The sequence below is a fragment of the Trematomus bernacchii genome, unplaced genomic scaffold, assembly GCF_902827165.1.
Source record: "Trematomus bernacchii unplaced genomic scaffold, fTreBer1.1, whole genome shotgun sequence".
NCBI lineage: Eukaryota > Metazoa > Chordata > Actinopteri > Perciformes > Nototheniidae > Trematomus > Trematomus bernacchii.
Genome location: NW_022987641.1, coordinates 8,122,143 through 8,235,377, shown reverse-complemented (window position 1 = coordinate 8,235,377; position 113,235 = coordinate 8,122,143). Strand labels below are relative to the sequence as shown.

The 113,235-nt window shown below is 41.3% G+C and overlaps 8 protein-coding genes across 17 annotated transcripts; 2 read left to right on the top strand and 6 right to left on the bottom strand.

The window, feature by feature from the left end:
• The first annotated feature begins 6,305 nt into the window (after nucleotides 1-6,305).
• Nucleotides 6,306-51,870, top strand: LOC117484944 (NXPE family member 3-like). The gene is given in 10 exon segments (XM_034133444.1): nucleotides 6,306-6,354; nucleotides 36,113-36,257; nucleotides 45,208-45,228; nucleotides 46,616-46,933; nucleotides 46,935-47,069; nucleotides 47,185-47,480; nucleotides 49,846-49,916; nucleotides 50,246-50,452; nucleotides 50,536-50,568; nucleotides 50,571-51,870. Coding segments are annotated over 10 exon segments (1,749 nt in total). The 5' UTR covers nucleotides 6,306-6,349; the 3' UTR covers nucleotides 51,089-51,870.
• Nucleotides 40,202-44,585, bottom strand: LOC117484952. Its single transcript, XM_034133464.1, has 9 exons — nucleotides 44,360-44,585; nucleotides 43,891-43,990; nucleotides 43,422-43,497; nucleotides 43,256-43,319; nucleotides 42,456-42,564; nucleotides 42,084-42,230; nucleotides 41,265-41,404; nucleotides 41,017-41,153; nucleotides 40,202-40,538 (listed from the first exon to the last, which is right to left on the bottom strand). Exons 5-9 carry the CDS (start codon nucleotides 42,535-42,537, stop codon nucleotides 40,430-40,432), a joined length of 615 nt encoding a protein of 204 aa, XP_033989355.1. The 5' UTR covers nucleotides 42,538-42,564; nucleotides 43,256-43,319; nucleotides 43,422-43,497; nucleotides 43,891-43,990; nucleotides 44,360-44,585; the 3' UTR covers nucleotides 40,202-40,429.
• A 3,239-nt stretch (nucleotides 51,871-55,109) lies between the features above and the next one.
• LOC117484950 lies at nucleotides 55,110-61,443 on the bottom strand. 2 transcript variants are annotated; one of them, XM_034133459.1, is made up of 5 exons: nucleotides 61,377-61,443; nucleotides 61,100-61,186; nucleotides 60,091-60,617; nucleotides 55,729-55,834; nucleotides 55,110-55,395 (listed from the first exon to the last, which is right to left on the bottom strand). In XM_034133459.1, the coding sequence occupies exons 1-5, from the start codon at nucleotides 61,426-61,428 to the stop codon at nucleotides 55,262-55,264; spliced, it is 906 nt and encodes a 301-aa protein (XP_033989350.1). In that variant the 5' UTR covers nucleotides 61,429-61,443; the 3' UTR covers nucleotides 55,110-55,261. The 2 variants fall into 2 exon arrangements, with proteins under 2 accessions (XP_033989350.1, XP_033989351.1); XM_034133460.1 differs by lacking the exons at nucleotides 60,091-60,617; nucleotides 61,100-61,186; nucleotides 61,377-61,443 and adding exons at nucleotides 56,797-56,883; nucleotides 57,076-57,194 and having other exon boundaries at nucleotides 55,729-56,316.
• A 2,128-nt stretch (nucleotides 61,444-63,571) lies between these two features.
• Nucleotides 63,572-65,606, bottom strand: LOC117484951. Of its 2 annotated transcripts, XM_034133461.1 has the most exons (4): nucleotides 65,507-65,606; nucleotides 65,226-65,312; nucleotides 64,175-64,762; nucleotides 63,572-63,834 (listed from the first exon to the last, which is right to left on the bottom strand). In XM_034133461.1, the coding sequence occupies exons 1-4, from the start codon at nucleotides 65,556-65,558 to the stop codon at nucleotides 63,668-63,670; spliced, it is 894 nt and encodes a 297-aa protein (XP_033989352.1). In that variant the 5' UTR covers nucleotides 65,559-65,606; the 3' UTR covers nucleotides 63,572-63,667. The 2 variants fall into 2 exon arrangements, with proteins under 2 accessions (XP_033989352.1, XP_033989354.1); XM_034133463.1 differs by lacking the exon at nucleotides 65,226-65,312 and having other exon boundaries at nucleotides 65,507-65,573.
• Nucleotides 65,607-72,085: 6,479 nt separating this feature from the next.
• On the top strand, nucleotides 72,086-80,624 carry LOC117484953 (39S ribosomal protein L38, mitochondrial-like). The gene is made up of 2 exons (XM_034133465.1): nucleotides 72,086-72,343; nucleotides 80,306-80,624. The coding sequence occupies exons 1-2, from the start codon at nucleotides 72,226-72,228 to the stop codon at nucleotides 80,440-80,442; spliced, it is 255 nt and encodes an 84-aa protein (XP_033989356.1). The 5' UTR covers nucleotides 72,086-72,225; the 3' UTR covers nucleotides 80,443-80,624.
• On the bottom strand, nucleotides 78,182-89,172 carry LOC117484947. Of its 2 annotated transcripts, none has more exons than XM_034133456.1 (5): nucleotides 89,087-89,172; nucleotides 88,801-88,887; nucleotides 87,734-88,321; nucleotides 87,251-87,393; nucleotides 78,182-78,421 (listed from the first exon to the last, which is right to left on the bottom strand). In XM_034133456.1, exons 1-5 carry the CDS (start codon nucleotides 89,136-89,138, stop codon nucleotides 78,278-78,280), a joined length of 1,014 nt encoding a protein of 337 aa, XP_033989347.1. In that variant the 5' UTR covers nucleotides 89,139-89,172; the 3' UTR covers nucleotides 78,182-78,277. The 2 variants fall into 2 exon arrangements, with proteins under 2 accessions (XP_033989347.1, XP_033989348.1); XM_034133457.1 differs by lacking the exons at nucleotides 87,251-87,393; nucleotides 87,734-88,321; nucleotides 88,801-88,887; nucleotides 89,087-89,172 and adding exons at nucleotides 82,281-82,369; nucleotides 82,712-83,329; nucleotides 83,796-83,882; nucleotides 84,079-84,171 and having other exon boundaries at nucleotides 78,182-78,415.
• A 2,804-nt stretch (nucleotides 89,173-91,976) lies between these two features.
• LOC117484946 lies at nucleotides 91,977-94,208 on the bottom strand. Of its 7 annotated transcripts, none has more exons than XM_034133450.1 (5): nucleotides 94,101-94,208; nucleotides 93,818-93,904; nucleotides 92,763-93,350; nucleotides 92,361-92,419; nucleotides 91,977-92,330 (listed from the first exon to the last, which is right to left on the bottom strand). In XM_034133450.1, the coding sequence occupies exons 1-5, from the start codon at nucleotides 94,150-94,152 to the stop codon at nucleotides 92,073-92,075; spliced, it is 1,044 nt and encodes a 347-aa protein (XP_033989341.1). In that variant the 5' UTR covers nucleotides 94,153-94,208; the 3' UTR covers nucleotides 91,977-92,072. The 7 variants fall into 7 exon arrangements, with proteins under 7 accessions (XP_033989341.1, XP_033989342.1, XP_033989343.1 ...); XM_034133451.1 differs by having other exon boundaries at nucleotides 91,977-92,354; nucleotides 92,385-92,419; XM_034133452.1 differs by having other exon boundaries at nucleotides 91,977-92,324; nucleotides 92,385-92,419.
• Nucleotides 94,209-97,152: 2,944 nt separating this feature from the next.
• LOC117484949 lies at nucleotides 97,153-99,221 on the bottom strand. The gene is made up of 4 exons (XM_034133458.1): nucleotides 99,137-99,221; nucleotides 98,851-98,937; nucleotides 97,789-98,376; nucleotides 97,153-97,445 (listed from the first exon to the last, which is right to left on the bottom strand). Exons 1-4 carry the CDS (start codon nucleotides 99,186-99,188, stop codon nucleotides 97,249-97,251), a joined length of 924 nt encoding a protein of 307 aa, XP_033989349.1. The 5' UTR covers nucleotides 99,189-99,221; the 3' UTR covers nucleotides 97,153-97,248.
• Between the last annotated feature and the right edge of the window lie 14,014 nt (nucleotides 99,222-113,235).

The window sequence follows — 113,235 nt, the reverse complement described above, 5'->3', positions numbered from 1 at the left end:
ATGTTTCCAGTTAAACATAATTAGAAATCCTTTATTAGTCCAACAGCCGGAAATGTACATTGTTACAGCAAAAGTGGCATAGCAGGTAAAGTCATGCAATAATACAAAATGAGTTAGCTATTAATATATAGATGAACAGCACACATTAGTTATAGGCCTACTAGAATTCAAATAAAGACACATCCACAAAAATGATGAGCAGCAACTTCAGAACTTAGTGACATACACCGGGCGATCAGCATAACATTATGACAGAACAGTGATTATCTTGTTAGAATGGCACCTGTTGTAGAATCAGAGGATGAAAACCCTCTTTATTTGTCACACATACATGCACACAGTACACACAGTGTAAATGGTATCTGCTTTTAACCAATCCTAGGAGCAGTGGGCAGCTATTGTACAGCGCCGGGGGAGCGATGGGGGTTGGGGGGGTGTCTTGCTGAAAGCACCACGGCAGGGCCAAGGAGGTGAACTGGGATATCTCCAATGGCGCATTTCCACCATGGCGCGGAGCGCGGTTTAAGCGTGCCGTGTCGTGCCGGGCCCGTTTTTGGTTGCGTTTCCACTATGCCTAGTTCTGGCCCGGGGCTACTTTTTCACCTTTTTTCTGGCCCGACAAAATCGTGGTTCTATCGGGGCCAACAAACAGGGCTGAGTCGGGCTGAGTTTGCTAAACTAGAGAGAGAATCGCTGGCAAGGGGGCTACAACTACAACAAGATGAACATATTTGACCGTGATTTAATTGTAATACACGTTTCAAAATGATGCCGAAGTAACAACATACTGATACCGGTTAGTAAAAACCATGAATTAATGCTTTGACAATTCTGCAGACAGACGGCAGGCGAAAAAACCTTTTAAAATGCGCGTTGTCTAAATGGAGATTGTTTTCTGATAATCCATCAGCAATAAACCTAGTTTTAAGTTTTCAGATTTCAGAGCGTAAAATAGGTTTCGCTTTGGGCAAACTGCGTGCACATAGCTCTCATATCTCAATGGTAACGTTAGTGTGTATGTGGGAATTCCCCTTCGATTATATTGGCTCTAACGGTTCAAAAGAGATGTCAATCATCAAAATCGACCAATGGGTTCCAGAGAAACGGCAAAAACGCCCATTTCCACCCAAATGACCCCAGAGGTGGAGTTTTTTTTTCTAAACCTTTCTAAAAAGGTCAAATGTCACTTGTTTTGCATCAATCTTGATACAGGGTACTTATTATATGTTGTACTTTGGATTCCTAAAGCTTTTAGTCTACTAACCCATCATCCAAGGGTAGTTTTTACTATAAGTAAAAAATAAATTTTGGACGGACACTATCATTTAATTTGTTTTACTATGTTCAATCTGAATTTTCTTTAAAATAAAAAACATCCATATTGATTCTGACTTTTCTACATCCAACTCACAGGTTTATCATTACTTTGAGAAAAAAGATTATTAATTTTCCCCTTTTAGAAGTGTAGTTATGGTCATTTGTTCTGGAAATGTCATTTTCGAGCCTGCATGAGACCTGAAAAACAGGCTTGGGGCTTAACAGGCTCATGGCAGTGGCCTCTTTCAGCAGGATAATGTGTCATGCCACACAGCAGAAATGGTTCAGGAATGGTTTGAGGAACAGGACAACGAGTTCAAGGTGTTGACTTGGCCGACACATTCCCCAGATCTCAATCCAGCTGAGCATCTGTGCTGGTTAAACAAGTCTGATCCATAGAGGCCCCACCTTACAGGTCTTAAAGGTCTCATATCATGCAAAATGCACTTTTATATGTCTTTTATACAAGAATACACCCCAGGTGCAGGAGCCTGTCGGAGCTGCACAGTGCGGACAGGCTGTCCTGCAGGGGGTGGGACACATTGTCCAGCGGGAGGACAGCTTGGCTGCCATTCTCCTGTCTCCCACCACCTCCACAGTGTGCAGAGGAGTCCCCAGGACAGCCGGCCTTCTTTACCAGTCTATTATGTCGCGTTTCCACTACACGGCCTCGCTCGGCCCCGCTCGGTATGGCTGGGCCTCGTTAGGACTGGCTCACTTTATGGCGCATTTCCATTACAGTTTAGGAACTGGGGCAGTATCTATAGTAACGCAGTGTAGGCGGAGCCGTGACGTGATCTTCAGAGGACCCCAGAAAAACAACACAGCCGTTAGCTGTTAGCACTCAGAGCTCACAGCTCCTCATATATGTTCAGAAACTAGACAAAAGTTAAACAAGTACAAACCACAGACTGCCTGTGTCATGGTGAATACAGTCGCTGCTTTATTTATGTCTGTATAGGCCGTTGTTGTGAGTGTGGACGGTCGGGGCATATACTGCGTTAGCTTAACTCCATTTAGAAAACAAGCATTTTAAAACGTTTTTCCCCTGCCGTCTGTCTGCAGACTTGACAAAGCATTAATTCATGGTTTTTACTAACCGGTATCAGTATGTTGTTACTTCGGCATCATTTTGAAACGTGTATTACAATTAAATCACGGTCAAATATGTCCATCTTGTTGTAGTTGTTGCCCCCTTGCCAGCGACGCTCTCTCTAGTTTAGCATACTCAGCCCGACTCAGCCTCGTTGCCTCTGGCCCTGGCCCCACGATTTTATGAGGCCAGAAAAACTGTGAATTAGGACCCGCCGGCCGGTACTAGGCCAAGTGGAAACGCAACCAAAGACGGGCCGCTGACGTCACAGCCCTCTTAAACCGGGCTGCGGGCTGTAGTGGAAACGCGCCATTAGTTTCTTCCTGTCATCAGCCGAGCTGTACTGCCCCAGCAGACCCCAGCATAAAAGCAACAGTCTGCTCTGACCCTTCTTGTACAGAGCAGAGTGATCAGTCCAGTCCAGTTTATTGTTCAGATAAACACCCAGGTATTTGGAAGATTTTACAATCTCAATGTCTGCTCCCTGGATATTCATTATCCGTAATAGCCCAACCTTACATTGAGATTTTGAAAAAAGGGGGCGTTGGAACCCAAATGCAGCACACAGGAAACCGGGAACAGTTCGTAATGAAGTTTGATTTAAAAACTCAGCTGGTACAGAGCAGGGCAGGTATTGAACACAGAAATACAAACATGTCCAAGCAGAACAAACCAGTAGGAAGCAGGAAGAGTTGGTCGGGGCTTGGAAGAGGAACAGGAAACAAAGGTAATTTGTCGATGCAAATCACACCAACAGGACCTGAGGCCTGTACTACGAAGCCGGATTTTCCTAACCTGGATATGTTTGAGTTAGCCGGTTGGCCCAATCCAAAACATACGCGCTCTCGCTAAACTGTACTACGACGCTGGTTATCAAGTGGATCGCTCAAGCCAGCCGTGTCCTATCTAGTTAGGTGCGCGTTCACATGAAAGGGGTGGTATTTGGAGCATTCGACCAATCACAAACATGGACAAGCGTACTGACAGCGCAGCGTCATACTTCCTGAATGAAAAGTGAACTTTAATATTAGACATATGAAGAAGTTAAACTTTAAACATCCATGACTTAAACACTTTATCCAGGATAAAAGCCACATAGCTGCACCTGCAAGGTGAATACAGCTGGTAAAAGAAAAAGTGTTTGAATGCGTACATTAACAGGTTTATGATATCACTGCCCCGTCCAAGACACGAGTGGATCTGACTTAAATTACATTTGACTCAAGTGTTTCGTCAACTTAATGTGTTGCTTAAAATAATATTTCTGCATACAGTATGTGACACTGTGAGTGTTGCACGGCCAGATACGGCTCAAGAAGCTGACTCAGATAAGGAAATATATGATACATTATGATGTGATATGATATGAATGATAATGGGACACATCGACGTCTGCACTCAGTGCCGCGGACTGTACTTAATGTTACTCTGATCCGGTTACTTATGTTGTGGCAGATATTTAAGTAAGCTTTCTTAACGCTAATGTTATAATAGTCAGATTGCTCTGAAGATGGGAGGGGATATTCTATTAATTTTCACGTTCACACAGTCAGTTGATTTTTGCCGGCCGTCTTTCCTGCAACGGCAGTTTTTCTGTATTTCCTCTATCCTGTAATATGACTTGATAGCTTTAAACTCCGCACACACGGAGCTCTGATTGGTCAGCAGGCGGTGCTTTCACTGAGTTGATCTCTTAGCCTGCAACCTAACCTCCTGCCGAGGAGGTTAGCCGCTCAGCATAAGTTACCATGGAGATCTAGCCCGCTAAAAAGAGAACCAGCGTCGTAGGACCGGAAAGCCCGAGTTTACCCTGAAGTCAGCCGGCTAAGCAAAAATCCGGCTTCGTAGTACAGGCCTCTGAAGTTACGTACTGTAACTCCAGATTGCAAGACCAGGGGCAGAAGGCAGGTAGGTTTTCCGGGGATGAGGCGAGGAAGGAAGGCAGGGCGCCCCACCCTGATTAATACAAATATTTGGAAAGCACCTTTCATAGCTTAAACAAGGAAGGGCATTGCTGTTCTCTGCGCTTGTTAAACTGCGGTAATGCCGGCCACCGTCTAAAATGTGTGATTGAAAAGTTTCAAAGCCTACAGGCCTAAATATTCTCTGAAATCCAGCTATGTTTTTTGCTGATATTTCAGTGTTCATCCAGAATTATAAATAAACTGGAAAAATAGAATTGCAAAAAGGAAACACATTGGTATCAAAATATTATATTTTAGTACTCAGAATAATAAGTCCATAAATACTTACACATTTATATTATCCATTTCATAAATGATTACAATTTTGAAATTCCAAATTGGAAAGCAGAACAATTCAACTGAAAGTAAAAAAATTTAAGAACATACTTAAAACTGTGTTGATGTAAAATTATATAAAACAGTAGTATTTTTAATTGTAAATATTTTTTTTACTTTTCTCAGCATCAACATTATCTAACATCATTTATTTCAGCTAAACTGACCACTTCCTTTTTTTTTTGCTTGCAATATTTGTGTTAACATTCAGGTCAATATGTTACCAATTTGTGTTATTTGTTGTGCATGACTGGAAGCCAATAGCGTAACAGGTTAAAGGTCAATGATGGGTATAAATAAAGCCACGCCTCCAATGGGAGGGCCCGTTGAATGAAATGCCACTGTCTCTGATGTTTCGTTACTCCTCCGCTTATTTGGATGCTAAACAGCAATGAAGTTATGCTTACTTATGCTTAACAATTTACATTACACGTCACATTGTCATTTGAATAACTGTTCCACAATGAAGGCTTCCTTAATTTCAGCTGCAAGCAGGGGCGTCGCCTGGACCTGAAAACATTCGGGGCTTAGCCCACAGTGGTGGCGGCACTCCAGTGGCATTTTTCACTGCAACACTCCCCACACGCACACACACAGTACACCCTGTTAAATGTTACAATGAAGGCTCGATAATCAGCTCACGGCATATAGGCAGGGGTAAAGTGGTATTTTGTGGGGGTCTCACCTCCTCTAGGGGGGTCCGGGGGGATGCTCCCCCGGGAAGATTTTTTTTTAAATATTGAAGTTAAATGCATCAATCTGGTGCACTTTGAGAGCAAAATGAAGAGATCTATGGATACCTCTCTCAACACCCATATGAAGCAGAACTGTAAACAGATGTACTTTTTCTTTATGGATATTTTACTAATCACTCCCCTTTTAAACTCTATTCTTGTTTTACTGCCATATAGTATTTCATAACTGTTTTTCCTTTATTCTCTTTTTTTTTTTATAACTATAATGATCATATGAAGGTGTGCCGCGGAAATAATCTTTTGAATAATTTGTGACCAAACCGTTTGAGACCCACTGAGATAACTTAGACTAAAGTTATGTATCTAAACACTCAGAGAGTCCTTTAGCTCACCTGAGTCTCTCAGTCTGAGAGGAGAGGACTCTCCTCCAGCTTCTTGTGGAACAAACAGCTCCTTATGTCCGTTAGTGCAACGAGCTAACCAGATGCTAACAACACGTCCATGCTGGCATCGGTCCCTCCCTCCCACTCTCTCCCTCTCTCTCTCTCTATCACACTAAATGCGCTATTGCCACACACACACAGAGCCGAGCTTGAATGACACAAGCACACGTTTATTTCCATGCAACTCTCTGATTGGTCTGGTGTCATGCCTCTGTTGCATTCACTGAACACGGGAAATTACAGTGCTGCCGTCCTCTCTTGTGTCATGATGAGGTTCACGTAAAGCACGGTTAATGTATTATATTATTGAGGGAGAATTGTCCGGGGCTACAGAAAAAACATTCGGGGCTAAAGCCCCGGATGCCCAGGCCAGGCGACGCCACTGGCTGCAAGGCATGTCTCTCCTGGTTGAACAGGGATAACCAGTTATACAGGGAAACTACCTTCTTATGAACAAGCTCTCACACAAAACCAGATCCGTCTTCTCCAGATCAGCGTCTGATGAGGTAAGACGCGTTTATAAAGATTGTTTGAAGACTCATTTTACAGACAACATGAAACCTAATACTGCCACTAACCTAGTATAAGGTGTATACTTTTGAGGGATTTTACTCTTACTATATCTATTTCTATGCTCTGTTAAACTTCAGATGACTGTTTTTTTTTAAAGAATACATTTGAAACCATAACAAAAGGTAAGTACAAATGTTTTTGCAATAAATAATACTCCAAGTACCTTAATTAAAAAAAGTACTATTGTACTATTGTGCAGAATTTGAGAATAGTAAATAAAACTATTGAAATATGGATGTTGCAGCTGGTAACTTTTCATTTGAAATACTTTATCTTTATCCAATGCAGTTATGATTGATCAAAATCATAACAAAACATATTAAAACTTGAAATCATTTTTAACCCTTGTGCCCTCCTCGGGCATTTTTGTACATTTTTCCTGACTTTTTTTTTTGATTTGGTGTTCATTTCAGCTGTGTTACAGCTTTTGGCATGGATTTTTGCAAGAAGTCTTCTTTTGAGTCAAATTTTTGAAATCCAATGTCGTTTACTCTTACATGTTTTGTATACTCTCGTGATGCATTTTGCACCCTCTGGACCCCTTCGTGGCAAAAATGTACACGCTCATAGAAACTGCTATTAAATCATCATACATCAATATTTTATTAAACTTTTTTTTCCATGAATCACTTGAACAACTTCTAACGTGCTCAAAACTACCAAACATCCAATAGTTTTCAGGATGTTAACCCTTTAAATGCCTGTTTCATTATTTGAATTATTTAATTTCTCTTAAAAAAAAAACACAAAAAATGAATTTTTTTCAATATAATAATTAGTAGAGGGATGGAACTTTGGTGGTTATTAGAGTCTTGGATGTGTCAAAGATTAGCAACAAAATTGATTTGACTGCATTATTAATTTTTACGTAGTGTCAGATACTACCTTTGGACCCCTTCGTGGCAAAAATGTACACGCCCATAATAACTTCTATTAAATCATCATACATCAATATATTTTTCTACTTTTTTTTCATGAATCACATATACAACTTCTAACATACTCCAAACTACCAAACATTCAATCATTGGCAGGATTTTAACCCATTAAATGCCTGTTTCATTATTTTAATTATTTCATTTATCTCAAAAATGCCTCATTGACTTCCATTCAGACCACATTTGTTGATCTCACTGCCATTGCAGTATAAAACCATGCATTTTGTAATGTCAGCATTTCATTTAGAAGAAAAATAGTGATATTTGATATTTCTACTCTATTCCAACAGATTACACAAGTTTCCGTGTAGGCCGATGCATTACATTCTTACATTTTTGCCAGTTATATTATGGAGCCGTGTGACTACCAGGGGGCCCCGAGAGTGGTGTGTGTGTGTGTGTGTGTATGTATGTATATGTATGTGTGTGCGTGTGTGTGTGTGTGTGTGTATATGTGCGTGTGTGTATGTGTGTGTGTGTGTGTGTGTGTGTCATTTCCAGCAGCAGACTAGCAGGTCCTGCAGCATGTGACCTGGTGCTCTCAGGTGATAGAACAACCATTTTTTAGGCCTGTGCACAACCAGCACACACCTCTCCTCCCTCTCCGTGTGTGTGTGTGTGTGTGTGTGTGAGAATCTGTAAGCATGCACAGATCATTTCATGGGAAAAAAAGGCCATCTTTTGAGGGATGTGTTTGATGTGTCTTTGAAGAGCTGCTTGATTACTCAAAAACAAAAAACAACTGTTAGTGTGTTTATGCACCTGGCTGCCAAAGATAAACATGCAGTTTGACCAAGGGCTTATTTCATTAGTGAGCAGAGAAGGAGAAAGACCTGGAGCAAAGAGAAGGAACTCAAATGAAGAAGCTTTTCAGTGCAGAAGAGACTTCAGAAATAATCTTGCAGCCTTCTTCTGCCAGCGAGCTGCAGGACTCATCTGAAGAAGACACAAGGTTCGAGCTGGGGTCTGACACTGAATGCTCTCTGGAGTCCAGCATTTCTTTGAGTTCCTCTGACCCTTCATCTGAAAGTGGAGAGGACACTGAGGGTCCGGCCCACCATCCACCACCACGGGGGGCTTTCTTCTCACAATCTGTGAGGACACCCTGGTTTTCCCCAGCTCCTGGGAGAACGACCTCCGTTCTTCTCTGTCCCCTCACTGTGGGCCGGACCCTCAGTGTCCTCTCCACTTTCAGATGAAGGGTCAGAGGAACTCAAAGAAATGCTGGACTCCAGAGAGCATTCAGTGTCAGACCCCCCTGTTAAAGTGGACCTATCATGCTATATTTGAATAATATAGTGTAGGACCATACCTATATAAGGCATATTTATACTTTTTTTTTCTCCAAAATACCAAACAGATCATGCATTTTAGCCATGCCATGCACTTTTTTACCCCTGTTTTTGCAAGGGCAGATTCAGTGAGAACAGCACCATCTACTGGCCTGGCATGTGTACTACAGCGTCTCCAGCGATTTCGAACAGCAATGGCCGTGGCTGTCTCCTCCTGATTGGTGGAGTTGGCCCAATAGCCGTAGCGCCACCGTCCTGACGTCAGGACAGTGTTCAAATCTGGATCAGTTTTTATCAGATCCGTTGCAGCCCCTTTTTTAGAGATTTGGGTATGGAGGAAAATAGAGAGGGTTGTGTTTTCTGACACTTGGTGAGTTCCCTGGAACTGGGACACATATTCATGTATAAAAGACGTACAAAAGTGCATTTTGCATGATAGGTCCCCTTTAAACTAAAGTGAACTATCGAAACCCTCAGAGTCCTTTATCCAGATTTGAACACTGTCCTGACGTCAGGACAGTGGCGCTACGGCTATTGGGCCAACTCCACCAATCAGGAGGAGACAGCCACGGCCATTGCCGTTCGAAAGCGCTGGAGACGCTGTAGTACATATGCCAGGCCAGTAGATGGTGCTGTTCTGCTCTTATCTGCCCTTACACAAACAGAGTTAAAAAATGTCAAATTGAGCAAAATGAGGCATGGCTAAAATGCATGATCTGTTTGGTATTTTGAAAAAAAAAAAGTATAAATATGCCTTATTTTGGTATGGTCCTACACTATATTATTCAAATATAGCATGATAGGTCCACTTTAAGTTATCTCAGTGGGTCTCAAACGTTTTGATCACAATTTATGTAAACAAATATTTCCAAGGCACTCCTTTATAATGATTAGGATAAATAAAAACAGGTTTGAAATCATTCCAATGTATACTATAGGACAGTAAACCAAAAATATCGTTTAAAACTGGAGAGATTAAAAAAGATGCATAAATAAATAAATAAATAAATGTTAACTGGTAAAATAATATATGAATGAACAACAAAAATAAAATAAGTTACATTTATTTGTTATTGGCTATGGCAGGTTATTGGTTATGTCCACATACTTATTTGATTATTAAAATATAAACCGATCTTTTCCATGGGTGTTTTAGAGTTGTACCCCCTAGATCAGGTGTCTAGTAATTCTGCTCAAAGTGCACCAGATTCAGGGGCGGACTGGCCATCTGTAGAATCTGGAGAACCACAGAACGGCCGGTCCTCAAGGGCCGTTGACGGCCGGCCGGCCCTTTAAAAAAATTGTTTAACGTCATCATTTAAGTTGCGCTGACGGCCTTTTTCTCATAGTGTTACTGTTTTCGTTACCATTTAAATATTGAATTCTATTTATTACTTTTATTTTAAATCAAATCCACCTGTTTTAGATAATATATTTATTTTGAGGTTGATTTGCAGGTTGGTTGTTATTTGTATTGTTACTGTGTATTTTATTATATTAACTACTATTTATTGCTATTTATAAAATACTGTTATGAACACTATACAATGTCTTTATTTTTGTAGATACCAGAATACATGACACAATGAATCTTTGTAATATATTTATGTTCTCTAGTTTAAATAATCATACCAGTATTTAAACAATGTATGCTGGTCACCTGGAATCCTGGTAAGCTTCCAGCATGGTATATTTAATACTATTATTTATTAAACATAAACTGGTGATAGATGGATGCTGTTTTTTTTAGCTGGCCAGGATGGCTGGTTTAGCTGGTTTAGCTGGTTTAGCTGGTTTAGCTGGTTCAGCTGGTGCACCATCCTGGCCAGCTAAAGTGTCCAAAACCCCTCTAAACCAGCCAGTCTGGTCAACTCAGTTGGTCAGGTTGGTTGACCAGCCTGACCAGCTAAGTTGGTCGACGCTGTTTTTTTCAGCAGGGTAGACGCCGCGGCAGACAGGGAGAATAAAAAAACATGGATAAAAATCAGAGAAAACGAAAAGAGGGGCTGAGAAGGCAAGAGAAAAAAAAGGTGAAGTCACTCGCAGGTGAAGCATATAAATGTCGCAAATTGACAGACCTTTTTGGCAGCTGCGCTGCTACAAGCACTATCATCAGCAGAACAAGTGCAAGATGATGAAGAGAATGATGAGGGCGCGAGTTCAGATATACAGCCAGCCTCCTGCGTTCATGATGAGGGACAGAGAGTTGAGTTGGTGGAAGAACCAGCTCAACTGGCACATACAAGTGCAGGGCAAGAGCAAGAAGTGGGTGACAATTATCCCTTGAACTGCATGAATGCAGCCTAATAAACAGCTGATTTCTAATAACTAATAGTACTGTATTTTTTTTTTCTGATGCCCCCCCGTTGACATTTCATGTGGCCGGACTGGGTCAGTTTCCAGGGCTGAATTCTAGTCCCAGTCCGCCCCTGACCAGATTTAAGCATTTTACTTTAAAATGTTAAAACAAATCTTCCCGGGGGGGCATACCCTGGACCCCCCTAGAGGATGTGACGTCCACCCCCCAAATCAAACATGCTCATTGAGTACTAAATGCATTTGAAGCCTTTTTATATAAGCTGTCCACCATGTCAATATGTTTCTCTGTTTGTAGTGTATTGGTCTTTTGTAGAGGTTTTTCATTGCCTGCTAAAATCTTGCCTAGGGCAGCAAATTGGTCAGAACCAGCCCTGGTGTCCTCCCCACAGCACCCCCCATTTGAAACATGTTCCCACGGCTATGTTGGACAGAGTATTTGAAGAGGATATGGTGGACATATTATCAGCAATACTTCCAGTCAGTACTCCGGCAGCAGCATTTTTACACCTTGGAAAGTCTTTAGAGTCTGGCCTGGATAGCTGGTCACAAATATCCTTCAGCAAAGTGACACACTCTGTCACTCTGGTTGGCCTCTTATGATGTTGCTGTCTTTTAATATATAATTATTTCTCTGCCGCTAGTTCGTTCCTCGCATCCTTCCATCAGTCCCAGTCAACGCATCAGCCTCCAGCACACTTCCAGTGTCTGACTCCATATGATATTGTCCTGATGCTGTAAGGGTGATGCCCCATGATCACAAAATGACCCCTCTAAAGTCTGAGTGCCAACTGACAAGGACCTCATATTATGTTTGTCATTAATGTTACATCACCCATTATAACAATTTTCTTTCCCTTTTTTCTCTTCTCTTCACTGAATAGTCCTTAAGTATAATACAATGTAAAGTCCTTTTCCTGCACCATTTTAAGGCTTCATAACAGGCATGTTTACTGTATGTGTTTGGAGAAATAACACAATCAATGGCCCAGAATTGTACTTTATAAACTATGAATCTTCGTGCTTGAAGAAATACACACTGGCTAAGCCGGCCAGGTTATATGCCTTTTTTGGAGCCCTTTTTTTCAATATTTATTAAAATGTCACTAGTTTTTTAAACAAACCACTATCTGAGGATAATACAAGCAACCATAAAACGCCCTTTATCTAGAGATTGAAGCCCATGAAGAATTGATCCTTCCACAAATATTTTCATCTGCTGTACTAATAAAGTTGCCACGTGTTTTCAAATTCAAGTTAAGGCACTATCTGTGCAGAACATTAAAAATATTCTTCATTTGCAGTATTTTATTTTAAAAGTGTTCAGAAAGACTGCATCAATGATATGCTATATATCTATATAATATCAATATTGTTAACTTCAACCAAAGTCAATTTAAATAGTGGGCAAAAATGCCATGCATGTGGTGTTTGATATAGTTTACGTTGAATTTCAATTTTAGGCAGAAAAACGTATATATTGACTAAAACTTTTTTACAATTTACTATAATTTAGAAAGGTTTTCGTGATAAATCATTTCAAAGTAAACTTTTTTTTCATTTTATATTTAAATTTGAAATGTTGGCACACAACATTATTAATGTATACATTTTTATCATTTAAAAAAAATTATGAATCCATTTATTTTATTGTGTTTCCTTGAGGCTGGGGAAGATGTCCAGCAGTTCAACATGCAAATGTTCTATTACAAGTAAGTATAAGAATAACATGGAGAAGGAAATAAAATAAGTTTAATAGGAGGATGTGGAATTGTTTTCTCTCACCTTGTAATTACACAATCAAACACTCTATAATTTAGCGACACATTTTTGGAATCTCTATTGACTGACATGCGATGACTGGGACTGATGGAAGAATCTGCAAGGAATTAACTAGGAGTAGAGAAATAGTCCTATTTAAAAGACAGCATTGTCATAAGAGGCCAACAAGAGTCACAGGGGTTTGTCACTTTGCTGAAGGCCAGTCTCTAAAGACTTTCCAAGGTGTAAAAATGCTGCTGCCGGAGTACTGACTGGAAGTATTGCTGATATCATGTCATATCCTCTTAAAATACTCTGTCCAACAATATAAGTCTCATGAAGAAAGGTGTTTTAACGCTGATTCAAAATAGCAGAGAAACATGCATTCCTGTACTCAGGAGGGGACATTGACAGAGGATTATTTAAACAACACACTAGAAGTACTTCATTGTATTGTGGGAGTTTCACTAGTACTGAGTCCAACAGTGTCAATCTCACGAAGAACTAATTGCAAACATATTTTTTTCCCTCATCAAACTTAGCAGAAGTGGCTTGATTTTGTTCTCAGGAGGGGACATTGACAGAGGATCTTTTAAACAACACACTAGAAGTACTTCATTAGCCGCGTTCACACCAAGTACTTTCCTGTACTTAGTTCCGGCACTAAGAGCCCTGGCGCTTTTAACCCCAGGGTACTTAGTACAGATCGCGTTCACACCGGAGTACTTTTCCCTGAGGGAAGATTACAAGTACAGTAGGTGGCGGTAAGCACCTTAAAGTTGTTTGCAACCCGCTACAAAACAAGAGAAGAAGAAAAACTGATACAGGATCTGTTTAATCGCCATGTCGGTTTTCTTTATTGCACTCTCAAGACATAACATTAAATAGAAATATTTTAAATGTAACTAAAGTGTCAGTTGTACATGTCAGTAAACATTGTCAATATAAAATAAAGTGTCAGTTGTACTATATAATAACAGTAATAACAATATAAAATAAACTCCCAGCTGTAGGGAGTCTCAGCAGCAAACCCACCTTTATTATATATCTTCCTGAGACCCACTGCATCCGTCTGCCATAAACACTATGCAAACATACATGTTAGTTTTGGCCCATAGTGGACTCCATGTTGTGTTGTGTGAAATGGGGGGGAATTAAAAGTTTAGGTCAAATAATATTTAAAATGATATAAATTATCATATTTGTGTATGTGCCCCTGCCATTCCCCCACAAGGTTGCAACATTGATGATAAATAAATGACAAATAAAGCTTTGCCAGTTTATAACCGATGAAACATGATGGTATCAGAATAATCACTTACATGTGATGTATAGGATGCTACACAGGTCACAAAAGATAAAGTGTCAGGAGAAATAAGCTTAATCGCCATGTCGGTTTTCTTTATTGCACTCTCAAGACATAACATTAAATAGAACAATTTTAAATGTAAATAAAGTGTCAGTTGTACATGTCAGTAAACATTATATATAAAATAAAGTCATAACAGTAATAACAATATAAAATAAACTGTCCCAGGTGTAGGGATATTCTCAGCAGCATGCACACCTTAGTGCAACGTTGTGTGTCGTGTGTCAGTATTTACAAAAACTATACCAAATAAACTGTTATTAAATGCAGTTTGTCGCTCATCCTGCCGCTGCGCCGACGCTTCCTCATGGCGCAGCGCCCACACTTCATCCTGGTGCTGCTGGCGCTCCATCTGCTGCTTGAACACTTCTGCCTGGCGCTCCATCGAGGTGAGCATCTTGTCCTCCGTTTCCTGGGCCTTGGTGAACAGCACCATCTGATCTCCACGCAGCGACTCATTCACCACGGCACGCCGGTCCTCCAACGCCTGGGCGGTGTCAAAGAAATTCGCATCCCGTGTCCGCTTTCCTAAGAGGGGAAAATAAGCAATATACAATATACAAGTTTAGTCGCCATGTAGTTTTACAACATACTAGGAATGTGTTTTTTGTATTTTCACAAATAGAATTAAGGTTTCACAAATCTGAAACTGTGTTATAAAGAATGTTTAGACCCTCTGGGATAATCCATCGGCTATGCAGCGATTTAAGAGGTTCAAACACGGAGGATTGTTCCTTTTTGAAGAGTGCTTCATGTATGCTTGAACTTTGTTTAATGTTGTTGAGGCAAGTTAAACATAAAATATGATGAATATTATGAAATAAACATGATTGTGAACATCAGTTCGATGCGTAACGTTCTTTCAAGACAAAGTTACAGTGTGTGTGTACTGTGTGCTCGGGGCCGGTGTTAGCCTATTATGGCTAGCATGGCTAGCTTGATCTACTGAGCAAATAAAAGTACATCTGAGACCATTATTGTGCAGATTAAAACCCCAGTGCATGTAGTTGATTTTACCTTTGTCGTGGTCGTCCTCGTTGGCCACTGAATCCGTCGTTTGTAGTCCTGCCCGAGTTTCTTTATTTTTAGCCGGTGTGCCGTGGGGCTGTGCACATTCCCAGGTCGAGTGAAAGCTACTGAACTGGCTTCAGTGCATTCCCTGGGTCGCGTCCTCTGCGTAGATCTCCAGAAGCGCCGACACCTCCTCATCATTTCTTGATGCTTGCCATAACTGCTTTCAAAAACAAACACAACGCACAGAGCGTTGTGTTTTTGTAGCGAGGAAAAACAATGGCGGCTCTACACAACATTTTCAGAGTTGTACGGGCGTGGTTTGCAATTCGCCCAGCCAATCAGCACTGGGGCACTTTTGGAGAACTTTTCACCCACAGAAAAGTACGCTCTCTGAGTTGGCTCTAAAAATGGGGGTAAAAGTACCCGAGATTAAGTACGATTTTTGGTGTGAACGCGACTCACGGAACTAAAACGCGAAAAGTACGGTGAAAGTACTCCGGTGTGAACGCGGCTATTGTATTGTGGTAGTAGGTGTAAGACTACTGAGTCCAGCAGTATCAATATCATTAAGAACTAATGGTAACATTTTCTTTTTATCACTCGTCAAATATAGCAGAAAACATGCATTATGGAGGGGACTCTGACAGAGGATTACTCACAAAGTAAACCGTAAAAGTTGTCAATTTTAGACACAGGCTTATTATATTTACAGCCCTTAATAACATTCATTTTCTGGGCTCAATATGTGTCTTGGCCGTTTTCGTTGTGATCGCTAAATTCACCTAGTTTCCCCTTGTTTATAATATTATCACCGTTCCAGCACACGAGTGCTTTTGTTTTGAAATCACTTCCGTGAGTTTCGCCCAGCCCCTCGCTCCAATGACCATTAGACCATTTAAGGTAAAAAGCAAAAAGCAAAAACGTCTCTCAGACGCTCTTCCGTTTACATGTTTAATAAAGAAAAACAATTGGACGGTAGATACACGGATTAAATCGTGTCAACAAATCCCTGAAAAGTATCTTGTGTCAAGTACAACAAAATGGATAGCCATGATTTGCCAATGTCTCATATGCTCTTTATTTCTTCACAAAAAGGTGACAGTTAGGGCGTAGGGCAGGGGTGGGCAATTATTTTTTACAAGGGGCCACTTCAGAAACTCGAGCTGTGTTGGGGGGCCGAATCAAAAATAAGTTGAACTTAATTCTGCTCAATATACCAATACTGAAAAGATGTTTTACAGTATGTTAAAGATAAGAAATGAATCAGCTTTATACAAAAAGAAATGAGTGCTTTTGATTTTTGTTTTTCAGTTAATTTGACTTGTTCAGTGAGAAAAATCCAGTCTGTCTTGGGCTTGAACAAGTGCACGGAAATCTGGTTCAATGTCTGAGGTGGATATGCGAAGGACAGCTGAGAGGTGATCATCAGTGATAGAGGATCTGTATCTGGATTTGTTGAACTTCATCACTGAGAATGTCTGTTCACATATGTAGGTAGATCCAAAGAGGACCATCATCTTCTGAGCACGTCTCCTGATGTGTGGAAAGTTCTCCTCTTTCAGGGAAGAGTAAAACTCAGGCAGTGAGACTGACCTAAAGTGCTCTGACAGAAGTGTGTCAGACTGCAGGTCAATGAGTTAAAGCTGAACATCACTGGGTGCATCATCCACATGGCATGTAAATGGGGAAAAGATCATGTTCATTTCATTCTCAACTGTTTTGAAGTCTTTAAATCGCCTTGAAAACTCACCATGCAGTGCTTCTAACATGGATGAGTACCTCTGGAGGTGATCAGCTGATGGTGTGGCTTCCTTCAGTGTTGGCAAGTGCGTGAGAATGTTGTCCTCCATTTGGCTTGAGAGAAGCTGCAGCTTTCTCATGAAAGCCTTCACTGCACTGTACATGTCATGCACAAAAAGGCCCTTGCCTTGCATTTTGACATTTAGTTCACTCATTAGTGCAGTCACATCTACAGCAAAACCAAGGTCTGCCATCCAGTCTGCATCTGAAAGCTGTGGGATGTCGTTTCCTTTCTTCACACAGAAGTCTTGAATCTCTTCTCTCAGGTCCCATACTCTTTTCAGCACTTTGCCCAGGCTGAGCCACCTGACAGCTGCATGGTAGGGTATGTCACGATGTTCAGTCTCACTTTCCTCCAAAAGTGCAACAAACTGTCTGTGATTCAATGCTCTTGCCCTGATGAAGTTAACTATTTTAGTTACAACATCAACAACATGGTTAATTTTTAACACTGACTTACACAACACTTCCTGATGTATAATACAATGCAAAAATACCTATTTCTGCTCAAGGTTAATTTCTGTCACTTTATCCTGCATTCTCTTCAATAGTCCAACATTTTTCCCTGTCAGATTTGGACAACCATCCGTTGTCACGCCTGCCAGCTTGTCCCATTTCAGTCCCAACTTTTCCACACATGCATTTACCTCCGTGAACAAATCACTCCCTGTTGTTGTACCTTTCATTGACTGCATGGCTGCCAGCTCCTCCGTGATTTTGAAGTCTGTAGTTATCCCACGTAGGAAGATGAGTAGCTGGGCAGTGTCACGTACATCGCAGCTCTCATCCAAAGCCAAGGAAAAAAAGTCAAAGTTGACCGCTCTGTTCTGCAGCTGAAGCTCCAGATTTCCCGCGATGTCCTCAATTCTCCTCGTAACAGTGCGTCGGGAGAGCGGCACTTTCTCAAATGCCTCCTTTTTCTCCGGGCATATTAGTGTCCAACAAACACTCCTTAATGAACTCTTCGTCCGAAAACGGTTAACTTTTAAGACATAACTCGTCTTGACAGCTGCATCTCTGGATGTGGAATGTTTTGTGAAAATGTGTTGTTGGCTTTGCAGCTTAGCTAGCAAAGCATCCGACCCCTTTGCCCACTCTTCCTCAGACAGGTTCTTGTATTTATCTGCGTGTTTGGTAGCATAGTGGCGACTCAAATTGTACTCCTTGAACACAGCGACCTGCGCACCACAAACTAAACACACAGCTTTACCTTTCACTTCTGTAAATAAATACTTAGCGGTCCATGTCTTGTTGAAAACGCGGCATTCAGTATCGATCTTTCTTTTTTTGCCCTTAGCGGACATTTCGAGGACTAGCCGGCCAGCATCACTCGTAGCTGTTACGGCATGCGCGTTTACGTAAATAAATAAAAAAACCAGCAGCTTCCTTTTCAAAATAAAAGCAACACAGTTAGAAAAGTATTTACGCCATGCAAGCAATACAGCTGTGTTGCTTTTATTTTGAAAAGGTTGCTGTTTTTTTTCATTATGTTATAATTTATGATCAACCTCACACGGGCCGGCCAAGGCCGGCCAACGGGCCGGATGTGGCCCGCGGGCCGTAAAATGCCCACCCCAATTCCGAAATCTTTCATAAGGAAGTAATTTCAATTGATGACAAGAACATAACAGTATTACAAAAAGGGTCCTAATATAGTTGAATACACATTATCTACATATTACACACGTACTGTAGGTACAGTAAACTGTATATATATATTTATAAAACGGACAAGTCAAATCAAGCAATCTGATTGGTTCTTAGCCGTGGTATACTGAGCGTATACCACGGGTAGAATTGTAAGTTACTTTTCACAACAACTCAGTATTCCTCCGCGTCTGAGATAAACAGTATACAGTTGGGCTTGCTTTTCAAACTGGAACAAGAAAGCAGCGGAGAAGTAACGGAGCAGAAACCCTCCTTTTTACGCAACGGTCCAGACATAGACATCAAACGGCAAAAACATATTCAGTGTGCAGCTCCTTTGGCATTAGGGCAGGGATATTTAGATACTTTCCAAGGTTCGACATAATGAATTGTGCTACTTTTAAAGCAAGCAACAATGTTTTCAAATCTGTAATCAAAAAGGTCCGCAAAAACATTTAAGATTAACTTCGACCTCCGGGGGGGGGGGTCTTACTATGGAGGAGTGGATTGAGGAGTGCCTATCTCCAGAACAAAAAGCACCTAAACGACGACATGCAGAGCTACGTGAAGAGCAGGTAGACCAACTGGAAAAGTATCACCATTCAAAAGCTTTCTGATGCGGGTCTTGAAACAAAGCAGAGAAATTATGACCGTTAGTGGCCACAGGTGCGAAAGCTCTCTCCAGAGCTACTGGAAGCCGAATCTCGGGGACCGGAGAAAGTGGAGCAATATTCTCGCCACGCCACGCCACGCCACGCCGCCCCTTAGCTGTGATATAATGAGCATATACCACGGCCTGTCGTGAGCTATTGCTTAAATATATATATATATATATACCTGTGTGTGTATATATATAGGCCTACAGTATATGTATGTATATGTAACCAGTAACTCATTTATGCTAAAAATCTTGTTTTTACAAGATGGCATCGCCTTTTAATGTGGTTACAGAAACAAATAAAACATACGGAGCACCGAAACATTTTTTATTTTATTTTTGTACAGCATTTTGTGTGTTAAGTGACACTATTAGTATGACGCTGAGAGGCGACAACATTAAAGCTAACGTTTGGTTACTTAATGTTGATAATTTGTGATCTTCTCGCTCCCAGGAAAGAAACTTAAAATAACGAGACTAATGGAGTCTCTGAAAAGGTTCAAATGGGTAGTTTAATTAAGTAACGTGGTTAAAGAACAAGCATGGTGAATGGAGAGACAAAGCCGGTGTTGTCTTGAGGGAGGCTGCAGCGAAGGGAAGAGAGTGAGTTATCTTTCGTCCTGCCTTTTTATCCACGTCTCGTTGTCCCCCGCTGTGCAAATAGTGGGTGGCCCCCTACTCATTTGCCGGTTCGATATCGCGAGAGCACAGATGATTTCGACATTGATATTCTCTGCCTACTTCCTTAAGCATTTTCTCCTCATTATCTCTGTCATGACTTTCTATTTAATACCTTATAAACAGCTGTAATACTTAGTTTAGAAGTCCTAGTGGTTCCGCTCCGGCACAGTTCTTATTTTACGGAAATTCCCTCTGACGTCATAGCTTCTCACGTATCTGTAAACACTACGATCAACTAGACCTTCATTTAATATTCAGCAGTAATAATATCTTAACGTCTATCGATGTAGTGTTAAAGTCCGTACGTTTGTGTGTAACACTCCAAGTCATTTTCACTTTACATTCAGAAAACGCAACATTAGTCACAAGCTAACCGGATAAAGGATTTTTCAGAATAAAAGCTTGGCATTGATTTCCTGAGAACTTCCGGGCTTTTCCACAATAAAACAGCTTTAAACTGACGATATGTTTTAGACTGAATTATGCTGTTTAACATTGATTTTAATTTCTAACAATCCCTCCTTTCACACCTTTTAAGGTGTGAACACAATACTAAAAGTAATACGTTCTTCATCTGACTGCTTTTAAACTGACGGTATGTTTTAGACTAAATCATGCCATAAAACATTGAATTTTAATTTCTAACAATCCCTCCTTTCACACCTTTTAAGGTGTGAACACAATACTGAAATCAATGAGTTCTTCATCTGAACTTTGCATAGTACATAACTCATATCAAAAACATACTATCAAAATGGAATGGTTCAAATAACCGTCATCAAAAATACAAACAATACATTGGTTGGTCTTCTGGTGTAAAAGTTTTCCCTTGTGCATAACTTTTAGTTTTAACATTCAATATCACTTTTTAAAATAGCAGCAACTTGTGGTATTAGAACATTTCTTACTCCCTCCTTTCACAGAAACCGTTCCCATACCACATTCAGTGTTAAGGCACTTGTTTTACAAAGTATAAAAACATACTATTTAAAAATCGCATCACTAATAACAGTATAAAACATAAAAGTTAGAAACCTTTTTTGAATAGTGCAAAGTAATACCACTTTGTAGCTGGTTCTTCATTCTAATGATTTCATCATTTGAAATATATTTCATCATTTGAAATATCACATGATTTGGACATTCTTTGAACAATCTCATCATTTATCATCCATATCATTTAACATCATTTACACACTGTCTTCATTTTCATCAATATCTGTATATGGGTTGAGTCGTCTTGTTCTGCTAGCAATTGAAACTGTTCCCTTATGAGAAATGTACCCTCCCCCCTTTCATACTTTTTAAAGTATGAAAGTAATATGTTCTCTAGAAAAGGCCGTGGTGATCAATCGGTATGTTAGGGTGCGGGTACATGGAATGCAACTCCAACATCTAGCACTCCCCTGGGCACCCCTATGCTATCCTTGTACACTGTCGAGCCTAAACTCCCTCCTTTGACTGGTCTCTTAGCCTTACTGGTTTTGGGGCGTTTCGCCATGTTGATTAACTGCCCCACTGTCATTGGTACTGCATATAAAACATCACTGGCTGTACAAGTGCACAGGTCCCAGTCTAATCCTGTAGCAAGACTGCATACAAGGGTTTAGTTCCATGATACCATCAAACATCTACTCTGGGATACGGCATTTCAGACAGTCATTTCTGGGAGAAGATTTTGGTCAGTTACAACAATTGGAGAATTTCATCACTTATGGTTCCTACTTCAGTACCTTTGGGTGGTCCGTTCTAATGCAGTGATAAAGTTCCTTAAATGGTGTGAAAACCGGTGGAATATCAATAACTCATTTCACTAATTTATCTTCAATTCTAGTCTGTTTAAAGAACTATGCTAACCCCTTTAACAGTGTGTGGAACCTTGGGTGTCCGAGCATGTAACAGTTACTCCCTCCTCTATCAAGGATTTTAAAAACAGTAGTTATTTCATCCATGGTTTGTAGTTCAATTTAGGAATTTTCACTTATGGCGGATATGTTTCTACTTTAAATAACATCTCTAAATTTCAGGTCATCCCTGATTAAATGGATGACCATCAGGAGATGGTGGCGCTTGTCTTTTAAACTCATAATTTGGTGCCGTGCGCTCCCTGTGAAGCTACAAGTAAGATTTAAAACAACTGCTGGGTGGGTTGAGTGACCCCTTCTCTCTAAACGATATGGGTTGTCAAAAATATGCATCATTGCAATGAGTGATCCAAGGCCCCGCATGTATTACTCCCAATTATATTGCTTTTTCCAAAATTAAATTTGCAATCGCTCTTTGCCCAGTGTCCTTTAAAACTCTACATCTTGGACAAACAAATGTTATTTCCACCTTAACAGTTCTTCTATGGTAATAACTATGCTACAATGGCGAAAACAATACTTTAGATTGGGATACTATATTTGGCTTGGTATTAGCTCTCCCTTTAACATTGTCCAACTAACACAGATTTGTCTGTTCTTATAGAGTGGTCACTAAAACTATCCCTTTAGCTGTAGATCAATATTGTAACACATTAGATCTCTACCAAATTCACCCATGAATAAAATCTTTTAGGGAATAATTCGTTTACATGATGGAAAGATTGAAAAATATGTTCTACTCCTAAGTCCCACAACACTCACTGCTTAAAGTGTAAAGTGTGGTGAATATTTCCATCATGTCTACCCCTTTATCTCACAGTACCCTCAGTGTGTTTTAGGATTATTTCCTCATTTTACTTTAACAGTTTCCTCTTTATTACTATTTTAATTTACCAATTTATTAATTCATGGCTAATAAATCTTTTTGTCTTTACGTATTTATCAAGTCAATTCAAGTTTGTTTGTGAATAAGTGTGTTTATGTATAAACTCACTCACTCCCGTTTTCCTTTTCTCCTCCTCTTGTTGTCTCAAGCCACGACCCCCTCACATTCTGTTAGACCATGCCAACTCCTCTGGTTCCGTCTTCTCCTCAGTCCATCAGCTCTTAAATCCTTTCGCTGGTACTCTTTTCAGTGGCCCAACTGCTTTGCATTTCATCTCCTTCTTTACAGTCTCTTCGCTGTTGTATGGAGGGCGTATTCTGCTTTCATGTCCCACACTCTGCTCTTGTGCCAAATCTCGTGGCTCAGCTTGGAACTTCATGTCCTGGGTTAGGGACTGATGAGAGTATGCCTCTTTATGTCAGCATGCTGTTCTGGTTCTGGATGCCGCAGGTGGAGAAGGTTCTGGATGCAGTCTTGTCGTTGTTGGTTCAGCTCTGGTTCTCTGTCTGTTCGATGGAGGAGGAGGAGGAGGAGGAGTCTCCTGTAGTGAGGTCTTTCGTGTGATAGGGGTCGTAGCAGTCTGACAGGCAGAGAGAGAGAGAGAGTCCAGGTCTCGGGACGCATTACCTATAGAAATTCTAACACACTGAGGTAAAGTAAATCTAACCTTCTCCACTCTATCTTCTAATCATACTATCTGTTTTAAATGTTAAATGCCATCTAAACACAATTAATGTCTACTAATAAATGTACTATATCTCTAAACATTGTTTTTTCTCCCACTGTAACACATCTACTCCAAATAACTCTTTCAGGAAACCATTTTCTTCTATAAATTGAAATACTTACATGTTTCAAGCACCACATGTTTCACACACTATAAAAGGACATCTCCATATATTCTCCAATATGTTAAATCTCACTATTACTTAGAACAATAGTAACTTTTGTGACTGGATACATCTGTGCACAGTCGCCACAATCTGTTGGGGAATTTTGTTCATAGAGTTTGTACATACAGTTGTCCTCGTGGGTTAGTACCCTGTTTCTACTGTAATAACTTTTCAATAATTGTGCTCAGGTCACCAGTTGGTTGTCCATAGTCTTAACGGGGGTGTTTCTGGTACAGACTAAAACATGGATCCAGTGTATTTGGAGATTCCCCTAAATTGTAAATTCCCATCACTTAAATATTCCGATCACTTAAACCCATCTCATCATTTGATACAAGAACTGCATATAGGGGGGGTGAATGATCTTGATTGTAACCTCCTCATCTTTGGGAACGAGTATTTCTAACTCCTCCTCTTGTTGCTCAACTGATCTGTTGGCTCTGGGGATAAGTGAAAGTCTCTGAAACACAGCTGGTGTTTTGTTAGTGATGTGGGCATTTTCTACGAGTGAACTAATGGATCCATGTCTTTCATGATATTGTACTCCCCATCCAACCAGAAAGGTGCCAAGTGTAATGAGCACAATCAACAATGCTATTCTGACTCTTATCCCTAGGGGACCCCATAATTGCTTTGGCTTTGTTCTTGACATTTTATCCATGGTTGTGTCAGTTATAAAATGTAAATGAGTACAAAAATAACGTATACGAAAATGGAAACAAAACATTGGACTCTTTTTCAGGTGAAAAAACAAAATAGGTTTTCACTTTAGTGTACAATCTATAAAAATCTAAAGACAATTAGTCTCTTGAGCTGTTGATCTTAATCGTATTTCTATTTATTGTTTTTGTTCCAGCTCTGCCAAATCAGTCCTAGTTTCCAATAACTTTTCTGGAAGTTGCCAGTGAAGGGTGACAATGTGTGAGGTGGTGTCAATTTGCTCCTTTTTCTTTACCTTTAAACCGGAGCGCGTGGGAAGTTCTTTACAACTTGTCACGGTTCCGACCACCGGGGATCAGCCCACTGTGTTTTGGGAACTTTCACCCTCACCCAATCACCTGGCCGAACAGGAGTCTCTTCTGATGTCTCGTCTGGTATCTGTGCAGTCTTTCCTAGCCTGTGTAGACAAAAACTTGGAAAATATTACTCAGAGCTCTGACATATTCATCCACTTCTATTTGTCTAATATCTAAAACTGGACCACTCCCTCCTTGGAGGAGGCCCAAGCTTTGGTATACCTTTTGTTGTTATGCGACCTATTGTTGACAGCATGTTAGTATTTATCAACTACAACGTTACCGAAATCCATTATCTGACTAATCATGACCTTCCCTCCTTTGAGCATAAAATGCTCAATTAATATCGCAATGATTACTCTATTATGAATAGGACATGGAAAACCCCTTAACGTTGTAGCAAACACATATAAATCCTCTGTGTACCCACAAGGCGTACAAAGATGTTGTGTGATGTATCGTCTTCCAATGGTATAAATGCACATTGACTAAAAATCTGTCATTAGTACAACAATATAGTTTACTTCTTGTTAGTTCAATAATGGCTTTTGTCATGGTACTATGTATCAGTGTGTCACGATCTGTCTGTGTTGTATTTTGTCTTGTCTTTTTCTGTCTTTGGTTTCCTGTTTTGTTTTGAAAAGTGTTCACCTGCCTGTTGCTTCCTGTCTCTGTGTTCCCTCCTGCCTGATTGCCCGATTGTGTTCACCTGGTGCCCCTGTGTTTTCTCCTCCCTCCTCACCTGTGTCTTGTTTGTATTTGACTGTGTGTCACATGGTAGTGTTCTGTGTTCTACTTTGTACCGGATTAAAGGAATTATTCTTGGAAATCTGCATTTGGGTCCTGCCTGCTGCACTCAACCGGGACAGAATGAACCAACCAGAAATGGGCCCAGCAGATCCATTTGAGGTGGATTTACAACATTTTACTTTTTCTTTGGCTTGCTGCTATGGTAGGTGGAGGGGAGCGTCCAGTGTTCAGCAGAGAGAGGCTGCTCTGGCAGAGGCTCACCAGGTGGCAACAGTGGATCCATCTTTGGTTAAGTTCTTACCTGACTGGATTTTGGATTTCCTTTCGATGTGTGATTCCCAGCCTGCTAGCCCCAGGCATGCTAGCCCCCTGCCTCCCAACTGCCAACCTGACACCATACATCTCGGTGTGTTCCGTCTGGAGTCAACCCCTGCTTCTTCCCCATTTCCTGCTCCTGTCCAGGAGCCGTTCTCGGGTACTCGTCTGGCTTTTGGAGGTCCACGGAGCCTCCAAAAGTCTCCTAAGAGAAGGAGTCGCGAGTCCAGGCTAGCAGCCCGAGCCCCAGAAGCCTTGCTTTGGGCTCCAGTACAGGCCCCAGCAGCCATGGTTCCGGCTCCAGAACCGGCCCACGCAGCCATGGTTCCAGCCCCAGTTCTGGCCCCAGCAGCCATGGTTCCAGCCCCAGTTCTGGCCCCAGCAGCCATGGTTCCGGCCTCTGTTCCGGTCCAGCACGCCATTTTTCGTCAGGGAAATCTTCTGGGCCAACATGAGCAGATGATGCGAGCCTTAGCTGAAATCAATCAGTCCTTGGCTCTACACATGTCAAACCTTGCTGCCAGGGGTCTGCCGGGGGTCTTGCCAACTCTATGTCCTGTCCCATTGGGGGTCCCGCCGACTGCTCTTCTGCCGGGGGTCCTGCCAATCATATGTCCTATGCCGTTGGGGGTTCCGCGGAGGGTCCTGCCAACTCCACGTCCAGTATCGTTGGGGATCCTGCCGACTGCTCTTCTGCCGGGGGTCCTGCCAATCATATGTCCTGTCCCATTGGGGGTCCCGCCGACTACTCTTCTGCCGGGGGTCCTGCCAATCCTATGTCCTGTCCCGTTGGGGGTCCCGCCGACTACTCTTCTGCCGGGGGTCCTGCCAACCCTATGTCCAGTGCTGTTGGAGGTCCCGCTGACTACTCTCCTGCCAGGGGTCTCGCCAACTCCGTGTCCTGTCCCATTGGGGGTCCCGCCGACTACTCTTCTGCCGGGTTTCCTGCCAACACCAGATCCTGTCCTGTTGGGGGTCCCACCGACACCTGTCCCGTTGGGGGTCCCGCCAACAACTCTCCTGCCGGGGGTCTTGCAAACTCCATGTCCTTTCCCATTGGGGGTCCTGCCGACTACTCTTCTGCCGGGGGTCTTGCCAATCCTATGTCCTGTGCCGTTGGGGGTTCCGCTGAGGGTCCTGCCAACTCCACGTCCAGTATCGTTGGGGGTCCTGCCGACACCTGTTCCGCTGTGGGTCCTGCCAACCCCATGTCCTGTCTCGTTGGGGGTCCCGCCGACTACTGCTCCGCCGGGTTTCCTGCCAACACCAGATCCGGTTCTGTTGGGGGTCCCGCCGACACCGGTCCCGCCGGGGGTCCTACCAACTCTGTGTCCTGTTCCGTTGGGGGTCCAGTCGACACCAGCCCTTGCTACATCCGGGGTCCCATTGACACAAGCCCATGTCTTGTTCGGGGTCCCGTCTGCGCCTGTCCGGTCGGCTCCGGTTCCTGTCCGGTCGATACTGGGTCCTGCCCGTCCTCCGGAGCTGTCCTGTCGACGCCTTCCTGCCCGGCCTCCGGAGCTGTCCTGTCGACGCCTTCCTGCCCGGCCTCCGGAGCTGTCCTATCGACGCCTTCCTGCCCGGCCTCCGGAGCTGTCCCGTCTGCGCTTTCCTGCCCGGCCTCCGGAGCTGTCCCGTCGGCGCCTTTCTGCTCGTCCACCGGAGCTGTCCCGTCTTGACCTTCGAGCCCGGCTCCCGGAGTGCCGCGGTCTTCGCCCTCAAGCCCGGTCTCCTGAGTTCCCCAGCCGTGGTCTTCGCCCTCGAGCCCGGCCTCCTGACTCTTCCAACCACTGCCTTCGCTCTCATGCCCGGGTCCCTGAGTTCGCCCGCTGTGGCCTTCGCCCCTTTTTGGACTCTGCCTTGCCCCCGGGCCGTCCGCCCGAGACCCCTTCCGGGCCCGTCCTCCGGACCCCCTCCACCCACCCTGTTGGTCCTGGTTGTGCGTCCCTCCTCCAGACCCCCTCCACCCACCCTGCTGGAATTTTTTGGATTTTTTGGGACTTTTTGGGACGTCTGGGATCCGTTCCTTGAGGGGGGGGTACTGTCACGATCTGTCTGTGTTGTATTTTGTCTTGTCTTTTTCTGTCTTTGGTTTCCTGTTTTGTTTTGAAAAGTGTTCACCTGCCTGTTGCTTCCTGTCTCTGTGTTCCCTCCTGCCTGATTGCCCGATTGTGTTCACCTGGTGCCCCTGTGTTTTCTCCTCCCTCCTCACCTGTGTCTTGTTTGTATTTGACTGTGTGTCACATGGTAGTGTTCTGTGTTCTACTTTGTACCGGATTAAAGGAATTATTCTTGGAAATCTGCATTTGGGTCCTGCCTGCTGCACTCAACCGTGACACAGTGTTGCTGCGAAAAAACCACACTGGTGTTGCTAATACGTCTTAATAGCTCTAGTATTAGAGATTGGCTGACACTGTTAAACAAACAAATCATGACAGAATAATATGTCTTTAAACTAGTGGGAAATACGAACTACTCTCACAGAGGGTTGCACGCAGAAGAACATGAAGGGCTGATGTCCCTCACTTAAAAATAGATATTGCTTTATGCACTACTTTATAAATCAACAAATTAACTTGAACATAAATAAATGAAGACTGATTCTTGAAACTGTTGTAAAAAACCCTACAACTTCTTCATCCAAGCTCAGTGTTATGTTATTTAGTTGGCAGCTCATGCCTTAAATCAGAAACTTCAGACCTATTATAAAAATGTGTTTATGAGAGAATGTAATCTGACTCCATATATACCTCAACTCAATAAATGAAGTTCCCCTTTAAACACAGCCCCGGTCTTCTGACGGGGTCTATCTATGGTGGCTGGTAAATGTTGTGCCAGTTTCTGTCACTCTGTCACTGTTCTCCCGCTAACAGTCACTCTCTAGTTCTGCTGGGTTCTTGTTGACTTCTTCACTGGTTTGAGACAAGCGATCTTATTGAAACACCTCCCTTTGTAGCCAGACTTCACCACAGCAGAATCGAGTTTCTGTTTTTTTTTTTTTTAGCAGGTGCACATCAGGTGTAGCCTGTACTGCCCCTTGAACTGCAGTCGATTTAAACAGGAGGACTTGGTAAGGACCCTCCGTCTTGGGCGAGGACTAGGCTTTCATCTTCATCTTTTGGGCGAAAACCATTGTCTTGACCTCTCTAGCTGTGTGGGCACAATAGTTTTCTGTGTGGGGGAACAACATCACTCGTAATCTCTTTCCTTCTCATAATTACAAAAATAGTCTGCTAAATGTTCTACTATGTTTTAATCTTCTTATACTAATCTGTGGATGATTTATATTTAAATGCAATATGCTACTCACTATTGTTAAATAACATTCATGTTTGGAAATACTATTCTTCTTTGCCATCCCTGAGACCCCCTGCCTCTGTTATAGTCATGGAAACCTCCCCTGGGGTAACTTTGTGGAGGGCCGTTGTTTGATGCAATGTTCTGCGGACACTCTCTTGACCAATGTGTCAGCTGACCACATTTGAAGCATCCTTCACTTTGGGAACCTCTTTCTGTTGATTGAAAACGTCCTCCTCTGCCCCTTCGTTGTATGGGAGGGTATACCTGTGCTTGCGGCTGTACTTGGGTAGGCAGATACACAGGTGCTTGCTGTTGCTGGAGTTGTGTGGGACATGCATTGGACCAATGTGACGTCTGACCACATGTGTAGCAGCCACCATTCTGGAAACGTCTTCCTCTGAAACTTCCTCCTCCGCTTTGTTGGTTCTGCATTTGATTCTCTGGTTCTTCCTGAGTTTGAACTGTTAGAGGTGTTCGCCCTGCCTTCTCTGGTTCTATGGCTATCTCTGAAAGCTTCTCCTCCCTTCTCCTTGTCTTCTTCCTACAAGCCTCAATGTCTTTCTCAGCTACCTGCATCTTCAAAAGTCTTAGTTTTAGTGCTTTCATCACTTCGTCATTTTCCCTCTGTGTTGCCTGGTATGTCATGTCTTGGTGAATGAGATGTTGTCTCCATTCTTCAATGGGTTTAATGTCTAATCCCACCTTGTCTTCCAGGCATGCCTGCACGGATTGGGGAAGGGCTTTAATGACCGCATTCTTCCACAACATCACGACAGCCGGAGAAACGTCATGTCGTTCTCCAGTGCTGTCCTCCCACACTCCTTCACATCTCTTCAAGAAGGCATGCATGTCTTCCTCCGTTCGTTTTTTCAGGCTGGTGAGGGCATGTAAACTGTATGCTGTCGGGTAGATGTGACGAATAGCAGCCCAATAGCTCGACCTGATTTTGTTGAATGAAATGTCATCTGCAGAGTTGGCGCATTTGGCCTCGAAATCTACTGCTCTTGCCTTTAGTCTTCCTTCTATCCGTCCTAGCAGTGCCCTCATGTCTCCCAAGCACAGGTCGTCTTGGACAGTGTACTTCTCCAGATCATCCACCCACTTCTGACCTCCTTTGGTGAGTGGAGGTAGCTTGGACACTAATGTTTCCATGTCCCTGTGAGTCCATGGTTGGTATTGAAATCCTCCTTCTCCAGCTGCTATCACCGGTAACATGTGGATTGTGCAGTTCTTGAGTCTTCCAGCTATAGCTACTGTTGTAGCGTCTTGAGATCCGTCTTCCTCTCTTCTTTTGAGTTCCTCCTTCAGCTGGTTAACTTCACCAGATAGCATCCTTACTTCATACTCCAAGTCTTTGACACGTGTAGCTGTGGGGAGTCCATCCAACTCCAATACTTCTCCTATAGGGGCTTGGTGAAAAGGGTTGTTCTCTGATATGTTGGAAAAAGACACTTCAGTTAGACTTGGATTCTGCTCTTGAGTTTGGATAACTGGAGCCTCTTCTGTTATTCCTGCTGTGTCTTCCTTCACTGGCCGATCTGCCGCTTTTAACACATGTATGCTGTTTGTCAATCCCTGGCTGGCATATTTCAGATGGAGCAGCAGACTTGTAACTGTCGTTTTTCTATTTTCAGCTTTGTTCATAGCGCTTTTTTCAGGTCCATACCAAAAGGGGTGTCTGGTGTGGATCCATGCTTCTTGCTGGTCTAAGTATCTCTCATTCTCATAAGCAACTACAGCTTTTCTATGGGCTTTTGTTGGGCCAGGTTGATCATCTGCTGGAATCAATCCTCTCGTCTGCCATTGATCAAACAATTCCTGTATCTGTTTCCAGTTCTTTTGTCTGTCTGATGCATGTGTTGTGGCATCTGATCTGACATGTACCTTTGCCTTGATGTCTGCAGTTGACCCTGGCTCTGCGGGTGCTCCTAACTTAGTGTATTTTGGCGACATATTGCTTAAGTAGTTGGATATAGTTATTAAATGTATCCAAGATGAATCACTAATCTTCTGAATAGTACCTTCGCTCCTGATAGAAAATATCCTATGTCATCCGAACTTAACTTCAATACCTGGGTTTTTTTTTTTTTTTTTTTTTTAAAAAAAAGATTAATAAAGTAAAAATAAAAATATGCAAAAAAGTTTTTAATTTTTTAATAATTTTTTTTTTTTTTATAAACCTTGTACAGTGGCTTGGCTTTGAAATATGCAAATAGAAATCTCGTAAAAATCTAGCTTTACTGTGTATAGTGTATTCCAAAGTGCATGAAATTATGCTAATGTCATAAACTATGTTTTTACTTCAATTGTGTGGTGTTTAGGTATTCTACAGTCTAGGTTGAAAGACTTATGTAAGGTTTCTTATCTTAATATCAGGAACCACCTGTGATTCTATCTATGTGTGATGAAGTACGCGTTCATCTATAATACTTGAAAATTATAATCAATTGGTGTTGTATTTATACGTTTGTCCCTTTACCCCTATTTCTTGTGCAACAATTCTGTACAACCAGCAGAGTGCGCTGTTGTAATTTTTCAGCTTTTTTTTTCCACCCTTTTAAATTTTTCTAAAAACGGACTTCTTTTTAACAAGAAGCTTATTTTCTTAAAAACTATCTTTGATATGGGAAAGAAATTCACTTTATGATTAAACAGTCAAACTTAAACCAGCGAATACACTTGCAATCACAATTTGTAGGATTAATGGACAAAGCATAAAACAGCCATCAGCACACACAATTTTTAGGATTAATCGACAAAGCATAAAACAGCCAAACCACATCGCACAGTATAAGCATAAGCAGGTAAAACTCCTTTGCAAGGACTAATATTTCAAAAATCAGATTTGAGCTTTTTAGAAAATACAATAATCTTTTTCTTCAAAAACCAAACTCCAACGGTATAGATAACCTGATTCAGCAAAATGGAATATCTAATTCCAACTTTGACTCAAGAAGAATGATTTTTTCTACACACTATGGAGGTCATGAATATTGAATTAGCCTCATGTGAGTGAAACTGAATGGATTTCAAAAAGACAACAACTGGTCCTCTGAATTAGCATTTCACAGAATGGCGACTGCCATGTCATTGTTTGTCAACATGAGGTCAAAACAAGATGGCAACTGATTTCAAATGCTGACCTGCAGAACAAAGAGTTTTTTGCAAGAAGAATGGCTGTCTCTGATGCGTTGAAATCCTGGAGGTGTTGATCTCAACAAGGAGACCTCATTCCAGGCTAAACTTCAGAGCAGTATAACAGCACGACACTCTCAATATGCTATACAATTTAAACAAGTTAATACAAAATAGTTAGAGACCATCAAAACTATTTAGCCTATGGTCGTCTGCAGTGGCGACTGGTCATTAGGGGCAGGTGGGGCACAGCCCCACCTAGTGTCAGCAGAAAGTATTACAAATAATGATTACAAAAATGCAAAAAAAAAAAAAAAAAAAATATATAAAATATATTTTAAGATCATGTTTAATCATCTGATTCGTCTGTACATTGCTGTTTTAGTCTGTGTTCTTCTAATTAGTGTGTCTACAGTCACAGTGTGTGCCTATTGAGCTGTTTAGAGCCATGTGGGACAAAACCTGATTATGCCCCTTCCTCTCGCTGTGAAGTCAACGGTGACTGTAAAAACTTCACTGCGCATGCTCAGAGTATTTTGTAATGAAATGTGTGTGGCAAAAAAATAATGACCAGAGGGGCATGGAGCTACCATCCCCACCATACGTCATCTCAAATCATTCAGAGCTGATTGGCTGTAAGTACGTGTGCCGCGAAAAGTGTGGTGCTTGAAGAGGAGACGAGAGAGCTGCAGTGGCGCGTCCTAAAACCAGGAAGTAAGCACAAAAAAGCAATGAGATTTCTCCAGAGGATTTTAGAAAATAGCTCGAAATAAGATCTGTGGGAAACGTACCTGTTAGATAAATGCACGTTTTGATTAGCCGGATAACATCCACATGTCTACCCTACTTATATAATTTTTTTATCATAAATCTATGGATTAGATTTATGATAGACTTTTGAAACTACAAGAACATAAGGAGGACTTTTACAAAAAAGTAATAGAAATGTTTGTCCAGAAGGATAGGCAAATGGACTTCATCTTCAAGTCAAGGTAAGACCGCCATTTTATTGAAAATGGGATCTGACTAAGAGAGAACAATTCAATATTTAAATGATAAAATGACATTTTTTGGGTATCCTTTTGTTGAACTGTCTGTTTAAAATTAATCGAAGCATCAGACAAAAAAAGCTTTTGAAAATAATATTATATTTTGGTTTAGGTCAAAATATAATATTTGTAAACCTGAAGAGTCAGTGCCAGTGCCTCACCAGCCATGAACCTCACTGCACGTCACTGCAGAAGCTTATATATAGACATCTAAGTTTTTTGTGCCCCACCACTTTTGTACATATAAAAACGCCACTGGTCGTCTGGGCAACTCTCACGCTATTATGCGACCAAATGGGAAGCCAGTCAAACACTATTAAAAGAATATCGTCTATCTAACGCACGAATGCCGCATTTCTTTCCGTAATGCACACGCAATGATTAAAGAGTATACTTCAGACTTCCACAGACTCTTATCACCAATTAAACAAGAGACCATCTCACTTATTTGGGACAATGAAACAAGACGATTCCATCTGATCTTGAGACTAAAAACGAGACGATGCCATCAACTCTCTTTAACAAGAAGATTCCATCTTTAACTTGCTAATAACGAGAAAAGATACCATCTATTTCTCTGTCAAGAAGATACCATCTGTCTTGAGAATATACAAAACGACAAGAGTCCATCTATAAGTCGTCAAACACAATATAATAAGTAGTTGGATATAGTCCTTAAATGTATCAAAGATGAATCACTAATCTACTGAATAGTACCTTCGCTCCTGATAACAAATATCCTATGTCATCCGAACTTAACTTCAATATCTGGGATTTTTCTTTTTTTTTTTTTTTTAATTTTTTTTTTTTTAAAGATTATATAAATACCGGCTTAAAAGCACATTAATATATCCGGCTTGGAAAACACACACATTATAATCATGCAGTTGGTTTAAAAAAACATGCAGTTGGTTAATGAATCAAAGAAAGGAAAATAGACTCACCCTGCTTGCTCTAAAACAACGCCACGTGGTTTGGTTTAAATTTATATTTAACATTAAATTAACAGCTGTTCTCAGGATGTCCTGCTCGCCGCAAAACACACAAATCTAAATGGTTCTATATAAGCTATTGAAGAATTTGATATAACTGGCTTCTCCTTACCGTTCGCATATGGGCCCTTTGTGTGTCTTTTGGTTCGCCAAAATCTCCGTCGAAACTAGCGGTTTCTCTCCCAGTGTCGAGATCACATGTCTGGGTCACCAAATGTTGATAATTTGTGATCTTCTCGCTCCCAGGAAAGAAACTTAAAATAACGAGACTAATGGAGTCTCTGAAAAGGTTCAAATGGGTAGTTTAATTAAGTAACGTGGTTAAAGAACAAGCATGGTGAATGGAGAGACAAAGCCGGTGTTGTCTTGAGGGAGGCTGCAGCGAAGGGAAGAGAGTGAGTTATCTTTCGTCCTGCCTTTTTATCCACGTCTCGTTGTCCCCCGCTGTGCAAATAGTGGGTGGCCCCCTACTCATTTGCCGGTTCGATATCGCGAGAGCACAGATGATTTCGACATTGATATTCTCTGCCTACTTCCTTAAGCATTTTCTCCTCATTATCTCTGTCATGACTTTCTATTTAACACCTTATAAACAGCTGTAATACTTAGTTTAGAAGTCCTAGTGGTTCCGCTCCGGCACAGTTCTTATTTTACGGAAATTCCCTCTGACGTCATAGCTTCTCACGTATCTGTAAACACTACGATCAACTAGACCTTCATTTAATATTCAGCAGTAATAATATCTTAACGTCTATCGATGTAGTGTTAAAGTCCGTACGTTTGTGTGTAACACTCCAAGTCATTTTCACTTTACATTCAGAAAACGCAACATTAGTCACAAGCTAACCGGATAAAGGATTTTTCAGAATAAAAGCTTGGCATTGATTTCCTGAGAACTTCCGGGCTTTTCCACAATAAAACAGCTTTAAACTGACGATATGTTTTAGACTGAATTATGCTGTTTAACATTGATTTTAATTTCTAACATTACCAAGTTAAGATATCTTCGCTAATACTATGATTTCAAAAGCCATTGTGCACCGCTGCTGCTGGCTATTGCGTGTCCATGGCTGGTGCGCCCTGGTGAACGTATCGTTCATCATAAAAGCACATCATGGTAATTACCGATCATCTGGTGTGTGTTGAGTTAGCAGTGGTTATTCCGTAGAAGCCTGTTTGCATTGTAATCAGATATAATGAAGGTAAACAGTGCCAGACTGTGCGTAACCAGAACTGTGCGCGCTCCTGCGGCACATCTACTCGTGTTTCATTCTTTCTTTGTAGAGGCTCTACATGCTGCAGGGATTTCATTAAGTGAAGGAGCCTATTATACTACAAAGCAGCTTTAGGCAGCAAATACTGTAAGAATCACGCACATAATGTCATAAACCAATTCAGACTGGGTTACTGGCTATCCTGCTGGAATTAAGAGTGTTAATTAACAGGATAGTTACCTAACAGTGCGCATGCAGGCATGTGCGCGTTCTTTGTGGGCTTGGTCAGAGTCCCTCCCTGATAGATCAACCCATACTAAAGTGTAGGACCACACTAAGACTTTCTTACCATAATCTCCAAATTAAGCAATGTTAAGGTAAGGCCATACTCTCTAATAAAGTAATTTGGGGTTTCATTTTAAAGGCAACTTAAAACGAAATGCTGCTTTTAACCTAATGTCAACGTGTATTCTTTTTAGGTACTTGCATTTACTTTGACTATTTCAATTGTTATGCTACTTTACATTTCTCGAGAAGATTGACAAATAATCCATTTTTTTAATCATGCAAAAGTGCAATAAAATATACATTAAGTACCAAAAATAAAAAAGTATACTTATTATGTAGAAATCTGAGTTATATTCAACCATAGAATTATTCTTGTAAAAACAAAAGACATGTTTCTAATGCTGCAGGTAAGAGTGGCTCTAATAAAATGACTTTATATTTTTCTAATTATAATTTATTCTATGATTACATTTTGTATTAACCTGGCATAAATGTTTTATTATTTAATCCAGTACCAAAGGAAGTGGTCACAGTGTCAGGCTGGAGCTGGACAATATCATGAAGATCTTCTCTTTGAAAGGAAGAAAATGTTTCACCATCTTTCTCCTTCTGCTCGTGGCTTTCTTACTCTATGCACTTCATAGAACGGACTTCCAGGTGAGAACTGTTATCTAGGATCACTAATAAGGTTGACTTAAAGGTGGGGTAGGTAAGTTTGAGAAACCGGCTCGAGATACACACAGCAAATTTGAAATCAAAAATTCAACACCCATGTAGTTAATTTTAACACTATAAAAGAGTTTATATTGAAACCACCAGCAAAGTGTTAAATTAACACTTTCCAAAGTGTTGACAATATAACACTATCACAGTGTTACTATACCAACACTAAGAGTGTAAGATGTGAACACCAACACTGAACACCAACACCGATAACAACACTAACAGTGTTGGCTGCATCTTCAATTTAACACGGTTCTGGTGTAGAGTAAGACTACAGTAGTGATACATCTTCTCCCATCTAACACCTTTTAGAGTTAAACATGTACACTAATAGTGTTGCAATTTAACACTGTCCCGGTGTAGAGTAACACTACAGTAGTGATACATCTTCTCCCATCTAACACCTTTAAGAGTTAGAAATGTACACTGAACTAGTGTTGAATGCACATTATACTGGTGTTGCATTTTGCATTAGCCTCAACCCTCTGGGAGTTCAAAATGAACACTAATCTAGTGTCAATGTAGTGTATTGGTATTATGATGTACAACAAACTGGTGTTAAAAGTTACAATGACCAATAAATCATTCCAGATAACATATATGACAAGTGCTTTATTTGAATGGTGGCATGTCTCTTAAGACTGACAAATTCTCCCAATGCACAAATTCTCACAATATGCAATTCAACAAATAAAAAATAACCCTCTATGGCAGTGGAGGTCCAAAAAGGTTGTTTGTTGCCTGCCGTGCCAGGCAACAAACAACCTTTTTGGACCTCACACACCCATGGGGTGGAGGGATAAATAAAAATTACAGCACATAGCTGTCTAAGACAATATAAAAAAGGGTGTCATTGGCACTTGCAGACATTTGCAGATCAAAAGGCTTATGAAATTGCAGTGCATCAGGTTTGATGACTGAAAGACTATCCTGCTTAACAACATTAAAGGCATGAAGATGCTCAACAAATACACTTTCCATGTCTCTTAAGACTGACAAATTCTCACAATATGCAATTCAACCGACATTCAATATTGTTCAACAGCAAAAATGTATATGTACAAAAATAAAAAATAACCCTCTATGGCAGTGGAGGTCCAAAAAGGTTGTTTGTTGCCTGCCGTGCCAGGCAACAAACAACCTTTTTGGACCTCACACACCCATGGGGTGGAGGGATAAATAAAAATTACAGCACATAGCTGTCTAAGACAAGCCATGAACAAGCTTAAGGTGCCGAGTTAAGGATCCAGGCGTATCAAGCAATAATCTGCAAATGTAACACTTATACATTACTCACAAACTTAGTTCTCAGTTCCTTGACCTTGGGGCTCTCACTGGTGGTGTCAACGTCTATGTTATAGACAGTTGTTTGCAGAAATGTGTACATGCTTTTGAGTGCTGGATCATAGCTAGTCCCTAAGACAAAGTGAAGCTTAAAAAGTTCATCAATTGCTGCTAAGGAAGTGGTAGCCTCACAGGGGATGAGCTTCTTGTCGATCAGAATGAAGAAGTTGCCGATGGCCTCCTTGCTGGTCCCTGAAGCAAGAAGATATGGCTGGCTCGTGTCCATATGGCTCTGAAGGTGCTCATCCAGACTCCTACAGGACTGAAGGACAAGGCAAGCAACATTTTCATTTTACATGGCTAACTATGCGCATGTGTGTGTAATATGCAAGTGTGTTTTTAGGAATAGTTTATATTTGCACTAGCCTAGTCCTACTTTATCATAGTGACAGCTCTCTGTAGTAGTTCTGGTGGTTAGATCTAACATTCTTAAACCTGCCACATACCTTGTGAAATACGACCAGATGGTCAATGGCCTGAGCTACACTGATCTTCTGGGTTTTCTTCCTTCCCGCAGGCTGGGGTGACAGGAGGTGCAGAAGGAGGAGAATGGATGCCATATCACTGTCCCACTCTGTAAGAAAAGACAACCCAGTCTCACATCTAAACGTGTAATAACTACGTTGGTCCACAACTTGGGACGTAGTATTTCTACAAAAACGCCTCTGAAATTGTAGGATCCCTACGTGTTTTTTTTCCACGATTCATTTTCAATGGCTGGCGTCTATGTCACGTGATCTTCAACTTTCTCTCCGCAGAAATAAAAAAACATGGCCGACCTTCGTTTTATTCTCGGTAGAAAATGCCTATTTTAAGGTTAGTTTGGCCATTAAAATGCGTTTTGATGTCATTTGATGCGAGAAATATGAGTTGTTATTTCAGATTATGTGTGCAGTGGATGTACATGATCTTTGGTTTGCTAGTTATTACGAAGAATACTTTGTGAAATTGTGTAAATACAACGTTTTCATTGTTACCAAGGTGGTTGCTAGGGACGCTGCTATCGATATTATGTCTGTTATGTTGTGTAACGGTTTAATGGCGTTATCTTTATTGCTACCCGGCATCTAAAATTGTGGCATAGATACGTTATTTTCCATTATGCTCTATATATTGTCTTTATTATGCTTTAAACAGTGTTTCGGGCTTTGGCTATAGGGCGGCTCAAAGTATTTTGTCCGGTCGTTGTGAAGACTGCTTTGTTTATTGTCCTTGTTTTTGTTTTAAATAAAGAGATTTTCAATCACGGGCGCGCATCAAACGTGTGATGTAATGTGGTATTAAAAGTATTAAAAGAGGCGAAAATCACTACAAGTCTGGGCATGTTGAGAGCTGTACATACACACACACATTTCATAGTCTTATATTTCAACAGTTTTACGACAAACTTTGACTTTTTTTGACATGGAAATTATTATTTAAGATTGACAAACATCATATGTGTAATTCGTGGCACAATTCAAACGGGATCGAAAGATAATCTTTCTCTCTCCATTGACTTCAATGCATACTTTTTCCGAAATAACGTCCCATGGAGGAACCCGGAAGTTTGACGGACATTACCCACAATCCTTTGTAGCAACCATAGACTGTATAAAAAAATTCTCCAACTGTGTGGTCATACACTCCCTCCAGCCTCACATAGACAATTTACAATAGGCAATATGACATGATATGACAATGCAGTTCCTAAAACCATACCTGGTGATTCCAGTGATGGTTCATCACCCCTTTGGTTCTTGGCAGACAACAACAAGCGCTTCAGCAAGGGTGTGGAAGTCAGCATTTCTGCCTGTTGGAGGATCTTTGCTTTGAAGGAGGTTGGCCACTTTTCCAGTAGTTTGGATGGAGTTTCTGACCCAAAGAGGAGACTGAAGTCTTGGAGAATCTAAAACACGTATACAGCACAAACGCAAGAACCACCATCAGGTTTTCAATTTACTACTAATGCCAATTTCACAGGTGTAGATCATCTCCATTTAACTGAAGGTTGCTTAAAACGTCTATCAAAATAGATTTACTAATAAATAACATTCATAAGCAACAAATAAAATATTACCAATCCTTTAGTGTCCAGCAGGCGCGGGAATACTGAAAGGACAGTGGAGGATCTGTCAGGATCGTGGACAAGGCGCTGTCTATATTCCAGTGTGTCTCTCATCTTCTTCATGATGACTTCTCTGTCGTTTGTATGATTCATCACAGATATGAGCTCTTGAAATCTCTGCTCATCTGGATGATCATCACAGTGGCCTATCTCTCTCCTTAGCATGGGGCCTCCATTCTCTTCTATTCTGGAATCCTTGGACCTCACAGGAAGTCGTGTTGCTCTCTGAACGGACTTCAGTCGCCACGCTAGAAACCCACCGCCTTTCTGCCCGTCATAAAAATGCTCCTGACCAAAAAGGAAATAAGAGGAATGGTACATGGACTGCACTTACTGTATATAGCGCTTTGGATAAAATTGACAATTCACCCATTGACACAAACATTCACATAACCAATGGCGGCAGCTGCCATGCAAGGTGCAGGCCTGCTCATTGGGAGCAAATCGGGGTTCTGTGTCTTACACTTGCCTAAGGACACTTTGACATGTGGACAGGAGGAGCCGGGATTTGAACCACCAACCTCGCAGTCATTGGACTATCCGCTCTACCTCCTGAGCCACAGCCGCCCAAATGAATTAAACTACCCTACAGTATAAATCCCACAGCATTCAAGGAACCATGTAAGCCATCTAAAACAGTCTACTTTGATCATAATCAAGAATAACTCACATATCCTGTCTTCCCATGTGGATCTTGGAGCGAGGGAAACAGGGTAACAATCCCCAGTGCATACTTCTCTTTGGTCAGTCGCTGAGGGATTCTCCTGTAGAGCAAAAAGTCATTTTCAACATTTCATTCATTTAAGTCTAAGAGCAGTGGCGACTGGTCATTAGGGACACCCCCACCTAGTGTCAGCAGAAAGTATTAAAAATAATGATTACAAAAAAATAAAATATATTTTAAGATCATGTTTAATCATGATTCGTCTGTACATTGCTGTTTTAGTCTGTGTTCTTCTAATTAGTGTCTACAGTGTGTGCCTATTGAGCCGTTTTGAGCCATGTGGGACGAAACCCGATCATGCCCCTCCCTCTCACTGTCTACGGTGACTGTAAAAACTACACTGCGCATGCTCAGAGTATTTTCCTCTGAAAAATAAAACGCCACTGAGACTTCGTTTTAGAACATATAAACTTAATGAACTCAATTTATGTAGAAATACAATTGCACCAACTTCATCCACACTTAACCTATACATACATGACACTTTCATGCAAAGCTATAACAAATTTGAATCTTACCCCTCACTCTGCACCATGTCTGCAACTAGAATGTTCACCATCACTTTTCTTGTGGCAGGACTAATTGTTCCTTTTTCCTCATACTCCTTCAGCACATCACTTCCTCCTGGTTTGGTCAGCAGAACCTGTTTTATCAGTTTAAAACAAAACACAACAAAAATGACACCCGTTAAGTAAGCAGTATAGGTTTATGAGCAATCTACTGGTACAGACACACGGATGGACAGACGTCACTAAAATGTACTCACATTTTTGGCTTGTGGACCCTGCAAAGCCTCCTCCTCTTTTCTGAAGCGTTTCAGAGTGCCACTGTAGAAATCGTTCTCACTGCTGCTTTTCGAAGTGACTGAAAGAGTATCTGTGCCTGAAGCGGAGGATGAGGATGGCTCTGGAAAATAATGTCATCACACAAGAGATATTAAATATGAATATTGAAATTATATGGTCTTCCTTTGTCATGTCTTTATGTAATCTACTGGTGAAGTGTTCTCAAAAAGACAACAAACCCACTGAAAACCTCCATCGCAAGTATGAGTCCCAAAGTCGTTGTCCACAAGAGCGCACTCTACTTGGGACCAATACTTAGACAGCAATGGTGGTTTTTAGTCTAGCAAAAGCTTAACAACAAGGCTTTCAACAAGACCCCCAAGTAAGTACAAAATTATGTATTTTCACTAAATCAGTTGAGTATGCCTTTACCCATGCACGTGTCAATCACACCACACATTTGATTCCTATAAACAATACTTTACCTTTTAAGATAGTATTGTTTATAGCAATGAAATGTGTGGTGTGCTTGACACTTGCATGGGGATAATCAGCATACAATACAATTGAGAAATGTAAAATAGACCCTTTTCTCAGCAGCCATGTTGACATGCTGCGTAAACAGAGATGTAATTTAGGATGTAGGCAGGCCAGGGCCCTGATAATATGCTGTCTCACTGGATTGGCTGTGACACACTAAATAGATCGGGGCCATAATTAATTTGATCTATTACACCTGTGTTTACCCTGCTATGACGTCAAAATAGCTGCTGAGAAAAGGGTCTATTGTCGTCACTCACCACCACTGTCATTCAGTTCATCTTTGATGACAAAGCATATTCCACTGGTAGTCAGTAGATCTGGAAATGCGTAGTCGTCCACTTCTGTGCCAGTGTCATCCTCCACTGATAAGATGTTGTCCACAGGGATGGAAAACCTCTCTTTTACTAAAAGGATTGAAGACCAAATATAAGCTTAAACCACACACACACACACACACACACACACACACACACACACACACACACACACAGGGGGGGGGGGGGGGGAACTGCCTCAATAGTGCATCATGTCCATCTAATGTAACAGTAGGTTAATGAGGGTGGATCGCAAAATTCCCCTCTGTGGGACTAATAAAGGTATTCTGATTCATATGCAGTTCATATACTTGCCTTCAGTGATGAAGATGCCAAAACAAGCTTCTGGAATTTTGATGTACTTCTTTTGGTTTCGGTATTGCACTTTGACTATCATCTTCAGCTGAAGAGAAGAGCAAGAGCCCTATATGGGTAAAATGGAGATACAACATTTGTTATTCCACAAGTTATTAGATTTTTCACATGATGCATCACAACTTCCCCTTCTTAAGCAAGCAAATACTCAAATTGTGTAAGGGTGGCATAATATAAATTGGAACCGTCTTTAGATAAATAAATTCTACTTTATGCTCTGTTCTTTTATTTTTGTATCTTTAAGCTGAGAGGCTTCTATCTGTGCATGACATACGTTTCGGGAACAAATTATGCACAGTGTTGGTGTGTTGCAACCCAGTGTCATTTCGTGTTATAGTCAAAAAAGTAATCTATTGATTTGTGTTCACCAACACGATTTCCCCATTTTTTCCGTGTCACACAGAACGATTTTAAAAGCAATGTAAATAATAACAAATTAGAAGGAAAAAGAGATTTAAAAAAATATAATACAGATTTCAGTATTCTGACACAGAACGATTTTAGAAGCAATGTATTTCTATTGGTAGTATGTTTCGTGCCTGCACCAAATAATAACAAATTAGAAGGAAAAAAAGATTTCAGTATTCTGAGCCATTTCTTTTTCTCCGACATTATACTATTTAAAATAAAAGGGTTAGGCTAAGGGTAAGATATTGAGTAAGAAAATGTGTTTATGAACCACACAGCTTCTGGTCTTCCAAGAGAGAAAAAAATCGTTCTGTGTGACAAGAAAAACTCACTGCATGCAGTCGTTGTCGAGGCCACACAAGATGGCTGCTTCCGCACGGAGCAGAAGAACACGTGCTAGAAAGGAAAAGGAGCCAATTAGCCAACAACTTTATTACTGTACATACACATAAATTATTTCACTTGGGGAACAAATTCAATGAAACGTAGATAACTTACAGTCACGCGGTCTGTTGAGACCACACGGTCGAAACCTGCGGGGACTGATGGCTGCTTAGGTGACACTGAGATAGTGCTAGTGAAAGGAAATAGGAAAAAAAAAGGTTGTTCGCGAAGTCGGCTAACTATACCAATAAGGACCGACACCAGAACCTCTTAGCTAGCTAGCTGTCGAACTATCGTTAGACATGTGCAATACGTTGGTGTTTGTAATGACATAATAGTATGTAACATAGCTAATGTTATCTAATTTGACAGCTAGCCAGCTAGCTAACTAACTAACTAACCGGCTAGCCAACTAGCCAGCTAGCTAACGTTTAGCAAGCAGGTGCACGGCCAGTACAGACAAATATTCTTAGCAAGCTAGTAAACATTATTAGCAACTACACAACTGTAACGTTATTTTCAAATTAAGTAATGTTAGATAACAGGGGAACAAATTAAATGTAACGTTATCTAGATAACTTACCGTCACTCACTGACTGCAGTCTGTCGAGGGCGAGGCCAAGCGATCACACTTGCTGCAAGACGGACTGCTTCCGTTAGACGGAGACTTGACGGAGAACATGCTAGAAAAGGAAAAGGCGGCAATTATCGAACAACTTTTTTACAAACACTAGAGCTTGTTAGCTCGCTGTCGAACTAACGATAGACATGTGCAATATATTGGTCTTCGTAATGATTACATTTTCTGTTACATATCTAACGTTAATTCGACATACATATCTAATTGGACAGTTAGTTTAGCAAGCAAGCATTGACTGTATGGTCTGTGCACCTGCACCTGGTCATGACAGTCAAATAGTAGTAATTAGCAAGCTAGTAATAAAAACAATACATTTACAATTACGCTACCTACCACACACACAACTGTATTTTCAAGCAAAATCAATGTAAGCTATCTGGGGAACAAATTATGAAACTTAGCGATAACTTACCGTCACGGACTGCGGTCTCTCAAGACTGATGGTTGCATCAAAAAGATGGCGGAGATCTAAATAATTTCACGCACATCACGTAAAAGTACCCGGATTGAGAGAACACACTATCCGTCGTTAAATATGTTTAACACCATGATCCAACCCTGTACTATATAGTGTTTTAACAACAGGCGGTGTTAATCATGTTAAATGTAACACCAAAACCACAACACTTTACCCCGAAAAGCTCTAACACCAGGATTTTCACACTGGCGAATTTGCTGTGCACTTGTTATATTCCATGGAATGCTCTTAACATCCCGATAGCAATGAATATCTTAAGTGCTTTGGCAAAAAATCCATAAAAAAATGTTCATCTGTGGAAGCCGTAATACTGTAAAAAGCACGACCAATCATTTTAGCCGGCCCGGCTAAAATAACTGGATGTCCTACCTGCCTGTCAGCCTTCCATCTGTGCACAAACTTATCTCGTGCCCTCATTGGTCATGTGTGCGTTCGTGTGTGTTGGAGGAGGAGCTCTGTAGGGAAGTGGCAGATTTTTTCCGGTTGTGTATTTTCAAATTCTAGCGCAATCGAGCTGGTTTCTCCAAAATTACCTACCCTACCTTTAATGTGAAATGTTTAACATTAGTCCGGTTTCAGGAGATTGTTTTAAATGTGTCTCAGGATGTGCATTGCAGTAAAAAACTAGTAAGATATTAAAAGGTTTGCTTCTGAAGAATTCTTTGCAAAATAGATTTTATGTATTTATTCTTTACATATGCTTTTATTTGATTGGGGAAAAAAGCATATCGTTTAATAAATAGAAACAAGGGTATGTTTAAAACAAATGTTTCCTTTTTCAGCTTCACATATGGGACACATTGGTGAGTTATTTTTGGATTTGTGTTGTGCATGAGCCATCCACAGTGTATGTTCTATGTTTGAGTGTAATGTGTTAGCACAGGTGTTGCTGATTAGAAAAAATATGTTGTGCTCAAACCAACATTAAAGTGCAAAAATACTGAGAACATCAGATCATTTATCTATAATCACAGTCGAGTTGATGGCAATGGCACGAGGCATTACAGGGGATAGAAGAGATATAAATCCAAAGGATTATTCTTTGTTCAGATTTTAAGTTCAGCAATAATGCCACTTCATTACATCCCATCGTAGGCAGGATATTGTGAATGACATTTATGAAACACCATAAAGATTAAGGAGCAGAAGTATCGAGATAACATTTATGTGGATAACATCATACAGAGGAATGAAGGGAAATGAAAATGTGACACATTAGCCAAGCAGTCTCTTAAACATTAGTCAATAATCAACACTGCACTCAGTAAATCTAAGGCAAATAACATAGTGAAATAGAACATCATTAAGGAGTGGCAACACAATTGGGACAAAAGAAACACAAGAAGACACCTATATGCACTGCAGCCAAAAATCGGTCAGGACAGTTAAAAGAACCATCAATTTGGATAATGTGTTAACAAGGCTTAGATTAGGACATACTAGACTAAACAAAACATTGCATTATTCATAAGGAAACATCTATCTGATTATATGAACACTGCCAGGTGGAGGAATCAGTAGAACATGTAATTCTGCAGTTTGCCAAATACAGTCAAGAAAGAGAAACTTTAAAGACAGAAATCAGGAAGCCTGGAATGGAACAACCGAACCTCAAAGAAATATTAGACGTTCAATGTTAGGAGCTGAGTTATGGACACAGTGAAAGGTAAACATGACACAACAACAGTTCTTATCAACCCCATTAACACATATTTATTAATTTGCTTCCAGTGCATTTGTTTGACGTATCTACGTAAACTTCTCTGTCTCTCTCTATCGATTTACAAAAGCAGGAAAAACAAGGCAAACAGTACAGCTGGTCAGCAACTCACAAACATGTTTATTTTTTTAAAAGCAAGAGTGAGTAGATTTTAGATTTCACTGTCTGATGAAAAATATGGAAGAGTTTTTAAATCGGTGGTGTTTCACTACAGCTGTGTGCTCTGTGGTGGGGGGAGAGCTCGGTTTTAACTCTGTTTTTATGTGAAAAGGACAATACAAAAAAAAGAGAAACATTTTCTCTAAATGTCTAGGTAATTAAGTTCATTGTTGTTGAACATCAAAATAAAAGTGTTTTCCAAAATCAAAAAAAATCTCTCTCTCTCTCTCTCTCTCTCTCTCTCTCTCTCTCTCTCTCTCTCTCTCTCTCTCTCTCTCTCTCTCTCTCTCTCTCTCTCTCTCTCTCAAAAGCCCTTCAAGTTTCAGCCTAAACTGAGCTCCACCATCATCCACCCGAAAGCTACTACTAAACCTACCAAAGTCCGCAGCATCTGCAACTTCCCACCATTGTCCCCTAAGGATGCTCTCGAGGAACGCCTGCTACTAGAATATGTTGCTTGGCCTGAAACTCCTGCATTGCCATCTCCTTTTTCCCTGGAGCTGACCAGTCATCCAGCTCACAGCTCTTTCACCATTCTCCCAGCGAGGAGAGGAGGACAGTGGCACGTAGGGGATCAGCTGGAAGTCAGCATCGTCATCTCTGACTTCAAGGGACAACCGAAGAAGTTTGGGGGGGGACCTTTTATTAGCCCGGCTGCACAACCTAACGCTTGGTGCAGGTGTAGCTGGGCAAGTGGTGGACCATCTCAATGGGAGCTACTCTGCTGTCTTTCCTTTACTCTGGGAAGGAGAAGCTCAGGTTGAGGTGATGCTTAACTATCTTTTTCTATGTGATTTTGCTGTAGGTGTGTCCTTTGTCTACCATTTCTAGCCACCAATTGTACATTTTCAACAAAAACTCTTGTTTTCTACCCAATCAGGTGACGCTAGTTCATCCCAGTGAAGCTATCACAGTGCTGAACAGGTTAAATCGTGAACAACCTGATAGGATATTCTTCAGAAGCCTCTTTCGCTCAGGCTCACGCTCTCAAACCACCACCTGTAACATCTGCCTGCGTCAAACCAACCAGCCAATCTGCGACTTCACCGACCCTCGAACCGGCGATCCTTGGTTCTGCTACAAGCCAAAGAACATGAGCTGTGATGCAAGGATCACCCACAGCAGGGGAGGATACAAACAAAACCTCAAGGCCAAGGAGGATAAGCTCTTTCAAGGGTAAGGAAGCAAAGAGACTGGTCATTTGTGTGACTTCTTATAAATACATACATCATGTGTTACCTATTTATCTGCTTGGCTGGAAGTTTCAGAAGTTTGTCAGGTCATGCAGTTTAGATTAAAAGATAATATAAATGTAACCACTCAGTATGAATCATAGTTGACCTTCATTTGAACATTTTTTTATAGTATATATTTTCATGTGGATTTTTTGTTTTAATTTTATTATCTTGTTTATCACATAACATCTACGAATGTCTTTATCTCCTTGGAGAAGAAACCTTTCTCTCATTCTCCCTGAGGTTCTTCTATTTTTTCCCTTTATTCCCTTAATTGTGGGGTTTCTTTTAGGGAATTTGTCCTTGTGTGCTGCGAGTGTGTGAGGACAGAGAGCGTTGTGTGCTCCAGAATACACTCTGTAAAGCAAATGAGACAAATGTGTGATATTTCGCTTTAAAAATGTAATTTGATTATTTTATCCAGCTTTGGTCAAATACACTTTTATTGTCTTTTGCAAAATGTTACGCCGTAAGGCTTAGTTCTAAGGTGTGAACCTTCCAAGTTCACACAAGGAAAGTTTAGGGTGGCAAAAGCTGCAGCAAAAGACCCCTACTAGGGAACAGAACAGGTAAACCTCCATGCCATTCAAGGTTCAAGGCTTTTATTACACATACATACATAGCTGTTAGGGAATAATTTGCTTAGGTATTCAATCTTCGACACAGTTAATCGTTTTCTCTTCTCACTGTCTCTTTTCCCATGGCATAGTTCTACGGCAGGGGTCGGCAACCTTTTGAAGTGAAGTGCCATTCTAAAAAAAATGTTTTATCAGCGTGCCGACCGATCGTGAATTATCAACAGGGGGGGGGGGGTTTGAAGAGCTCGACGAAAACACTCGTGAAAAGTGATGTTTAAAACTCAGTTAATGGGGCTCATTCACTGGCGCTTCCACAAACAACAACCAACATAATTGTTACATTCAAATGAAGTAGCCTACATTATTCAAGTTTACATTAACTTTGGATAATAACACGGGAGAAATGAGCGGAAGCGCTCTCTTTTCCTCTCTCCCCCTCTCTCTCTCTCCTGACAGCCTGTCAGTATCTCATGCAGCTCACTGATCCAGTAATGAGTGACAGTGAAGAATAAATATATTTATAACTAGTTCCAAAGGTAGATAAAATAGCTAAGTGTGTTAGGTCTAACTCTTGTGTGTTTTGCTCCGCTCACCGGTCCGTCACAGCGGGTGGAGCTGCAGGATTTCTGCTTCACACACGTTGCAAACCGCTATTTTATTGTCATTTTCGGACACCTTAAAATACTGCCAGACTGGTGAAGCCATTTTGGCGAGCTTGTTTTGCAGCACACAGGAAAAGTGTCATGTATGTTACGTCTCGCGATCGGCCTTTTTAGAGAGCACCGATCGGTCGGCAGAGAGTGAGTATCGGCCGATATCGATCGCCACGCAAAAACTGGGGCATTTTTACAGCTCCTTATGGGTAATGCAATTTGTGAAGTGCTTTCCTCTGTGGTGAAACTATCAGCCCTGCACCACGGAGGAAAGCGGCAGAAAGTCGCCTGGAGTTAAAGAGAGCGGGGCTGCGTTGCGTGCATGGCTTCCTTCTGCAGGTAACGGGGAGACGCGCTCTGGCGGCGGTCTCGTTCAGGATCCGAAAATAAAATAAATATTTTGTACACTTATTCCACTTATTCCTAGTGTGCCACTGGTTACGGTGCCGCATGCCATTGGTGGCACGCGTGCCAGGGGTTGCCGACCCCTGTTCTACGGCCTTGGGTATTGTTGTTGCCAGTCTATGACAGAGCACAAGCTGCCATGAGGTAGTTTACTGTAAAGGGACGAAGGTTCCCTGGTGCACATTCTTTCCTATGGACGAGAGCTCTAGTTAGATTCAGGGTCTATATTTGTTTAGTCTCGCTGATGAAGAATGTTGATTATTACACTCCGAACTAGTTAAAACCTTGAGCTGCAGAACAGTCCTTCAGAATTGGTTTGGCAACCGCTGTGTCAACTCGTGACACACCACCTGTCTTGTCAATTCTCCGGCCGTAACTCCAAATAAACCATCAGTGTTTGCCATCAAAGCTCCAGCTCTCCTCGTGTCTCTCTGAGTCCTGTTTCCAATTGCTTCAGAAGTTTCCCCCACAATAGCTACAGTGTAGTTATGACGATTCAAATCTTAGGTGACAGGCTCCTCCCACAGTGCAACACAATAAACCTGAAAAACAGAAAAAATAGTGCAAGTAAATACAAAAAGAAAAATAGTGAAATAGTGCAAGCATATGTAGAAAAAGCTGCATTTGGGATATTAATGTTTATTGTAGTATTGTGTGTGCTTTTCTTCAGTCGTGTCAACTTGAAAGTCTGCATTCCGGCTACAGGACCTGCCGGTGTCACTGTTTTACCAAAAAAGGAAGGTAAGGAATGCATTTATCACTGAATTCAAGATCTAATGTGCTACAAGTACAGATGACGAAAGTATAGGGGCAGAAAAAAACAACAACTCTTTCTTCTGGGTATCATTCTCCTGTTGAGAGATGTATTTAGCAGGCCAATTTGACAGGAGCAAAGGGAGCATGGAGCTCTCAGCTCAAACTTTGTCAACACAGCCCAGCTGTTGCAGTGTCTAGTCTCTCAGGAGTGAGGCCATAACATGTTCATACATTCACTTTATACTTTGATTTGGTTAAGGTGGAGAGTAACAAAAGTAAAACAACCCCCCTATTATCCTTTAACTTTCTCTCAGATCAACCAGAGGTGAAGAGCAGCATTGTGAACTTTCAAGCCTCTGGCTATTACTACCAGGGTTTATGGCGAGCACTAGATGGCACCAAAGTTCACCAATTCACCGGCGCATCTGCCATCACTCAGTGTCTAAAAGGCAAAGTGGTCCACCTGTATGGAGACTCTACCATCAGGCAGTTGTTTGAGTTCCTCAACGCAGCACTACCAGGTAACTAATCCACAGGGATTTCCGGCAACAGTTTCATTATGTTCACACTGCATCTTAATCTGTTTCCTCTCTAATACTTTTAGATCTTAAGGAGTTTAACCTGGGCAGCTCGAGGCAAATGGACCTTTCATGGCCTTAGACTATGAAAACAAAATCATGGTGACTTTCCGCTGCCATGGTCCTCCTCTCCGTTTTGTCAACGTGCCAATTGGGGAATTTCGTTACATTGCCAATGAACTAGATGACTTAATCGGGGGTCCAAACACTGTTGTCGTTTTTGGCATCTGGTCTCACTTGGGCACTTTCCCCCTCGAGGTCTACATCCGGCGGCTACAAAGGATCCGCAGTGCGGTGGTGCGGCTGTTGGAGAGGGCTCCACAAACGGTGGTCATCATCAGGACTGCAAACCCCAAAGCTTTGTGGCTTTATGAGACGATAACCAACAGCGACTGGTTCACGGTGCGGCGTGATAAGGTGCTAAGAGCCATATTTAAAGGACTGAATGTTCATCTGATTGATGCCTGGGAGATGGTCCTTGCTCACCACCTGCCAAACAGCCTCCACCCACAACCTCCTATTATTAAGAATATGATGGATGTTCTCTTCTCCTACACATGTCCTCAAAAGGGCGGCTAGATAATAATAATACATTTTATTTATCAAGCGCTTTATCAAGTGCTCAAAGACACAGAGGTAAGAAAAAAGATAATATAAAAAGTATATTTAATATCGAGCAATAAAACCACATTTGTCACAAGGACTTGTCATCAATCACACATTAAAAGCTAGTCTAAAAAGACGTGTGTTCATTGTGGGGGAGGAGTGGAGATTTAAGTCCATGCTGAGATTAAATGTTTCCATGTGTTTCTATCAAGTGCAGCATCTTTCGAACAGTCTATAATAGATTGATGTTTTCAAATGTTTTTTTAATAACTCAAGTTGAGAGATATAACAAATTATAATACCCGCCTTAATATTAAATGACATCCAACATAACTTCAAAAGTGATACTATATATTCATAAAAATATACCTCAGAAGATTTGAACGTTTTTTTTTAAGGAACAGAAACCGGTTATTTTGATTGTTAATGTATTACACATATCAAACAAGACGCTGTTTTGTCATCAGAATGATGAGTATTGTATGAATGTTTACTGTTTTGCGCTTTTAGTTGTGGGTTGATAAGTATGAGTTATTTTTGGGGCGAGAGCCTAAAAGGGTTATCAAGGGTTAAGATTAATTCACACAACAAAATATTTAAAGGTGGGGTAGGTAAGTTTGAGAAACCGGCTCGAGATACACTTTTTGTTATATTCCATGGAATGCTCTTAACATCCCGATAGCAATGAATATCTTAAGTGCTTTGACAAAAAATCCATAAAAAAATGTAATCTGTGGAAGCCGTAATACTGTAAAAAGCACGACCAATCATTTTAGCCGGCCCGGCTAAAATAACTGGATGGCCTACCTGCCTGTCAGCCTTCCATCTGTGCACAAACTTATCTCGTGCCCTCATTGGTCATGTGCGCGTTCGTGTGTGTTGGAGGAGGGGCTCTGTAAGGAAGTGGCAGATTTTTTCCGGCTGTGTATTTTCAAATTCTAGCACACTCGAGCTGGTTTCTCCAAAATTACCTACCCCACCTTTAAGAAGAAAAACTCAACAAAATTGAAAAAATTAAATAAGGAACTGCCCCATAATAAACTTAATTTAGTAAATATGATGGGATCTGGGAGTTCTGAATGAATTGTATTGCCGAGCGACCTACATCTAAGAAATAAAAAATACTTGTGGGCCAAACTGCTTTTTTACATGATAAACTGTTGTGTTATTATTTTAAAGATTACCCATTTGAATAGAGGTGCCACATCATTTGTGATTCAACACAACCAGCCTTACTGGAATTTGCATTACACCGCATTAACATCTTACAGTTTTTCTTGATTGCTAACACACATTCTTTTTGCTCATTTTCTCAGAACACTAAACACAATTCACAAAACCACACACCCAAAGTGCAAAACACCTCATTTCTCCTGCTAAGTGAAGAACTGCACTCAAAACTACATAAACACTTACCAAATGCAAACTTTAGCACCAAATATAACACACTTCATTCATAATACTAGATTGTTTGACCACCCAACTACACACTGCGGAGCATAATCTAAAGCACTTTCATCTTTTATGGGCTATGCTCTGTACATAGAGGTTTCTGCAGAGAAAGTTGCTTGAGTATACAGAAATAAAGTATGAGGATGATAAATGAATAAATACAAATGAGTTGTTGAAAAAAAATCACATTTTATTCAAAAATAACATTGTGCAACATGCATCTCAGCACATAGCTACTATGCTTCGGATCTCTCTAAGTGTGATGCATTGTTTGCCAAAACCCAGTTTGTAACTGCTGCTTCCTGTGCCTCATTGGAAATCCTTAGCCTTCCACCTGCACCTCTTTCTTTCTCAGTCCTTCAGATAAACAACAAAGATATAGTGGTTGGTCAGTGTCTGTGTTGCATAAAAGTAAGTTTACCACAGTCAATTGTGCAGGATTTTTGTACAGTTATAGTATGCAACATGCCAACAATTAAATTACAGTAATGAAGTAAAAACGTTTCACACAACAGATATAAGCACTGATATATCATGAATTCTGCAGAGCGAAAAAACTGGTAACCTGTTTTCAAGTCTAAGTGTCCGGATTACAGAGGCAACAGTAAATCGGCTTAGATTAGGCTGAACCCTGTGTCCAGCCTCTCTCATCGTCAAACCATGGTTGATAACATTTCATTTCATTAGAGAGTATTCTTCTTTGTCCACGTCCTCTCCCTCCAGCTCTACCTCTACCTCTCATTCTTCCTCCTCTTCCTCCTCCTCTCACTCTCAGCCCAGCTCTTCCTATATTTGAAGTGCCAGGAGGAACTCTTCTTTTTGAAGGGGAACAAGATCATCTGATTCCCTCCACTTCTCATCTCCTTTTGGAGAGTGACTTCTTTGTTGTTGCTGGCCGAATGATTGGACATTCATTCCTCCATGATGGGCTATGCCTAGGTGGACTGAGCCCAGCTATCCTACAAGTACTCTTTGGTGAATCCCCGGAAGAAGCCACAATAGATATTAAGGACTGTGTTGACCTTGATATCCGTGAGACAATCAAGTTGGTATGTTCCATTTTTTCCGAACCTATTTTATTATTCAACCTTTGGATATTATTTAGCTGATCTACTTTCAGATACTTTTAACATCATGTGGCTGCCAGTGTGCACCAGCAGGGGGTACTGAAGCGTTATTAAACACTATACACTGATATATTAAATATCATTAGAAGACTTACAGATGTCCTCCTATAAGATGTTTTTTGACAAAACATAGCTTTTACAGGTTACCAACTACTAACATGCTGATTATAAGTTAAATGGGTGTGTTGTTTGAGCACAGTAGGTGTTCTAATTGATGGGTTGTCTTATGTTGTATCAAAGTTGAATGTTTATACAAGTATTTAGAAATTAACAATTCTTATCAAATTCATTCTACTTGCCATTATTAGCTGGAGGGAACAGCAGAATTATCATCAGAAGAAAAATACATCAATGAGTTGGCACTGTCCTGGGATTTGCCTCTAGTCACATGTGACAACAGGAAATGGCTATTTGATAAACTGATCCTCCATGCTGTGAGTATTCTGTACTTAACAGGTCATATGAATCAGACTGACTAATCAGAGTTGAAGTTTTGAAGTAGGACCTAATTTTGGCATTTCACATTTGAGCTAAAAAACATCTATATTGTTCTGACTTTTCTACATCCAACTCACAGGTTTATCATTACTTTGAGAAAAAAAGATTAATTTAACCTTTTTAGAAGGGAAGATATGGTCATTTGTTCTGGGAATGTCATTTTCGAGCCCGAGACCTGAAAAACAGGCTCAGGGCTAAACAGGTTAAATGACAAAAACATTTTTAAATTAACTCTCAAAAGAACGTTTAAAATAACATTAAACTTAAAAAAAAGTTTTTAAAATGCTACTTGGACCAATACAGGAATGGGAAGAAGCACACCTTCGATTTACAAACTATGAGACTTCAGAAAACATTCAAAGGTCCTCGCAAATGTGTCGTCATGTTTGGCAAATTTATGTTATTAATAAAGCATTTTTTTAACGGTGCTGATTTCAGTCGTCAGCAGGATATGGTTATTTTAGAAATGTGTGTTTCTATCTGGCAAATACAGATTGAAAACAATGCAGAAAAGAAACTGAACATTTATATTTTGAGTGACAGGTTTAGAAGATTGTGAAACCCTGAATTGGGTATACCAAGTTTATATTCTTGACTTTTCTTTTGAGTCTAAATTGTTATTATAAACCACCTTTTTACCATCTTGTTATAGTCTAGCACATAGAAGTGCATATGGACTTCAGACCAACCTGCAATAAAGGCAGCATGGCAAGGTTTTCTAATGACCATTTCTCAAAATATTGCACGTTTAATCTTCTCCCTTTTACTGACAAGACCAATGTATGCTAATCCTATGTAGTATGAGAGTTTTTTTAAAGACATTTCTAGTCCAGATGAGCTTTTATTGGACTGTTAAGGGAAGATGTATGCATGATAAGAGCCAAGCATTGCAATACAAACATTGGATTGACACGCTGTTATTCAAGAAATGTATACACGTTTTATTATATTGCTGCCAAGATAACATCTCAGATATCAAGGTCTCCAAGGCACTCAAAATAGACGAGATGAATCTATGCAGTATTGAATATCTCCTCGCTCATCGTCCTGTTTAACTTTGCCTCCTCGCTCATCGTCCAGTTGAACGTTTCCTCGTCGCCCCGTTCAACAACTGCTCGTCGCTCATCGTCCCGTTGAACTTTTCCTCATCGCTCATCGTCCCGTTCAATAACTGCTCGTCTACTTCATGGGTATCCAGGAGTACTGAAAAAACATTCAAGTCATAAATGGACGTCAAGACAATAAATGATGTTCTCTAGACTGAAATCACAGCATGAATTCTTCTGTAATAGTTCCTCAAGGGCTTGGTTACTTAATAAATCCTGTATTTGTAAAAAATGAGCGATGTTGGCAGTGAATTCAGCAACCAAATATTGATGCATTAACTTATAAGACATGCAAGTGGTTTGTTTTAGCTCTTATACACACATGATTAGCTTGACATTGCTGTGTTTCAAATTAATCAAACATTTCACAGATTCCAGATCTTTTACACCACTTTTATGCGACACATACTGTTGTCTTTTTAGAGCTCACCTTTGTGCTCATGCTGGACACCCCCCGTCGTGCCGTTGTTCTGCTTGACGCCCCCCGTCGTGCCGTTGTCCATGGGGACCAGGTTCTGCTGGACACCCCCCGTCGTTGCTTCGCCCCAAATGACAAACCGGTTCTGGACGTCCCCAGTCGTAGAGTCTACCCCAATGATGACCCATTTTGGGACGCCCCCCTCCTTGGCCACTCCCCTAATGACGACCCGGTTCTGGACAGCCTCTGCTGTGGCTGTTTCGCTAATGACGATCAGGTTCTGGACGCCCCCCGTCTTGGCTTTGTCCTTAATGATGACCAAGTTCTGGACACCCCCCGCCGTGGCGTTTCCCCTAATGACGACCCGGTTCTGGACGTCCTCAGTTGTGGAGTCGCCTCCTATGATGACCCATTTTAGGTCACGCCCCGCAGTGGAATTTCCCCTAATGACGACCCGGTTCTGGACGCCCCCCGCCGTGCTGTTGTCCCTCGTTACGACCTGGTTCTGGACATTTGTTGTCTCGTTGACGCTCTGGGGCTTTTGTTCAGGATTCTGGTGACCAGACGCCTCAGCTTCCACGTCATTGGTTTCCAGTTGTACTGAAAGAAAGAAGGATTGATGAACAAATTAAGAACCAAAATAAATCACGTGATGTTATACGTCGACTGAAATCACAGCGTGAATTGTTCTGTAGTTTTCTTTTAATTCTTGCTTTTTTTTAATGTGGCATTTGTTGGATTGAGGACCGTTTTTAAGATCAATTCTCAAAGTTGTTCAATTTGGCTCAACATTTCTGAAACGCATGGCATCAACATGCACAATATATCATGGGATGGCCATCAAATACAAAAATCTTCCCAATTTCAAGTTTTTAAAACCAGTTTAAAGCATTATCACCCCATAGTGTTCCTCAAGGGCTGGGTGTCTTAACTTGGTATAAGACATACAGAGATCATGTTTTAAACCCTTTTATACACGGTTTAAATATCTTGAGTTAATCTTATATTTCCCAGCTTTCAGATCATTTTCACCACTTTAATGTGGCACATACTGTTGACCTTTCAGCCTTTAGGGCTCACCTTCTCTAGCATCTTGGTCTAACAGGGACTCCATCGACTGGAAAAGTGCAAAGGCTTTCTTTAAGGAGATCTCATTGGGAGACAGATCTGTAGGACACATTATAATTAAAGGTTAGTGTCAGACAGAGAAAAGAAACACTTCATAAAATCAAATGTTTTCAAGTCTCCTCTGCAGCTTATATTCACCAGCTGGAAAACCAGAGACTGTGTACAGGAAACATGCTGTTAAATCAAACATTATTCCTTCATCTTCAATACAATTATCAAACAGGTAAATACCTCTGGCCAGGCAAACAGTCAGCACACAGAGGAGCATCCAAACAGCTGCCATCTCTGCAGTTTTCCAAGAGAGTGTTGCCTGAGCACCAGCCAGCTTTAAAGGAGGGAAACCTCCAGCAGCTGCTGCTGATCAGCACTGATTGTCTCTCTGCACAGAGGAAAACACCATTTATCTGAGATTAAACTCTGAGAATGAGGAGTTTTTCATGGAGCTTGTTGTGCATTTATGATTAGTAGAGACCATCATTTTAAATTCACATTATGTTCAAATCAGTAAAAGAATATTGCATTTGAGAGGGTATAGCAACTACAACAAATAACAAGCCCAGAATAAATCTGTATTTCCCGTCTTAATAAAGCTGTATTTTCCGTCTTAATAAATCTGCATTTTCCATCTTAATAAATCTGTATTTCCTGTCTTAATAAATCTGCATTACCCTTCCTAATAAATCTGCATTTCCTGTCTTAATAAATCTGTATTTTCTGTCTCTGCAGGTATGAGGGAGCCGGTGTTTGAGTTCATCCGCCCCCCGGTGTACCACCCCCCCAGGTCAAACACCCCCACCGGCAGCCGCTGCGTTACCTGGACAGGTACAGGAACGGGAAGGAACACACCTACGGGAATTACTAGTTATGAGACTCTAGAAAAACCCTCAAAATGTCCTCGCAAATATGTCGTCATGTTTGGCGAATTTGTGTTATCAATAAAGCATTTTTCAGTCGTGCAGATTTCACTTTGCAGGTTATTTTGACCACTTATTGGATCTGTTTCTTTGTAGGAAACAGGAAGGATATGACCATTTAAAAAATGTGAGATTTATCTCTGGAAAATGCAAACAAGAATATTTCTGACCTAAGAACTATTTAAAACATTTTTTAACCTCTTAAGCCCTGAGCCTGTTTTTCATGTTTCAGGCTCGAAAATGACATTCCCAGAACAAATGACCATATCTTCCCTTCCAAAAGGGTTAAATTAATAATATTTGTTCTAAAAGTAATGATAAACCTGTGAGTTGGATGTAGAAAAGTCAGAATCAATATAGATGTGTTTTATTTGAAAGAAAATTCAGATTTTACATCGTAAAAAACTGTAAATTATAGTGTCCGTCCAAAAATTATTTTGTACTTATAGTGAAAACTACCCTTGGATGATGGTAAGGTAGACTAAAAGCTTTAGGAATCCAAAGTACAACATATAAGTACCCTGTATCAAGATTGATGCAAAACAAGGGACATTTGACCTTTTTAAGAGAGATTTAGCAAAAAGAAACCACTTCTGGGGTCATTTGGGTGGATTTTCCATATCTCTGGCCCCCCTTGGTAGATTTTGATGGTTGACACCTCTTTCTGACCGTTAGAGCCAATAGAATCGAAGGGGGAGTCCCCCACACACACATGTTGTGAAGAGAAAAGGTGGGGGCTTCGCGCATGTAATTTTGCATCAAAGTGAACCTATCTCTAGCTTTGACATCTGGAAACGGAAAAGCAGTTTTAATGCTTATGGATTATCAGAAATCATTTCAAAGGGACACAGACACATTGGATTAACCTATGGATTAACTTCAGCAGCGTTTTTATCGTTTTAATGCCATTGAAGACCACTTTGGAGAGACTACAGAGCCAAGGTAAAAATGTTAGCATTTTTAGCTACCTAGCGTCACCTGTTTTGATGTCCGTTTTTGCTTATAACGTCGCCATTTCGTATAATTTAGTGATAATGTGGGTACCCATCGATTCTGTGTCACCTCACGATGTGAAACGATGTGTTAGATGTGGTGAAAAGATAAATAAGGTTTTGTGAGTGATTTTCGGTGCAGTAAGGTGTTAGCATTTTTCGCTCGTTGCTAATTCAGAGGCTCAGTGTTGGCATTGTCGGTTTTATTTTGAAAAAAAAATAAAAATGATCAGTTAGATGAGTTTCTTCCCGTTACAGGGATATAAAACATTCATAGTTTATTAAATGAACATGCCCTCAGACACTGTTTCCTGCAAGATGTTGCGGCAGTGCCTCGGTACCGGGGTCTCTCGGGCTTAACAGGTTAGCATTTTTTTTAACGGTGCTGATATTCAGTTGTCAGCAGGATATGGTTATTTTAGAAATGTGTGTTTCTATCTGGCAAATACAGATTGAAAATAAATGCAGAAAAGAAACTGAACATTTCTATTTTGAGTGACAGGTTTAGAAGAGAGTTTTTTTTAAAGACTTTTCTAGTCCAGATGAGCTTTTATTGGACTGTTAAGGGAAGATGTATGCATGATAAGAGCCAAGCATTGCAATACAAACATTGGATTGACACGCTGTTATTTAAGAAATGTATACACGTTTTATTATATTGCTGCTAAGATAACATCTCAGATATCAAGGTCTCCAAGGCACTCAAAATAGACGAGATGAATCTATGCAGTATTGAATATCTCCTCGCTCATCGTCCCGTTGAACTTTTCCTCGTCCCGTTGAACTTTGCCTCGTCGCTCATCGTCCCGTTTAACTTTGCCTCGTCGCTCATCGTCCAGTGGAACTTTTCCTCGTCGCTCATCGTCCCGTTGAACAACTGCTCGTCTACTTCATGGGTATCCAGGAGTACTGAAAAAACATTCGAGTCATAAATGATGGACGTCAAGACAATAAATGATGTTCTCTAGACTGAAATCACAGCATGAATTCTGTAGTAGTCCCTCAAGGGCTTGGTTACTTAATAAATCCTGTATTTGTAAAAAATGAGCCATGTTGGCAGTGAATTCAGCAACCAAACATTGATGCATTAACTTATAAGACATGCAAGTGGTTTGTTTTAGCTCTTATACACACATGATTAGCTTGACATTGCTGTGTTTCAAATTAATCAAACATTTCACAGATTCCAGATCTCTTACACCACTTTTATGCGACACATACTGTTGTCTTTTTGGCCTTTAGAGCTCACCTTTGTGCTCATGCTGGACACCTCCCGTCGTGCCGTTGTTCTGCTGGACGCCCCCCGTCGTGCCGTTGTTCTGCTGGACGCCCCCCGTCGTGCCGTTGTCCATGGGGACCAGGTTCTGCTGGACACCCCCCGTCGTTGCTTCGCCCCAAATGACAAACCGGTTCTGGACGTCCCCAGTCGTGGAGTCTACCCCAATGACGACCCATTTTGGGACGCCCCCCTCCTTGGCCACTCCCCTAATGACGACCCGGTTCTGGACAGCCTCTGCTGTGGCGGTTTCACTAATGACGATCAGGTTCTGGACGCCCCCCGTCTTGGCTTTGTCCTTAATGATGACCAAGTTCTGGACACCCCCCGCCGTGGCGTTTCCCCTAATGACGACCCGGTTCTGGACGTCCTCAGTTGTGGAGTCGCCTCCTATGATGACCCATTTTAGGTCACGCCCTGCAGTGGAATTTCCCCTAATGACGACCCGGTTCTGGACGCCTCCCGCCTTGCCGTTGTCCCTCGTTACGACCTGGTTCTGGACATTTGTTGTCTCGTTGACGCTCTGGGGCTTTTGTTCAGGATTCTGGTGACCAGACGCCTCAGCTTCCACGTCATTGGTTTCCAGTTGTACTGAAAGAAAGAAGGATTGATTAACAAATTAAGAACCAAAATAAATCACGTGATGTTATACGTCGACTGAAATCACAGCGTGAATTGTTCTGTAGTTTTCTTTTAATTCTTGCTTTTTTTAATGTGGCATTTGTTGGATTGAGGACCGTTTTTAAGATCAATTCTCAAAGTTGTTCAATTTGGCTCAACATTTCTGAAACGCATGGCATCAACATGCACAATATATCAAGGGATGGCCATCAAATACAAAAATCTTCCCAATTTCAAGTTTTTAAAACCAGTATAAAGCATTATCACCCCATAGTGTTCCTCAAGGGCGGGGTGTCTTAACTTGGTATAAGACATACAGATATCATAATGTTTTAAACCCTTTTATACACGGTTTAAATATCTTGAGTTAATCTTACATTTCCCAGCTTTCAGATCATTTTCACCACTTTAATGCGGCACATACTGTTGACCTTTTAGCCTTTAGGGCTCACCTTCTCTAGCATCTTGGTCTAACATGGACTCCATCGACTGGAAAAGTGCAAAGGCTTTCTTTAAGGAGATCTCATCGGTAGACAGATCTGTAGGACACATAATTAAAGGTTTAGTGTCAGACGGAGAGAAGAAACACTTCATACAATCAAATGTTTTCAACTCTCAGTCTCCTCTGCAGCTTATATTCACCGGCTGGAAAACCAGAGACATGGAAACATGCTGTTAAATCAAACATTATTCCTTCATCTTCAATACAATTATCAAACAGGTAAATACCTCTGGCGAGGCAAACAGTCAGCACACAGAGGACCATCCAAACAGCTGCCATCTCTGCAGTTTTCCAAGAGAGTGTTGCCTGAGCACCAGCCAGCTTTAAAGGAAGGAAACCTCCAGCAGCTGCTGCTGATCAGCACTGATTGTCTCTCTGCACAGAGGAAAACACCATTTATCTGAGATTAAACTCTGAGAATGAGGAGTTTTTCATGGAGCTTGTTGTGCATTTATGATTAGTAGAGACCATCATTTTAAATTCACATTATGTTCAAATCAGTAAAAGAATATTGCATTTGAGAGGGTATAGCAACTACAACAAATAACAAGCCCAGAATAAATCTGTATTTCTCATCTCAATAAAGCTGTATTTTCCGTCTTAATAAATCTGCATTTTCCGTCTTAATAAATCTGTATTTCCTGTCTTAATAAATCTGCATTTCCTGTCTTAATAAATCTGCATTTCCCTTCCTAATAAATCTGTATTTCCTGTCTCTGCAGGTATGAGGGAGCCGGTGTTTGAGTTCATCCGCCCCCCGGTGTACCACCCCCCCCAGGTCAAACACCCCCACCGGCAGCCGCTGCGTTACCTGGACAGGTACAGGAACGGGAAGGAACACACCTATGGGATTTACTAGTTATGAGACTCTAGAAAAACCCTCAAAATGTCCTCGCAAATATGTCGTCATGTTTGGCGAATTTGTGTTATCAATAAAGCATTTTTCAGTCGTGCAGATTTCATTTTGCAGGTTATTTTGACCACTTATTGGATCTGTTTCTTTGTAGGAAACAGGAAGGATATGGCCATTTAAAAAATGTGAGATTTATCTCTGGAAAATGCAAACAAGAATATTTCTGACCTAAGAACTATTTAAAACATTTTTTAACCTGTTAAGTTTTTCAGGTCTCAGGCTCGAAAATGACATTCCCAGAACAAATGACCATATCTTCCCTTCCAAAAGGGTTAAATTAATAATCTTTTTTCTCAAAGTAATGATAAACCTGTGAGTTGGATGTAGAAAAGTCAGAATCAATATAGATGTTTTTTATTTTAAAGAAAATTCAGATTTGACATAGTAAAAAACTGTAAATTATAGTGTCCGTCCAAAGATTATTTTGTACTTATAGTGAAAACTACCCTTGGATGATGGTAAGGTAGACTAAAAGCTTTAGGAATCCAAAGTACAACATATAAGTACCCTGTATCAAGATTGATGCAAAACAAGTGACATTTGACCTTTTTAGAGAGATTTTGCAAAAAGAAACCACTTCTGGGGTCATTTGGGTGGATTTTCCACATCTCTGGCCCCCCTTGGTCGATTTTGATGGTTGACACCTCTTTCTGACCGTTAGAGCCAATAGAATCGAAGGGGTAGTCCCCCACACACTCATTGTGAAGAGAAAAGGCGGGGGGGTACGCGCATGTAATTTTGCATCAGAGTGAACCTATCTCTAGCTTTGACATCTGGAAACGGAAAAGCAGTTTTAATGCTTATGGATTATCAGAAATCATTTCAAAGGGACACAGACACATTGGATTAACCTATGGATTAACTTCAGCAGCGTTTTTATCGTTTTAATGCCATTGAAGACCACTTTGGAGAGACTACAGAGCCAAGGTAAAAATGTTAGCATTTTTAGCTACCTAGCGTCACCTGTTTTGATGTTCGTTTTTGCTTATAACGTCGCCATTTCGTATAATTTAGTGATAATGTGGGTACCCATCGATTCTGTGTCACCTCACGATGTGAAACGATGTGTTAGATGTGGTGAAAAGATAAAGGTTTTTTGAGTGATTTTCGGTGCAGTAAGGTGTTAGCATTTTTCGCTCGTTGCTAATTCATAGGCTCAGTGTTGGCATTGTGGGTTTTATTTTGAAAAAAAAATAAAAATGATCAGTTAGATGAGTTTCTTCCCGTTACATGGATATACAACATTCATAGTTTATTAAATGAACATGCCCTCAGACAGTTTCCTGCAAGATGTTGCGGCAGTGCCCCGGTACCGGGGTCTCTCGGGCTTAACAGGTTAGCATTTAACAACGGTGCTGAAATTCAGTTGTCAGCCGGATATGGTTATTTTAGAAATGTGTGTTTCTATCTGGCAAATACAGATTGAAAATAAATGCAGAAACTGTTAAGGGAAGATGTATGCATGATAAGAGCCAAGCATTGCAATACAAACATTGGATTGACACGCTGTTATTTAAGAAATGTATACACGTTTTATTATAGTGCTGCTAAGATAACATCTCAGATATCAAGGTCTCCAAGGCACTCAAAATAGACGAGATGAATCTATGCAGTATGGAATATCTCCTCGCTCATCGTCCCGTTTAACTTTGCTTCGTCGCTCATCGTCCAGTTCAACAACTGCTCGTCGCTCATCGTCCCGTTCAACTTTTCCTCGTCGCTCATCGTCCCGTTCAACAACTGCTCGTCTACTTCATGGGTATCCAGGAGTACTGAAAAAACATTCGAGTCATAAATGATGGACGTCAAGACAATAAATGATGTTCTCTAGACTGAAATCACAGCATGAATTTTGTAATAGTTCCTCAAGGGCTTTGTTACTTCATAAATCCTGTATTTGTAAAAAATGAGCGATGTTGGCAGTGAATTCAACAACCAAACATTGATGCATTAACTTATAAGACATGCAAGTGGTTTGTTTTAGCTCTTATACACACATGATTAGCTTGACATTGCTGTGTTTCAAATTAATCAAACATTTCACAGATTCCAGATCTTTTACACCACTTTTATGCAACACATACTGTTGTCTTTTTGGCCTTTAGAGCTCACCTTTGTGCTCATGCTGGACACCCCCCGTCGTGCCGTTGTTCTGCTGGACGCCCCCCGTCGTGCCGTTGTCCATGGGGACCAGGTTCTGCTGGTCACCCCCCGTCGTTGCTTCGCCCCAAATGACAAACCGGTTCTGGACGTCCCCAGTCGTAGAGTCTACCCCAATGACGACCCATTTTGGGACGCCCCCCTCCTTGGCCACTCCCCTAATGACGACCCGGTTCTGGACAGCCTCTGCTGTGGCAGTTTCGCTAATGACGATCAGGTTCTGAACGCCCCCCGTCTTGGCTTTGTCCTTAATGATGACCAAGTTCTGGACGCCCCCCGCCGTGGCGTTTCCCCTAATGACGACCCGGTTCTGGACGTCCTCAGTTGTGGAGTCGCCTCCTATGATGACCCATTTTAGGTCACGCCCCGCAGTGGAATTTCCCCTAATGACTACCCGGTTCTGAACTCCCCCCGCCGTGCCGTTGTCCCTCGTTACGACCTGGTTCTGGACATTTGTTGTCTCGTTGACGCTCTGGGGCTTTTGTTCAGGATTCTGGTGACCAGACGCCTCAGCTTCCACGTCATTGGTTTCCAGTTGTACTGAAAGAAAGGATTGATTAACAAATTAAGAACCAAAATAAATCGCGTGACGTTATACGTCGACTAAAATCACAGCGTGAATTGTTCTGTAGTTTTCTTTTAATGTGGCATTTGTTGGATTCAGGACCGTTTTTAAGATCAATTCTCAAAGTTGTTCAATTTGGCGCAACAGTTCTGAAACGCATGGCATCAACATGCACAATATATCATGGGATGGCCATCACATACAAAAATCTTCCCAATTTCAAGTTTTTAAAACCAGTTTAAAGCATTATCACCCCATAGTGTTCCTCAAGGGCTGGGTGTCTTCACTTGGTATAAGACATACAGATATCATAATGTTTTAAACCCTTTTATACACGGTTTAAATATCTTGAGTTAATCTTATATTTCCCAGCTTTCAGATCATTTTCACCATTTTAATGCGGCACATACTGTTGACCTTTTAGCCTTTAGGGCTCACCTTCTCTAGCATCTTGGTCTAACATGGACTCCATCGACTGGAAAAGTGCAAAGGCTTTCTTTAAGGAGATCTCATTGGGAGACAGATCTGTAGGACCCATTATAATTACAGGTTTAGTGTCAGACAGAGAAAAGAAACACTGCATAAAATCAAATTTTTTCAAGTCTCCTCTGCAGCTTATATTCACCGGCTGGAAAAACAAGAGACTGTGGACAGGAAACATGCTGCTAAATCAAACATTATTCCTTCATCTTCAATACAATTATCAAACAGGTAAATACCTCTGGCGAAGCAAACAGTCAGCACACAGAGGAGCATCCAAACAGCTGCCATCTCTGCAGTTTTCCAAGAGAGTGTTGCCTGAGCACCAGCCAGCTTTAAAGGAGGGAAACCTCCAGCAGCTGCTGCTGATCAGCACTGATTGTCTCTCTGCACAGAGGAAAACACCATTTATCTGAGATTAAACTCTGAGAATGAGGAGTTTTTCATGGAGCTTGTTGTGCATTTATGATTAGTAGAGACCATCATTTTAAATTCACATTAAATATATTAAATATTAATATATTGTGTTTTTACTTTTCTCCCTTTTACAGACATGCCAACTTTATATCAATCCCACCCATTAAAAATCGTATATCTTATATTTAAACATGTCTGCATGATTAGGGCCAAACCTCTCTAGACATATATATATATATATATCTAGACACATATATATACAATCTGACACTAGGTTAATACTCTGAAAAAGCTCCATTAAATATATTTTGAAAATACCCTTCCTCTTCAGAAAACAAAAAATGCAATAAAAAATAAATAAATACAATTAACAACTCCCTCCTGTAATACTTGATTCTGATTGGTCGATTCGAACATTTCAGAGGTTCTATTTCGTATATGGCTTCGCCCTCTAAGGCTATCGCTATTGGGTAATCCCCCTGCGCACCCGCGCAGCACTGAAACACTTGTAGTCCACGCCCGCCTGCAAGGTGGGCCCCACCCTCGGGCTCCCTTCCGGTATAAATAGGAAGGAGGCCCGACAATCTGCTCCCCTCTTTTCTTCAGCACCCCGTTACTGAAGCACAAGAGACACTTTCATTAACAGAGCAATCATGAGCAGCAATTGTGTGAGAGATTGTCCCTCATGTGGCTCTGGATACATTATGAGTTACGACCAGCACACGATGTGCGAATCCTGCCTGGGGCCAGAGCACGCGTATGCGGCTCTCAGCCAGCAGGTCGCATGCACACACTGTGCCCGTCTCCCCTCGGACGACAGGAAGCGAAGAGCGGACGCTCTCGCTGCTGCGGCCGAGGAGGACGATTGGCCTGTCCAGGCTTTCGAGCCCGTGGACGGCGGCCTCATGTCCCTGGAGCCGAGTGCCGGGCAGGTGTCGGACGACTCCTACCCCGCCTCCCTCCACGGTTCACCGTACGGTTTTCCCCTCCCTCCTCTCCCCCGGATGGGGGAGACAGAGTCGGAGCAGGGTGCCGGCTTGGCGGCCGAGCACGCGGTCCCCTTCTCCGTCACCACGGCGCTGCCGGTGATAGGTGGCATCCTGGGGGAACTACCGGAGATCATATGTAAGGCGGCCGCCTGCAGAGGTCTCCCCGTTCCCCCAGCTCAGGAGAGGTGTGCTCTGGACGATATGGCCGGAGTCTTTTCGCGGGTGCAGACGGTCAGAAGTGACCCGGTCTGGCCACGCTTCCCCGCCATCAGGAGGTACCAGGAGGGGGCGGCGGCGAACCCGAGGATCCTGAAGGCTCCGGTGGCCACATTTGTTCCCCTCACCAAGGTGGAGGGGTTCACAGATGCTGGTTTCCCAGCCACCCCTTCTTTGGAGCCGAGCCTGACGGCGTTTTTTGGGGTGAGACAGGCCAACGTGATCGCCGGACGGCGCCCTACGTTGGCCTCCCCCAGGGACCAGTATGTTGTCCGCCAGGCCGACCGGGTGCACCAGTGTGCCTTTCAGGCGGCGGCGGCGGCGAACAACATCGCGCTGCTCTCAAACTCGGTGGTGACGCTGGTGGAGCGGTCCACCACCTTGGCCGCTGATGAAGCGGAGGAGATCGGCAAGGCGGCCAGCACGGCGCTCACACTGTGCGCGTCCGTCGCTGTCTCCCAGGCGAGGATCGCCGCGTGGGTGACGCAGATTCAGCGCCACCTCTGGCTGCAGCAGGCGTCACTTACGGAGACGACCAGGAAGGTGCTTCTGGACGCTCCAATCAGCCCGGACGGGCTGTTCGGACCCCAGTTCCACGCCATGGTGGAGTCCATGAAGTCGGCTGCAGAACAGGCGGACGACATCCGCCAGCACGTCAGCTGGCTCCAGCCTGCTGGGCGGCCACAGCGGCATCAACGCAGCCGCAGCAGCCGCAGCAGCCGCAGCAGCCGCAGCAGCCGCAGCAGCCGCAGCAGACGCAGCAGACGCAGCAGACGCAGCGTCCGACCCGGCCACAGCGGCAGGCGGAGAGACGCCCACAGCCCAGCGTCAGGGTCCTTCAGCGGCTGCAGGGGCTCCGTCCCACATCTCCGCTCCCCCGCCACCCCAGAGACAAAGGGGTCTTCCAGCGGTGAGTCGAGGGGGAGTGAGGCACTCCCGCTCTTGGTCTGCTCCACCAGAGCCTCCGAGGAAGCAGAGACGTTTTTGACGTGTTGGGGTTGTGTGGAAAATAAAAGGAGAGTTCATTTTCCAACTTTTTGTCTGAGTCATCAGTATCAAGTGTTTCTCACCCCCCACTCTGTGTAAGCTAGCTGCCTATAACCTATCGGTTAGTATACTGACCGATAGGTTATAGGCAGCAGGGCTCGTTGCAAAAGCCTGCAGTTTTTTATCTCTCTGTTAATAAACTGCAGAGTTCGCTAATTAAGCCAGCTGCCACCAATCTGTTGATTAGTAGACAGCAGGGCTCGCTGCAGAAGCCTGCTGGTTTTAACCTATCGGTTAATGAACCGCAGAGCTTGCGGCATTCCTCTGTCCGAGATACGTCTCCTACACAGTAAATTTCTCTTAGTAAAATTGACTCAAATTGAAGAAAATTTTACTCTAAAAATATAACATTTGGTCCCAACCTATATAGAGTAAAATGTACTCTTTGTTCAGAGTTGTATTTTTAGAGTTCATTTTACTCTATTATGTGCTTAGATTTGACTCTGCTTAATGGTTATTTACTCTATGTAGTGTATATTAAAAACAACTCTACTGCCATTTTACTCATAATAGAAGGTAATTTTACTCCCAAGAGAAGGTAATTTTACTCCCAACAGAAGGTAATTTTACTCAGAATAGAATAAATGAACCATAATGATCTTTACAATAAAAAAGGTCAATAAACCAAAGTGCTTAAGGAACATGAGTGGGCGTGTGTGAAGCTGACCATTGAGCGGCCCGACCAAGCAAGGAGGCAGAGGCAGAGAGTTCAAATACAACCCGGTGTGGGCATTTATTCCTCTTTGTGGTACAGGATACACAGCCTCAATATGACTGTCTCACGTGAACACAGTCACCAGCCACCAGGACCTCACAGACACACACTAAGAGGAAAACAGAACCTAAATACACACAGGACTAATCAAACCAACAAGACACAGGGCACCAGGTGAACGCAATCACCAGCAACAGACAAGACGGGAGGGGGAACACTTTTCAAACTAAAACAGGAAACAGAGACAGACAAACTAAAACATAGACAGATTGTGACAAATATATGCATAAAGGACATATAATCACATGCTTCCTGTGCAATGTTTTAGCGTGGAACAAATGAATATACTTCGCCAATAATGAAGCTATATAATCCGTAACGGAGACCGAGATCTATGGCCCCAGAGATCACCTCCGTTACAGCGTGGTCATGGTTTAACTCCAATAGAATTGACTCTGCATTTTTGATCGCACTCTAGAAGCTATGAGTAATAAATACACTCCAAAATGATTAAATATCACTATTTCAGAGCAAAATAGTAATTACTCTGGAAAAAATACTCACCAATATTTCCTGTGTACACACGTAATAAGCCCATGAGCGCAGTTATGACGCCTCATGTGGACGTCACGGCACACACCTCCACTCATCCCCTGAGCGTGTACACGCCTCATGATGAGAGCCGGAGTGAAACGCAGCGTGTGGAGGCTCCCTCACAGCCCTTTTGCTCCAGGCCCACCTTGGGTTGCCTCACGGGCTGCGGCGGCGAGGGCTCTGACGTGGCTCGTCGCCATGACGACCACAACACATCTCGAGCATGTGCGCCCGCTCTCAGAGTGTTTCTCAGAGTGGTAGCGCGTGTGTCTGATGGACAGATGGATGAGCAGGCTGATCAGCAGAGGGTACACCCTGCAGTTCGCCTCTCCACTGGTTCACTTCCACCTGAAGGATGCATACTTCCATGTACCCATCATCCCGAAACACAGGAAATTCCTGCGTTTCTCTTTTCAGGGAATATCAGACCAGACAATCGTCTGCTGTTTGGATGTTCCCTGGCTCCTCGCATTTTGTGTAGAGAAGGCTGGAGCCACTACACAGAGGAGGGATGAGAGTGAGGTTTTTCTCTGGACGACCTGCTATTTGCTGGCTCGCTCCAGCATGAGGAAGTCGCTTTACAGACGTTACATCTCGTATCGCATCTGTCAAAGCCTGGGTTTCATAATGAATTTGGAGAAGAGCTGCCCTCTCCCCTCTCAGACATTCATTTATCTGGGAGTGGAATTAAACTCAGCCAGCAGAGCGCGGCTCTTGCGGCAGCGAGTGGAGGAACTGCAGCTCTCCTCCGGCGTGTCACAAACCCGCACAGCCCTCTCCGTGACGCAGCTGCTCGGCATTGGCGTCAGCTAGTCACGTGGTGATCCCCATGGGTCTCCCCCACAGGAGGAGACTCCAGAGGTGGGTCATTCGCTGCAGAAGCCTGCTGTTTTAACCTATTGGTTTATAAACTGCATAGCTCGCGGCATTCCTCTGTCCCAGATATGCCTCCTACAGAGCACGGTCATGACGACCATTACAGCATATCACAGAGAAGCCTCTCCCCCCCGCAGTTCCATGGGATACAAGAAACGCTCCTGTCATCCCAGGAACAGTGTCTTGCGCTCCATTCAGCGCTGCAGGAACTCCTGTTGAAAAAGGCATTTTTTCAAAGGGAGGAAAATCAGGGGTGTTTACTCCCGTTATTTTCTAAAATCCCGGAAAAGAACGGGGGAGTGAGACCCATCCTTGATCTGTCAGTATTCCCATGCTGACGATCAAACAGGTGCTGGAATGTGTTCACCAGGACGACTGGTTCACTTCCATAAACCGGAAGCACATATACTTCCATGTAGCCTATCATCATCCCGAAACTCAGGAAATTCCTGCGTTTCTCTTTTCAGGGAAATAACGACAATCGTCTGCCGTTCGGATGTTCCCTGGCTCCTCGCATTTTTTCAAAGTGTATAGAAGGCTGGAGCCACTACACAGAGGAGGGATGAGAGAGTGTGGTTTTATCTGGACGACCTGCTATTGCTGGCTCGCTCCAGGGAGGAAGTCGCTTTACAGACGTTACATCTCGTATCGCATCTGTCGAAGCTTGGTTTCCATAATGAATTTGAAGAAGAGCTGTCCTCTTCCCCCCCAGACATTCATTTATCTGCGAGTGGAATAAAACTCAGCCAGCAGAGCGCGGCTCTCGCTGCAGCGAGTGGAGGAACTGACAGCTCCCTATCCAGCGTGTCACATCCCACAGCGTGGGGACAGCCCTCTCTGTGATACAGCTGCTCAGCATGACGTCAGCTGATCACATGGGGATTCCCCGGGGTCTCCCCCACAGGAGGGGTCTCCAGAGGTGGTTCATTCGCCCACGCACCGACCCCGTGCGTCAGGGGTAAATGTGCTGGAGCTGTTCTCCGGTTTGGGAAGTATTCCAGCACTTCGCCCCGTTGCTGTACAATCAAACATGTGTTGATTCGCCCAGCCAACAGGCCACGGCAGCCTACCTCAATCGCCAGTGAGGAGTACGATCTGCGCAGCTTCTGAACGCAGCCAGGCGGCTGCTGTTCTGGGCGCGCACACACGTTGCTCTCCATCAGAGCAATGTATATTCCCGGCAATTTGAACTAAGGTGCTCGCAGAGCGCAGCAGCCGTTTATGCGAGGAGTACGGAGACTCAGACCTGTGTCATGCACACTGGCGGGTCAGGCGCACTGGCGCCTCAGTGGGATTTGGCTTTGGTGTTACGCACACTAAGCAAAGCCCTTTTGAACCTTTAGATCAGGTTCCCCTTAAACTGTTATCAGCCAAAGTAGGCTATTACTTTTGGCTCTAATATCAGCGAAAAGGGTGAGTGATTTGACCGCTCTCTCTGTGGCTCCGTCATGTCTCCGGATCCAAGGAGATGGCAGTTCAGCTGGTTTACGCCCTAACCCGGCTTCATGCCTAAGGCTAAGGTCATCACAAACTATTTTAGGTCAAGAGTGATCACCCTGGCTGGCTTCTTTCCCCCTCCTCACAGGTCGGAGGAAGAAGCCACGTCTCATCTCAGCTATCCTGCTATGTGGCGCACACGGCTGCCTTGCGCCGTTCTCAGCGCCTGTTTGTGCCTTATAGAGAGCGCTCGATAGGGCAGTCTCTATCTGCACAACGGCTGTCACACTGGCTGTGTGAAGCTGTGTCACATATGTCTCCGCTGGGGTGGATCCCCCGGAGAACATCAATGCGCACTCCACCAGAGGAATTTTTCCTCCTCCACGGCTTTGCACGGAGGAATGTCAGTGGAAGACATTTGCACTGCTGCATCTTGGTCTTCCCCCCTGTTCATTTATTCAATTGTATTTGAGGGATGTCTCCCTTTCCTCTCTGACGCACCCTGTGCTGAGTGTCCTGTCAGAGTGAGTGACGTCAGGGATCCAGCTGTGCGCCTCTCTCCTGCCTCTCGGCACACAGAGAGTGGCCTGTATTTCCCTCTTATGAGAGGGACGTCCCCCTTTTTCCCCTGACACATTTCGTACGGAATGTCTTGTCAGAGTGAGTGATGTTGGGGACCCAGCTGTGCGCTCTCCTGCCTGTCTGCACGCAGAGAGCTGCTATTCCCCCTCCTTTCTGTCACTGGGCAAAGTGTGACCTTCGTCTCTACTTTCTCACAGCGGCAGGTATGTATTATTCCCAGCCTTCGTCCCCTCATGGTAAATATTCATGTTATGCTATATTCCAGGGACTGTGATGCGCCATTCGCATGGCGCAATAGGCATGGGTTATTATCTGAGCAGGTGTGTCTGTGCTTCTTGTACCGGGCGGACCCAGTGGGGCGCAGACTACGGCCGTGTCTCAATTCAGGGGCTGCACCCTTCGGAGTACGCAGCCTACGCGGTCCACGGAGGACCCAGCCCACGTAGACCGGGTAGGCTGGACCGAGCGGCCTACGAAATGAGACGGTCTAGCCTACGGAGGGCTTCGTATTTACGTCACGTGATACGCGCTGTTCGGTTGCGCTGCTCCAGCAGCCTGCTAGCAAATTAGCTTACAAGCTAACTCAGCTGAAAAGGATCCAGAAACTTTACTTTTACTTTTACATTTTTTGGAGATCACCGTCGGCGATGAATTAAAGAGAACCATGGCCAGGTAAATAAGATGACGCTGTTCCTTTAGCCCCCAGTAATGTTACATTAGTAAGTTAACAAGTAAATTATATATAGCTGATGTAATTTAATCATATTATTTCATATTTAAAATAAGTCTTAATTTTTCTGTACTAATAAAACAATATGTTTTTTAAATTAACAAAAGCATGTTGTATAGATTGATTCTTAACAATATTAGTGTTCTAATCTTAATAGCTGTGATCATAACAGTTTATATTCTCCTTCTCCCTCTAAACCTGCCCAGATGATGTCCCACTGACCCCAGGTCAGCACCTCCAGGTCCAGCAGCACCGTGACCCCCCACTCTGCTGAAATACACAATTAAACATTTTCTATTACCTATTTTTTGTATTAATAAAATTAAACTGAAGGCAGTTTAATGACCAAGAGATATCCTATTATTCCACTGCTTATGTACACATGTTGGAAATAATGGTTAAAACCTCAGTAAATGAAATAAACAATGTGTTTAACAATTACAATTTAATATTGTATTTTCATCTTATCACAAAGTAGAGGTAAGAATATATCCATCCTCTCTCTGCAGCTTCATGTCTTCTATTATTATAACTTTCATCATTGAGACAGAGGAAATCAATCATGTTATTTAACATCACCAGCAGTAAAACAAATATCAGCAAAAGTGTGTTTATGGAGTTGTTTATTTGTATTATATGTGCAGCGAGTATATAGAAGCAGCTGTTTGGGGAATCAGACAGACTCAAGCTATAATCGTTACATATCTATTAAAAGAAAGGACACATACAAAATCTAATTCTGAAACTAAGACACAAGTCAGTAGGACGGCAGTAAGCAGAGGTCTGGGTGGAGGATGTTCCTGATCGCCGGTTTGCTTTCTCCAGCACCACGGGGTGTCCAGGTGGATGGCAGCTCTGTCCTGATGATCCGCTGTGCACTTTTCAGATTAGGGGTCCTTCTCCAGCAGATCCATTTCTCCAGAATTGTACTAATTACAGAGAAAAACAAGAGAAAAAGAAAAAAGTGAATTAATCATATTAAACACAGGGTTGCAGAAGTATTATTGCAAAATGTAACTCTAAGCATTTCAGACAAACAATCCCTAAAGGATCATTCAAAATTATGTACTGTTCTGGTTTTTTTTAAACTAAAGAGATGAAATGACAGTCACACGTGCATCCCTTTGACAGCACGGCACACACTAACATCAAGCAAAAGGCTGCTGTCTATTTGTGATTGTCTTATTATTATGGGATTAGGATACATTAAATACACTTTAACCTAAATAAAAGATGATCAAATCTGGTGGAAATATTTAAAATAGGCTTTTCTTTTAGCCCTACCTCAAAGCAGCATGAGCTGAACACAAAGGTTGTAATGTTGTCCCAAAGTTTAATAAACAGTAAAACATTGGAACTAGTCAGAGAAATAAATAAAGCTAACAGCAGCTACACGTCAGGGTAGCATTTTATAAATCCCACCGTACTGTAGGCTATACAGGTCTAAATGTTTTCACTTTAGTCTATTTATGTAATATACATTATAACTTATCTATAACAGAGACAAGATGTCTGTATGACTTTAGTAAACTTCTGAATTCAATTAAAAATAAGTGTAAACAACAGTGCAGTACGTCCAGCTAGCTAGTTAGCGTCACATATTTATCCGTATTATTTAACGAAAATGTACGTTTTAATGCCCCTTGGGTTTGACGTGTGTGACATTAGTTAATTTAAAGTAAGTTAAAACCCAATACTCACATTTATTAGTGATTCCTCCGCTTGCTGCTGCTTTTAAATTCACTCTGCTGGGGAGACCGGAAGCCATTTCATTTGAAAAAAACTCACTCTTCCCTGCGCGCATTGCACCCTGGGATATGGTAGGCCGCGGAGTGTACATCAGATGTATCCTTCAAATTGGGGAAAAGTAGGCTGCATTCGTGGGCCGCATTCGGAGGAGTCTCGTCTTTTTTTTAAATTGGGACAGCCTTCTTTCGGCGGAAGTGACGTATGCGGTCTACGAATGCACCCTTCGAAGGATGAAACCCCTGAATTGAGACACGGCCTGTATCTTGCTTCGCCCTTAACCCAATAGCGATAGCCTTAGAGGGCGAAGCCATATACGAAATAGAACTGAAGTTACCTACTGTAACTCCAGCTTCTATGAGTATTGGCGTAGCCCTCTAAGTGCTGGGCCCCACTGGCTCCACGAATAGCTGAAGAAAAGTTATTTTGTATGGGAGCAGATTGTCGGGCCTCCTTCCTATTTTTACCGGAAGGGAGCCCGAGGGTGGGGCCCACCTTGCGGGCGGGCGTGGACTACAAGTGTTTCAGTGCTGCGCGGGTGCGCAGGGGGATTACCCAATAGCGATAGCCTTAGAGGGCGAAGCCATATACGAAATAGAACCTCTGAAATGTTCGAATCGACCAATCAGAATCAACTATTACAGGAGGGAGTTGTTAATTGTATTTATTTATTTTTTATTGCATTTTTTGTTTTCTGAAGAGGAAGGGTACGCCAATACTCATAGAAGCTGGAGTTACAGTAGGTAACTTCAGTTGTTTATACCTGTTGACACACTGCTGTAAAACACAACATGCCCATTTGCTTATTCCTTGCAAAATATTAAAATAAAATGGGCAAAAATATAACTTATACTGCACAGGATAAACATTTAAAGTGCTGTAAAGCAGAAGTACTTCAAATAAAACAGTTTTTCCAATGCTACCTGGACAGATACAGGAACAGGAAGAAGCACAGCTACGGGATTTAATAATTATGTGTCTTCCTCGTAAATGTCTCGCCATTTTGGTGAATTTATATTATCAATATGGGAGGCTCTGTGGCTCAGTGAATAGTGTGCTGGACTTCGAATCAGGGGATAGCAAGTTCGAGTCCCACTGCAGTGCAGTCAGCTTGTCGTTGTGTCCCTGGGCAAGACACTTCACCCCAAATTGCTCCTGTGGGGATTGTCCACAGTACTGAATGTATGTAAGTCGCTTTGGATAAAAGCGTCTAACAAATGACATGTAACGTAATAAAGCAATTTTCAATCGTGCTGATTAACAGTTGTTTTTTCTCCACTAATTGGATCTGTTTCTTAGTAGGAACCAGGCAGCTGGATATGGTTATAAAAACAAGGCAAATACAGAACATTTCCTAAAGCTGTAGAGACAGATTTAAATAATTGTGCATCCTTGATGGGAAAACCATGTTTTTATTCTCGAGTCTTTGTTAATTTTTATTTTTATTGCAATAGTTGTACATTATTTATGTGAAAGTAGACGGCATATTCCACTTATTGGATGTGTTTTTAAGTAGAAAACCTGCAGGAGGATATGGTTATTTCTAAAATGTGAGATTTATCTCTGGAAAATACAGACGAGAATATTTCTGAAGAACTATTTAAAACTTTTTATATTATACGTTTCTCAAAATAAGAAACTTTAAAATAAACATTGTTAAAATCCCTTTAACCTGTTAAGCCAGAGAGACCCCGGTACCGGGGCACTCCCGCAACATCTTGCAGGAAACAGTGTCTGAGGGCATGTTCATTTAATAAACTATGAATGTTTTATATCCATGTAACGGGAAGAAACTCATCTAACTGATCATTTTTATTTATTTTTCAAAATAAAACCCACAATGCTAACGCTGAGCCTCTGAATTAGCAATGAGCGAAAAATGCTAACAGATTACTGCACCGAAATTCACTCACAAAACCTTATTATTTATCTTTTCTGCACATCCATGACATCGTTTCACATCGTGAGATGACACAGAATCGATGGGTGCATACATTATCACTCCATGATACGAACTCGCAACTTTATAAACAAAAACAGACATCAAAACATATGGCGCTAGGTAGCTAAAAACGCTAACATGGTTTACCTGTCTCGTAGTCTGGTCAAAAGTGGTCTTCAATGGCATTAAAACGATTAAAACGCTGCTGAAGTTAATCCATAGGTTAATCCAATGTGTCTGTGTCCCTTTTAAATGATTTCTGATAATCCATGAACAATAAACCTGCTTTTCCGTTTCCAGATGTCAGAGCTAGAGTATAGGTTCGCTCTGATGCAAAACTGCATGCGCGAAGCCCCCACCTTTTTTTTTTACCATGTGTGTGAGAGGGGAGATTCCCCTTCAATTATATTGGCTCTAACGGTCAGAAAGAGATGTCAATCATCAAAATCGACCAATGGGTTCCAGAGAAACGGTAAAACCCCCATTTCCACCCAAATCACCTCAGAGGTGGAGTTGTTTTTGCTAAACCTCTCTAAAAAGGTCAAATGTCACTTGTTTTGCATCAATCTTGATACAGGGTACTTATATGTTGTACTTTGGATTACTAAAGCTTTTAGTCTACCTTACCATCATCCAAGGGTAGTTTTCACTATAAGTAAAAAAGAATTTTTGGACGGACACTATAATTTACAGTTTTTTACTATGTTCAATCTGAATTTTCTTTAAAATAAAAAACATCTATATTGTTCTGACTTTTCAACATCCAACTCACAGGTTTATCATTACTTTGAGAAAAAAGATTAATTTAACCCTTTTAGAAGGGAAGATATGGTCATTTGTTCTGGGAATGTCATTTTCGAGCCTGAGACCTGAAAAACAGGCTCAGGGCTAAACAGGTTAAATGACACTTTTTTTTAAATTAACTCAAAATAAGAATGTTTAAAATAACATTAAACTTAAAAAAAAACTGTTTTTAAAATGCTACTTGGACCAATACAGGAATGGGAAGAAGCACACCTTTGATTTACAAACTATGAGACTTCAGAAAACATTCAAAGGTCCTCGCAAATGTGTCGTCATGTTTGGCAAATTTGTTATTAATAAAGCATTTTTTTTTAACGGTGACGATTTCAGTTGTCAGCAGGATATGGTTATTTTAAAAATGTGTGTCTCTATCTGGCAAATACAGATTGAAAACAATGCAGAAAAGAAACTGAACATTTATATTTTGAGTGACAGGTTTAGAAGATTGTGAAACCCTGAATTGGGTATACCAAGTTTATATTCTTGACTTTTCTTTTGAGTCTAAATTGTTATTATAGACCACCTTTTTACCATCTTGTTATAGTCCAGCACATAGAAGTGCATATGGACTTCAGACTAACCTGCAACAAAGGCAGCATTTGGAAGGATGGCAAGGTTTTCTAATGACCATTTCTCAAAAATATTGCACGTTTAATCTTCTCCCTTTTACTGACATGACCAATGTATGCTAATCCTATGTAGTATGAACGTTTTTGAAAGACTTTTCTAGTCCAGATGAGCTTTTATTGGACTGTTAAGGGAAGATGTATGCATGATAAGAGCCAAGCATTGCAATACAAACATTGGATTGACACACTGTTATTTAAGAAATGTATACACGTTTTATTATATTGCTGCTAAGATAACATCTCAGATATCAAGGTCTCCAAGGCACTCAAAATAGACGCGATGAATCTATGCAGTATGGAATATCTCCTCGCTCATCGTCCCGTTGAACTTTTCCTCGTCGCTCATCGCCCCGTTCAACAACTGCTCGTCGCTCATCGTCCCGTTCAACTTTTCCTCGTCGCTCATCGTCCCGTTCAACAACTGCTCGTCTACTTCATGGGTATCCAGGAGTACTGAAAAAAAATTCGAGTCATAAATGATGGACGTCAAGACAATAAATGATGTTCTCTAGACTGAAATCACAGCATGAATTCTTCTGTAATAGTTACTCAAGGGCTTGGTTACTTCATAAATCCTGTATTTGTAAAAAATGAGCGATGTTGGCAGTGAATTCAGCAACGAAACATTGATGCATTAACTTATAAGACATGCAAGTGGTTTGTTTTAGCTCTTATACACACATGATTAGCTTGACATTGCTGTGTTTCAAATTAATCAAACATTTCACAGATTCCAGATCTTTTACACCACTTTTATGCGACACATACTGTTGTCTTTTTAGAGCTCACCTTTGTGCTCATGCTGGACACCCCCCGTCGTGCCGTTGTTCTGCTGGACGCCCCCCATCGTGCCGTTGTCCATGGGGACCAGGTTCTGCTGGACACCCCCCGTCGTTGCTTCGCCCCAAATGACAAACCGGTTCTGGACGTCCCCAGTCGTAGAGTCTACCCCAATGACGACCCATTTTGGGACGCCCCCCTCCTTGGACACTCCCCTAATGACGACCAGGATTCTGGTGACCAGACGCCTCAGCTTCCACGTCATTGGTTTCCAGTTGTACTGAAAGAAAGAAGGATTGATTAACAAATTAAGAACCAAAATAAATCACGTGATGTTATACGTCGACTGAAATCACAGCGTGAATTGTTCTGTAGTTTTCTTTTAATTCTTGCTTTTTTTAAAGTGGCATTTGTTGGATTGAGGACCGTTTTTAAGATCAATTCTCAAAGTTGTTCAATTTGGCTCAACATTTCTGAAACGCATGGCAACAACATGCACAATATATCAAGGGATGGCCATCAAATACAAAAATCTTCCCAATTTCAAGTTTTTAAAACCAGTTTAAAGCATTATCACCCCATAGTGTTCCTCAAGGGCTGGGTGTCTTAACTTGGTATAAGACATACAGATATCATGTTTTAAACCCTTTTATACACGGTTTAAATATCTTGAGTTAATCTTACATTTCCCAGCTTTCAGATCATTTTCACCACTTTAATGCGGCACATACTGTTGACCTTTTAGCCTTTAGGGCTCACCTTCTCTAGCATCTTGGTCGAACATGGACTCCATCGACTGGAAAAGTGCAAAGGCTTTCTTTAAGGAGATCTCATCGGGAGACAGATCTGTAGGACACATTATAATTAAAGGTTTAGTGTCAGACGGAGAGAAGAAACACTTCATACAATCAAATGTTTTCAACTCTCAGTCTCCTCTGCAGCTTATATTCACCGGCTGGAAAACCAGAGACATGGAAACATGCTGTTAAATCAAACATTATTCCTTCATCTTCAATACAATTATCAAACAGGTAAATACCTCTGGCGAGGCAAACAGTCAGCACACAGAGGACCATCCAAACAGCTGCCATCTCTGCAGTTTTCCAAGAGAGTGTTGCCTGAGCACCAGCCAGCTTTAAAGGAAGGAAACCTCCAGCAGCTGCTGCTGATCAGCACTGATTGTCTCTCTGCACAGAGGAAAACACCATTTATCTGAGATTAAACTCTGAGAATGAGGAGTTTTTCATGGAGCTTGTTGTGCATTTATGATTAGTAGAGACCATCATTTTAAATTCACATTATGTTCAAATCAGTAAAAGAATATTGCATTTGAGAGGGTATAGCAACTACAACAAATAACAAGCCCAGAATAAATCTGTATTTCTCATCTCAATAAAGCTGTATTTTCCGTCTTAATAAATCTGCATTTTCCGTCTTAATAAATCTGTATTTCCTGTCTTAATAAATCTGCATTTCCTGTCTTAATAAATCTGCATTTCCCTTCCTAATAAATCTGTATTTCCTGTCTCTGCAGGTATGAGGGAGCCGGTGTTTGAGTTCATCCGCCCCCCGGTGTACCACCCCCCCCAGGTCAAACACCCCCACCGGCAGCCGCTGCGTTACCTGGACAGGTACAGGAACGGGAAGGAACACACCTATGGGATTTACTAGTTATGAGACTCTAGAAAAACCCTCAAAATGTCCTCGCAAATATGTCGTCATGTTTGGCGAATTTGTGTTATCAATAAAGCATTTTTCAGTCGTGCAGATTTCATTTTGCAGGTTATTTTGACCACTTATTGGATCTGTTTCTTTGTAGGAAACAGGAAGGATATGGCCATTTAAAAAATGTGAGATTTATCTCTGGAAAATGCAAACAAGAATATTTCTGACCTAAGAACTATTTAAAAAAATGTTTAACCTGTTAAGCCCTGAGCCTGTTTTTCAGGTCTCAGGCTCGAAAATGACATTCCCAGAACAAATGACCATATCTTCCCTTCCAAAAGGGTTAAATTAATAATCTGTTTTCTCAAAGTAATGATAAACCTGTGACTTGGATGTAGAAAAGTCAGAATTAATATAGATGTTTTTTATTTTAAAGAAAATTCAGATTTTACATAGTAAAAAACTGTAAATTATAGTGTCCGTCCAAAGATTATTTTGTATTTATAGTGAAAACTACCCTTGGATGATGGTAAGGTAGACTAAAAGCTTTAGGAATCCAAAGTACAACATATAAGTACCCTGTATCAAGATTGATGCAAAACAAGTGACATTTGACCTTTTTAGAGAGATTTTGCAAAAAGAAACCACTTCTGGGGTCATTTGGGTGGATTTTCCATATCTCTGGCCCCCCTTGGTCGATTTTGATGGTTGACACCTCTTTCTGACCGTTAGAGCCAATAGAATCGAAGGGGTAGTCCCCCACACACTCATTGTGAAGAGAAAAGGTGGGGGCTACGGGCATGTAATTTTGCATCAGAGTGAACCTATCTCTAGCTTTGACATCTGGAAACGGAAAAGCAGTTTTAATGCTTATGGATTATCAGAAATCATTTCAAAGGGACACAGACACATTGGATTAACCTATGGATTAACTTCAGCAGCGTTTTTATCGTTTTAATGCCATTGAAGACCACTTTGGAGAGACTACAGAGCCAAGGTAAAAATGTTAGCATTTTTAGCTACCTAGCGTCACCTGTTTTGATGTCCGTTTTTGCTTACGTCGCCATTTCGTATAATTTAGTGATAACGTGGGTACCCGTCGATTCTGTGTCACCTCACGATGTGAAACGATGTGGTGAAAAGATAAATAAGGTTTTGTGAGTGATTTTCGGTGCAGTAAGGTGTTAGCATTTTTCGCTCGATGCTAATTCAGAGGCTCAGTGTTATCATTGTGGGTTTTATTTTGAAAAATAAATAAAAATGATCAGTTAGATGAGTTTCTTCCCGTTACATGGATATAAAACATTCATAGTTTATTAAATGAACATGCCCTCAGACACTGTTTCCTGCAAGATGTTGCGGCACTGCCCCGGTACCGGGGTCTCTCGGGCTTAACAGGTTAGCATTTTGTAACGGTGCTGATATTCAGTTGTCAGCAGGATATGGTTATTTTAGAAATGTGTGTTTCTATCTGGCAAATACAGATTGAAAATAAATGCAGAAGAGAAACTGAACATTTCTATTTTGAGTGACAGGTTTAGAAGAGTTTTTTTTAAAGACTTCTAGTCCAGATGAGCTTTTATTGGACTGTTAAGGGAAGATGTATGCATGATAAGAGCCAAGCATTGCAATACAAACATTGGATTGACACGCTGTTATTTAAGAAATGTATACACTTTTTATTATATTGCTGCTAAGATAACATCTCAGATATCAAGGCACTCAAAATAGACGATGAATCTATGCAGTATGGAATATCTCCTCGCTCATCGTCCCGTTGAACTTTTCCATTTCCTCGTCCCGTTGAACTTTTCCTCGTCGCTCATCGTCCCGTTGAACTTTGCCTCGTCGCTCATCGTCCCGTTTAACTTTGCCTCGTCGCTCATCGTCCAGTTCAACAACTGCTCGTCTACTTCATGGGTATCCAGGAGTACTGAAAAAACATTCGAGTCATAAATGATGGACGTCAAGACAATAAATGATGTTCTCTAGACTGAAATCACAGCATGAATTTTGTAATAGTTCCTCAAGGGCTTGGTTACTTAATAAATCCTGTATTTGTAAAAAATGAGGGATGTTGGCAGTGAATTCAGCAACCAAACATTGATGCATTAACTTATAAGACATGCAAGTGGTTTGTTTTAGCTCTTATACACACACATGATTAGCTTGACATTGCTGTGTTTCAAATTAATCAAACATTTCACAGATTCCAGATCTTTTACACCACTTTTATGCGACACATACTGTTGTCTTTTTGGCCTTTAGAGCTCACCTTTGTGCTCATGCTGGACACCCCCCGTTGTGCCGTTGTTCTGCTGGACTCCCCCCGTCGTGCCGTTGTTCTGCTGGACGCCCCCCGTCGTGCCGTTGTCCATGGGGACCAGGTTCTGCTGGACACCCCCCGTCGTTGCTTCGCCCCAAATGACAAACCGGTTCTGGACGTCCCCAGTCGTAGAGTCTACCCCAATGATGACCCATTTTGGGACGCCCCCCTCCTTGGCCACTCCCCTAATGACGACCCGGTTCTGGACAGCCTCTGCTGTGGCGGTTTTGCTAATGACGATCAGGTTCTGGACGCCCCCCGTCTTGACTTTGTCCTTAATGATGACCAAGTTCTGGACGCCCCCCGCCGTGGCATTTCCCCTAATGACGACCCGGTTCTGGACGTCCTCAGTTGTGGAGTCGCCTCCTATGATGACCCATTTTAGGTCACGCCCCGCAGTGGAATTTCCCCTAATGACGACCCGGTTCTTTACTCCCCCCGCCGTGCCGTTGTCCCTCGTTACGACCTGGTTCTGGACATTTGTTGTCTCGTTGACGCTCTGGGGCTTTTGTTCAGGATTCTGGTGACCAGACGCCTCAGCTTCCACGTCATTGTTTTCCAGTTGTACTGAAAGACAGAAGGATTGATTAACAAATCAAGAACCAAAATAAATCACGTGACGTTATACGTCGACTGAAATCACAGCGTGAATTGTTCTGTAGTTTTCTTTTAATGTGGCATTTGTTGGATTGAGGACCGTTTTTAAGATCAATTCTCAAAGTTGTTCAATTTGGCGCAACATTTCTGAAACGCATGGCATCAACATGCACAAAATATCATGGGATGGCAATCAAATACAAAAATCTTCCCAATTTCAAGTTTTTAAAACCAGTTTAAAGCATTATCACCCAATAGTGTTCCTCAAGGGCTGGGTGTCTTCACTTGGTATAAGACATACAGATATCATAATGTTTTAAACCCTTTTATACACGGTTTAAATATCTTGAGTTAATCTTAGATTTCCCAGCTTTCAGATCATTTTCACCACTTCAATGCGGCACATACTGTTGACCTTTTAGCCTTTAGGGCTCACCTTCTCTAGCATCTTGGTCTAACATGGACTCCATCGACTGGAAAAGTGCAAAGGCTTTCTTTAAGGAGATCTCACCGGGAGACAGATCTGTAGGACACATAATTAAAGTTTTAGTGTCAGACAGAGAGAAGAAACACTTCATACAATCAAATGTTTTCAACTCTCAGTCTCCTCTGCAGCTTATATTCACCGGCTGGAAAACCAGAGACTGTGGACAGGAAACATCCTGTTAAATCAAACATTATTCCTTCATCTTCAATACAATTATCAAACCGGTAAACACCTCTGGCCAGGCAAACAGTCAGCACACAGAGGAGCATCCAAACAGCTGCCATCTCTGCAGTTTTCCAAGAGAGTGTTGCCTGAGCACCAGCCAGCTTTAAAGGAGGGAAACCTCCAGCAGCTGCTGCTGATCAGCACTGATTGTCTCTCTGCACAGAGGAAAACACCATTTATCTGAGATTAAACTCTGAGAATGAGGAGTTTTTCATGGAGCTTGTTGTGCATTTATGATTAGTAGAGACCATCATTTTAAATTCACATTATGTTCAAATCAGTAAAAGAATATTGCATTTGAGAGGGTATAGCAACTACAACAAATAACAAGCCCAGAATAAATCTGTATTTCCCGTCTTAATAAATCTGTATTTTCCGTCTTAATAAATCTGCATTTTCCGTCTTATTAAATCTGCATTTCCCTTCCTAATAAATCTGTATTTCCTGTCTTAATAAATCTGTATTTCCTGTCTCTGCAGGTATGAGGGAGCCGGTGTTTGAGTTCATCCGCCCCCCGGTGTAACACCCCCACCGGCAGCCGCTGCGTTACCTGGACAGGTACAGGCAGGGCCGGCCCTAGACTTTTGGGGGCCCTAAGCGAGCTTTGGCTTGGGGGCCCCCCTCACTCTAGCTCGTTCTCACTTCACACAACACGGAACCAACTTTTGTCTTATGATGTTAGCATAAGCACACATATTGTATAAATAAGCATGTAAACACCGTGGACCTAACATCCTCTAGGGGGGTCCTCACCTCCTCTAGGGGGGTCCGGGGGCATGCTCCCCCGGGAAGATTTTTTTTTAAATATTGAAGTTAAAAGCATCAATCTGGTGCACTTCTATGGATACATCTCTCAACACCCATATGAAACAGAACTGTAAACAGATTTTTCTTTATGGATATTTTACAAATCACTCCCCTTTTAAACTGTATTCTTGTTTTGTCATATAGTATTTCATAACTGTTTTTCATTTATTCTCTCTGGCTGTCCATCTCATAATGTTCACATAAAAAGTAGCTGTCAATAGGAATATCATTCAGAAGAATTATAATTTCATGCAAAAATCTGTCACAAAAAGAGGTTGCACATTTACATTCAGGTGTTGTTATGACAACGTCAGTGGCCAAACAGCCACATTTACTGCTGCAAATACGTTCAATCATGCTGTCGACACGTAAAGCAGTGGCAACTATGCCACCATTTCAGCTGACTTTTTCTCAGAAATACTGTCACATAACATCCATGTATTTCAGTGCTAGGTTGATGCTTAGCTAAGCTAACTATGAAACACTTTAACTGACAGGACTCAGGATCAACTGTGTACTGTAAGGTAGCTTCTAGCTTCATGTCGAACAGTAAGTCAACATTTCCCAGAGAGCTTTCTTTGAAATCACCAGGTAACGCCAAAAAACATTACATTTAGATTGTATGACAAAGTGTTTATTTAATATATCTGGCTAGCTATAGCTACTTGCTAACGGTTTAGCTTACCCCCGCGATTCAAAGTAACGTCAACGTAGCTGTAATTTCTCCTGGCTCAAGTGCTGGCTCTGGGGTTGTTGTGTGAACCACCACTTGAGAATTGTCGTCTTTTTTAAGAACAAATGTTCTTATGTCCATCTTCAAAAACTCTGAGTCTGAGACTGACAGTTTATTTTAAACATTGTCACAGCTCACAGGATAGGTACCTGTCAGCCAATAAGACAGATGTTTATTTCCATTCAACTCTCTGGTTGGTCTGGTGCCTTGCCTCTGTTGCATTCACTGAACACGGGAAATTACATTCCTGCCGTCCTCTCTAGTGTCATGATGAGGTTCAGGTAAAGCACGGTTAATGTATTATATGATTGACTCAATAATATAATACATGACTTTGTGAGTAGGCAATCTAGGCATATTAACTAAATTAATTAAACATACTTATCACGGCGACGGTGTACTGAGATTAAAAAAAAAAGATTTTTTTTTTTTTTTTTTTTTTTTTGCTAGGGGGCCCTTAGTGGCTGCGGGGCCCTAAGCGGCCGCTTATGTCGCTTAATGGGTCGGACCGGCTCTGGGTACAGGAACGGGAAGGAACACACCTACGGGATTTACTAGTTATGAGACTCTAGAAAAACCCTCAAAATGTCTTCGCAAATATGTCCTCATGTTTGGCGAATTTGTGTTATCAATAAAGCATTTTTCAGTCGTGCAGATTTCATTTTGCAGGTTATTTTGACCACTTATTGGATCTGTTTCTTTGTAGGAAACAGAAAGGATATGGCCATTTAAAAAATGTGAGATTTATCTCTGGAAAATGCAAACAAGAATATTTCTGACCTAAGAACTATTTAAAACATTTTTTAAATAATGCAAAACTTTCTCAAAAGAAACTTTAAAATCATTTTTTTTAAAGAAACTTGAAATTAGAAAGTTAAACTCAAATAAACTGTTTTTCAAATGCTACCTGGACAGTTACAGGAACGGGAAGAAGCACAGCTACAGGATTTTATGAGTCTTCAGAAAACATTCAAAATGTCCTCGCAAATGTCTCGTCATTTTGGCGAATTTAAAGCATTTTTTAACGGTGCTGATTTCAGTTGTCAGCAGGATATGTTTATTTTAGAAATGTGTGTTTCTATCTGGCAAATACAGATTGAAAACAATGCAGAAAAGAAACTGAACATTTATATTTTGAGTGATAGGTTTAGAAGATTGTGAAACCCTGAATTGGGTATACCAAGTTTATATTCTTGACTTTTCTTTTGAGTCTAAATTGTTATAATAGACCACCTTTTTACCATCTTGTTATAGTCTAGCACATAGAAGTGCATATGGACTTCAGACTAACCTGCAATAAAGGCAGCATGGCAAGGTTTTCTAATGACCATTTCTCAAAATATTGCACGTTTAATCTTCTCCCTTTTACTGACATGACCAATGTATGCTAATCCTATGTAGTATGAGAGTTTTTTTAAAGACTTTTCTAGTCCAGATGAGCTTTTATTGGACTTTTAAGGGAAGATTTATGCATGATAAGAGCCAAGCATTGCAATACAAACATTGGATTGACGCGCTGTTATTTAAGAAATGTATACACGTTTTATTATATTGCTGCTAAGATAACATCTCAGATATCAAGCGCTTCAAGGCACTCAAAATAGACGAGATGAAACTATGCAGTATGGAATATCTCCTCGCTCATCGTCCCGTTCAACAACTGCTCGTCGCTCATCGTCCCGTTCAACAACTGCTGGTCGCTCATCGTCCCGTTCAACAACTGCTCGTCGCTCATCGTCCCGTTCAACAACTGCTCGTCTACTTCATGGGTATCCAGGAGTACTGAAAAAACATTCGAGTCATAAATGATGGACGTCAAGACAATAAATGATGTTCTCTAGACTGAAATCACAGCATGAATTTTGTAATAGTTCCTCAAGGGCTTGGTTACTTCATAAATCCTGTATTTGTAAAAAATGAGCGATGTTGGCAGTGAATTCAGCAACCAAACATTAATGCATTAACTTATAAGACATGCAAGTGGTTTGTTTTAGCTCTTATACACACATGATTAGCTTGACATTGCTGTGTTTCAAATTAATCAAACATTTCACAGATTCCAGATCTTTTACACCACTTTTATGCGACACATACTGTTGTCTTTTTGGCCTTTAAAGCTCACCTTTGTGCTCATGCTGGACACCCCCCGTCGTGCCGTTGTTCTGCTGGACGCCCCCCGTCGTGCCGTTGTCCATGGGGACCAGGTTCTGCTGGACACCCCCCGTCGTTGCTTCGCCCCAAATGACAAACCGGTTCTGGATGTCCCCAGTCGTAGAGTCTACCCCAATGACGACCCATTTTGGGATGCCCCCCTCCTTGGCCACTCCCCTAATGACGACCCGGTTCTGGACAGCCTCTGCTGTGGCGGTTTCGCTAATGACGATCAGGTTCTGGACGCCCCCCGTCTTGGCTTTGTCCTTAATGATGACCAAGTTCTGGACGCCCCCTGCCGCGGCGTTTCCCCTAATGACGACCCGGTTCTGGACGTCCTCAGTTGTGGAGTCGCCTCCTATGATGACCCATTTTAGGTCACGCCCCACAGTGGAATTTCCCCTAATGACGACCCGGTTCTGGACGCCTCCCGCCGTGCCGTTGTCCCTCGTTACGACCTGGTTCTGGACATTTGTTGTCTCGTTGACGCTCTTCGGCTTTTGTTCAGGATTCTGGTGACCAGACGCCTCAGCTTCCACGTCATTGGTTTCCAGTTGTACTGAAAGAAAGAAGGATTGATGAACAAATTAAGAACCAAAATAAATCACGTGATGTTATACGTCGACTGAAATCACAGCGTGAATTGTTCTGTAGTTTTCTTTTAATTCTGGCTTTTTTTAAAGTGGCATTTGTTGGATTGAGGACCGTTTTTAAGATCAATTCTCAAAGTTGTTCAATTTGGCTCAACATTTCTGAAACGCATGGCAACAACATGCACAATATATCAAGGGATGGCCATCAAATACAAATATCTTCCCAATTTCAAGTTTTTAAAACCAGTTTAAAGCATTATCACCCCATAGTGTTCCTCAAGGGCTGGGTGTCTTAACTTGGTATAAGACATACAGATATCATGTTTTAAACCCTTTTATACACGGTTTAAATATCTTGAGTTAATCTTATATTTCCCAGATTTCAGATCATTTTCACCACTTTAATGCGGCACATACTGTTGACCTTTTAGCCTTTAGGGCTCACCTTCTCTAGCATCTTGGTCTAACATGGACTCCATCGACTGGAAAAGTGCAAAGGCTTTCTTTAAGGAGATCTCATCGGGAGACAGATCTGTAGGACACATTATAATTAAAGGTTTAGTGTCAGACAGAGAGAAGAAACACTTCATACAATCAAATGTTTTCAACTCTCAGTCTCCTCTGCAGCTTATATTCACCGGCTGGAAAACCAGAGACTGTGGACAGGAAACATGCTGTTAAATCAAACATTATTCCTTCATCTTCAATACAATTATCAAACAGGTAAATACCTCTGGCCAGGCAAACAGTCAGCACACAGAGGAGCATCCAAACAGCTGCCATCTCTGCAGTTTTCCAAGAGAGTGTTGCCTGAGCACCAGCCAGCTTTAAAGGAGGGAAACCTCCAGCAGCTGCTGCTGATCAGCACTGATTGTCTCTCTGCACAGAGGAAAACACCATTTATCTGAGATTAAACTCTGAGAATGAGGAGTTTTTCATGGAGCTTGTTGTGCATTTATGATTAGTAGAGACCATCATTTTAAATTCACATTATGTTCAAATCAGTAAAAGAATATTGCATTTGAGAGGGTATAGCAACTACAACAAATAACAAGCCCAGAATAAATCTGTATTTCCCGTCTTAATAAATCTGTATTTCCCGTCTTAATAAATCTGCATTTTCCGTCTTATTAAATCTGCATTTCCCTTCCTAATAAATCTGTATTTCCTGTCTTAATAAATCTGAATTTCCTGTCTCTGCAGGTATGAGGGAGCGGGTGTTTGAGTTCATCCGCCCCCCGGTGTAACACCCCCACCGGCAGCCGCTGCGTTACCTGGACAGGTACAGGCAGGGCCGGCCCTAGACGAGCTTTGGCTTGGGGGCCCCCCTCACTCTAGCTCGTTCTCACTTCACACAACACGGAACCAACTTTTGTCTTATGATGTTAGCATAAGCACACATATTGTATAAATAAGCATGTAAACACCGTGGACCTAACATCCTCTAGGGGGGTCCTCACCTCCTCTAGGGGGGTCCGGGGGCATGCTCCCCCAGGAAGATTTTTTTTTAAATATTGAAGTTAAAAACATCAATCTGGTGCACTTCTATGGATACATCTCTCAACACCCATATGAAACAGAACTGTAAACAGATTTTTCTTTATGGATATTTTACAAATCACTCCCCTTTTAAACTGTATTCTTGTTTTGTCATATAGTATTTCATAACTGTTTTTCATTTATTCTCTCTGGCTGTCCATCTCATAATGTTCACATAAAAAGTAGCTGTCAATAGGAATATCATTCAGAAGAATTATAATTTCATGCAAAAATCTGTCACAAAAAGAGGTTGCACATTTACATTCAGGTGTTGTTATGACAACGTCAGTGGCCAAACAGCCACATTTACTGCTGCAAATACGTTCAATCATGCTGTCGACACGTAAAGCAGTGGCAACTATGCCACCATTTCCCAGAGAGCTTTCTTTGAAATCACCAGATAACGCTAAAAAACATTACATTTAGATTGTATGACAAAGTGTTTATTTAATATATCTGGCTAGCTATAGCTACTTGCTAACGGTTTAGCTTACCCCCGCGATTCAAAGTAACGTCAACGTAGCTGTAATTTCTCCTGGCTCAAGTGCTGGCTCTGGGGTTGTTGTGTGAACCACCACTTGAGAATTGTCGTCTTTTTTAAGAACAAATGTTCTTATGTCCATCTTCAAAAACTCTGAGTCTGAGACTGACAGTTTATTTTAAACATTGTCACAGCTCACAGGATAGGTACCTGTCAGCCAATAAGACAGATGTTTATCTCCATTCAACTCTCCGGTTGGTCTGGTGCCTTGCCTCTGTTGCATTCACTGAACACGGGAAATTACATTCCTGCCGTCCTCTCTAGTGTCATGATGAGGTTCAGGTAAAGCACGGTTAATGTATTATATGATTGACTCAATAATATAATACATGACTTTGAGAGTAGGCAATCTAGGCATATTAACAAAATTAATTAAACATACTTATCACGGCGACGGTGTACTGAGATAAAAAACGGTGTACTGAGATAAAAAAAAAAATCTTTTTTTTATATTTTTAATTTTTGCTAGGGGGCCCTTAGTGGCTGCGGGGCCCTAAGCGGCCGCTTATGTCGCTTAATGGGTCGGGCCGGCTCTGGGTACAGGAACGGGAAGGAACACACCTACGGGATTTACTAGTTATGAGACTCTAGAAAAACCCTCAAAATGTCCTCGCAAATATGTCGTCATGTTTGGCGAATTTGTGTTATCAATAAAGCATTTTTCAGTCGTGCAGATTTCATTTTGCAGGTTATTTTGACCACTTATTGGATCTGTTTCTTTGTAGGAAACAGAAAGGATATGGCCATTTAAAAAATGTGAGATTTATCTCTGGAAAATGCAAACAAGAATATTTCTGACCTAAGAACTATTTAAAACATTTTTTAAATAATGCAAAACTTTCTCAAAAGAAACTTTAAAATCATTTTTTTTAAAGAAACTTGAAATTAGAAAGTTAAACTCAAATAAACTGTTTTTCAAATGCTACCTGGACAGTTACAGGAACGGGAAGAAGCACAGCTACAGGATTTTATGAGTCTTCAGAAAACATTCAAAATGTCCTCGCAAATGTCTCGTCATTTTGGCGAATTTAAAGCATTTTTTAACAGTGCTGATTTCAGTCGTCAGCAGGATATAGTTATTTTAGAAATGTGTGTTTCTATCTGGCAAATACAGATTGAAAACAATGCAGAAAAGAAACTGAACATTTATATTTTGAGTGACAGGTTTAGAAGATTGTGAAACCCTGAATTGGGTATACCAAGTTTATATTCTTGACTTTTCTTTTGAGTCTAAATTGTTATTATAATAGACCACCTTTTTACCATCTTGTTATAGTCTAGCACATAAAAATGCATATGGACTTCAGACTAACCTGCAATAAAGGCAGCATGGCAAGGTTTTCTAATGACCATTTCTCAAAATATTGCACGTTTAATCTTCTCCCTTTTACTGACATGACCAATGTATGCTAATCCTATGTAGTATGAGAGTTTTTTTAAAGACTTTTCTAGTCCAGGTGAGCTTTTATTGGACTTTTAAGGGAAGATGTATGCATAATAAGAGCCAAGCATTGCAATACAAACATTGGATTGACACGCTGTTATTTAAGAAATGTATACACGTTTTATTATATTGCTGCTAAGATAACATCTCAGATATCAAGCGCTTCAAGGCACTCAAAATAGACGAGATGAAACTATGCAGTATGGAATATCTCCTCGCTCATCGTCCCGTTCAACAACTGCTCGTCGCTCATCGTCCCGTTCAACTTTTCCTCATCGCTCAACGTCCCGTTCAACTTTTCCTCGTCGCTCATCGTCCCGTTCAACAACTGCTCGTCGCTCATCGTCCCGTTCAACAACTGCTCGTCGCTCATCGTCCCGTTCAACAACTGCTCTTCGCTCATCGTCCCGTTCAACAACTGCTCTTCGCTCATCGTCCCGTTCAACTTTTCCTCGTCGCTCAACGTCCCGTTCAACTTTTCCTCGTCGCTCAACGTCCCGTTCAACAACTGCTCGTCTACTTCATGGGTATCCAGGAGTACTGAAAAAACATTCGAGTCATAAATGATGGACGTCAAGACAATAAATGATGTTCTCTAGACTGAAATCACAGCATGAATTCTTCTGTAATAGTTACTCAAGGGCTTGGTTACTTCATAAATCCTGTATTTGTAAAAAATGAGCGATGTTGGCAGTGAATTCAGCAACCAAACATTAATGCATTAACTTATAAGACATGCAAGTGGTTTGTTTTAGCTCTTATACACACATGATTAGCTTGACATTGCTATGTTTCAAATTAATCAAACATTTCACAGATTCCAGATCTTTTACACTACTTTTATGCGACACATACTGTTGTCTTTTTGGCCTTTAGAGCTCACCTTTGTGCTCATGCTGGACACCCCCCGTCGTGCCGTTGTTCTGCTGGACGCCCCCCATCGTGCCGTTGTCCATGGGGACCAGGTTCTGCTGGACACCCCCCGTCGTTGCTTCGCCCCAAATGACAAACCGGTTCTGGACGTCCCCAGTCGTAGAGTCTACCCCAATGACGACCCATTTTGGGACGCCCCCCTCCTTGGCCACTCCCCTAATGACGACCCGGTTCTGGACAGCCTCTGCTGTGGCGGTTTCGCTAATGACGATCAGGTTCTGGACGCCCCCCGTCTTGGCTTTGTCCTTAATGATGACCAAGTTCTGGACGCCCCCCGCCGTGGCGTTTCCCCTAATGACGACCCGGTTCTGGACGTCCTCAGTTGTGGAGTCGCCTCCTATGATGACCCATTTTAGGTCACGCCCCGCAGTGGAATTTCCCCTAATGACGACCCGGTTCTGGACGCCTCCCGCCGTGCCGTTGTCACTCGTTACGACCTGGTTCTGGACATTTGTTGTCTCGTTGACGCTCTGGGGCTTTTGTTCAGGATTCTGGTGACCAGACGCCTCAGCTTCCACGTCATTGGTTTCCAGTTGTACTGAAAGAAAGAAGGATTGATTAACAAATTAAGAACCAAAATAAATCACGTGACGTTATACGTCGACTGAAATCACAGCGTGAATTGTTCTGTAGTTTTCTTTTAATGTGGCATTTGTTGGATTCAGGACCGTTTTTAAGATCAATTCTCAAAGTTGTTCAATTTGGCGCAACATTTCTGAAACGCATGGCATCAACATGCACAATAAATAAATGGGATGGCAATCAAATACAAAAATCTTCCCAATTTCAAGTTTTTAAAACCAGTTTAAAGCATTATCACCCAATAGTGTTCCTCAAGGGCTGGGTGTCTTCACTTGGTATAAGACATACAGATATCATAATGTTTTAAACCCTTTTATACACGGTTTAAATATCTTGAGTTAATCTTATATTTCCCAGCTTTCAGATCATTTTCACCACTTTAATGCGGCACATACTGTTGACCTTTTAGCCTTTAGGGCTCACCTTCTCTAGCATCTTGGTCTAACATGGACTCCATCGACTGGAAAAGTGCAAAGGCTTTCTTTAAGGAGATCTCATCGGGAGACAGATCTGTAGGACACATAATTAAAGTTTTAGTGTCAGACAGAGAGAAGAAACACTTCATACAATCAAATGTTTTCAACTCTCAGTCTCCTCTGCAGCTTATATTCACCGGCTGGAAAACCAGAGACTGTGGACAGGAAACATGCTGTTAAATCAAACATTATTCCTTCATCTTCAATACAATTATCAAACAGGTAAACACCTCTGGCGAGGCAAACAGTCAGCACACAGAGGAGCATCCAAACAGCTGCCATCTCTGCAGTTTTCCAAGAGAGTGTTGCCTGAGCACCAGCCAGCTTTAAAGGAGGGAAACCTCCAGCAGCTGCTGCTGATCAGCACTGATTGTCTCTCTGCACAGAGGAAAACACCATTTATCTGAGATTAAACTCTGAGAATGAGGAGTTTTTCATGGAGCTTGTTGTGCATTTATGATTAGTAGAGACCATCATTTTAAATTCACATTATGTTCAAATCAGTAAAAGAATATTGCATTTGAGAGGGTATAGCAACTACAACAAATAACAAGCCCAGAATAAATCTGTATTTCTCGTCTCAATAAATCTGTATTTTCCGTCTTAATAAATCTGCATTTTCCGTCTTAATAAATCTGCATTTCCCTTCCTAATAAATCTGTATTTCCTGTCTTAATAAATCTGTATTTCCTGTCTCTGCAGGTATGAGGGAGCCGGTGTTTGAGTTCATCCGCCCCCCGGTGTAACACCCCCACCGGCAGCCGCTGCGTTACCTGGACAGGTACAGGCAGGGCCGGCCCTAGACTTTTGGGGGCCCTAAGCGAGCTTTGGCTTGGGGGCCCCCCTCACTCTATCTCGTTCTCACTTCACACAACACGGAACCAACTTTTGTCTTATGATGTTAGCATAAGCACACATATTGTATAAATAAGTATGTAAACACCGTGGACCTAACATCCTATAGGGGGGTCCTCACCTCCTCTAGGGGGGTCCGGGGGCATGCTTCGCCGGGAAGATTTTATTTTAAATATTGAAGTTAAAAGCATCAATCTGGTGCACTTCTATGGATACATCTCTCAACACCCATATGAAACAGAACTGTAAACAGATTTTTCTTTATGGATATTTTACAAATCACTCCCCTTTTAAACTGTATTCTTGTTTTGTCATATAGTATTTCATAACTGTTTTTCATTTATTCTCTCTGGCTGTCCATCTCATAATGTTCACATAAAAAGTAGCTGTCAATAGGAATATCATTCAGAAGAATTATAATTTCATGCAAAAATCTGTCACAAAAAGAGGTTGCACATTTACATTCAGGTGTTGTTATGACAACGTCAGTGGCCAAACAGCCACATTTACTGCTGCAAATACGTTCAATCATGCTGTCGACACGTAAAGCAGTGGCAACTATGCCACCATTTCAGCTGACTTTTTCTCAGAAATACTGTCACATAACATCCATGTATTTCAGTGCTAGGTTGATGCTTAGCTAAGCTAACTATGAAACACTTTAACTGACAGGACTCAGGATCAACTGTGTACTGTAAGGTAGCTTCTAGCTTCATGTCGAACAGTAAGTCAACATTTCCCAGAGAGCTTTCTTTGAAATCACCAGGTAACGCTAAAAAACATTACATTTAGATTGTATGACAAAGTGTTTATTTAATATATCTGGCTAGCTATAGCTACTTGCTAACGGTTTAGCTTACCCCCGCGATTCAAAGTAACGTCAACGTAGCTGTAATTTCTCCTGGCTCAAGTGCTGGCTCTGGGGTTGTTGTGTGAACCACCACATGAGAATTGTCGTCTTTTTTAAGAACAAATGTTCTTATGTCCATCTTCAAAAACTCTGAGTCTGAGACTGACAGTTTATTTTAAACATTGTCACAGCTCACAGGATAGGTACCTGTCAGCCAATAAGACAGATGTTTATTTCCATTCAACTCTCTGGTTGGTCTGGTGCCTTGCCTCTGTTGCATTCACTGAACACGGGAAATTACATTCCTGCCGTCCTCTCTAGTGTCATGATGAGGTTCAGGTAAAGCACGGTTAATGTATTATATGATTGACTCAATAATATAATACATGACTTTGTGAGTAGGCAATCTAGGCATATTAACTAAATTAATTAAACATACTTATCACGGCGACGGTGTACTGAGATTAAAAAAAAAAAAAAAAAAAAATGTTTTTTTTTTTTTTGCTAGGGGGCCCTTAGTGGCTGCGGGGCCCTAAGCGGCCGCTTATGTCGCTTAATGGGTCGGGCCGGCTCTGGGTACAGGAACGGGAAGGAACACACCTACGGGATTTACTAGTTATGAGACTCTAGAAAAACCCTCAAAATGTCCTCGCAAATATGTCGTCATGTTTGGCGAATTTGTGTTATCAATAAAGCATTTTTCAGTCGTGCAGATTTCATTTTGCAGGTTATTTTGACCACTTATTGGATCTGTTTCTTTGTAGGAAACAGGAAGGATATGGCCATTTAAAAAATGTGAGATTTATCTCTGGAAAATGCAAACAAGAATATTTCTGACCTAAGAACTATTTAAAACATTTTTTAAATAATGCAAAACTTTCTCAAAAGAAACTTTAAAATCATTTTTTTTAAAGAAACTTGAAATTAGAAAGTTAAACTCAAATAAACTGTTTTTCAAATGCTACCTGGACAGTTACAGGAACAGGAAGAAGCACAGCTACAGGATTTTATGAGTCTTCAGAAAGCATTCAAAATGTCCTCGCAAATGTCTCGTCATTTTGGCGAATTTAAAGCATTTTTTAACGGTGCTGATTTCAGTTGTCAGCAGGATATGGTTATTTTAGAAATGTGTGTTTCCATCTGGCAAATACAGATTGAAAACAATGCAGAAAAGAAACTGAACATTTATATTTTGAGTGATAGGTTTAGAAGATTGTGAAACCCTGAATTGGGTATACCAAGTTTATATTCTTGACTTTTCTTTTGAGTCTAAATTGTTATAATAGACCACCTTTTTACCATCTTGTTATAGTCTAGCACATAGAAGTGCATATGGACTTCAGACTAACCTGCAATAAAGGCAGCATGGCAAGGTTTTCTAATGACCATTTCTCAAAATATTGCACGTTTAATCTTCTCCCTTTTACTGACATGACCAATGTATGCTAATCCTATGTAGTATGAGAGTTTTTTTAAAGACTTTTCTAGTCCAGATGAGCTTTTATTGGACTTTTAAGGGAAGATTTATGCATAATAAGAGCCAAGCATTGCAATACAAACATTGGATTGACACGCTGTTATTTAAGAAATGTATACACGTTTTATTATATTGCTGCTAAGATAACATCTCAGATATCAAGCGCTTCAAGGCACTCAAAATAGACGAGATGAAACTATGCAGTATGGAATATCTCCTCGCTCATCGTCCCGTTCAACAACTGCTCGTCGCTCATCGTCCCGTTCAACAACTGCTCGTCGCTCACCGTCCCGTTCAACAACTGCTCTTCGCTCATCGTCCCGTTCAACTTTTCCTCGTCGCTCAACGTCCCGTTCAACAACTGCTCGTCTACTTCATGGGTATCCAGGAGTACTGAAAAAACATTCGAGTCATAAATGATGGACGTCAAGACAATAAATGATGTTCTCTAGACTGAAATCACAGCATGAATTCTTCTGTAATAGTTACTCAAGGGCTTGGTTACTTCATAAATCCTGTATTTGTAAAAAATGAGCGATGTTGGCAGTGAATTCAGCAACCAAACATTAATGCATTAACTTATAAGACATGCAAGTGGTTTGTTTTAGCTCTTATACACACATGATTAGCTTGACATTGCTATGTTTCAAATTAATCAAACATTTCACAGATTCCAGATCTTTTACACTACTTTTATGCGACACATACTGTTGTCTTTTTGGCCTTTAGAGCTCACCTTTGTGCTCATGCTGGACACCCCCCGTCGTGCCGTTGTTCTGCTGGACGCCCCCCGTCGTGCCGTTGTCCATGGGGACCAGGTTCTGCTGGACACCCCCCGTCGTTGCTTCGCCCCAAATGACAAACCGGTTCTGGACGTCCCCAGTCGTAGAGTCTACCCCAATGACGACCCATTTTGGGACGCCCCCCTCCTTGGCCACTCCCCTAATGACGACCCGGTTCTGGACAGCCTCTGCTGTGGCGGTTTCGCTAATGACGATCAGGTTCTGGACGCCCCCCGTCTTGGCTTTGTCCTTAATGATGACCAAGTTCTGGACGCCCCCCGCCGTGGCGTTTCCCCTAATGACGACCCGGTTCTGGACGTCCTCAGTTGTGGAGTCGCCTCCTATGATGACCCATTTTAGGTCACGCCCCGCAGTGGAATTTCCCCTAATGACGACCCGGTTCTGGACGCCTCCCGCCGTGCCGTTGTCCCTCGTTACGACCTGGTTCTGGACATTTGTTGTCTCGTTGACGCTCTGGGGCTTTTGTTCAGGATTCTGGTGACCAGACGCCTCAGCTTCCACGTCATTGGTTTCCAGTTGTACTGAAAGAAAGAAGGATTGATTAACAAATTAAGAACCAAAATAAATCACGTGATGTTATACGTCGACTGAAATCACAGCGTGAATTGTTCTGTAGTTTTCTTTTAATTCTTGCTTTTTTTAAAACTGGCATTTGTTGGATTGAGGACCGTTTTTAAGATCAATTCTCAAAGTTGTTCAATTTGGCTCAACATTTCTGAAACGCATGGCAACAACATGCACAATATATCAAGGGACGGCCATCAAATACAAAAATCTTCCCAATTTCAAGTTTTTAAAACCAGTTTAAAGCACCCCATAGTGTTCCTCAAGGGCTGGGTGTCTTAACTTGGTATAAGACATACAGATATCATGTTTTAAACCCTTTTATACACGGTTTAAATATCTTGAGTTAATCTTAGATTTGCCAGCTTTCAGATCATTTTCACCACTTCAAAGCGGCACATACTGTTGACCTTTTAGCCTTTAGGGCTCACCTTCTCTAGCATCTTGGTCTAACATGGACTCCATCGACTGGAAAAGTGCAAAGGCTTTCTTTAAGGAGATCTCATCGGGAGACAGATCTGTAGGACACATTATAATTAAAGGTTTAGTGTCAGACGGAGAGAAGAAACACTGCATACAATCAAATGTTTTCAACTCTCAGTCTCCTCTGCAGCTTATATTCACCGGCTGGAAAACCAGAGACTGTGGACAGGAAACATGCTGTTAAATCAAACATTATTCCTTCATCTTCAATACAATTATCAAACAGGTAAACACCTCTGGCCAGGCAAACAGTCAGCACACAGAGGAGCATCCAAACAGCTGCCATCTCTGCAGTTTTCCAAGAGAGTGTTGCCTGAGCACCAGCCAGCTTTAAAGGAGGGAAACCTCCAGCAGCTGCTGCTGATCAGCACTGATTGTCTCTCTGCACAGAGGAAAACACCATTTATCTGAGATTAAACTTTGAGAATGAGGAGTTTTTCATGGAGCTTGTTGTGCATTTATGATTAGTAGAGACCATCATTTTAAATTCACATTAAATATATTAAATATTCATATATTGTGTTTTTACTTTTCTTCCTTTTACAGACATGCCAACTTTATATCAATCCCACCCATTAAAAATCGTATATCTTATATTTAAACATGTCTGCATGATTAGGGCCATACCTCTCTCTCTATATATATATATATATATTTATATATATAAATATCTATATCTCTAGACACATATATATATATATATATATACAATATGACACTGGCCGTTTCTCAATGTCGAGTACACATGCTGCAGAGCCACTATTTCAAGTATACTACGTCATCGAGTGGTGCCGAAGGACTGTTTAAATGCATGTTAAATGCTCAGCATTCTGCGCCACTCTATGATGTAGTATACTTGAAATAGTGGCTCTGCAGCATGTGTACTCGACATTGAGAAATGGCCACTAGGTAAAAACTCTGAAAAAGCTCCATTAAATATATTTTGAAAATACCCTTCCTCTTCAGAAAACAAAAAATGCAATAAAAAATAAATAAATACAATTAACAACTCCCTCCTGTAATACTTGATTCTGATTGGTCGATTCGAACATTTCAGAGGTTGTTTATACCTGTTGACACACTGCTGTAAAACACAACATGCCCATTTGCTATTCCTTGCAAAATATTAAAATAAAATGGGCAAAAATATAACTTATACTGCACAGGATAAACATTTAAAGTGCTGTAAAGCAGAAGTAGCCACTTCAAATAAAACAGTTTTTCCAATGCTACCTGGCAGTGGCGGCCAGCCCATAGGGGCGCTAGGGGCGCCGCCCCCCCCTCTTCCCACATAAAAAATAAAAAATATATATTTAAAAAATATATTTTTTATTTTTATTTTTAATAAACAAGGTAAGTATTATATAATTGGTATCAGTAAAATGTATAATCTACAATAAAATCTCGTTTAAAATTTTGTTACGATGTCTAAAGTTACTGATAAGTCACATGTTTCCTGCCTGGCCCTGCCCGTGTATCATTACTCCCTCTCGTCTGGCGCCCAGATGAGAGGGCAGCAAGTGCAGCAGAAGCCAACTGTTGCTATCTTTAAACTATGCTGCCGAAACATAATTTCAGCCAATCAGCGTCGTCAAATCTGATGGTCACAGGGCTCCTACGTGAGCGCCCGGTGCAGTCTGAGTTGTTTGGACTCATATCCAAGGAGACAAAACAGGAAGCTGTCATACACTCTGGAAGCTACCATTAGCAGCTAATGAAAACTCCGACATAAAAATGGAATTATGGATCATCAATCATTTTTCAAAGTGACAGACACATTGGATTAACCTATGGATTAACCTTCAGCTGCGTTTTTGATCAGAATTGTTATTCTGCAAAAGGTGAGCATATCTCCGTGTTTTGCTACCTAAAGCTACATCGTGTGATGTCTGTATTTGCTTCCCCTGTCGCGAGTTCTGATCGCTCAGTGATGATACTTATATCTCTAGAATCTGTGGAATCTCAGCTTGTAAGCTTGTTTGTGCATATCCGATAAGTATATCGATTGATTTATACCTAGAGTGCGTTAGCATTTTTTCGCTCAGGGCTCATTTAGACGCTTTTATTTATTTTTTTATTTAACCTTTATTTAACCAGATAAAAACATTGAGATAAAATCTCATTTTCAATGCTGACCTGGCCAAGAAGGCAGCAACGTTACACATAACACATAACACAAACATATAAAATACAGAGAACATAACAAAGAAAACAAAAGAGGAAAAAGCAGTCACTACATTGTGCACATTAGGACAATAAAAAAAGTACACTACTTGTTACTGCAAGAGCAGCTGGTGGTGAGGACTTCAGACAACTTCAATTTAAAACATGCTATAGAGACAAGTGCCCTCAGTTTGAGGCGTGATTGAAGGTCATTCCAAGACCAAGGACCATAATAAGAAAGACTCCTTTTTCCAGCCTCAGTCCGTACAGTAGGTACCTGGAACCGTATCCAGGCACTGGATCTGAGGTTGTAAGAGTCACAAACTGGGGCAAATCTGACACATATGTAGAGTGGAAGCTTACCTAAAATGGCTTTATACATTAATAAAAACCAGTGCTGCATCCTACGCATAGTAAGTGAGGACCATCCAGTTAGGCTATACAGTGTGCAATGATGAGTCCTATAGGGTGCATTTGATATATAACGCAGTGCAGCATGGTAGAGTGGGTCAAGTTTGGCCAAAACAGTGGGACAGGCCAATCTATAAATGGTATCACCGTAGTCCAGCTGGGACAGGAATAAGCCAGAGACCAACCTTTTACGGGATGAAGTTGAAAAACAACATTTAAATCTGAAAAGGAAGCCAAGAGTGAATTTCAATTTCTTTGTTAAAACTTCAATATGGTGTTTAAAGTTCAGATTACTGTCCAACCAAAAGCCCAGATATTTGTAGGTATCAACAAACTCAACAGAAACGCCATCAAGGGTGTCAATGGAGAGGCAAGAGGAGGACGCTGACTTGGGAGCAAAAAGCATTGCTTTGGTTTTCTTACTGTTCAATAGCAGTTTAGAATCAAGAAGCGCATGCTGCAGCGTGATAAAATCTGATTTTAAATTGGAAACGGCCATATCCAGAGAAGGAGCACACGAGTATACAATAGTGTCATCAGCATACATATGATAGGTAGAAAATTGCATCTGATTACAAATATTGTTTACATATAATAAAAAGAGCAAGGGCCCCAAGATAGAGCCCTGTGGAACTCCCTTCTCCAAGGTGACAGGGTCAGAGACAGTATTACCCAACCTGACGCATTGAGTACGGTCGGTTAGATAACTCTGAAACCAGCAAATGGCATTGTGACCGAAACGAGACACCAACATAACATTAGACATAATGTGGTGATCTACAGTGTCAAATGCTTTGGCTAGGTCAATAAACAATGCAACACAAACTGATTTCTTATCCAAAGCAGCCTTAATATCGTCTAAGACTTTCAGACTGGCAGTCACAGTACTGTGCTTTGATCTGAATCCAGATTGCATAGGGTTAAGGATGTTGTGTGAATTTAAAAAAAGGTTTAGCTGAGTAGAAACAAGGGACTCAAGAATCTTTGATAACACAGAAAGATTTGAGATAGGACGATAGTTATTCAACTCCGTGGGATCACCAGCTTTCAAGAGGGGCGATACCAGAGCTTGCTTCCACACAGCTGGCAGTGTGTGAGTGGACAGGGAGAGATTAAAAATATCAGTTACTGGTTACTGGCTTCTTGTGAGACTTGTGTTTTGTTTCGGTAAACATGGTTCATATCATCAGTTAGATGTGTTTCCTCTGAGTAGGACACATGAATAGTTTATTACATTTTAAGAAGCCCTGAGACACAGTTTCGTGAGAAAAAAAACGGGGGAAAAAAGCCCCTTAACAGGTTAAATGGGAATTAAATCTGTGTTCCCAAAGCCCCGGTGTTCTGCAGTTTGTGTGGGCCTACTGTACTGTTGCACAGTTTATGCTGTAGAAACTATGTCCAGGACAAGGTGTTTGGAAGTTTTGGAAGATTCATAGCTAACCACACTGAAGTTATGGAGGTATTGATCAGTCTTCTCATATTTTTAAGCCTCAAATTGTCCTCCCCCCCCCCCCCCCCCCCCCCCCCTCTAACATCACCAGAAGTCATAATTTAAGGGGTCTTTTCTCAAAAAAAATTACCGGGGGAGCATCCGCCCAGACCCCCCTAGTATTGTTTGATCACCATTTCCATGTATTATATAATTTTTCTTTAGATAAATAATGAAACACTATACAAGGGTTAATATTAATTAATTTTTGTATGGAAAATTCTGTTTATTTTTTCAATAGCTTCTCTGTCATGTGACCGAATGTCACACTCAATTTTGTTTTAACAGCTTCTCTGTCATGTGACATAGAAGCCCAGGGACGTGTGTTTGGCTGGACAAGTAAGGAAAGAACAAGGGCATATGGAGTGGAGACCATCACGTTTGCCAAAGCAAGCCCATTTAGCAGTGTTCCTCCATGGCTTTTCCCAGAAGCTAAAATAGATATGAGTATTGTAGAAAGGAAAAAAGAGTGGCAAATAAATGAAGTGGGAATTAAAACAAGTATGTATCTGAACGAAAATACTACAATTACCTACAAATGTACACAGATGGTTCTAAGAACAAAGAAGAGTGTGTTGGAGTGGGTATATACCACCCAGACTTTAAAATATCTATCTCAAAAAGAGCGTCTGATCAATTATCAGTGTATACAGCAGAAATGCTGACTGTAATAATAATAATAGGATTGCAGTGGGTTGAAGAGGTCAGACCAGATAGGGTGGTGATATGCACAGATTCATTGTCCATATTAAAAAGCACAGATTCATTGTCCATATTAAAAAGCACAGATTCATTGTCCATATTAAAAAGCATACAGTCAACAACAACTGTCAGAGAAGACATTCTCATAGAACTGAATCATAGCCTGTTAAGACTTCACAGAGGTGGTATAGATCTGCAGTTCTGTTGGGTGCCTACACATGAGGGGGTGAAAGGGAACGAGTGTGCTGATAAATTAGCAAAAAGTGCACTACAAAAGGAAATAACATTACCAGTTCAACTTGGAAAAGGAGAAGGAAAAGCAGTAATTAAGAAAAAAGGGATGGAGATTTGGCAGAAAAGGTGGGAGAAAGACCAGAAAGGCAAAGAGTATCACAAAGTACAAAAGACAATCACAATTCATATTTATAAAGAAAGAAACAGAACGGAGGAAATCATGATAGCTAGACTCAGAATAAATCACACGGCTTTGAATGGTACGCTGTACTGTATGTCATGGGGAAAAGTGACAGTGACAAGTGTAGGAGCTGTGGAGTTAAAGAAGATGTAGAACATATCTTGTTACATTGTGACATCTATAAAGCGGAAAGAGAAAAACTAAAGGATAAAGTTATAGAGGCAGAGAGGGAATCGAGTGTGGTTGGTATTTTGGGAACAAAAGGAGAGGGAATAAGAGCTACCAGAAAGGCACTGTTTACCTTCCTGAGTGAAACTGGGGTAGGAAAAATAATTTAACATTAGGTCAGGAAAGATCATAAGTTTTTTATTTAGTTTTGTTTTATTTATTTTATGTTTTTTGTTGATTTATTTATATTTATTTTTTGATTAGATTGTAGTGCCGAGAGATAGGAGTCGGAGGCGGTGCATCGAAGGTGCAAATCTGGCTTTATTGAGCAGCAGAAACGGACATGTTGTCGGGTCGCAGCCCAGGAAGAGAAGAGAAAGCGAAAGGGAGGGCACGCAGTAAGTACCAACCAAGTATGTCCGTGTGGAAACAGTACCCCCAACCTGTAGTTCCATGATTGGATTATGTAACCCCAGTGTATGAATCAGTGATCACTACAAGATCATAGATATGTCCATGAGTTAAGAGATGTAATGATATGATGATTCACACTCATGTACAGGTGGTGGTATGCACCTTTAAAGTTGTTTGCAATCCGCCAAAAATCGAGAGAAGAAGAAGACATAGAAGCCATTTTAGAAACCAGATCACATTGTTTGATCTAAAAACGGTGCGCTTCAAAAATGGCAAGAAAAAGAAAGCTTTAGACCTCTGGCAACAAGCAGGAGGTAGAGATTTCATCACCAGGTCTTTAATTTCTCATGGTTTTAGTGAAGTTAATGTTACACCTGAGCAGTGGTCCTCAGTTACACTTACAGTGTTTCAAAGTAATAAGAAAGAGCATCTTAAGTGGTTGAGGGTCATCTGGTGAAGACCGACGCGGAGTCCGGACTGAGGTGCTTCAAGCAGGTAGCCTACTGTTAAACAATAACTTTGATGAGCCCCAGAGCAGAGTCCTGCCTCGGATACACGGCGGATAACCCGCAAAATAGTTGTGTGGGCAAAACATACATGTAGGCTTATATCTAACCACGGGTGCAGGGACAGGTAAAAAAAAAAAAAAAAAAACGTAATGCGGGCGAGCAGCGGGTGGGAACAAAAATATGTTGTGGTTTTTCTCTGGAGAAATCAGAAATGAAAATGAAGATTCATTCATAACGTTGTGATTCAAATCATTATTGTTAATAACTTACAGCAACATCGCGTGCAATAGTCCACCTCCTCTCTCTCTCAAACACACACAGCAGTGCTCCTATGTAACTGACAGTCCAAAAGTCAAGATTTAATGAAAAAAGATAGATGTAATCATTTCCAAAATTCACAACGGGTCGGGTGGTGGGTCTTATATCAACAGGTCGCGTCCAGATTTGACTTGAAGATAATTGCGTGTAACGGGTCGGTTCGCGGTACTGAGCTGCGAGGTTTGGGTGGGTGCGGATTTGAAAAACTGGACTCATGCAGCAGGACTCTGCCCCAGACGCATTTAAGCAGGGTTGCCAACTTTGGGTACCTGGCTGGAGTGAGATTTTGATATCATGGGTTTAATTCGGTTTAATTACACATATGCGCACGAAATGACTGCTATCGTGTCAGCAGCGGGACCTTAGCATATAGGAATCCTATATAAAAAAAGGCCATCAGCTGCCACTGATTGTATATATATCCTATAATAGGATATATATACAAATTGTATATATATCCTATTATAGGATATATATACAATCAGTGGCGGCTGGTGGCCTTTTTTTTTGGTGGGGCTCTTGACATATAGAATCAAACGGACCCTGGGGTCCCCCCGGCAAAACATTTCGAGAAATGACCCCTTAAATTATGACTTCTGGTGATGTTAGAGGGGGGGAGGGGAAGGAGAAATCGATGCTTAAAAATATGAGAAGACTGATCAATACCTCCATAATCTTCAGTGTGGAAAATATTATTTATCAACCTGAACATCTACGACTGTACCAGGAATTTGTATTCTCAGAACTGGTCTTTGTTTTTTTCTTTCTTAAAACTGTTAATGTTTTATGAACCAACACCTCCACCAAGTGGCTTTACAGTGAACTGCATGTGGGATATAAAAACTGTAGATAATGTGTTTCTGGTCATTAATAGCATCTTTTCAGTAGCATTAATTATAAATATTTAAGTGGTTCAATACAAGTCACTACAGCATTTCAAACTGAACTGTGAATAAATACAATTTAAAAAAAAGAACCACAGCACAAAACGTCATACATTGTGTTTTTTCTTTGTTTCTCTGAGGATTATTTACAAACAGGCTTATTTACATATAGCAATAACTCAGAAATGAAAAAGCTACATCGTCTAACACGAACAACCAGTTAGCATAATGATAATATATGTGTTATGTACAATGTAACTGGCAAGGCTAGAGCAAGAAAGAACATAAAGTTTGCAAAAGGTTTAAATAACTTCAAGTATCTGTCTTCAGATTACATGGAGGTTTTAGTCCGATGGGAAGCAGATTTTAAGCGACACTCTTTGTTTGAAGAGCAAGCATGGGAAACAAAAGACAGCATTTACCTGTTTGCATCCAGCTAGCCAAGCCTTTTTGGTATACCAGCTACGTGCGAAGCCTCGTGTATAAGTTTTGTCTTTTTCACGAGATTGCTGCGATATATTCAAATCGGGTTGGTCCGGTCCAAGGTCTTTAAGCAACAATTGATCTGCCAAACTTCTCCTTTCGAAAGGATTGGAGATTAGCTCTTGAACGGAATTAGGCGGGGGCCGAGGTCCGGAGACTCCACCTGCACACGAAGCCATCCTCATCAACTACTGCGTCACCCGGATACGAGTCACTGTCCAAACTACTCTCGGGGTGTTTCTCAATCGCGAGTAAAGCTGCTTCAGAGCCACTATTTCAAGCATACTACGTCATCGAGTGCCGCCGAAGTACTGTTCCAATCTCCAGTATACTTGGAAATCTACCGAGCCCGGCGTACTCCGTTTGGAGAAATATCGAGTCTGCACATGAATAGACTTCGCGGTCTTAAAATCCCCACAATGCTTTGGGCACGGACCAATTTCCCCAAATCTGTGGCGGAAGATGTAAGGCGGGGCCTCTCATATGACGCACACCTGCACACTTGCTAGCGTGTTCCACACTTCGTTTTCCGAATGCCAGGAAGTATTCTTGACTCGCTTCTGAAGCAAGATGCTCGGCAGACATGTGCTACCAAGCAAGCGTACTCACGATTGAGAAACACCCACAAACTGCACCGGGCGCTGACATTGGCGCCCGGTGACCATCAGATTTAACGACGCTGATTGGCTGAAATTATGTTTCGGCGGCATAGTTTACACTTTACAGATAGCAACAGTCAGCTGCTAGTGGCTGCTGCTGCACTGGTTGAGGGCTCCTTAGCGCCCAGACGAGAGAAGGTAATGATACACGGGCAAGGCCAGGCAGGAAACATGTGACTTATCAGTAACTTTAGACATCGTAACACAATTTTAAACAAGATTTTATTGTAGATTATACATTTTACTGATACCAATTATATAATATTTACCTTGTTCATTAAAAATAAAAATAAAATAAAAATATATTTTTTTAAATATATTTTTTATTTTTATTTTTATTTTTATTTTTAATATGGGAAGAGGTGGGGCGGCGCCCCTAGCGCCCCTATGGACCGGCCGCCACAACACATACAAATACACCATAATGGACACAGACTATAAAGGGCACACAGTTTCATTCACTAATGAAAGTCAAACATGTTTGTTTCCACTGTTTTATTGTGTGCCTGTCATGATAAGCAATTAATTGACTTATCGTACGATAAATAAAAATGAACTCGATAACTTTTCTGACCTCGATAAATTGCCATTTACATGAGGATGTGACTAGCAGTTTGAAAGGATGTACTTGAATTATTATTATATATTATCATTATGTCAGTGGTCTAAAATGGTCATACAACGGTGCCGACACGGTTTATCGCAATAATTTCCGGGAAAATGTATCCAACAAAATTAATTATCGTGAGAGACCTATACATGAAACACACACACACAAACAAATCTACAGACTTACTCCAAACTGCCAAATATATTAATTAACACACTCTCACTCTCATATACTCTTTGACTCTATTTTGGCCTAGTACAGGGTTGCCAACTTTGGGTACCTGGCTGGAGTGAGATTTTGATATCATGGGTTTAATTCGGTTTAATTACACATATGCGCACGAAATGACTGCTATCGTGTCAGCAGCGGGACCTTAGCATATAGGATATATATACAATATATACAAATACACAATAATGGACACAGACTATAAAGGGCACACAGTTTCATTCACTAATGAAAGTCAAACATGTTTGTTTCCACTGTTTTATTGTGTGCCTGTCGCGATAAGCAATTAATTGACTTATCGTACGATAAATAAAAATGCACACACACAAACAAATCTACAGACTTACTCCAAACTGCCAAATATATTAATTAACACACTCTCAATCTCATATACTCTTTGACTCTATTTTGGCCTAGTAGAACAATAAGCAGCAGACTTTTACTTTTTTATCATTTCTACTGGATTTTAGATCTGCGCATGCGCAATACGGGTCGGCAGTTGCGGCTCCAGAGTATTTTTGTTGGGTAATCTATGGTAGGGCTAACCCATACAGTGGTGGGGCTCAAGTCAGTATTTGCAATGTAATTACATACACGCTCCCCCCGACAGTGAAACGCCACGCGTGAGGTTTAGATCATTTCCCTGTCTCAATCCAAATTGAACTGTATGAAATAAAAAGGCACATTTGTCTTGCAGTAAATAAAAAGGGCGACCTGGAGCCAATCCTGCAATTTCCCCACAGGTGAAAGAGTTGACATGCTGAAGACCCAACCCCTGCAGGGGGGTCTGGGGGGATTCTCCCCCAGGAGATTTTTTGAAATACTAACATAAAATACACATTCTGGTACTCTCTTGAGAAGAAAAATAAATAAATCTATTACTACACGACATATTTAAACAAATTAATTAATTTTAGTTTTTTGTTACTTTGTTCTGAAAGCTGAACCTGCTGCTCCTCACAGAGAGAAGAGGGAAGAGGCTGTGTGAATTACTTTACATTGTGGATAAGGGTGGATAGCCCCCATTGTTCTGTGTGTCAAAATGAAAGACAGCCCACACACCTATCAATCATCAAACCGTGGGGTCTTATTTCATTACGTGTTGATTTCTATCAACACGTAATGTTGTATCGATGTATAGAGATGTACTACCGCAAAAGTATTCTCCGTCGGGACTTCCTGCAACAACACCACGCCGTTATCGTGATTCTGATTGGCCAGAAGACATTATCAAAGATGTTTTATTGAGAAGATGATCACTACGTGACAAAAGTTTTCGAAACCGTTTCTAGTCTTCGGTATTCTTGTTTTTGGCGTGAGAATAGTTTGGGCAGCGTGAGAGCGTGAGATTGAGAGTGAAAGCGTGTGTCACACGCCAGATGCGTGAGAGTTGGCAACCCTGTTTTAAGTTGAAGCTTAACCCTTGTGAATCCCTTTTAAAAACGTTACTCTGAAAACACTAACGACAAAAATGTCCGCATCTAAAAATACTGTAGGCTAATAAAGATATTATAGGCTATGTTAATATTTTTTTTCCACTTTCAATTACTTACATCTTTTAACCATAGACTGTATATATAAATGGACGTAGGGTCCGTGACGTCACCCATAGGATTCTGCAGAGTTGCCGAGAAGCCCTTAGTAGGCGGAGTCGGCCACTAACGGCTCGACAGTGGCGTCAGAGTTCCACTCCCGCCTGCTCCAGCCTGCTCCAAATAAGGGCAAAGAGGCGGAGCCGAGGCGGGACCTGCTGCCACCGGGCTGGAAGTTCCAGAGCTAGCTGAAGCTACCAAGCTAAGCTAACATGCTCCCCATCTGCACACTGCCGTCGCATTTTACGTTTCTAAGGTAAGCGGACATGAGACTATTCAGCAAAACTATAAATAATAATCTAAGTTGAGTTTTTAGCATAATACTTCAGAATCTTAAAATCCCTTAACATTTGTATGCAATTGTGCTAAATTAAACACTGGAATCAAGCAAATATTAATATGTTTGCATGACATTAGTTATTTATATTTTGCCATCACTTAATTATACGTTTAATACATTTAAGTTAAGCTAAGGTACATGTGATGATAGCTAGTTAGTGCTCTTACCTGTGAGGCCTCCTCCAAACAGCATTATAACCAGACTGTATCATTAAAACTATAAGTACCAGTACTAGATCCTTGACTTTAGACAAACAATTCAAAAGACAAAATGTATTTAAAGACCAATCTTTATTTGAAGGTGCCTCTTAACCTGAGATATTAGTTATACAGTAATAGTATTGACAATCTAAAAAAACTGAGCAACTCAACAGTCAACTTTATATTTCTTATTGTCTAAAGCATTTATTATTTTCATTTTTCCCCTCTCATATTCAGTGTGGACGGATTGAGACAGCGTGGTGTCCAGAGAGCTGCAGAGACTTCAGAGAGAAACCTCCGTGTGATGGACGTCCTGTCTGTTGGTTTGGCCGGAGAGGACTGAGGGTCTTTCCTCTGCGAGGAGGACCAGGCCTGATGGAGGAGCCCATGCATAGCTGATACCACCTGATCAGGCCTAGTCTGTCACTTTATTTGACTAAATGTGTTTACTTATACATTTAATAGGTTTACACCTTCTGTCCATAATGTGCTTTTTATTTAAAACATGTTTGATTAACTTTTGGTTCACATTTCAATAAATTGAATTTGTATTTGCACTCCTTTTGTCCATTATTCTTACTGAAAATGTTAGATTACACATTCACATCCGACTGAAGATTGGCCCCATTTATTTGCGTTGCAAACTCTGCGGTACAAGGCACATGTTGTGAAGCTCATAAAGTGAGGCAAATAGAAATAATCAGCTGATGGAGTGTAGATGTGGAAATAGGTGCATTCGATCAGCTGACTGTGTTTTCACAATAAAAGTAGTTTCTTAGTGAATGTCCTGTACTGGTCTTAACATCTCATAACATCAGCTTTTAATTTTCCTATTGGATGTTTTTCTTGACCCTCGGAGAAAGAGGAGATGCTGAGTTGTGTCTTTCAGGCATGTCCTTTCCTAACAAAAATTACAGGAAACATAAAACATATTATTGCAGAACAAGTGTGTTACTTATGAAAGAGGTGTGTTTGTGTTTAGGGGCTGTAGATATAATTATTTTGTAATTGTAATGTTTTTTTTTATTTCAACAGTGAGCTACAAAGACAATCAGATTATGAATGAACAGTATGAAATTCATCAACATTGAAATGTATTTTATTATCAAAATAATATTTAACTGTTATTAAAACAAGCTTGCTCTGTTGTCTCACTGAAAGAATAACTTTTACCACGTTTTTACAGACAATATTGAGAGATAAATAGCAGTTGTCACTATGCGTTAAATATCTTTGCCTTCAATACATTAAATTAGAAAGCTGACAGTCATATTGCTTGTTAACATCTAAATGTAACCCTTTGCATGGAAAAAACCCTCAACTTCACTGATGTGTAGGTAATCTAGTATTTAGTATTGTTTAATGGAATGTATATCAGTGTATTAAAGTCCATACTTCATTTATTTAAACCAATATCTTTCTTGATTCTTTGTACAGTATGAAAAAAGAGTATTTGTACCTGTGCTGAAGTTCACTGCTGTGAGGAGTCCAGTTCTGTCTCTCACTCTCTGGTCCAGCCTGTCTGTATCACCTGGATACTTTAAACAAACAGATATATATGTAAAGAACCATGTGTACAAACAATATAACTTATTCTCTTCTGTTGAACATGTCGGATTGTGTATTGCCCGAGTCAGGGTCCTTTTTATTTTACTGTAACTTTGGAAGTTGTGTAACCAATGCTTACTGTTTATTTGATACCAATTTGGTAATACAATTAATAAAAACAACAAGGTTTGGGTTCGTTCTTCAGATGACTGTGACGTTAACGTGTAAGCTCAATAATGAACTCCAGCTCAACCAACCATATTGTAATATCTAAGTAATCATCTTGAAATATGACATTAATAATTGTAATATACACATATCTTATTGTGAGGTTGATTTCACATACACTACTTCGACGTTAGCTTGTCTACATACTTGAGCATAGCCAATTTAAATTAACCTTAGCGATGCATACAGTTCCTACCTACATAATAAAATATCTCTCTAAGTTACAAGGATGACCTTATTTTATCAACCTCAAACAGAAGCCTTTTGTTCTACAGTATTATCCCACTTAACGCTTAACACTTGTCTATTTCATTTTAACCTTTATATATACAGTCTATGGTTTTAAGTTAACTTGGAGGCTAAGATTAGCATCGTTAGCACAGATGTAGCTACCACTCGCTTACACGCTAACCCAAGCCTTAACATTCATTACGTAGCTGATTGAAATCATAAACACATAAATAAAGTACTCGAATTTCACTTACCGCAAAACGGCATTCATGCACCGTCTGTTTTAACTGCAGAGCGAGTCACAATAGTCCGATATATAAGCATGAAGAACAAACAAACACGGCCGGGGTCATGTTGTGTTCCCTGGATGAACTGAGCAGGCAGAGTCCCTGTAGCTTCACGGAGACGGAGCAGCTAGCAGAGAGACAAGAAGCTAACAGCAGCAGTCACTCAATGTGACCACGCCCTAATTTATGCAAAAACTTTAAGACCTAATATAAATAAAAGGGTCATGTTAGAAAACAATTCACTCACAGATTCATAATCATGAAGGTGGAATCTAACTATATACATAATAATATTTATTGCATCCAGGGCTAGAAACGTTTTTTTCTGCTGTGAAATTGGGCATTTAACATGGGGGTCTATGGAAATTGCTCCTTTCTGCAGTCATCGCCTATCGGCCAATATATGAACTGCAGTTTGTGGCACTTCCGTATTGGCGTCCCGGCTCTTCCCCAG

Excerpts from the sequence above, each read along its gene's own strand:
- LOC117484950 (XM_034133459.1), bottom strand. The coding sequence starts at position 61,428 with ATGGCAGCTGTTTGGATGGTCCTCTGTGTGCTGACTGTTTGCCTCGCC. Across the intron at positions 61,187-61,376 it reads GACTGTTTGCCTCGCCAGAG|ATCTGTCTACCGATGAGATC; the intron begins GTATTTACCTGT and ends TGTGTCCTACAG. Across the intron at positions 60,618-61,099 it reads AGACCAAGATGCTAGAGAAG|TACAACTGGAAACCAATGAC; the intron begins GTGAGCCCTAAA and ends TCTTTCTTTCAG.
- LOC117484946 (XM_034133449.1), bottom strand. The coding sequence starts at position 94,152 with ATGGCAGCTGTTTGGATGCTCCTCTGTGTGCTGACTGTTTGCCTCGCC. Across the intron at positions 93,351-93,817 it reads AGACCAAGATGCTAGAGAAG|TACAACTGGAAACCAATGAC; the intron begins GTGAGCCCTAAA and ends TCTTTCTTTCAG. Across the intron at positions 92,420-92,762 it reads TGTCCAGCATGAGCACAAAG|TACTCCTGGATACCCATGAA; the intron begins GTGAGCTCTAAA and ends ATGTTTTTTCAG.
- LOC117484947 (XM_034133456.1), bottom strand. The coding sequence starts at position 89,138 with ATGGCAGCTGTTTGGATGCTCCTCTGTGTGCTGACTGTTTGCCTGGCC. Across the intron at positions 88,888-89,086 it reads GACTGTTTGCCTGGCCAGAG|ATCTGTCTCCCGATGAGATC; the intron begins GTATTTACCTGT and ends TGTGTCCTACAG. Across the intron at positions 87,394-87,733 it reads TGTCCAGCATGAGCACAAAG|TACTCCTGGATACCCATGAA; the intron begins GTGAGCTTTAAA and ends ATGTTTTTTCAG.
- LOC117484952 (XM_034133464.1), bottom strand. The coding sequence starts at position 42,537 with ATGATAGTCAAAGTGCAATACCGAAACCAAAAGAAGTACATCAAAATT. Across the intron at positions 41,154-41,264 it reads AGGGTCCACAAGCCAAAAAT|CTGATAAAACAGGTTCTGCT; the intron begins GTGAGTACATTT and ends TTTTGTTTTAAA. Across the intron at positions 40,539-41,016 it reads GACATGGTGCAGAGTGAGGG|GAGAATCCCTCAGCGACTGA; the intron begins GTAAGATTCAAA and ends TTTGCTCTACAG.
- LOC117484953 (XM_034133465.1), top strand. The coding sequence starts at position 72,226 with ATGTTGGGGACCCAGCTGTGCGCTCTCCTGCCTGTCTGCACGCAGAGA. Across the intron at positions 72,344-80,305 it reads CTACTTTCTCACAGCGGCAG|GTATGAGGGAGCCGGTGTTT; the intron begins GTATGTATTATT and ends CTGTCTCTGCAG.
- LOC117484951 (XM_034133461.1), bottom strand. The coding sequence starts at position 65,558 with ATGGCAGCTGTTTGGATGCTCCTCTGTGTGCTGACTGTTTGCTTCGCC. Across the intron at positions 65,313-65,506 it reads GACTGTTTGCTTCGCCAGAG|ATCTGTCTCCCAATGAGATC; the intron begins GTATTTACCTGT and ends TGGGTCCTACAG. Across the intron at positions 63,835-64,174 it reads TGTCCAGCATGAGCACAAAG|TACTCCTGGATACCCATGAA; the intron begins GTGAGCTCTAAA and ends ATGTTTTTTCAG.
- LOC117484949 (XM_034133458.1), bottom strand. The coding sequence starts at position 99,188 with ATGGCAGCTGTTTGGATGCTCCTCTGTGTGCTGACTGTTTGCCTGGCC. Across the intron at positions 98,938-99,136 it reads GACTGTTTGCCTGGCCAGAG|ATCTGTCTCCCGATGAGATC; the intron begins GTGTTTACCTGT and ends TGTGTCCTACAG. Across the intron at positions 98,377-98,850 it reads AGACCAAGATGCTAGAGAAG|TACAACTGGAAACCAATGAC; the intron begins GTGAGCCCTAAA and ends TCTTTCTTTCAG.